General features: G+C 43.0%; 1 protein-coding gene across 1 annotated transcript; it reads left to right on the top strand.

Annotated features, from left to right (window-relative positions):
• Window positions 1-41,969: 41,969 nt before the first annotated feature.
• ERCC6 (ERCC excision repair 6, chromatin remodeling factor) lies at window positions 41,970-115,198 on the top strand (the record flags this gene model as incomplete). The annotated part of the gene is made up of 20 exons (XM_079702408.1): window positions 41,970-42,391; window positions 44,267-44,387; window positions 46,298-46,409; window positions 51,122-51,839; window positions 67,971-68,099; window positions 73,220-73,378; window positions 80,252-80,387; window positions 91,742-91,912; window positions 92,395-92,571; window positions 97,227-97,343; window positions 99,052-99,147; window positions 107,653-107,868; window positions 108,338-108,448; window positions 108,833-108,952; window positions 109,351-109,445; window positions 110,051-110,196; window positions 110,282-110,983; window positions 112,535-112,739; window positions 113,372-113,450; window positions 114,592-115,198. 20 exons carry the CDS (start codon window positions 41,970-41,972, stop codon window positions 115,012-115,014), a joined length of 4,455 nt encoding a protein of 1,484 aa, XP_079558534.1. The 3' UTR covers window positions 115,015-115,198.
• Between the last annotated feature and the right edge of the window lie 15,360 nt (window positions 115,199-130,558).

Here is a 130,558-nt window from a genome sequence, read left to right as displayed (position 1 = left end):
CTACGTCCATCTGTTCTCGCAGCTGGAATGTGGGGCGGTGACTGGAGGGGCGCCGACGACCGATCCCTCAACCCTTTCTCTGGCCCCGCCCCCTGGCCCCTTCCACGCCGGGGAGGGGAGGCGCAGACTGCTGGACTGGGTTCCGACCGACCGGCCCTTCGGGAGAATGTCACAGTAGAGAACTCCTGACTGTGAGCATCTGGGGATTGAGGGGAGAAGTCGCTTCGTCCCCACCCGGGGCCCCCAATATCAGCTCTGCCCCGCCCACCCTACCGCTTTCCCCACATCCTTCTCCTAACCAGTGCGCCCCCTTTCCGTTTTAACTGTCCGGGTTCGGCAGCTCCGCCTCTTCTCCCTTCCCGCCTCCTCACGCCCTCCCCGTTCTAACTCCTCCCAGGCAGTCTTCGCACTACACCAAGCCCTCCCTCCGCTCCTGCGAGGTCCCGCCCCCTTCCCAACCCCACCCCCACCTCCAATCTCCAGAGCTGCCTCCAAGTCCCGGGTGGGTTCAGGGAGTGATGTGGCAGGGGTCTACGCCTGGAGCTGTAAGAGACCCCGCGTGGGCGCCGAAACCATTTCCTGGGCAGGATCCAGCAGCTTTGCTCTCAGCAGAGGCTCAAGTGGGGGCTCACCTTAAGAGGGCCACACCCGCTGAGACGCCCCGTTCTCAGAAGACAAGGTGAGCAGCCCTGGCTTTGCGCTGGGCCTAATACGTCCCCAGCGTTGACCATGGATGGCACATCGAGTCCATGTTCGGGTCTGCGGACTGGCCGGAGAGAGGCTCTGAGGCAGTGGAGGCTGGGAGATTTGTGCTGTTGAGATTACAGTTTGTCTCTTTCTACCAGAGTCAGAGAGGATTCTTCCCATCCTTCTGGCCTCAAAAGCAAACTACCATTAGATACGGCTTCTTCCCTTACGGTGCTCCCCACCCCGAAGGAGGCATCCTGATACAGTGGAAAGAACTTGGGCTTTAGAGGCAAAGGACTGAGATGGCTCCTGGCTCTGCCACCTACTAGTTAGGGCGCCTGGGAGGAAGGGGGGGAATCACTTCGCCTCTCTATCCCTCAGTTTCTTTATCTGTAAAATGGTTAATAGTACCCACTGCTTAGGGTGCCTGGCACACAATAAGAGCAATGTAAGTGGCTGCTGTGGTTATTATTATCATCTGTAAGATGTGTTGTTTTATCTTCATTTTACACTTGTGGGTCTTGTAAAGAGCAGATAAAAGTTTCAGGGGTACCCTGGCTTCCTGGCTAGCCCTGCTGGTTAAGCAGGCATTATCATTCCAGGCTGTGTCTTGGCTGGTGAGAGGCCCAGAAGGCATTGGAAAGTTGGCTTCTGTCCCTGAGATAGCTGTCGGATGAGGTGATGGAGACCAGCACACCAGGGTGAGAGGCAGCAGCCTTGCCACCCATTGCCCAATCTCTCCACCCACCCAGACACCCCAGGGAAGGAGAAGAAACTCTTCCACTTAAGGAGTTGCCAACACCTGCTCTGAAGTGGCCAAACTGTCCTCTGTCTGAGGGAGGGAAAAAGTTCCAGTACGGGGACAGGCCTGGCTCTGGATGACCTTGGGCAAGTCACAGCCTCTCTCTGGGCTCCAGCCTTGGTCTCTGTTAAGTAAGGGGTTAGGGGACTCCTAACTCGCTGCAGCCCTCAGCAGGAAATGGGTGCTGTAGAAGGGCTCTGTTGGGTGAGATAATTATTTTAAATTTTATTTGAAGGCTGTTAGTCAGTACACACCCTCTCTAGCTCATTGCAGTCTTTCTCCAGCTGGCTTCACAAATTTACATCACCTGCCTCGCTCTCTGGTCTTTTGCGTTTGAGACCTCTGGTCCTCTGACTCTCCCATTATGAGTCTTTTAAAGGGACAGCCTTCCAACCTACTGAGCAATTATTATTTATGCATATGTTGTTTGCCTTATCTGATTTGAAAAAGGGGGGTTGGAATTTAAGGCAGAAGTTTTCTGTCTCGTGGCTAAAGGACAGTGGAATCTTTGAGAAGAGAAACTTTCCCAGGGCCTTCAAGATGCAGATCCCTTCTTCCAGCTCTCTGGCCCACAGAATTCATGGCTGTTCCTGAGCATGAAGGCAAGTTATCTCTGGGCTCATGCCTAATTCTCCAGTCCTCTGTTCCTCTATGGCAGGAAACAGGTTCATTTATTAAGCACATCTCTGTGCCAGAGGTGTTGTGTGTGCTGCTTTATTTAATTCTCACTCAATCCTGGTTCAGTGTAGGTGCTATTTCCCCTGTCTTATTGATGAGGAAGTTGGGCATGGAGAAGCTGGGTCACTTGCCTGAGATTCCAGCAGTAGAGCCTAAATTTAAACCCAGGCCATGGGGACCAGTCTTGTTGTCCTCATGCTGCTTCCCTATTCCTTGTGCCTCATCAAACCCCTGCTGCTCTTTGTGCAAGGTGACCACACCCTCCCTGGCAGTGCCAAGGAGAGGGGCGGATGAAGATCCATGGAAGGAAAAGAGGCCAGGATGGACTGATTGATGCCTCCCTCCAAAGCAGCAGCCCTCCACACAAAACTCCCCCAGGACATCCCCCCCAAAACACACACACACCCCAGACTTCACCCAGGCAGGCAGGCAGGCAAGAAGGAAGGAAGGAAGGAAGGAAGGAAGAAAGAAAGATGGTCCAGGACCAGCTCCTTAAGGAAGCTCCAGGGACACTAAATTCTCTCACCCTCCAACTTCCAGCTTAGAAGGCAACCCCCTACCCGTGCATCAGCAGCCCCAAGGACTAGGGTGGAGGAGTTGGCAGCAGACCAGGACGCCTTGCCTCAGCAAAAAGCTGAGCCTTGGCAGGAGGGGAACAACCTCTATTCTGGCACTGGCCTGCGGGGAGCTGTCCAGGGTGCTGGTACAGGCTTTGCAACTTACCAATCAGCCTCCCTCAAGGGCCCTGACCCTCCATCTTCCTGCACCTGTGGCTTCCTCTTCACCAGAACTCTTGGTAAATTTCTTCCCAGAGAGTTCTCTATCTGAGCATAACTTGCAGGCAAAAGGGAACTTCCCATCCAATTCTTTTGGAGAAAATGAAAGCAATTTTTTCTCTCTTTTCCTCAACCAGATGTAGTAACTATTACTAGAGAGTACATATCTAGTAAGTGCAATGCGTAAAGCAAGGAACTTATTTATAAGACACATAGATGTGTTTATAAAGTGCCAGGCGCTGTTCTAAGCATTTTATAAACATTAAATCATTTAATCCTTTATCAACCTTCATACTACCTTTTTGCGGTAAGGACACCAAGGTATAGAAATTCATCCACAGTCAGAGAGCTCACAAGTGGTGGAGACAGACTTCATATGCAGGCTAGCTCCAGCATCCAGCTCTCAGCCACCATGCTGTCCTGCTCCAGGATGAATGAAGATTATGAGATGACTTACTTGAAAGTATCTAGCTCAAGGCCTGACACTTAGTGGGAGCTTAATTATTATTGCTTTGTATGGATAGAGACAGGTTGATAATTTCTGGCTGACAATCTTCCTTCTCATTTTATCCATTGCCTACAGTTGTGACCTCAGTCTGCTAGGAAAAAAATTTTTTTTCTACACCGGACTAGTGCCACAGTGGAGCTTGCTGGGGACTCGGGGAGTCCTGGTATGTCGCAGCTTGGGGAGGGGCTGGAAGGATAGCCAACTTGCACCTGTGCCTGGGTGAGGTCTGGTGTGTGGGTGTGTGTGTGTGTGTGTATTTGGGGGGTCCTGGGGGAGTTGTGTATGGAGGGGTGCTGCTTTGGAGGGAGGCATCAATCCATCATGGCCTCTTTTCTGAGAAGGTCATGGACCGGGTCAATTCCAGGGCCTTGCCATTTGTTGCTTCACTGAAACATCTGGTCCCAGAGATGGGAAATGGCCATGTTTCTGTGGAGAAGCAGATTGATGTTGGTGGTGGCAGTGTGTGGGCAGGGCACCTGCTCTTGATTTATTATTTCTTTGTCTCCCAGAAAGCACTTGAGTGCCGGCTTCATTCCAATGAGGCTCATGAGCCTCTCTGGATTCCAATACTGGGAAGGGGGTTGCAGTTTACCCTGCCCTCGCCACCCCCTCCCTTGTGTGCTTCCTCAGGGGGGGCCTCAGGGCCTCAGCATCACTTAATTAATTTAGGTTTCCCCAGCCACATATTTTCAGATTCAAAGGAACAGAGCGGCCCTGTCAGCCTTTCCCGGAAGCCTGTGAGTCTGGTGGCTGGAAGCCAGAAGGACTACGTGCCTGCCTGCCTGCCCTTGGCCAGCCTGTCCTTAGGGACCAGACTTGCCTTATGCACAGCATAGTTGGGCTCCAATGGGAAAAGAAGGGGACTGCAGCTTCTGCACTGTGTGTGGGACTTGTAGCTCCTCTGTATAGCTCCCAGAGGAGGGACTGCCTCTACCCGCTTTCCTGTAAATCACTGAGTGGAAGCAGAGCCTCAAAATCCCCTTTGTCTCTGCTTCCTCCACTCACTTCCCACCCCAATCGAATGAGTTTCTCAGGTTCATCTCCCTCCTCCATCAAGACCACCCCTGCCCCTGGCACAGACTGCACATCTTCCTTTGCACTGGGGCAGTCAATTACCTTCCAACTTGTCCTTTGCCTCCCGACCTGGCCAACCCACTCCTGCACAGATGCCAAACTTCTTTTCTCTGTAAAGTTTCAGGCACGTTCTCAGAGACCAACATACCTTGCAGGGGCCCCTGATGCCTGGGACTAGGGTCCATCTTCTTCTCCCAGCCTCATGGCTTTCCACAACCTGCCCCCTACCTCCCATTCTCCCTGTCTTCCCTAATGGCCACAGGAGCTTCCACCTCTCCACTTTTTTTAGAATTTAATTTAATTTTTTTATACAGCAGGTTCTTATTAGTTATCTATTTTATACATATTAGTGTATATATGTCAATCCCAATCTCCCAATTCATCCCACCACCACCCCCAACCCCGCTTCCCCCCTTGGTGTCCATACGTTTGTTCTCTACATCTGTGTCTTTATTTCTGCCTTGCAAACTGGTTCATCTGTACCATTTTTCTAGATTCCACATATATGCGATAATATACAATATTTGATTTTCTCTTTCTGACTTACTGCACTCTGTATGACAGTCTCTAGGTCCATCCACGTCTCTACAAATGACCCAATTTCATTCCTTTTTAAGGCTAATATTCCACTGTATATATGTACCACATCTTCTTTATCCATGCATCTGTTGATGAGCATTTAGGTTGCTTCCGTGACCTGGCTATTGTAAATAGTGCTGCAATGAACATTAGGGTGCATGTGTCTTTTTGAATTGTGGTTTTCTCTGGGTTTATGCCCAGTAGTGGGATTGCTGGGTCCCACTTTGAACGAAAAGTTCTCTTGGCCCATGCCCAGCTTTGCCTCTCCTTGGTTGCCATATCTTCCTGATTCCTGAAATAATGTGAATAACCTCCCTTTCCTCCCAGCATGAATCCCCTTGCATTATCTACTCCCTATCAGGAGTTAATCCCACGTGGTGGTGGACCTGTTCCCCCACACCAGCCTGAGAGCTCCTTGAAGGCAGGATCTGTGTCTGGGTGTCTAATAACAGGATTTTGCTTGTTATGCCTTCTGTAGAGCACTGGCCATAAAACTGCGGAGGAACTGATGTGTCAGTGGTTTTTAAATCCATCTCTATATTTATTAAAATGAAAATTAATCACATAAGTAGTACATAAATAGAAATTGCTCACAGAGATTGCTCATAGAAATTAGGGCATTATACATGTTTCTTTCTGGCCCCCAACCCTGGTCCCTTCTGTTACCTCTCAGACTACCACTGTTACTGTTTTTAGCATGTATTTTCCAAGCCCTTTCTAAACCCTCTCCATACATATCTATGAACCCATATAAAATGTAACATAAGCAGCCTCTGTGTTTAAATAAGTATATTTTTACATAAATGTTGTTATATATGTATCATTCTGCAGTTCTCTCCTTTTCCACCCAACAATGTATCCGCTTTAGTCTATACAGAAACAGCATGATTTTCTTAGCTATTGCACATTATTTTTTGTTATGAGCATACCCCAGTGTTTACAGCTATTTCCTTAGGTGGACATTTGGGTTATGTCTAATTTTTAGGTGTGACAATGTTGCAATGAATCTCCTTGTGCTTGTATGGAGGTGCTTCCCCCAGAGATACACCAACAACTTGGTAGATCCTAGCAATCTGTGTGCTTTTTAAATTTGAAAAGAAATTTCTAAATTGCCCTCCAAAGTGGCTGCATAAGTGTATACCCTCACAAAGCAGAGGACAGAGTCCTAAATACCCTTGCTAACACTTGCTCTTTTCTTTTTCCCTTTTGTCAATCTGATGGGAGAAAAATGGTATTCATTATTGTTTTAATTACATTATTGTTTTAATTGGCTGACTACCTTTTCATATGTGTATTAACCATTTGCATTTTCTTTTTTTGTAAATTGATGCTATTTTCTTTCCCCATTTTTCTATTAGATTCTTTGTCTTTTTTCTTCCTGAGTTGTAGTAATTCTCATTAAATAGAATATCATCATTTAATAGAATAACATAATTAAATAAAATATCTTTGCCCTGGACATGTCCATTGTGGCTAAAACTGGTGTTCCTTCTTCACTACTAGAATTTATCAGTTATACTTATTGGGCAGGATAAATTAGAGTGGATGTGGTGAAGTGGCCACACCAATTAAAACCCTTCAGAGCCTCTTCATCATCAATGGGAAAGAGTCCAAATTCTTTAGCTTGACATGAAAGGTCCTCTATAATTCATCTACCTCTATGGTCTCAATATGATGCCTGGATTTGATTCCTATTCCATCACCTGTCTAACCTTAAGCAAATTTTCTTAAATTCTCTGGATCTAGTTTCCATCATTTAAAAAACTGTACAGAGTTGCCTCTCCTCTGCAAGTTTCTAACTCTCTGACCTTGTGAAAAATTACTTAACCTCTCCAAACCTTACTTACACATTTGTAAAATGGGTGCATTGACAATGCCTCACAGGGTTTGGTATTGTTGGAATGAGATTCCTTGTGAAGTAAGTTGATGCTGTTGTTAATTATACCTCTCCCTAGCCACCTAGGTGATTTCTACTCATCTTTTATGATAAAATCAAGCTTCTTTGTACCACCTTCCAAATAAAACTGATTTCTCCTTCCCTTGGACCAGTTCCATGTGTCTATCACTGTACTTGTCATACTGTATCATGAGGATGTGTTCATGTGTCTGTTTCCTCTACCAGGGTGTGTGTCCTTGCAGGAAGGGTCTGAGGTGGCTGGGTTGTCCTCAGCACCTGATACACGACACACCCAATAGATGACTGTGCAATGGAAGAACAGAACTGTTTATCACTTTTGAAAAGGGTAGACTTTCTCATTGTGCCAAAATTCTGTTGAGCCTAGAATGGAGAGAGGAACACTTAGAGAAAAGCTTAAGTGTTCCTGAAAAATACCCCAGATATACCCTGGGGATAGCCAGGAAACATGTTTGCTTTAAGGCACATTGACAATGCAGCCTCGCTGAAAAGCTTCCTGGTTGACCAGTTCAGTAGGCAAAAGATAGTTAAGGGAAACTCTGTATTTTACATTCGGAGTTGGTTCTGTTGGGAAAACCAAGAAGATCGATAAAGGCTGCCAGCCAGCTCTCCTGGTTTTGGAGGCTTGTCTTGATCCAAAACGTGAGCACTGATCAGTCAGAGTCACTTCCATTGTCAGACCCGAAAAGTGTAGGTTTGAGGCAGGGAAATCTTGGGGGCCAGCAGGAGGGAGGGCAGAGGATTACCCCGGAAGGATGTTCCTTGCAGATGCGTGCTGCACAGGGCTGCATCCCCAGCACCCAGCACACTCTCTGCACACAGAAGGGCTCAGTGAAAAATCCAAGGGAGATGCTTGCTTTGGAGCAAATTGTTCTGAATGCGTATGTAGTGACCATCTTCACTGAGGACCAGGGAAACCCTCTGTGCTTGGGTAATGTCACACGTTCAAGATCATCTGTCTTGAAGCCTTTGAAAACTGATTCCCTCTCAGCGGGGCCCAGGTGTGGGTGATGAAGATGCAAGGAGGAGCCCTCATCGGGTGAGAGGGCCGGCCCTGCAGGGCCTGCATACTACGTACACCCCACCTCCGCCCCAGGCTCCAAGTCATTGGGGAGGGATGGGTCTGAGTTGTGAACATGGGTCTGGAGAGGGCAGCGGTGCTGCAAACTCAGCCCCGTTTCCCTGACTTGTGTGTAAGTGGCTGGAAGTTGGTCCTTTCTCAGGCTGCCTGCCAGCACCTTCTCTAGGCATGTCTGTGATGTAAGAGAGGTCAGCAAGGAGTCCTAGTGTGACCCCTGGCCCTGTGCCAGACACAGTGGAAGGCTTTTACCATTATTAGCTTTCAATATCATAACACCCCTGTGAACTAAGTGTTCTTCTGGGCTGGCCCCATTGTATAAATTGGCAATGCAGGGGCTTGAGTAATGTGCCATGGTCACAGGGCTGTCTGACTCATGCCCATGGGTTTATCCATTTGGCCATGTGACTTCTGTGCTTTTGGGGGCTGTGGAGTTCCTCTGTGACCTCCAGAGCCCTGCTCTTTCCCCCTGACCTGTGTGCAGGGTCATAGTTGCCATCCTCCCCTGGATGCTGGGGACCACACAGCCCCAGATACAGAGGCTGTACCTGACTCCTCCTTCTCCAGACATTCTGACCTCTGTCCTTATTATCTCATGCTAGGACTCTTGCAGTAGCCTCGTGGCAGATCCCCCGCCTTCAGTATTGCCACTAGCTCCTGACCCCCCAAACTGCTCTCACAGTCAATGTTTTACAACATAAATCTTCCCCATAGTAGGCACTCAATAGATATTTGTTAAATCGGTCATCCTGCTTTATATTCCCATTGCCTGGGGTCAAATTCAAGAGGTAACCTTGGCTTTCAAGGCCCTCAGTGTGTGACTCCAGCCCCTCCCCATGCTGCTTCTCTTGGCACAGCTTACCACACATGCACAGCTGCCTGTCCAGGACACCAGGGTCCTGACATGCCGTGTTGCACTGGCATCCACGTTTTCTTTCCCAGCAGAATAAGTAACTCACCACTGGGAGCATCCTGGCCCACGTGCACACACCTCAAACCTAGCGCTTGCAGGGCAGCTTCCAGGCTTGGATTGTGTGTCTTCCCCCTACCTTGACCTGTATTTAATCCATCTAACATCTCCAAAGCCCACAATGGTGCCTCACAGGCAGAAAAACATCTGGGGATGGTTTGTGCCATTTGCACATACAGATGTGTGTAGCGATACCTCCGAAGTGAGACATGCTCTTGTTTCCACTATATTTATGTTGAATGCTGGTCATAACCCACTAACCTGGATTTATAACCAGAAAATGGTTGGTGACTTGCAGCTTGTAAAGCTTGGCGCTGGCTCACTTCTTCCTGACAACGGCTTTATCATGTTGATACTATGATTCTCTCCCATGTATATCTGATGACTCTGAGATACAGAGAGATGAAATAACTCACTGGCGGTCACACAGCCAGGGAGAAACAGAGCCAGGGTTTGAATCCAGGTAGGTGGCCCCAGAGCCCATGCTCCCAACGCCCACAAATGTGGCTTTGATGATTGATCGGGGCTCGAGGTTCTGGTAGGACAAGAGGCCGCAGTGAGCCCTGCTGCAGAGGTGGCTCCCAGCTCCCTACACACCCTTTGGAAGTGGCCAGAAGGAAAAAAAGAGCTGGAGTGCTCCCTTCCCCTCCGAGGTCGAGCTACGGCTGTACCTCCAGGGGTGAGGGGGCAGTTAGCTTGTGCTGAAGTGCGGGTATCGGGATCTGGGACCAGGGAGAGCAGGGCGTGAGGGAGGGCTGGTGGACATGTGAACAGGGCTGCGAAGCATACAGCCAACTGCAGGACGGCGATGCCCCCGGTCCTGCCTGTGATCGTGCACCGACAACAGCCAATGCTTCTCATGCACGAGCCGTGACCCTCTCAGATCTGTCACCACTGTGTCCCCAGCACCTGGCACCGTGGTTGTGGAGCAAACAAATAAAAAGTGGCTTTTTTTTTGGAGGCATTTGTGGGGAGGAAAGCGGAGCTCTGACCCTTTCTTGTTGAGGCACAAAGATATTGAAGTACAACTGAAGAACTTTGGGGGCCTGCGCCGTGGACATGTGACAAGATGGGGCCCTGAGATGAAGAAACTCTAGGTTACTAAGCTGGGGATTCCAACCCCCAAACTTCTGGTGATGTCGTGGGAGGTTCTGGAGAAAAACCTTATATCTTGATGAAAAGAACTGGCCCCCTGGGGCACAGGAAGGTGACCCAGAACACCTCTGACTGACACTAACTCTGGCCATCCCGACCACCTGAGTCAAGTTCCAGAGTGAGTCCTGACTCAGAGTTGTCTGAGTGCGGGAGGGGAATCCCCTGCATATCCCTGGAGCTCCAGATGGTGACACGGACAGGGACACAGAGACTTCATAGCCAGAGACATGAATGCAGGTGTGTGGAGACCTCTCCCCATGTGGGTGTGCAGACCGGGCCCCCGACTGTGGGGAAGATCATGTGACTCAGTTGAAAGCATGATCAGCTTTGTATCAAGAAACTAACCAGAGCACTGTTTTCCCAGGTAATTAAGATGCTATTAATTAAACTCCATTTAAAGCTAGTTTCAAAACGAATTCTTGATGACACGTGTGTGCACCCCTCATAAGGAATGTGCCTGTCTCCTCTGGGCTGTGAGGCCTCAGCCGGGGGCTGGACCATTGGCAGGTTCCATGACTGTCCAGGCTGGTACAGGATGGACTGTCCGTGGGTTTGTAAATGAATAAGTGACAGGTGGACTGGCACCATTTCTTCCCGTGAACTTCTCAGATGCCATCTGGTAGCAGACAGCATGACCTGGAACGTTTGTCTCGTCTGACCCCAGATATTGAGCAAATTCCAGCCTCCCTTGTGGAGTGTTTAGTCTGCACAGTTGATGGGCTCAGAAAGCCTGTGTCCTTCCTCTAGTGATGGGAAGGAGGGGGTAGGGTAGGCACACCCTGACCCATGCGGTGCAGGGGGAGGAGACCAATGTCACACTTTGAGGCAGGGGTTCCAGGTGGGAAGCCAGGTCAGGGGGCCGTGGGTAAGGGGTGGGGTGTGCTGGGGTGCAGAGCCCCGGGACTGGGTGGGGGAAGTATGCCAGGGCCCCAGGGAGCCAACTGGCTTTTCATGACTAATTGAAGGGAGCAATATAAAGATCCCCATGTTTGGGATTTTTCTCAAGGATACAGTCCCAGATGTGGAATGACTTGTCCAAACGGTAGGACCATTTTTATGTCTCAACTCATACAGCCAAACGGCTTTCTAAAAGCATGATGTGGCCTCCATTCCCACTGTGAGGGTGCCTCTTTTCACCCTGGCAACACCCAGGTTTATTACCTTAAAAAACTAACAAGCTAACCTGGGAACTATGTCATCTTGTTTAATTACTGTCCTTTGATGATTAGATGTCGGCCTCCTGCCCTCCTGGTGGCCTCCAGGCACTCTGGTCTAGACCCCACCCTCGCCAAAGCTGGCAGGTCCTCTGTGTGCCTGCTCTACCCACCTCAGGTCCTTTGCACCTGCTCTCCCGTCTGCCTGGAAAGTAATCCATCTGCACGTCTCATTCCCTCATCTTTCTCTCATCCGCACTTATTAATGAAGCCTTCCCAGACCACCTTCCTTAAAATCGCGCCCCAGTACTTCTTATCCCTCCCTAGCTGCTTTATTTTTTCCAGTGTACCTGTCCCCATGTGCACAGTTTATAGATTATGTTTACTGTCTGTCTCTCTTCCCTGGAATGGATGCCCCAGGAGGGCACACGGAAAGGGAAACAAGGCCAGGGTGCAGAGCTGAATGTTAGCTAGAAAGAGAGAAGCCAGCCACACTTTCCCCTACCAGCACCTAACTGCCACCCCTGCCCCCATCTGGGGCCCAGCCCTGGCTGCTCAGCTGGAGTGGAGGAGGAGCTGAGGATGGGGAAGCATGGGGGTGCGTCCTGGTGTCTGACCCCTCTGCTGCTCTTTGTGGGAGGGCTGGGAGTGGAGGGAGAATCTTTCCACTGCCCCCCAGCAGGGTGTCAAGGCATGGGAGACCTCCCGGCCATTCTCTGCCTCAGCCTCAGTTCGGGTGACGATGCACAGCCTGTAGCAAGGGCTGAGTGCATGGTCCCTCTGATAGGGAGCCCTGAAGTGTCCTGAGAGGTGAGAGTGGGGGCACTGGAGGTGGCAGGCACTGGCACTCCAAGGCCCTTGAGCGGCTGTTGAATTAATCCAGAGGGAGGGTGGGAAAGAGGTGGTGTCCCTGGAGAAAAGCCAGGCTTCAGGGAAGCCCAGAGGTGGAGGGCGTGTTTGAGGAAAGTGTAACTTGGAGGAGTCATCCATAGAGCCAGGTGGTGAAGGAAGGGCTACGGTGAGCTGATGACATGTGACTTTTTTTTTTAACATCTTTATTGGAGTATAATTTCTTTACAATGGTGTGTTAGTTTCTGCTTTATAACAAAGTGAATCACTCATACATATACATATGTTCCCGTATCTCTTCCCTCTTGCGTCTCCCTCCCTCCCACCCTCCCTATCCCACCCCTCTAGGTGGTCACAAAGCACAAAGCACCGAGCTGATCTCCCTGTGCTATTCGGCTGCTTCCCACTAGCTATCTATTTTACGTTTGGTAGTAAGGAAACCATAAACAAGACCAAAAGACAACCCTCAGAATGGGAGAAAATATTTGCAAATGAAGCAACTGACAAAGGATTAATCTCCAAAATTTACAAGCAGCTCATGCAGCTCAATAACAAAAAAAAAACAACCCAATCCAAAAATGACGTGTGACTTTGAGAAGAGAAGCAGGAGAGGAGAGGGTTAGTGGCATCTACCCGCTGCTGGGGCTCTTAATGTGCCAAGACACAGCCCAAGTGTCCTGAGCCGTGACCTTAGCCCAGGGAAACTGCCCTCTGTCCCCATAGTCACTGGTGGTCCAGACTTCCCTTCAGCTTATCCAGGGACAAGCCTTCACTGAGGTTGTCCCCAGGGCCTCTCGGCCTGGGAGATCTGTGTCCTTCTGTCTTAGAGCCTGCGGCTCTCACTCCTTGATTCCTGAGCTCCTCCTACCCTGCTCAAGACCACTGGGGCTGGAAGCCTGCATCAGCAGAGAGCTGGCCGCCGGCCCTTAGAAGGGAGCTGGTCAGGACCAGGCCTGAGCAGAACTGAAAGCTGCCAGGGTGAAGCCTGGGTGGGCTCTATCTTGGTGAAAATCAGAGATCGCACCTCATGGGTGGAGACTACCACCCACAGCAGCCAGCCCCAGATTAGGAGATGTGCATCCCAGCTTCACTCACTGGGCAAGGCTGCGTCCTCCAGTAGCCAGATCAGAGTGGAGGAGCCCAGCGGGTCTATGAATGGCTCATTCAGGAGGCCTGGAAATCCCAGGAGACACAGGAGCTGCTGAGAAGTCTCCATGCCTCCCAGGATTCTGAGTAACGCAGGCATCAGGTCCTGTGGAACTGGACAAGCAGGTTCTGCCCTTGACTGATGGAGAGACGAATGACACAGTGAATCCTTTGGGAGGCCTTCCCTTTTATTTTTTGCGGTATGCGAACCTCTCACTGCTGTGGCCTCTCCCGTTGTGGAGCACAGGCTTCGGACACACAGGCTCAGCGGCCATGGCTCACGGGCCCAGCCGCTCCGCAGCATGTGGGATCTTCCCACACCGGGGCACGAACCCGTGTCCCCTGCACCGGCAGGCGGACTCTCAACCACTGCGCCACCAGGGAAGCCCGGGAAGGCTTCCCTTTTAATCAGTTCTTCAGCAAGAGAAGTGGAGTGCGACAATCAGCTGGGAGGGGGGCGAGGGGAGAAAGCTGCCGAGCAGAGTTGGTTTGGCCTTGCTCTGAATTTGGAAGGCCTGGCTGAAGGCTTGAGGTGAAATGAAGGATGGGCTCTGGGGGCATCTTGGTGGACGGGAGGGCCTTACCTCGTCTGTCCTGGGAAGGGGGGCCCACCCCAGGAGGACAGCTTCAGAATTGGCAATGCCTAGAGGAGGTATCGAGGCTGGGGAGAGGGCAAAGTGCCCAGGGGCCCTGAGGAAGGAGGTGAGACCTGGGGAAGGGAAGTGGGGGGACGGCGGGGGAGGAGGGTGCCACCAGCATGCAGCCGCAATCCTCATGGCTGCTTCACCGAGTACTTGCCATGTGCTCTACACAGAGCAACTTTCCACGCAGCTCCACATTTAATCCCCCAGCTGCCCTGTGAGCTGGCTACCAAAGATCTGCAAATTCTTTTCTGAAACCCTGAGGCTTTACGGTTTTTGGAATTGAAAATCCTTCCTATTTTAGCAAAAGAAGATAATGCATATACCGTATCTTTTCTAACTTTCCAGCAGGGTCTGGGGGAGCACCCTATAATCCAATGTATCAGTATTTTCTGCAGAGACGTGTATGAATATTCACATGTTGCAGCATCAGTAGAGACCATGAGAAACAGAAAAAGGCTCACGTCAGTTCAGACAGGTTTTGCCACCCAAAGAGTTAGGTAAAGACAGATTTTGCAGCCACATGAGTTCCAAACCATCTTTTGGCATTTAGTGCTTTTTAGATTTTGAAATGGCAGGTTAGGGATTATGGGTCTGTATTTGTCCCCAAACTGAGGTTCTGATAAATGTAGTGGTGGCAGAACTAAGAAGTGGCAGAGCTGGAGCTCAAGGGCAGGCTCTCTGGTTCCAAGAACAGGCTCTGAACTTGCACAGCGCTGGAGGGGCACCTACTATTGTTATGACACCACGTCAGGGACATCAGGGATGTGGTGCTGAGAAACCAGCTCTCTAAAATTGCAGATGGCCACACACTTGGCTGTTTGGAATCATGAGCAAGAATGGGACATCCTAGTCAGCACAAGAGGACCCAAGCCAGGGGGTTGCTGTGGCTCAGAGAACCAGTCAGCATCTCCAACCCAGGTGCAGAGCCCCAGGTGAGGGTTATCAGACACATCATCCCATATGGTCTTACCTTCGTAGTTTCTAAGGAAACGGGACCCCAGGTCCACCTCTTGGAGAAGACCCCTTTACACACAGCCTTGCTCTGTCTTAGCTGTGTCAAACACTGCTTCATCTAGATGTGTTCCTGTGCTCCGCCCTTCCCCCAAACTCTCCAGTAGCCCTGCCACTCCTCTGATTGGACACCCACAGTTCCCTACCCACGGCGGGCAGTCTCCCTATTTGCAGCAAGTTAACTAACAATTTTGTTGGGCTATGGTGGTGCATCCCTAGCAGTCTTTATCACATGGGCTTTTTTTGTTTTAAGATTTTTATGTGGACCATTTTTAAAGTCTTTATTGAATTTGTTACAATATTACTTCTGTTTTATGTTTTGGTTTTTTGGCCTGGAGGCATGTGGGGTCTTAGCTCCCCGACCAGGGATCGAACCTGCACACCCTGCATTGGAAGGCGAAATCTTAACCACTGGACCTCCAGGGAAGTCCCCACATGGGCTTTGTTATCACTGATTAACAGTGAGGTCTCAAAGCCCTTTCCCACATGCAGTTTCACTCAACCCCCACTAAAGACTGGCTAGGTAGATGTTATTACCTGCCCCACTTAACAGATGGAGAAGAAGAGACTTGTGTTGGTTACCGTAGGGTGCAAGATCTCATGGTGCCAAGATGCAAAGCCAGGTCTGCTGACTAGGGACCAGGCCCTCCCCACGGGAAGGCCTCCAAGGGTGATGGTTTCAGCTTGGCACAGCTGTGAGTGCCTCGGGGCATGAAGCCCCTCTGCTGTAGCCCTCAGGTATGAAGGCCATAGCCTGGGCTTCATGTACACATCAGTATTTCCAATTTCTCTCAAAAAACTAGAAAGTCTGGTGACTCAGGGCCCTCCTTCCCACCGGGCAGCAGCCCACTGAACCAAGTAGCAGCGTTCCTGTACAGACAGGCCGTGCGGTCCCCAGCCTCTCACAGGCCCCATCTGGCTACTGTACAAACTTCTGTTAGTCTCCGGCATCCTGTAAGCATTTGAGCTTGTCGTCTTTGCTCCTAACAAATGTCTCTGACAAAATGGGCATCGATCTTTGTTTACATACCTCCCGGCACAGGAAGCTCATTACTTCCTGTGGGAAAGGAAGACTATCTCCATGTGCAGAGAGCCTAGGAGGTATTACATACCGTACTAGACACTGCTTGATAGTACAGTGAACCTGTGAGAAATGCAATTTTAGCTCCATTTCACAGATTAGAAATTGAGGCTCGGCAAGACTTGGTGATTTGTGCATACCCTGCAGAAAACGGGGGTGCTGAGCCTGGGATGGGTCTGTCTTCTTCCGGAGCCCCTGCTCTTTCAGCTGCTGCGCCCAGACCTTGTTCCATGCTCTGTGGGCAATATCATCTCCATCTCATCACCTCACTCCACTCACTGCTCATGCGATACCCTCATGGGGTGTGACTGTGAGTGCTGCCCAGGCTTACATAGGAGAAACCAGGGCCGACCTGGTGAAAGAAGAGGGCCAGGTCTGGGTGTTCCCTCTACTTTACCAACCGGGAAACTATGGAAAGAGGGAGTTCCAGGTGGTACAACATCTGAACTCCAGCACCTGGGCCGGGGGTTGGGGGGAAGGTGGGACCCAGGAATGCAGATCCTGCTTCCTGGGGTTGATCACAGGGTTCTTTTCCAAGAGGAGAACCAAGACAAACGGGGAAGATGCTACCTGCAGGTAATCAGTGTGAGAAGCATTGAGGCAGGAGACGGAGGTTAAGCTGGGCAGCCGCAGTACCCAGGCCAGGAGGACAAGGGGATGAGAGTGGCCAGCCTGGGAGCTATTCTTGTAGACACAGGGCTGTGACCCACCCATCCCTGTGCCAGAGCTGGAGACAAGGTTTAAAGCGGCAGGCTTCCAAGTCTGACATAGAGTCAGCCACATTTTATTTCTTTCAAAAATAAGCAGTTTATTAACTAGGCAGAAGCTGTTTGGTGAAATAAAGAAACATGTAATCAATTCCTACAGCAGTGCCTGCTAATTTCAGAGAAAACTGTCTGGGGCTTGGCTGCAGGGTGTCCTGAGCAGGTACAAGAATCATCTGGAAGGCTTAGTAAAATGCAGAGTCCTGGACCCCATCACCAGCAATTTCTGATTCAGTGGGTTTGGGATTTGTATTTCTAACAAGATCTCAGCAGGGTTTTGCCATGGCCTGAAATTATCTTATATGTTTGCTAAACAGGTTGCTGGTCGAGAGTCTGCACTGGCCTGGATGATTCCATTACTGGTCTTTGCTGCCACCGTCTGGTCACTCTTGAGAATGACATGTTCTCCCTCTGACGGCATCAACATTCAGTTTTGGGCAACAAAAGGTTTCAATAGAAGATGGGAACGTTCTGACCTCTATCACCTTCTCTGGGGCAACATTGTGTGTCTACAGTGACAGCTATAAAGCATTTCCTTAGTCCTATTTGGGGTATAAAGAGACAAATTCCCCCCCCCCCCAATTTATTTATTAAGGCATATATCAAAAGATTAAGCAGGCAGGATTTTAAAAAATGACTTATGCGTATCTTTATTATATATAATTGACTCAAACTGGTCCATAAACAAAATAAGCAGGATTTTTTTAAAAGAAAGAGGCTTTCATTATATGTGGCATCTTAAAAAAATGATACAAATTAACTTATATACAAAACAGAAATAGACCCACAGACAGAAAATGAACTTATGGTTACCAAAGGGGAAAGCGGGGGATAAATTAGGAGTTTTATATATATATATATGTGCGTGTGTGTGTGTGTGTGTACACACACACACACACACACACATATATATAGATAACCAACAAGGACATACTGTATAGCAGAGGGAACTATATTCAATATTTTGTAATAACCTATAAGGAAAAAGAATATATATATTATATATATGTATGTATGTATAACTGAATCACTTTGCTGTACATCTGAAACTAACACAACATTGTAAATCAACTATACTTCAATTAAAAAAAGAAAGAGGCTTTCAAACACCTGCTTGAGACAGAAGATAGATGTCCTCCTCTCTCAGAGCAGATTCCTAGACCACTTTTCTTTTGGAAGATACATAGAGGTCTTGGTGTGCTTGCTGAGGGACAAGAGACAGTTCATCTGTCCCCAGGAGAGGGAGAATAACTTACCACCTATGTTCAGCAGTACCGGCCACATCCAAGGCATTTCCCCGGGATCTCTCGTAGCAAGAAGCATTGCTATTTCATTCGGGCTTGGGGAAATGCTGACATCCAATACCAAACTATTTAGTGATTGAAATTTGCCCTTGGTTTGCCTAACTTCTAATTCCCCCAAACTCTTTGATTTCTGGCAGTGTACACATCATTTTCTGCAGGTATTTCAGATTGAGGATAAAGGGCAGCGTCCTGGGCTACATTAAACAAAGTAAAACAGGTTTGGGTTTGGAGGGTTTTGTTCTTATTACTGTGCTGTATTTTACTGCAGAACTTCTTGGAAATTTTCATGAGCTTATCCAGTGTCTTCCAAACTTTTACCACTCAGCCTTTTTACTCCTCCTGAGGATCATTTTAAGGGATTAAAGTTGAAGAAGTGCTGGTGTGTTTAAAAAATGGCTTGGGATCAAAGCAGCCAGCAAGCCAATCATCTCAGTGAGGATTTGCTCTGGGACACTTCTGTGCTCCGAGGTTTCTGGAAGGCGACCTGATCTTTTCCTCTTTGACCCATGACCATGCATAGATCATTCCCTGCCCAGGCTTCAGGTCCATGGGGAAAGTGTGACCCTGTGGGAGGTCAGAGGTTGGGCCTCAATGGACAAATCACTTGATGGATGTATTAGTCAGGGTTCTTCAGAAAGATAGAACCAGTAGGATGTGTATATATACAGAGAGGGAAAGAGAGATTAATTTTAAGGAATTGGCTCATGTGATTGTGGTGGTGTGGCTTAGAGTCTCTTGCCCCTGCCTTCTGCCTTGAGAAGGCCAACTGGCAGGTCCAAAATCTACAGGGCAGGCTGGCAGGCTGGAGACCAAGGAGAGAGTTGATGTTGTAGCTTGAGTCCAAAGACTGGAGGCAGAATTCCTTCTTCCCTGGGGAACCTTGATCTTTTTCTCTGAAGACCTTCAATCCGCTGATGAGACCCACCCACGGAATGGAGGGTAATCCTCTTTACTCAAAAGTCTACTGATCTAGATGTTAAGCTCATCTGAAAAATACCTTCAAAGCAACATCTAGACAGTGGTTTGACCACACATCTGGGCACCATAGTGTAGCCAAGTTGACATAAAATTAACCATCACAAGGGGCCATGGGGAAGTGAGTCTCCCAAATGTGGCGGTCAGATTGGGGCAAGGAAACAGGGCTTATTTGTCTTTGCCTGAAAGTGTCTTTTACCTTCACTAACATACTGTGAGCCAGGCACTGAGCCACGTGCTTGTATCAACACAAGTGTGATACACTGTCTCGTCACACAGTCCAGCCATTTAGTGGGATCGACAAGATGGATGGTACTGTTCATGCACCATCTTCCCTCCGTCCGTTCTTGCCATGGTTCGCCATGGGCAGAGTGAAACTCTCTGCCTCCCCTGGAGTGGGGTTTGGCCGTGTGACTTGCTTTGGCCGGTGGAACTGTGATCCGAGGCTTTGGTGTACTTGTGTGATGCGATTTGGAATCTTGTGCTTCTGCCCTATGCCTCAAGAAAGTCGTGCCCCAGTCGTGCTGGTCCCAGCCTGGAGCCACCCTCCGCCAATCCCAGCTGAGTTGCTCACCGCGCAGAGAGAGAAATAAATGCTTTTTGCTGTAAGCTACTGAGCTGGGGTTGTTTGTATGCAGAAGGGCTGTGATGGGAGGTGATAGTGCAAACCCTACTCTCCACTGGTCCTTGGAGATATGACAGGAAGCCCTGTCATTACTGACCGAGAGCCTGTCCCTCTAGGACTACCCCTGCTGCTTCTCCCAGGTCTCACCCAGGAGGCAGGCATAGCTTGCTTCTTCTCATAGATCCCACAGACTCATCTGGATTCTTACACATACTTCAGGATCAGCCTGGGGACAACCTGCATGACCAGTCTCTTTGAGACCCCCCCAAATTTACACTCTCATTGTCCCTCCAACCCCCCACCCCCAAATCCCCTCTCCTGATAGCCTAGGGAACGGTTTTCCAATTGGTGGGAGACAGGTGGCAGAGCAAGGTGGGTGGTAGCCCTGTTCTCATTCATCAGGGTTTTCTCCCAAATCCATGGTCTATGCCACCGAAGGGCCTTCTTAGCTTTGAAATTCAAAGCCAGGAGAGGGTCCCTTTTTATAATCTGCTTGTGGCCATCCCTCCTTCTGTGAGGCTATGGCACATAGCGAGAAAGGGCTGGACAAGGGGAGGCAGGAATAGTCAGGGAAGAATGTAATCCTCCTTACGGCCTCACAACACCTGACTTCCTAGGCCCCAGCGGCTCCCACCTACAACACCTGGTGGTGCTCAAACTCATGGCTGTTGCCATGAGCTCCCTTGAACTGGTGCTATCCCACTATAACCCCCGCTCCCACTCTCTGACCGGGAACTCCAATTACTTGGGCTCACCTTTTCCCTTCTTATTTCATCTGTTTTTCATTCACTTAGATCAGTACCCCTCCCTTTTCTTCCAGTTGCTCCCTTAGTTGGAAGCCCTTCCCATGGTGGCTGAGGTGGGTCAGATAGGCTGAACTACAAGGGTGCTGGAAAGTGTGAGGGAGCACACAGATAATCTGTGAACATTCAATATTTATGCCATTAGGATAAATGGTAGGGGCTGAGTGAGAGTGTAGGCTGGGATTTTAATTAGGAGGCTACTGCAGAAGTCCAGACAACATATGGTGACTTGTACCAGGGTAGTAGTGGTGGAGATAGAGAGGAGATTAGATTCAATATATGTTTTGAAAGTAGAGAGTACTTGTTGTTGGGTTGGAATTAAAGATGATTCCTTGGGTTTTAGCCCAAGACATTGGGAGAAGTGTCGTTGCATTTACTGAGATGGGGAAGCCTGAGAGAGGGACTAGTTGTGCACGTGAGTAGGAGGAAATCAAGATATTTGTTTTGAACTTTTAAATTTGAAATGCAGATAGGATATTATCGTGGTGCTGTTGAGTAGAAAGTGAATATACATGTCTGGGGCTCAGGGGACAGGTCAGCCTGGAGGAAAAAATCAGGGAGTCATCAGCATTTAGATGGTGTTTAAAGAGACAGGATTAGATGAGATCATATTGAAAATGAAAGTAGACTGAAAAGAGAAGATTGCCAAGATGGGACTCTTGTGCGCTCCAACATTTAGAAGTCAAAAGAGGATAGGAGACAGCAAAAATGCAACCAAAATTTGTCTAGAATTTGTCAATTTCACCTGTTGTGAATTTATTGGCATAAAGTTGTTCATAATATTCTCTATTGTCCTTTTAATATGTGTAGATTTTTTAGTGGTATCACCTCTCTCATTTCTGACATTGGCATTTTGTGTCTTTATTTTTTTTCTGATCAGTTTGGCTAGAAGATTATCGAGTTCGTTGGTCTTCTCAGGGAACCAGATTTTGATTTCATTGATTTTCTATCTTTTTTTTGTCAGTCATATTGATTTCTTCATTGATCTTATTTCCTTTTTTTTGCTTTGGCTTTAATATGATCTTCTTTTTCTAGTTTCTTAAGGTGGAAACTGAGGTCATTGATTTGAGAACTTTCTTCTTTTCTAATGTTTAGTGCTACAATGTTCCCCCCTCAGTACTGCTTTAGTGTTATCCCACAAATTTGGAGATATATATATATATATATATATATATAGATACCTTCATTTTTATTTTATTTTATTATTTTATTTTTAAAATTAATTTAATTTATTTATTTATTTTTGGCTGTGTTGGGTCTTCATTGTTGCACGTGGGCTTTCTCTAGCTGCGCCGAGCAGGGGCTACTCTTGGTTGCAGTGCGCGGGCTCTCATTGTGGTGGCTTGTCTTGTTGCAGAACGCAGGCTCTAGGCACGTGGGCTTCAGTAGTTGTGGCTCTCGGGCTTGGTAGTTGTGGCTCACGGGCTCTAGAGCGCACGCTCAGTAGTTGTGGCGCACAGGTTTAGTTGCTCCGCAGCATGTGGGATCTTCCCGGACCAGGGCTCGAACCCATGTCCCCTGCATTGGCAGGCGGATTCTTAACCACTGTGCCACCAGGGAAGCCCTATATTGTGTTTTAATTTTCATTCAAGTCAAGATAATTTCTGACTTCTTTTTGGATTTGTTCTTTGACCCATGGATCATTTAGAAGTATATTATTTAATTTCCAAATATTTGGGTATTTTCCAGATATCTTTCTGTTATTGACTCCTAATTTAATTCCATTGTGTCACAGAACATACTTTGTATGACTGGAATATTTTTTAATTTATTGAGACATTTTATAGCCTGGAGTATCTTGGTAAATGTTCTATGTGCACTTGGGAAGAATGAGTACTTTTTCTGTGGAGCATTCTACAGATGTCAAACAGGTCAAGCTGGTTGAGAATGTTCATATCTGCTATATCTTTGCTGATTTTCTGTGCTCTTGTTTTATCAATTATTGAGAGAGGAGTATTGAAATTTCTGAGTATCGTGTGGATTTGTCTATTTTTCATTACAGTTATGTCAGTTTTACTTCATATATTATTAAGTTCTCTTATTGAGGGTCACAGATGTTTATGACTGTTATGTCCTCTTGATAGATTGACCCCTTTATCTTTATGAAATGACCTTTTTCATTCCTGATATTATTTTTTGCTCTGAAATCTTCTTTGTCTGATGTTGATATAGCCACTGCAGCTTTCTTTTGATTAGTGTTAGCATGGTATATATTTTTTTCCACCCTGATGTTTAATCTATTTCTGTCTTTATATGTAAAGTGGATTTCTTTTAGGCAGCATGTAGTTTTGGTATTGCTTTTTTAATCCAGTCTGACAATCCCTGCCTTTAATTGGATGTTTAAATCATGTACATTTAATATGATTTTTTGATATGGTTAAGTTCAAGTCTATCATCCTATTTGTTTTCTATGTAGCCCGTCTGTTCTTTGTTCCCTTTTAACTCTTTTCATACCTTCTTTGAATTGAATGTTTTCTGAGATTCAGTTTTATCCCCTCTGTTGTCCTATTAGCTCTTTGTTTTGTTATTTTAGTAGTTGCTCTAGGGTTTATGGTATATATGTTTAACTTATCACAGTCTACCCTCAAGTGATATTAAACCTTTTCACATACAGAAGTGGTTTTCAACTGGGGGAAATTTTGTCCTTCAGAAGACAGTTGGCATTATCTAGAGACTAGGGGCCTCTAATCGATAAAGGACAAGGATGCTGCTAAAACTCCTACAATGCACAGAATAGTCCCTCACAATGAAAAATTATCCAGTCCAAAATGTTAATCGTGGTTGAGAAACACTGACATATGGTATAAGAACCTTATAATAGTATACTTTCTCTCCTAGCCTTTATGCTATTGTTGCCAAACATTTTACCTTTACATATGTTATAAATATTATAACATTATCATCATTTTTGTTTAAACTGTTATCTTTTAAATTAGTTTAAATAATAAAAAATCTTATACACTTATCCATAGAGTTACCATTTCTGGTATTCTTTGTTTCTTTGTACAGATCCAGATTTCTATATGGTATTATTTTACTTCTGTATGAAGGATTTCCTTTAACATTTCTTGTATTGCTGGTCTGCTCATGATAAATTGTTTCAGCTTTCATATGTCAGAATAAGTATTTATTTCACCTTTGTTTTTGAAAGATGTTTTTGTTGGGTATAGAAATCTAGACAGATTTTTTTCTATCTGTACTTTAAAGATATGGCTCCACTGTGTTCCTTGTTGCACTGTTTCCAAAGAGAAATCTACAGTCATCCTTATCTTTGTTTCTCTGTATATAACATGCCCTTTTCCTCTGGCTGCTTTTTAGATCTTCTTTATCACTGGTTTTGAGCAATTTGATTATGATATGCTTTGGTGTACTTTTCTTCATGTTTCTTGTGCTTTGGGTTTACTAAGTTTCATAGATCTGTGGGTTCATAGCTTTCATCAAGTTTGGAAAAATTTTAGCCATTATTTCTCAAATATTCTCTCCTGCTCCTTCAGTGACTCCAATCACACATATATTAGGCTGCTTAAAATTGTTCTGCACCTCACTGATGCTCTTTTCTTTTTAAAATTTATTTTTCTCTGTGTTTCATTTTGTGTAATTTTTATTACAATGTTTACAAATTCATTAATCTTTTACACAATGTCTATTCCTCCATTAATCCCATCCAGGGTAGATTTCATTTCATACGTGGTAGTTTTCACCTCAAGAATTTAACTTGGGTCTTTTTAAAAATAACTGTCTTATCCTCATTGTGGATCATGTTTTCCTGCCTCTTTGAATGCCTGGTAAACGTTGATTGGATGTCAGACATTGTGAGTTTACCTTGTTAGATGCTGAATATTTTTTATTATTATAAATCTTCTTGAGTTTTGTTCTGGGATGAAGTTAATTTACTAGGAGACAGTTTGATCCTTTAAGTTTTGATTTATGATTTGCTTGGTGAGTTTGGAGCAGTGCCTAGTCTCGGGTTAATTATTTTGCATTATTGAGGCAAGATTTTCCTGAGTATTTCTATTGTTAATTATGAGGTATTCCAGTCTGCCTGGTAGGAGCAGGCACTATTCCAATCACTGTGTGAGCGCTGGGCATTGTTCCCCCTAATAGTCTTGGATGGCTCCTTTCCCAGACCTGGGTAATCTCCTTACACAAACATGCTGGTCAGTACTCTGCTAAATACTCAAGAGGGACTCGTAAGTCTCTGTGGTTCTCTCTCCTCTCTGGTACTCTGTCCTTAGAACTCTAGCTGTCTGGTTGCCCCAGACTCTCAGCTCCATGTTCTCAAATCAGAGAGTCTTCTGGTTCTGTTTGGGTTCTCTGTGTACTGAGCAATTGTAGGGCTCACCCCATTTTTTTTTTTTTTCTATTTCTCAGGAATCCCTGTATTTCCTTGCCTGGTATCCAATGTATTGAAATTCATTATTTCATATATTTTGACTGCATTTTTGATTGTTCCATGTGGGAGGGTATTTATGGTCCTTATTATTCCCTCTCAAAGTCTGGTTTTGTTTTATTCTGAATTTCTCATTATTTCTGGCTTCTTAGCATCAAGCTCAGAACCTGGAATAGAGCAAGTGATCAATGTATGCTTACTGGATGGGCAGGTGGGTGGATGAATGGCATATTGTATATAGGCTTGTGAATAATTGGATGACTAAAGGCAGAACATGGTCCAACTGAGCTGCCAGGATCAGCTATCATCAAAAAAAAAACCCATAAATAACAAATATTGGTAAGGATGGGAGAAAATGGAACCCTTGTACATGGTTGGTGCAGCCACTGTGGAAAACAGACAGCATGGAGGTTTCTCAAAAAACTAAAAATAGAATTACTGTATAACCCAGCAATTCCACCCCTGGGTGTACATAAAAAAAACCAAAATCACTAATTTGAAAGGACACATGCACCCCCAATGTTCAAAGCAGCATTATTTACAATTGCCAAGATATGGAAGCAACTTAAGTGTCTATCAACAGGTAAAGAAGCTGTTGTATATATATACAGTGGAATACTGCTCAGCCATTAAAAAAATTGAAATTTTGTCATTTGCAGCAACATGGATGGACTTGGAGGGCATTATGCTAAATGAAATAAGTCAGACAGAGAAAGACAAATACTATATGATATCACTTATATGTAGAATCTAAAACATAGAACAAACTAGTAATATAAAAAAAAGAAGCAGACTCACAGATATAGAGAACAAACTAGTGGTTACCAGTGGGGAGAGGGAAGAGGGGAGGGGCAAGATAGGGGTAAGGGGTAAGGGATTAAGAAGTACAAATTATTAGGTAGAAAATAAACTACAAGGATATATTGTACAACATGGGGATTATAGCCAATATTTTATAATAACTATAAATGATGTATATAACCTTTAAAAATTGTGAATCACTATGTCATACACCTGTAATATATAATATTTTACATCAACTATACTTCAATAAAATTGGAAAAAAACCACAGCAGACTACTCCCTGCTTCTTGAAGTAGTCTCCTCTCTTGGCTTTCATGATGTTCTCTCTTTCCCAATTTTGCTCCCACCTCATTTTCTCAGTCTCCTTCACGGATTTCTCACGCTTGACTTCTAAAGGTTGGGGTCTCCGGAGCTTGGCCCATCTTTCCCACTTACACATTGCCTTGAGGTGCTCTCATCTGATCTCACGACTTCACATTCCATCCAGGTACTACTCCGGACCTCTCTCTTCAACTCTAGGCTCATATAACCAACTGCATAATTGGAATTTCCACTCGCACGTCCAAGAGGTCTCTCAAACGTACCCCAGCCCAAACATTCCTCCTGCTTCCTCCCCACCTGCATATACTGTATCTGCTTCTCTCCCAGATGTCCCCATCTCAGCAAGTGGCACCACCAGCCAACTAGTGGCTCCAGCAAAAATTCTTAGACTCATCCTGAATTTCCTCAACCCTCATATCAAATCCATTGGCAAGATCTATCGGGTTTTTTCCAAGGCATATTCCAAATCTGTCCCAGCTCTACCCCACTATTTCCATCCTAATCTTTCTTGGACAATAATAGTCACCCGCTTCTATTCCACCCACCCCCACCCCACTACCACCATCTACTCATCACATGCAGGCAGACAGTAAAGTTCTGAAAACTGAAATTTTGTATCCTTCTCTTGTGGAAAATCATCCAGTGGTTTTCTGTTACAATTAGGATAAAAATCAAACAGAGAGGACCCTGTAGCTCCCAAGACCCCACATGATCCAGCCACGTCTTGGACTCACGTCACCCCTGCTCCCCTTCACTCCCTCCATTCACTGCCCTTCTGCTCCTTGAATATGTGGAATTCACTCTGACCTCAGCCACCTTTCATCTCTCCTTTCACCTTGCTCTAGATCTTCCCACAGCTGGCTTCCACTGGGTCATCAGGCCTCATCTCAAAGATCATCTCCTCAGAGTGGCCCTCCCTGACCGCACTATCCAAGTCCCTTCCCATCTGTCCAGCCACAGTGCCTGGTGTCATACGGATTTCCTGCATGGCATTTACCACTGGCTGATGTTACTGCATTTATTTATTTGGTTACTCATTGCTTGTTTGTCTTTCTTTTTCCACTAAAGTGTCAGCTCCAGGACAGCAGAGATTATATCTTTGCTATTTGCTGCTGTATACTCAGTGCCTAGAACAGTGCAGGCACATAGCAGGCACAGTAAATAATCATTGAGTGAGTGATAGATGAGGAAATGGAGGCTCCAAGATATTAACTCACTTGCCAGGATGCACATCAGTGACTGAGCCAGGACACCAGGCCAGGCAGGTTGTCACATTGCTCCAAAGCTTGTGCCCTCTTGTGCACTCAATGGCTATCATGAGCAAGAGTCCCAGAAACCTTTCCTCTAGTTGCATGCATAGACAGGGAGCGTGTCCATGGCTCAAGAAAGAGGGCCAGGTCTGATGCCCTTGCTGAGGACTTCCGGGATCAGCTGCTCAGGGGAGGAGGGGGGTTGTGTGCCCAGGATGTCAGATGCTGCAGCTGAGGCTTGTGGAATAAGCCAGGTAGCAGGGCTGGTGGTGCATGCAATGGGCTAGGGTGGGTCGGGTGCCAGCGCCAGTGTGCCGTGCTGCTGTCTCTGCAGGGAGGATGCTGCTCCCACAGAACCTGGCTGTGGGCATGTGGAGGGGCCTGGCTATTCGTTCAGGAGGCTCTAAGCACACAGGAACTCTCTAGGGCCCTTTGGGGCATGCTGTCCACCATCTAAATGGAATCAGTCAACAGAAGGAACGTGGGGTTCAACTTTTTGGGTGTTTAAAGAAACCTCTCAAAGCTGGGGCATATCTAGGGAGTGGCAGGGTCTGGCTTGCCAGGTGACCATGACTCCCTGAGGAAGAGGTTTGGCATTTTGACAGCTAAGGGTAACAAGGGTGGGGACATCTGAGACACTGATGTCCCCACTTTCTAAAAGGGACTGTGACTTATGAGGACAGCAGGTCCTCAGCCTGTCCTTGATTGAGTCTGAGGATAATCAGGGCTGGGAAGCGAGGGACGTGAAGAGGTTTTCAGGCGCAAAGAAAGTAAAGGCTGTGTGTGAGCAGGTGTTGATGCATAGCAGAGAGAGGGGCTAATTCTAGGTGAGGGCTGGCCTGCAGGAGCTGCTGACAAATGGGGGCAGAGAATTGGCAGCACGGGTGGACACAAGCCCACTCCAAACTCTCTTCACCAGGCATGGAAACTTCTGGAGGTTCTGCCCCATGGACGTCCTGATCTGGCCATTCTCTATGCCCCCCATTTCCCAATCTCTCAGAAGCTTTTGCTGCACCTCAGGAAATCCTGGTGGATTGTTTGGATGGAAACACAGCCTCCCTGGGAGCTTCATTTGACAAGAAGGATGAGGGTTCCTGAGGGAAGAAGGTGCACGAGCCCCCAAACCTTCATTTTTCTCCACCCCAGCATCCCACCCCAAGTCTCTACAGAACCAGTCCCATGGTAGGTCAATAAACCCCACTGCAGCCATTTTTCTATCACTTTCTCTCTGCTAGGCCTAATGTGCTGAAGAGCTGCTCACACTGCGCACTTGGGCAGCCCCATTTCACTTCTTGTGAGAATGCACAGATCTGACAGGACACAGCCTTGTAGTTTTCAAGTTTTATGCTGTCAAAGATGACTCATTAGGTCGACGCTAGCTTTACTGATTAATCTTACTTATGCACATGTCTTATTTCTCCCTGAAGGCTTGCTGGGAGAATTTATTTCTGCTACACTAGGAACAAAATCGCAGGCAGGTCTCTGGAGCATTGCATAATGCAGACTCCATCTCTTTGGCCCTCCACATTAATTTCCTTCAAATGACACCAGGGGGCCAATATGTTGCACACACACACATTTGCTTTGATGAAATTTTTCTTTCATTTCTAATCATTTGTGTAAAAAGCTCTAGTTTGGGTTTGTTTAGACCTTTCGGGCAGGGAATTGATCTTCTCCAAACCTTTTTCAAATTGCTTCCACTTTGGAATCTTGCTGAGCCTGACATTTTCTCTCCTGGACCAAAGGCCTCAACTGTTATCAGTCAGAAAACAACACACACCTCACTGGCTACGATTCCCAACCCTCATCCCCAATATGTGTTTTAAAAATTTTAAATTAAAGCTGTGATCCCAAGCCATTAATTGTTTGAGAGGGTTTTGCATACTTTTCTTGAATATTGTTTTGTTAAATTAGGATTTTTCCTGGGACCTTTGCTGATTTTTGTACGTTTGTTCCTCAGTCCCTACCTGTATCACTTCTGTATTGACTCAGGCTAGAACAGCCAACTACAAATAAAGTACCACATTTCTTTTTTAAAAAAATTTATTTTATTGAAGTATAATTGATTTACAATGTTGTGTTAATTTCTGCTGTACAGCAAAGTGATTCAGTTATACATATATATACAGTCTTTTTCATATTCTTTTCCATTACGGTTTATCACAGGATATTGAATATATTTCCCTGTGCTATACAGTACGACCTTGTTGTTTATCCATTCTATATATAATAGTTTGCATATGCTAACCCCAAACTCTCAATCCATCCCTTCCCCACCGCCCCTTCCCCTTGGCAACCGCAAGTCTGTTCTCTATGTCTGTGAGTTTGTTTCTGTTTTGTAGATAAGCTCATTTGTGTCATATTTTAGATTCCACATATAAGTGATATATGATATCTGTCATCCTCTTTCTGACTTACTTTGCTTAGGTGATAATCTCTAGGTCCAGCCATGTTGCTGCAAAAGTCATGATTTCATTCTTTTTTATGGCTGAGTAGTATTCCATTGTATAGATGTACATCTTCTTTATCCATGCATTTGTCGATGGACATTTAGGTTGTTTCCATGTCTTGGCTACTGTGCATAGGCTGCTATAAACATAGGGGTGCCTGAGATACATTTTTTGAGTGGGAAATATGAAAGTGTAACTTTAAGGAAAATATTCCCACTGGACTCCACAATAGTTACTCTGGTGTGCAAAATAGGCCAAGCTGACAGAGGGAGATAACAGGAGGTGGAGGTAAATGTAAGGAAAGGAAATGTTGGCTAAATCTGGGGGTGGGGTGGGTGCATGTGGATGAGGACGGAGGAGGAGAGGAGGTCCCCTGAGGGGGAGGAGTCAGAAGTGCCTCCCCTGGTCCGGAAGTCCTGGAGGCCTCTTCTCACCACGTGTCAGGTCCCACATTGCTGGGGAGACAGTCCTGTTCCCAGCCTAATCCTGGGGATTCCAATTCTGTGGTCTGAAGGGGGCCTGGGAATCTCTTGTTTAATAAGCACCTGAAGCTGATGTAGGTGTGCCTCGGACCACACTTGGAGAAGCACTGTTTCAAGATAAGAAGAGGGTGCTAGACCCAGGAAGACAGAAGGAAACTCCCCAGCAGACCATTCCAGGACCTCACAAGCCAGCCTCCCACCCATTTCATAAACACAAACAGAATCACGTCTGAGGCACCCATTTCTGTAATAAATATTTCTTAACACTCCCTGCACACATGCACACAGTTTTTTGAAATCAGTATAATGCCCTAGCTGACTAAAATAAAAGGGAAGCAATTCGTAATAAAGTAATATTCATTTCAACATGTAAATGCTTGGGCAGGCCTCCACTCAGGGACAAAATGAATCATAAGATGCCTGTATCTGTGTGTAGAATCACCTTGAAAGTGGCAAGCTACAGTGCAGGCTGATGCAGGTCTTATACCAGAGAGGTGGACACTGGGAGGAGGATTGCATTGGGGATGTGACTTGTAAAATGCTTCTCTCACTTGCAAGGTCGTTGCATATCTGGAAAATGCCTTACTAAAACTGTGCAAAAAGGATTTTATGATTAAATGGCGTTCAGACCTAAGCCCAAACAGTCATGGACAGGTTTTTACCTACATGAACTTCTGGGAAAGCATTTGAAAGGCGAGTGGGATATAGAACACTTCTCCCTTTTGTATCCTCCACATTGAGAAAGTCAGAATTCCAGACTCCTGCCCACATACTGCCTACAGTATGGCCCTATCATTGTGTCCACTGCTCCCTTCCATGGGGACCAGGACATTAAAGCACGCCAAGGCTACACAGAGAATGGACTTCCTGTGTGCTACTCTTTTTTTCTTTTTGGAAGGGCCAGAAAACTGGAACAGTTCCTGTGGAATTAGTTAATAAGATACACCAAAATGGGGATTCCACCTACTTCCAAATTGCACCCCGGTGGAGGAGCTCTCTGTGGCCTTGTTTCGGCTGGCCCTTCACTTCTGCTAAAACACATCACTTGCTGTGTGACATTTTCATTATTTACTGCTCTGAGGCTCAGAGAGCAAAGTGGCCAGGCTGGTCTCCACTCACTCGTTCATTAGTTTTAATTAAACCCTCTAATTTTATTTATGCTGCCACAAACTGATTAACAATTTGCCAGCAAAGAGCAGGAAGCCTTAAAAAGCATCTTGAGGAATCTGTGAGTCTCTAAGCACAGCCCTAGCAGAAATGAGGTGGGTTGTGGGTAGATGCTCATGCCAGGCTGGAGGAGGTAAGTTTTTAAAGCTTCACCACTTGGTACAACCTTGGAACTGCTGATGGCTCTGAGATCTGCGGTCCCCAAGGGGCTGATACTTTGAGAGGCAGCGGCTGGGCCTCTTTATCTTAAGTGCTTGACAGTCCTTGTAGCTCTGGGAGAGGGGACAGGGCTAGGGGTGGTATTCTGTGTCTATGGAGGGAGAGGGTAAGGTGGTGGGGCAGCAGAGGTCCCAGTTCCCCGTCAGTGGGGGAAATGGACGCTGACCCAGCCAACTGCAAAATAGTCTGGGGAGTGCTGTGCTGGACTCAGAGAGCAAAGAGGACTTCCTGCAGCCTGAAGGTGGTGGTGGGAAAGCTTTATGAAAGGACTGAAATTTGAGGTAAATAATGGGGGACTCATACAGTATCACCGTATTGACAACCCAGAGAGAAGAAGGACATGAACAAAGACTCAGATATTTATTCCTCCACTTTCCAAGGGTCAGACGCATTGCTAGCTCCAAATATGAGGGAGAGAAAAATGAATGAGGATGTTAACAGGCTGAACTGGGAGGTTAATCTTGCAATGTGTGTATATAATTTTCCCCCCTCTAAAACCACTACTATCAACATTGCTATTTTAGGTGCTTCCTCTGTTCCTTAACATGGGGAGGAAAGAAAACTGGGTCTCTTGCCAGACAATATTACCCAGGTCACATCTGATAAGTTTAGCCAGTATTTTTTTGAGAAATGTTTATTCAAGTACTTTGCTTATTTTAATTGGTTTTTTCTTCTTTTTGTTGTTAAGTCAGAAGAGTTCTTTATCCATTCTGGATACTAGACACTTATCAGATACATGACTCGCTAATATTTCCTCCCATTCTGTGGGTTGTCTTTTCCCTTTCTAGAGAGTGTCCTTTGATGCACAAAAGTTTCTAATTTTGATAAAGTACAATTGATCTATTTTTTCTTTTATTGCTGTGCTTTTGGAGTCATATCTAAGAATCCATTGCCAAATCCAAGCTTATGAAGATTTACCTCTAAGTATTCTTCTAAGAGCTTTAGTTTTAGCACTTACATTTAGGTCTATGATTCATTTTGAGTTGATTTTTTTATGTGGTAAGAAGTAGATTCCAACTTTATTCTTTTTTTTTTTTTTCGGTACGCGGGCTTCTCACTGTTGTGGCCTCTCCCGTTGCGGAGCACAGGCTCCGGACGCGCAGGCTCAGCGGCCATGGCTCATGGGCCCAGCCGCTCCGCGGCATGTGGGATCTTCCCGGACCAGGGCACAAACCCGTGTTCCCTGCACTGGCAGGCGGACTCTCAACCACTGCACCACCAGGGAAGCCCCACCCAGAAGTTTTTAAAAGTGAGAGTCAACATAGTCCTTCTGCTTTGTAAGGGTAGGGGGAGAGTTTCTTACACTGAACACTAAATAGAACGTCAAGGTACGAGGACAATTCTGGTCATATTTAAATGAGGTAATATTTGTAAAGCACTTAGGACAAAACCTGGCCCACAGTCAGGGCTATATAAGTGCTTGTTAAGTAGAATACATTAAAATCAAAACCAGTAAGTGCTATACTAGGGATTTTTGAAATACTGGTTTCGGGGTGTAGAGGAGATGCAAGGGCCTAATTCTGCTGAGAGGGTGAAGGGAAGCTTCAGAAGAAGAAAGTTTAGGCTGAGTTTGGAATAGGTGAGAGAATTCCAGGTGAGAGACCCATGTGCAAAGTCACATGGGCCTGAGAATAAGAAGTGGAGGTGTGCTAGGGAAAGATTAACTGCTCCCCTCCCACCAAAAGCCCTGGCTCATAGAGTTTATCCATTTCTGCAGTGTAAATACTCCTACACGACCAATTTCAAGCTACCAATGCGAAGTCACTGAAAGCAGAGTGGGCTATGGACTGAGTTGTGTCTCCCGTGACCACCCTCACATGTTGAAGTCCTAACCCCTCACTGTGAATGTATTTGGAGATAGGGCCTTCGGGATGTATTGATACTTAAGGTTAAATGAGGCCTTAAGATTGGGGTGGGTCCTAATCTGATGGGCCTGATGCCCTTATAAGAAAAGGAAGAGATACCAGAACTCTCTCTCCACTAAGAAGGTGGCTGTCTGCAAACCAGGAAGAGTCCTCATCAGGACTGAATCAGCTGGCACCTTAATCTTGGACTTCCCAGCCTCCAGAACTGTGAGAAAATAAGTATGTTGTTTAAGCCATTCATGTTTTGTTATGGCAGCCCGAGAAGTCTAAAACAATTGAGAATAGATGCACACAATAGGCTTGCTAGCCAGTAGGAGCCAACAGCAGCACACTACAAATAGAAGAGTATGTAGTTCCTTAAATTTTGAGCATATCCCGGGAGAGAAGGACAGAAATGATGCAGAAAAATCTGATTGGGCAGGATAATAAAATGGCTTGGATAATATGTTAAATAGCGTGAATTTTATCGTACAAGAGTGGGTCTGAGGCAGAGGAGAACATGATCAGAGTAGCGTCTTAAATCCCTCTGGCAAATGCATGCAAATGCATGGGTAGGGAACAAGACTGGAGTGAGAAGACTGGTTCCAACAGAGGGGATGGAGAAAGTTGGGTAGGTGTTCAAGCTATTGAGGCAGAACCAATGGGGACTGAGTGAGTAGGGAGGAAAGGAGAGGTCTTGGTTGATATCTAGATGTCTCAGTTTATAAATGAGCATTACAAATAAGTTACTGAAAATCCCACTATTATATTCTATGTCCATTTAGGCTGCTAACAAAATATAGACTGGGTGGCTTATAAACAACAGAAATTTCTCACTGTTCTGGAGGCTGGGAAGTTCGAGATTAAGATGCCAGCAGGTTCGGTGTCTGGTGAGAACCCACTTCCAGGACCACCATTTTGTCATTGTGTCCTCACACGGTGGAAGGGCTAAGGGAATCTCTCTTTTATAGTGTATTAGTTTCATTTGTAAGGGCATGGGGGAAAAGAAGGGTCCTAAGTATTCAGGTGGGCACAGGAATCTTCAAATTCTGCTGCTAACACGACCTTACTACTACTTTCAGTCTAGAGAGGTCAGAGGAAACTTGGCTTAGGGAAAGTATATACAGATTCTTTAGTTAAATACAAATTCATGTGAAAAGCTTTGCTGAATTAATAGTGACTCTACATCATTATGCATTTTCTAAATTAAAGGGATATGAAAAGGATAATTACAATTGTGTGGGGTATGATGCATATCTTGTTTGATGTTCCAGATCCACTCCCCATCTCTCTCTACCCTGCCCTGTGCTCTAAGATACTGATCTATATAGATGGGCATCAACAGGCTCCCTTGCCCTCTGGCTTCAGTGGTTTTGTCCAATGGGATGCACCAGCAGATGAAATAATGGTGGATAGTGAGGTCTGGGTATTTATCTCCCTAGTCCCCTCCTGCTGAGTGATCACAGGTTTGTGCATTTCTCTGGTCAAGTGGTCTTCTCCACTCAGCTACTCTCTTCTGAACCTGTATCCTCCCATTACCCCCTCAGGCTCAGGGATGGTATAGTAGTTTGGTAGGGCTGACATACAAAGTACTACAGACTAGGTGGCTTAAACTACAGAACTTAATTTTCTCACAGTTCTGGAGGCCAGAAGTCTGAGACCAAGGTGTCTGCAGGGTTTTCTTCTGAGTCCTCTCTTCTTGGCCTGTAGATAGCTATCTTCTCCCTGTGTCTTCACATGGTCTTTCCTCTGTGTCTGTGTCCTGATCTCCTCTTCTTATAAGGACACCAGTTATATTGGATTAGAGCCCACCCTAATGACCCCATCTTAACTTAATTAAAGGTTTTTAGGGTCTTTAAAGACCAGATCTCCAAATACACATTCTGAGGTACTGGGGGTTAGAATTTCAAATGAATTTGGGGGGATGCAATCTAGCCCATAACAGATGGGAACAGAGGCTCCTGGCCTCTTGCTAGCCCCAGGGTTACTTTGCCATCCTGAGTTGTTTTCCTTAACCCTGCCCACACCTCTGTAAACATTGTTATTAATTCTTCTCAACTACCTAGTCTGAGTGTACCATCTGCTTCCTATCCAAATTCTGAATGATACATAGGGGCTCACCAAAATAATACACATTAAAAAGTGGACCTCATTCTCAGAATGGTTGGTAACCACTATATATCTGGGAGAAACTGCTCTGACATTCAAGCATTAAAACTAATATCTTACCGATGCATTACTATTTTCAATATTTTATTCAAGAGATGACTAGAATTCTTTATTCCTTTTTAATAAAACAAGTTATATTTTGATGTGGGATGGCTCTAGGCATACGTAGATTGGCACTGCTAATAGGAGAGATACAGTGGTATTACTGAGCATTATCAAGTACACTTCCCACCCCCTTTTCCTACCTTCCAACTTCAGGCTTCAAAATGAGTAAGGCACTTCCCTACCTAGGCCCCAAAGATCCTTCCCACAGCCACTGCCACTCCCAGAGGGCTTTCTGGCTCTGGTCCCTGGAAAATCCACCCTCTCCCAGAGCAGGAATCCCTGGGCTAAGAAGCTGCTGTATGGTACAGCTGCCACCCATCGTGGGCTACTCCTTCCTCAGGTGTAGCTCAATTTCCTCCCTTTGCTCTGAACCCGTGTGTGAACATTTCGTTTCTGCAAATGTTCCTAGCTAAATCCTCACCTGGCTCAAAATTCTCCTTACCTCTTTGATCGGAGGACAAATATTAAATGACTGGCTCACTAATGCAATCAAGACATTGACATAGGCCCACTATGCACACACACCCACCCCTGCTTGGGGGGTAGGGTGGGGGGTGTGTGTGTGTGTGTGTGTGTGTGTGTGTAGAGCGAAGGGGGGAACAGAGATAAATAAGCCCTATTACGTGCTAACAGCCGTGCCGTTTGACCAAGAGAGGTCACTATGCCTACTGCGCGCGGCTACTGAAATGTGCAGTGCTCAAGCCAGCTCCCTTCCCCAAGCTCACTTTCTTTTTGGAGTTCGTGGTGAATTGTAAGCACTTACATTCGCACGGCACACTAGTATACGTACCTCTCTCTCTTTTTCTGGAAACATGTCTTTTAATTCTTATAACCGCCTTACTACAGAGGCATTTTTCACCACGAGTGAATCGCTGGTCACAAGCCACAGGTCAGCAGCCTAGGCCACTTTCATACCCGGTTCACAGGTAGAAAGGCGGGGCTGCATTCTTCGCTCAAACCACGTGGTCTCGCCCGCAGTTCAAAATAAACCCTAGAGCTGGCGCATGCGCCGTAGGCCCCACGCGCGCAAGCCCGTCGGGTCATTGTTGGGGGCGGCGCTTACGGCGGGCAGAAGACGCACGCGCCGCGGCCCGTCACAGTCCCGGTTGCAAGATTGCTGGCGAAGGCGGCTTCGTCTACGTTTCTGCCCGGTTGGCCGCGCGGCCCTGGGGTGAGTGTCCTGGCAGCTGGGTTGAACGTCGGGCGGGAGATGTCTGGGGCCCGCTCGGCCTGTCCAGGCGGCCGGGAAGGAGCCCATCCGCGCGGGCGGCCGGGAGCCGGCCCTCGGGCCGGGCGCTAGCCTCACGCGCCAGCCCACCTGCGGCCGGAAGTGACGCTGCGGGGCGCTCACCTGGGGGGGGCCGGGGGTTGTCCCAGCTTCTGGTTCCGCCGCGGGCAGGCGGGCCGGCATCTAAGCATCAACTTTTCGGCTTTGTGTTCGGCCCCCGCGCGCAGGGGCAGCCCGGCCCTGTTTGATCTCGATTAAAACACTGGAGTTGTTATATGAAAGAGAGAATCGGGGTAAGTAGAAGTCAGGCACTTCAGACATTGATACAGTAAAGTGGGAGTATGTGAAGGAGGATTGAGCAGTCCGCATATAAGTTCCGTAACAGAAAGATTTCCCACGTAGCATCCATCTTCAATGCTGCCTCCCTGTTCCAAGCTTCTGTCACTTGTCACCCGTACGTGTCCCTGCATGTCCATGTTGCACTGTTTCCTCCAATCCATTATACGTACAGTAGTCCAACTGGTCTTTTACAAACATAAATTGGGTCATGCCACTGTCACCCTGTTTAAAACTCTTCGAAGTCACTCCATTACACTTGGAGAAAAATCCAAGTTCATGTTTCCTCAGGGCCCTTGCCTGCCCCTCCGTCTTCACTTGTGCCCATTCCCCTCCCCAGCTCTGCATGCATTCAGCCAAACCTCCCAACCAGAATCCAGCTCATCCCACAGAAGCCCCAGTGCTTAAAGAAAGACAATGAAGATATTGTTTTCTCAGATAGTTGAGCCTTGCAGAGTGTTAGGAGATGTTTTGTAGAATTTACACAATAAATGGAGTCTTTATCAGCTCCTTTAACTCTGTTATTCATTTAAAATAAGGTAAAAGATTTCTCACAATGCAGCCTTCTTCCATTTTTCCAACCACACCAGCTCTTTCCAGCCTTAGGAATTACATATGCTGTTTCTTTGCAAAATGTTCACTTTTGGCCTGTTAACTCCTATTCATCCTTCAGATGCTGGTTCAAATATCACTTTATCAGAGAGACCTCCCTGACCTCACACCTACCTCTGCAATGTCAATTAGGCTCCTCTGTTATTTTGTCATAAAGAATCCTGTACTTTCTTCTTATGGCAGTTACCACAGTTACATTTGTGTGTGTGTATAATTTATGTATAAATACATACTTATACGTAAATATGTATATGTATATATAAAATTCTTAAAATGTGTGTCATTCGCAAGAGCCTCTGAGCTCTATGGGGATAGAAACTAGTTAACCTAGTACATTGCCTGGTGTAATTGACTTACAATAAATATTTTTTTAAAATATATTTATTTATTTGTCTGCGCCGGCATGCGGGCTCTTAGTTGCGGCATGCAGGATCTAGTTCCCTGACCAGGGATCGAACCCCGGCCCCCTGCATTGGGAGCGTGGACTCTTAACCACTGGACCACCAGGGAAGTCACTCAATAAATATTTATTGAATGTCATACAATTTATTTCACTTTGGAAACTCTTTACCTTCTGAGGAGAGCGTCCTTGTTTTCATCTCTTATTCCCAGGAGACTTGCCCTTTGGTCCATTCTCCAAGTGGCTTGACTGCTTCCTTATTTCTTTTTTCCCTTTTCCCTGCCCTTTCTCCCTCCTTCCCTCCCTCTTCCAGTCCCTTCTGGCTTGTTTTTTAAAAATCTACCCAGGTTGGACCCCAAGGTCAATTACTCAGCATCTTTACCGCATCCTCTGATTACTATTCCAGTGATCTCCCTGCCATGGCCTATCGTTAAGTGGATAAGGCCTCTGTTTCCTTCTCTACTCACTTCTTATCCCACTGCAGTCTGGCTTTGTCCCCTTTGCTCCACTAAGGTTTCTTTTACTAAGGTAACTAGTGACCTGCTTTCTAAATCCACTGGTCCCTTTCTGGTTTCCTTTGGAACTTGCCCTATTATTTTCCATTGTTAACCATTCCCTCTTACTCTTTTTCTGTTATTAGAAGTTTTCTCCAAACATTATTATTTTAACCTTTTCTTTGTACTACAGTGTTATTACTTAATATTTTGATGGATTTAATGTCTTTTTTTAACCTGAAAAGGAAATCTTTATATACATACAAATAAGAACAATGAAAACAGAATTGTTAAATTCCAGCTAGTATGAAGACTCTGAGCCAGAATCCTGCTCTCTCTGTTGAAAATGATAGAGTGCCAATCTTATCCTTTCTCCTGAAAGTAATCAGAATGGCCCCAAATGGAGGAACTTTCTTACTCTGCTGTTCTCTTTTAACCTTTTCAGTGTTAGCCTCTTCTTACCCTCTAAAAGGATCTTTGGTACCTGTCACAGCCTTGGGATCCCTGGGGCTGTTTACTCTGCCAGTGCATCCACATCTTGTCCAGATTTTCTCTAGAGCCTAGATTTGCATTTCTGCCTGTGTGCCAGCTGGACATATTACTGCCAGCTCTCCCTGCTTCCCATCTGCTGCTTTTCTGATTCATATTTTTGTGACTGAATTCACGAGTGACTCAGTTGTCCAGACCAGACTTGTTATTTTAGATTCCTCTCTGAACCTTACTTCCTTTCAGCGTGTATGAACACCTCCTGTATATCAGATCCTGGGTCACATGTTCAAATCTCAGTTTGTATGTGTTTTTTGAACTCCAGACCCAGTGCACTGTCCTTTCCTCTGTGCCCACCTGGCCTTTTTCTCAGAAAGAGAAAAACAGATATCGTATATTAACGCATATATGTGGAACCTAGAAAAATGGTACAGATGAACCGGTTTGTAGGGCAGAAATTAAGACACAGATGTAGAGAACAAACGTATGGACACCAAGGGTGGAAAATGGCGGGGGGTGGTGGTGGTGTGATGAATTGGGATTGACATATATACACTAATATGTATAAAATGGATAAGTAATAAGAACCTGCTGTATAAAAAATAAAATAAAATTCAAAAATTCAAAAAAAAATGAATTTACAGAAAAAAATATATATGCCCTTGGTCACAGGGAAACAGAAGGAAAAAAGGGAAATAGATTCTATATCTTTACTGTTAGAAAAATATCTCAGTGTATATTCCAAACTGACTTGCTCCAAATACTGTAGGTAATGTTAATTTTGAAGACTACATTGATCAAAGATTTTCATTTGAATTAAAGAATTTATTAAGTTCCTAAGATAACTTTCAAAAATTAATTAATTAATTATGTTTTTGTCTGCGTTGGGTCTTGCTGCGTGCGGGCTTTCTCTAGTTGCGTTGAGCGGGGGCTACTCTTCGTTGTGGTGCACGGGCTTCTCATTGCGGTGGCTTCTCTTGTTTTGGAGCATGGGTTCTAGGCACGCAGGCTTCAGTAGTTGTGGCGTGCGGGCTCACTAGTTGTGGCTCGCAGGCTCTAGAGCGCAGGCTCAGTACTTGTGGTGCACGGGCTTAGTTGCTCCGCGGCATGTGGGATCTTCCTGGACCAGGACTCGAACCCATGTCCCCTGCACTGACAGGCGGATTCTTAACCACTGTGCCACCAGGGAAGTCCCCCACCTGGGCTCTTGCCTGTGCCTCTTTTACAGACCTGCCCCTCTGTGTTGTTACTGGCATGCTTCTCCACTAGTGAGCGAGCTGCTTAGGGCAGGATGACACTTAAGTTCCTGGCATCTTTGTATCCTAGTGCTTGGCCACTGGGATCATTTTATTTAATGAGGAATGAGTGGGGCTTGTTGGGGAATTTGTCATCATTTCATTGAAGTAAAGTTTTAGTGCTGAAAGAAACCTTAGTTTATTCACAGTTAAATAAAAAGAAAAGCTGTCACTTTTTTTAATGTATATAAAAGTATTTATTCGATGGAGTTACACAGGCAATATAGTGAACACATTTTCATTCAAGGAGTTCTTGATTTCTTGGAGTAAAATGTGAGAGCCCCCCTTTATTCCTACCTGTTCCTTCTGCTTCCCCCTCCCAATTGTCACAGGTTTAGTTTGTATCTCCAGATCATTTTGAATGCGTTCCATACACAAAGATGTGGATACACACTGTTTTCCAATATAAATGCCTTCATACGATGTGACTTTTTTCGTCTTACTTGGCTTTTATATCACTACCATTGAAAATACTTAATGCCTTTAAAAAACTATTTAAAAACATGCTACAATAAATATCTTTATGTATACGTGAGTATTTCTCTGGAATAAGTGCCTAGTAATGTGAATTTTAAATCTTGATAGATATTGCTAAATTGCCTTCCAAAAGAATTTTACTAACTTATGTTCCCACCAGCATTATGTGAAAGTGGATTTTTCTTGCCTCTCCTGGATATTATCAGTCGTCATGTTTTTGCCAGCCTGATGGTGAGAAATGATATCATGCATTGAAATGGAGTTATTTTTGAGAATATTTTAATTAATCTTCCTCAGATTCTGATTTGAGTGATGCTATTTATTACCTCTTGTTCAGAGTTTCTGCTTTTTGGAGTTCAACCTAAAAGTTTTTAGTGTTAGATGTGTAGAGAATCTCTCTCAAGTCACTAAATCTATACTTTACAGTTGATCTTGCCACTATAATGTAGGTCACTTGTGCCATAATGCAGTGAAGAGGCTAACTTGGAAAGCAGCAGTGAAATGACTTCAGTTGATTTGGAGAAGACTGTGGACATCATTCGGGATTCTGGTTGCCAGCTTTCTTAGCTGGCTACCCCAGTGTCGTTTGTTGGTGATACTGCATTTTTTCTTCTTTTTTCTGCTTTATTTTTTTGGTTAATTTTTCTCAGTTATCAGCACTCAAGAAGATCTATAGCTTGTGCCCTTTTAAGAAAAATACTTGGGAAGTTAAATTTATGTATAATTGGAGGATTATTTCTTGGTTTTTTAAGAAATTGGTCTGCTTTAATTATAAGATATTTACAAAACTATATAAATATCAATCCTATATAACTGAAGGGCTTACTGAAACATTGTTTTCCTTTTAGATAGTCTGTAGAGGATGCCAAATGAGAGAATCCCCCACTCAAGTCAAACTCAGGAGCAAGACTGTTCACAGAGTCAGGATATCAGTGAGAGTGCAGAGGGGACAATCAAGCAGGAAAACGATGGCGACATGGAGCTGGGGGAGAGCCTCCCCTCTTGTTCCCCTGCTAATGGACCCTCCACTTCCGCCAACGGGTATCCCTCGGAACTTCCAAGGAGAGGGGCAGCCCTGTTGCACATCAACAGACATCACATCCAGGCGGTGGAGCCCAGTGCACAGGCCCTGGAGCTGCAGGGTTTGGGTGTGGACGTCTATGACCAGGACGTGCTGGAGCAAGGGGTGCTTCAGCAGGTGGACAGCGCCATTCTTGAGGCCAGCCGCGTGGCCCAGCTTGCCGACGCGGAGAAGGAATATCGGTCAGTGCTGGACGACCTCATGTGAGTAGACCACCTTCTCTCTGATGATAGAGTTTGTATTTACATATGACGAAGAGATTCAGACAATAGCTGTGGTAGTCCAGAAATTTAGGAGATTTATAGAACCTTTAATTGGAGGATGGGATCAGTAAGGGTGGTCCTTGACCTTGTGTCTAAACCCCAGCCATTTCGCTCAGAAGCGCTGTACACAGTAGTTAGGGGCTCAGTTCAGTTCACAGCAGCTTGTTTACACATGATGTCCTGGAGAGAGGCACTGTTCTAAGTGCCCCAGATTTTGCAAGCTTGTGCACAGAATGGTTCTCAGGAGAAGTGTTCCTAAAGTTCTGATATGTCCTACTCCAGATACCAGGAACATATCCGCCCCCCGCCACCCCCCGTCCTATAATTTCTTTCCAGTTTCCTGTGCCTAAACCTAGGGTCAGTCTTTTGGTACCTTTTCAGATTTGCATTTCTAGAAACAGTGAGAAACAACTCCCTGCTTTTCCTCTCTTCTGTTGTACTTTTGACTCTATAAAGAAAGGTGAAGTCCCATAGAGACTTCACTTGTGCTTTAGAGGAGAAACAGACCTGGGTCGTGTTGCGCACAGCACACTGGTGGGGAAGGGGGTGCCCTGGACCTGGGTTGGAAGACGGGGAGGAGGACTGAGTTGAGCTCGCGCTCCGTTGCCACTCTGCCCTCCTTGGCCAGTGTTCTTGGCTGTGTCAGGGAAACGAAGGGGAAGGGGAGGACTGGGTGGAGGGATGGTGTGGTCTCAGGTGGGAGTGTCTGGGGGAGGGGGAGGGAGGCACGTAGAGCTTTTGGCTACCCCGGGGAGGTGCTGTGGTACAGGCAGCTGTTGGCACTTAAAGGGCACGTTTTCTGCTAACAGTTTTCTGGTGTGTTCTTTGGGCCTCTTGAGCAGCAGGTGTTCTCCAATAGTTGTAGTCTGACCTTCAGGTGTGAGGACCTCGATGCCATGTAATGAACACACCTTTTACATTCGACCTGGGAAATGTATCCACTGCTTGCAGAGGTGACAGAGCAGGGTGCTGCAGAGTCACCTGACACTAGACAGATGGTGACACGTACTGAGACTGCCAGTAACTTGCATTGATAACATCTTTTCTCCTGAAATCCACAAAGGGTACAAACAGCAAATTACACAAGCGTTGAGATTGAATTTGTGTTTTGAAAATTGGGAGTTACAATTCTATGATGTCTATTTTAGGAGCAATGTATTATAAATTGATTCTTTTTCTTTGCACTACAAAGTGTAAAACGACAGCAAATAAGCCATCTAGTCATGCAAAAGAAAAATATTGTCACAGTTGCCTGACCTATATAAGAAGATGTTTAAATATTTTTTAGTACTTTTCCAAGCTTTGGGAGACTTCCATAATGGCCTTTAAACACGCATGTATGAGTTGTTGGTAATGGGGTACGCTGTGCATATTTGGGGCAGGGAGTATATGGGAAATCTTTACCTTCCTCTCAGTTTTGCCGTGAACCTAAAACTGCTCTAAAAAACTAACTCTCAAAGAAAAGTGTATGCATTTTTTCTCATAAAGGGACAACTTATTGCCTATTGTTTTTGCACAGTCTCTTGAATAGAGTAGACCCTTAAAATGCTTGTAGAATGAATGAATCTGCTTGCAAATGGGAATGAACTGATTAAAATTGGTCAGATTAAAGAAAAACATGAGCAGTCATCTTAGACTTCTAATAACCTTTCAAGTTCTATTAGTGGCCAAAAAGAATATGTATTCTGGTTTAGTTTCTTTTGTCTTTTAGTTAATAAGAAGTAAAAGGGACATGTTTTTAGCATTTCTCTCTTCATGTTATTCTATAAAAGATGTTACCAGAGTGGAAAATGGACATTTTATCTTCTTTTTCAGGTCATGTACGACATCCCTAAGGCAAATCAATAAAATTATTGAACAACTTAGCCCTCAAGCTGACAGCAACAAAGACATCAACAGGAAACTAGATTCTGTAAAACGACAGAAGTATAACAAGGTGACTCCAAATAACACACTAAGTTGCATTTTTGCAAAAGTCATTATTTAGGCTCATTTAATATTTAGAAAATAGCTATTCTGAAAAGTACTGGTAAGATGTGAAGCAAATTTATAACAGAAACGTTTGAGTTCCTTTTATACGTTTAATTTTTTGGCTGTTTCCCTTTAACATCCTCTGCTTAAAGAGTGTTTCTAAAAATACGCATATGTACGCATACATACATAACTGAGAAAAAGTTCCTCTTTTAGCTTTGCGTGCCTCCTCACTCGGGTACTTTCATAGTCTCCCTGCGGCACCACTTTCTTTCCCCAGCTTGGGTTCTTGTTTGGCATGCTGGCCTCTCATGCCGTCTCCTTGCCTTGTGTGGACTTGTGCTTTTTCCTGCTCAGCTCCTGCTTGCACTGATTGCCTGCAGACGTTTCCCATCGACCCAGCCCTCTCCCCTCACACACTCGTGATCACTGTGCTGAGAGGCTGGCCTTCGGTGTTCAGTCATCACCCAGCCACACTGACTGGGTCCGCACTTAGGGTTGGAGGACTTAAGGGTAGGGAATGTCTGTTACTTATGACATTGTTTTTATGAGGTTTGAAACATTTTTTAGAATTTCTGTACACTTCATGACAATATATTGCAGAAGGTAGAAATGACTAGTTTTGATCATTTTATTGCTGCCATCCGAAGTGACTAGCAGATGGCCTTGTGCTTGCTGTTGATTCAGTGCAGTGAGTAGAGTCCTCACAGCTCTTACTCAGGCTCTACTTGTGGGGTGTGGTTAACCTTGGTTCCTCCTTTTGCTCTCCACTCACCGGTTCATGATCTTCTCCACGCACTCTCTCTCACTTAACTCCACAGCAGCAGCCCAAAAGTCAGAGCTCACAGTGGCTTGAGGCACCCGGGGTCTCCCCAAAGCAGAGAGGAGACCACCTGGATTCTCGTGGAGCATGTGAATAGTGGGCTTCTGGTGGGCTGGGGTTTCGAAGAGCAGAGAGGACCAATCTTAGGCCCCTTTAGGTACTGGTCTAACTTGGTTATATATTCCTGTCTTTCTTTAGCAGCTTTTCGCTGTTTAGAGAGAGACTATTCAGAGAGAGGCTGTTTTGTATGAGAGTTTGCTGAGAGAAGAACTGTGAGATACAGTAAAAGGAATTACAAGTCATTACAACATGGTGTTTATAATCAGGATGTCCCCTTGTCCCACACTCATGTTTGGCGTTCAAGCATTCTTGACCTTGGGAAAAAGAACCACCTACCACAGGCCTAGTTAATTAGGGAGTCCCTAGGAATGGCCGCATGTCCAAGCTCTGGTGATGTAGAGGGAGACAAGACAAAGGGGGGCCCGGGGAGGACAGAGTAAAAGGGTATATCAAAAGAGATTTTCCCTTTAAGATTTTGTGATTGGGTAGGATACTATAAAGGACAGTCATAAATATGGTAGATTATCAAAGGTGACTGACTTTTTCAACTGTTTGAACATTTGTGTTTGTTTCTTATCCCTACAGCCTATTGACCTCATAGCCATTGGCTGCTAAGGTCAGAAACAGAGAAATTCAGTGACTTACCCAGTGTATAATGGGGAAACCATGTAGAGCAGTTCCACCTCCCAAGTCAGTGGAGAGTCAGTGCAGTGAACTTAGCTGCTCAGGCAAGTAGAGAGCTGTGCCGCCCAGTCAGGAGAGTGGGTGGGGACAGGGATGCTGCCCGATGGACATGTTTGAGGGCTCCTTCCTGCTAGAAATGTGGCAGTTATTCAAATAAGGTTTTCTGTAGTAATAGTAATATATGGTAGTTCTATTTTATTTTTATTTTGCTCTTGATTAAAGTTTTTAAAATTTTGCAATGCTGTCATTTGTATTTAACATTTAATCACTTCATTGCTGTTTTTTGTATTCAATGTCTACAAATTAAGGAACAACAGCTGAAGAAGATCACAGCAAAACAAAAACGTCTCCAGGCTATCCTTGGGGGAGCAGAGGTAAAAGTTGAACTAGATCATGCCAGTCTGGAGGAGGAGGATGCAGGTGAGGATACTGGGGACAGTGTCTCTGTTCTCGAATTGATGCCTGATGCCTCTCGTCAGTGGAGGGTGTCCCTTCAGTTCTGGCCTGGGTGTTGGGAAAAATACATTTGTTTACTTAGTGACAAAAGAGATACAGAAAATTTTATTCTCCACACCTGTAGAACCAAATCTATTTTAAGTCTTATGGGGTTTCAGAGAAAGAAAGTAAATTTTTAACTCAGTCTAATGGAGGCTTCTGGTGCGCATTTAGTATTACGTCTAATAAATTAGAAATCTCAACATTCTTTTATAATTGATTTCGTAGACACCTAACATCTTGATTGAATTACATTTTGTTGACCAAGCATCATCCATCAACATTCACAGAATTGCTTTTAAATATCTTTTGGGGACATATTTGGCAGGCTTTCCAAGCATCAATTTTGTTGTTCAAGAAAGGGCATCTTAATTCAGGTTATTTAATCCATGGCCATGATTTTGTTTATATCACTGACCTGGATGGGCATCTTTTGGGAAACCTTTTGGGATAAGCTCTGAAACAAAATATCTTTGTAGTCAGTGTGTGTGCATGTGTGTTTAGAAATTGTTCGTAGCTGTTCAGTTATTTACTAGTTGAAGTATAGATTTAAACCCTTCAGGCATATATTTTCTACTAATTCCAGAAGTCTATTCAGTAAGACAAGAGAATTGTGAGAATTGAGGCATTGGAAAAAAATAAATATTAGATGTGCTATTAACGTCTCGCAGAATCCATTGGGCCTATGAGGAGTGCTTTCTGCTGCTGAAATGCCATATTTCTCATTGGTTAAAAAAAAACTATTGTCCTGGTCTGGCTGACTAGAACTTGCTGCTGTCTTTTGCTACCTATTATTTGTTTGGTAAAACTTGGCCCAAGATTAATTGTTACTTCCCCCATCCGAAAACTCCACTTGGCCTGTCTGTAGCAGCTGATACTTCCCTGCCTTCCAAGATCCATGTCTCTCTTCTGGTTTTCCTTTTAGCCTTCTGACCATTTCTGTTTAGTTTTTTTTGACCATCTTTTCTAGGCTTATCTTAAATGTTGATTATTCTCAGAATTCCTTGCTGAGCCCTCTTCTTCTTTTTTATAAATTTATTTATTTATTTATTTATTTTTGGCTGCATTGAGTCTTCATTGTGGTGCACGGGCTTCTCATTGCGGTTGCTTCTCTTGTTGCGGAGCACAGGCTCTAGGGCGCGCGGGCTTCAGTAGTTGTGGCACACGGGCTTAGTTGCTCCGCAGCATGTGGGATCTTCCTGGACCAGGGATCGAGCCTGTGTCCCTTGCACTGGCAGGCAGATTCTTAACCACTGCGCCACCAGGGAAGTCCTGAGCCACCTTCTTCTTATACTACCTCTCCCCAAATAATCTCATCCATTTCCCTATGGCTTTTGTGGCCACCTAGGTTCTAGTTATCTTATAAATCTGTAGACCTATGGCCTTGCCCTTTTTCTGAACTCCTGGTTCGTATTATCTCTCTCCAGTGGGGCTCCAGCTAACACTTCAGACTCCTGGTCTCTCTTATAACCCTTCCTCCTCCATCCCTTCTGGGATACCTTCCTTCTCCGTGGTGCTCTATGCCCTGTTAGGTGGGGCAGGAGAACAGAGTGTCTAGGCTTTGTGTACCCCAGCTCTGTATTGCTCAGGTATAGACCTTGGCTACATTCTTTAACCTTTCCAAGTCTGCTCTGAGATGGGCATAAGCATAGTAGACCTTCATTTCTTTGCTCACATGCTTCCCTGAGGTTTCCTTTCCCCTGGTCTCCACATAGTGATCCGTTTCCTAATTGTTGTGAGGATTATCTGATTAAAGAATCCTTTCCTGGAATTAGGTGGGATAAACTTTGCAACAGTTGGCTTTGCTCCTCTGATCTGGGATGAGATGAGGTGCTTCCTATCACCTTTCCTGTTCAGCATTGTACTGGATAGTGTAGTAATGTAAGAAGAGAAATAAAACCATCATTATTTACAGTGTATGTTATTGGTCATATCAAAAATCTGAAAGAATCAATGGGCAGTCTATTGGAATTACCATGTGAATTTAGCAGTGTCACTGGATACAAGGTCAATATATAAAAATCAGTCATATTTCTACATACAAGCAAAAGCAAAAAATAAAATTTAATAAAGATGGCAATTACGATCAAAATCAAATACCTGGAAATAACTCTTAGTAAAAAAGGTAGTTTTCTTCAGCACTCTCTACGTTAAAAACTACAAAATGTCATTGAAAAATTAAAGAAGGCAAATAAATGGGGAGATACACCATGGTCATAGATTGGAAGATACAGTTCTATCCACTTATAGTTTCAGTGCAACCCCAATATAAATTTCAGGGAGTTTTTTGAGGGAGAGGGTGTAGAGTAGGAAGAGTAGGCTGAGGGTGGGAGGCACTAAACAACCTGATTCTAAAATTTATATAAACATGCATTGGGTCAAGAATGGCCGAGGCAATCTTGAAGAAGAACAAAATATCCAGACTTATTACTAACCTGTAGTAATTAAAACACTGTAGTGGCATAAGGATAGACAAACCAATGGGACAGAGTAGAGGGTCCAGCAAACAGACCCTCCCATATGTGGTCACTTGATTTATGACAGATGTGGCAGTACAGTGCTGTGGAGAAGAATCGTCTTTTCACTAAGTGTGCTGGGTTAATCCACATGAAGATAAAGTGAATATTGGCCCATTATACAGTGTACAAAAATAAATTCCAAATGGATTGTAGATTTCAATGTTAAGGATAAAACAAAGCTTTTAGGATATAACATAGGAAAACATTTTCATGATGTTGGGGCAAAGATTTAACAAGGCACAAAAATGCTCACTGTAAAGGAGAAGATGTGATAAATGAACTATGTTACAACTAAGATCTTATGTTTGCTGAAAGATAGCATTTAAGAGAGTGAAAAGGCAAGCTGCAGAATGGGAAAAGATGTTTGCAATATCTGTATCAGTCCAGGGACTTGAGTCCAGAATGTATGAAGAACTCCTAGAAATCTTTTTTTTTTTCTTTTAAAGACAGACCACATGTGAGAAAAATGGGCAAAAGATTTGAACATTTTCTTCACAATAGGCTACCCAAAAGATCAACAGATCTTACATAAAGATTCCCTAGTTCATTAGTCACTAGGGAAATACAAATTACAGCCACAAAGTGGTACCACTACATGCCCACCAGCATAGCTAAAGTGGAATGGCAAGAACGTGGACCAGTTGAAACTCAAACACTGTTGGTGGAACTTAAAATTGATAGGACCACTTTGGAAATCTGTTTGGTGGTGTCTACTAAAGCTTAATATACCCAAAGAATTATATACGTACATCACCAAAGAATGTGTACTGGAATACTCACAGCAACATCATTCCTAGTAGCCCAAACCTGGAAACTACCCAAATGTCCAGTAACACTAGAATGGAAAAATTGTAGTAGAGTTACAGTAGAATACTAACAACAATGAGAATCAACAAACTGCAATTATATTCAGTAGTAAGTGTGACTCACACAAGCATAATGTTGAACAACAGAAACCAGATACAAGTACAGACATTCCCATTTCCATTAAGTTGAAAGCCAGGTACAACTTGTCTGCCGTGTTAATAGGTCAGTCAGTATCTTGTGGGGTAGAAGCTGGGAGGCACATGAAGGGCATATCTGGGGGTCCTAGTAATTTATGCTTCCTGATCTGGATGCTGGTGTTATGGGTTGGTTTTTTTTCTGAAAATTCACTGAGCTGTACACTTAGGATTTGTGCACTTTCTGATGTATGTTTTTCTTCAGTGCACATTTAATGAAAAACTGCACTGTGCTATTATTGGCGTACAAGAAATACAGATTTTAGAATATGGATTCCTTCCTATTAAGCCTTTACTTCTTTTGGTATTTTGGCTATGGGTAAAGTAATTTTGCTAGAGATTAATTTCAACTAATGAAACAGGGATGATTTCTGGGTGGCTTTCTATTGTTACGGCATAACTTCCAACTTTAGTTCGTCCCTTCAGTCAGTTAACTTCACACGTCTAACACGGTGCTGATTAGTGGACCTTTTTGCAATAGTGGAAATGCTATCTGTGTTGTCCATTATGGTAGCCTTTAGCCACATGTGGCTATTGAGCGCTTGAAATGTGGCCAGTACCACTGAGAGAATGAATTTTCAACGTAAATTTAAGTAGCCACATGGTGACTCTCCTATTGGGCAGTGCAGAGGCAGCATTTATGTTTTACCTATTTAGGTGCATGCTGATTCTTTAGATGTCGGTTTTCAGTTCTGCTGTCTCTTGTACTTAAGTCCATCTGAATGCTGGTATTAGCAGTGACGTGGAAACTTGGGAGATTGCTTCCTCAAGGGCAGTTGATAAGGAAACGTGGTAAAATTTCTCTCTGTATGTTACATACGACTGGGTCTGTCTTTGGATGCACAGAAAGTATATTGATAATGCAGCGTTTAGGGAAAAGTTACTGAGAAGTTACCTTTTTGAATAGGAGTATACTACATGCGGCATGAATGCTATAGTAAATTTCACTCTGTTCTTCATATACACTGTACTTTAGTACGTCATCTACTTTAGTACGTCAGTGATTTTTTTTTTTCTTTTTTTTTTTTTTAATTTATGTATTGAGTAGTGCACATATCCATTGTTCTCCTGGAAAGTTTTGTGCTAGTGCCCAACGTGTTGTCATCCCTCTTTTCAGAAGCAGGGCCGTCCTGCCTCGGCAGCATGCTCATGCCCGTTCAGGAGACTGCTTGGGAACAGCTCGTCCGCACTGGTCAGATGACACCTTTTGGTACCCAGATCCCTCAGAAGCAGGAGAAAAAGCCCAGAAAACTAATGCTCAACGAAGCATCAGATTTTGAAAAGTATTTGGCAGATCAAGCACAACTGTCCTTTGAAAGAAAGAAGCAAGCTTGTAATAAAAGAGCAACTAAAAGAGCCCCGGCCTCGGTCCCTTCTGAGCTGAGCTCAACACTGAGTGAAAACAAACCAGAGAAGAGAGGCAAAGTTCTCTCGAAAACAGATAAGCGCTTGAACAAACACATCAAGAAACTCCAGAAGAGGGCTCTTCAGTTCCAGGGGCAGGTGGGATTGCTAAAGGGAAAGAAACCCTTGGAGTGTGGTGTGAGGCCAAAGGCAGAGGGAGACTCTGAGGGTGAAGTGTCCGAGTACTTGCCCACGGACGAGGAGCTGGAGGAGGCGGCAGAGGCTGACCTGTCTGGGGAAGGCACCGACTGTGACCGGAGACGGGTGCTCAGTCGCCAGAAACGGCAGAAGAAAGTCACAGTGCAGGAGATTGATGATGACTTATTTCCAAGTTCTGGGGAAGAAGCTGAAGCCGCAGGAGGAGGAGGAGGTCGGAAAGTAGTGAGATGCCGAGATGATGGAGATGAAGATTATTATAAGCAGCGGTTAAGGTCAGTCTCCAGGGATTGTACTGCTTGCTTTATCGTAGGTGGTAGGTTTATTAATAAATAAGAGTTCTAGTCTAGCGTAATATATTAGATCTCCATTCATCCAAAGGTTGGACTTCCTGCAACCTTAGTCTGCTAGAACCATCAGAGCCCCTGAGTCCTCGATGGAGCTGATGCAAGATGCTTCTACTTCGGGGTCTTCATTGAGATTTGAGGGCAAGTCTAAGAAGAAAAGCTTAGGGGGGAGGGCTGGGCAAGAGGCATGCCTAGGACTAAAGCAGGAGCTGTGTGGCTTCACACAGAGAGTGGGTGCCCTGCCACAAAGGGCAGGAGGAGGTTGGCTTGTGTAGTGTATGTTGGGTGAAAGTAATTTTAGGAGACTTTCCTTCAAAAAAGAGCTGAAATTTAAGTTTTAGTGTATGAAAGAATAAGCTTGCTTACGTAAATCCCTCCTTCTTTGTCTTGAAAAAGTAGTTCTCTACAGAATTTCAACGATACCGTGCCAGAAATGGGCTTCCTATGCCCAGCATACCCTTCCTGTGCCCTGTCTTTTTTTATGCTAGAGACTAACTTTGGCTTCTTATTTCTGTGAATTTGTCAGTGTCTGATGTAAGTAAGTAAAAGGAAGGTGAATACGTTTTTGTTTTTTTTTTTTGAGGTACGCGGGCCTCTCACTGTTGTGGCCTCTCCCGTTGCGGAGCACAGGCTCCGGACGCGCAGGCTTAGTGGCCATGGCTCACAGGCCCAGCCCCTCCGCGGCATGTGGGATCTTCCCGGGCCGGGGCAGGAACCCATGTCCCCTGCATCGGCAGGCGGACTCTCAACCACTGCACCACCAGGGAAGCCTAGGTGAACACGTTTGTTTGTGGAGTCCGCACTGCATGTTGCCACACGTTTTCTGAGTCAAGAAAACCAGTGTGTATGCTACAGTCTCCACCGTGTCCCACGGAGCATGACGTTGTGCGACTCAGGTCTAACGTCTTAGCTTATTAAGAGTGCCTCGAGACTCAAACGGATGCGGTAATCTGCTTAACAGATTACTTTTTTATTTTTTTTAATTTTATTTATTTATTTATTTATTTATTTATTTTGCCGTACACGGGCCTCTCACTGCTGTGGCCTCTCCCGTTGCGGAGCACAGGCTCCAGATGCGCAGGCTCAGCAGCCATGGCTCACGGGCCTAGCCTCTCCGTGGCATGTGGGATCTTCCCGGACCGGGGCACGAACCTGTGTCCCCTGCATCGGCAGGCGGACTCTCAACCACTGCGCCACCAGGGAAGCCCCAGATTACTTTTTTAATACTTGCTCCCAGGGTGGCTTTTTTCCCCAGTCCTCAACAGTTTTTTCTTGTTTCTCAGTGTAGGGAGACCTAGTTTATTATAATTCTTGTAGCTTTCCACTGACCTTTGCGAATGAAGATTGACCTGATATTCTTTTCTTCTGTTATTTAGAACTGCTGATGCCCTACAACCAGACTGCCACATACATCCTTTTAGAAGTAGATGCAGCATAGTTCTTTTCACCAATGATTTAAGTACCTGCAACCTAAGTCCAGGTCTTTAAGAGAGCTGTTACACTCTCACTGTGGTAGTACCTTATGCAGCAAGACAGATTTGAGGAGGGGCTTAATGTTGGTCATTTCTCATTGTAACTTGCACATTTGATATTTGTAAAGTTGTCTGAACAGTGAGTGGCATCAGTTTTTTTCTTAACTATTGTAGAGAATTAATAAAAGTGTTAATCTCAACATATTGATTATAAGTGGAGTGAATAAATTGAGTCAATATTAAATATATTTTAAGTATATCAGTATTTTGATCAAGAGCAGTTATTTTGATTGAATTTTAAATACAGGTTTAGTTTAAATTCACGGCAATAAGTTTTTCTTAATAATGTTAAGATTGTAAAACTGTTATTTCCAAAGCCATATTAGAAGCCAGTTTGTTGCTCCAGTTATAGTAAAATCTCAAATGAATTTCAGAAATATCAATAACTCTAATTGCCACCAAAATACTATAGCTCTTAAAATTTTATAGCTACAGTTATTAAGGTAGATAATTGTTAAACTGCGGATATCCACATTGAAATGTTTATACTGCATCTCCTTTGGTACCCTTTGGATTGGGGGGATGTTAAAAGAAAATAAAATGCTCAGGATTGAGAAGCATATTAAGAATATTTTAAAACTGCCAGTCACTCTATACTTTGTTATTTCTTGTTGTTGATCTTTGTAGACAGAATGAAATTGTAATGGTATCCCCTTGAGTGAAGAAAAACACTTTAGGATTTCTTATCTTAGCAGTGATTTGTTGATGGATAAGAAGAATAAAGCCCCATATAGTTTACAACATAGAAAATGAGTTTTTCCTAATGGTTAGAATTTAGGAATGTGTACCCACGGTAGGTACCTTTTGGACTTAAATATGTGTTGGTTATAGCCCTGTTAATTATAATGCTGTTTTGAACCCTTAGAAGTGAAAGTGGGTGACTCCTAGACATCTCACCCCCTTTATTCTCTCAACTTGGAGAGTCTTAGGTCTTTCATAAGCTCTAGATTAGTCCTAACTAGGTGTCTTTGGCTTTAGCTGACGCTCAGTGGGAATTTCCTGTTAGGCCTTTTCTACAGCTTAACCTTTTCTGCATCTGGGTAGTAGATGATCCTGCTTTCTCTGACTTAGCCCAAGACCTCAGATCAGTCTTGGAAATTTTAACCATCTTATAAAATGCCTGTGTATTTTGCCTTTCCAACATTTTTATCCTGCTTTCTTCTCTGTTCTGTTGCATTTGGAGGCTGTCTCCTCAATGGTGTTCCCTGATTTTCATACCTTTGATAATGTACCGTGATGGATAGGCCACTTCTTAGAAGCAAATATTCTGTCGTTTCTTATTCATGTCAATGCTAACAGATCTTACAAAGCATCCATTATTTTTTATTTTAATTTTGGGGTACTCACGTTTCTATTAGGATATGGCTGTCAGTTGTGAGGTCTTCCTTAAAATCTATTGCTGCTTTAGAAAGCTAGGGTCTGGGAGCTCCAGGTGCCAAACACTTAACAGAAATAGCACACATTCAGTGCTGGGTGATATGCATCCCTGGTGAGCCTAGAGTGGCCTAGAAGACCAAGCATATCATATGTGCGCCTTTCCCCGCCAGGTGATCAGAGATCTGCAATCCTGGTTCCCTCAGTGTAGTTGGTTCATTTTCCAATTGAGATGTGAGGTCATCTCCATTGCTTCATCTTTGCTGTCACCGCATGAATGCACATCTCCATTCTAGGACTGGCGTCTAGGGGTTCCTGTGAGGAATCTGCAGTCTTTCAGGGGACGTGGGCACAGATGGGACCTAACCAGTGTGCAGGGCATAATGAAATCAGGCTGAGGTATTTGGGGAAGATTTTGTGGAGGAGGTTCATCCCAGCACTGGGCCTGGTCTGTTGGGTCATTCAGATATGTTGATATGGACCTGAGGATACAGGTTAAAACTTGCCACATTTACCCCCGAACTTCAGGTGCATCACTGAACAGGAAAATACTTGCATTGCTTTGGGGGCACGTTGTTTCCTCAAGGGTCCGTTTGGATTGCTTTGGGTATTGGCATGGTGGCCGTGGTCTGCAGAGAAGTCCGGTTGCTAAGCTGCCACTTCAAGACAGGGAGGGCACAAGCCCTTGCTTTGCCAGGCAGCTCCCACCTTTGGCAGTGGTAATCTGTTCCGGGGAGGCTGAGGCCTGTTTGGCTTCCCTGGGAAAGAGTGCCGCAATCTGTTGGTGATGTCTGCCTTGGCACGGGGACAACAGGGGGAAGCAAGCAACATGCTAACTGTTTGCCAACAGTGAGATATAACAAACAAGAAATGTCACCAACTCTTGCCTCTTTCCCCAGCAGTGGACGTACTGCTTGGGTCGGACTTGGAGTGTAGGTCCGTTGACACCCCGAGTGAGAGGATGCACTTCCAAATAAGGTCTGTCTCCTGCTGGCACGACTAGGGAGAACATTTATAATTTGACTTAAACCTATACTCTGAAACTTTCCTTTCTATTTCCATTTGCCAGCCATTATTTCTTAAGTTGCTAACCTAACAGCTGTATTTCTTTGGCAATGAGCATAGACTAAGGCAAAGATTCCCAGCCCATGGGCTGATCCTGCAGAATCACTGGGGGCTCCACCATTGGAGGTGCTGATTCAAAAAGTGTACGTGGGACTACCAGGTGGTAATTTAAAAAGGCTTTCCCAGGTGATTCTGATGCACTGGCATGTTTGGGAACTACTTTGATATATATAAGTGGACTTTTATATACTCTTTTCCTTTCTGAGGCCGTAAGTTTTGGCAGATTGAGTTTTTGTATATCATTTTCTCTAAACTTTTATGTACCTTGCACAATTGTGTTTACATAGGAGAGGGCCTGGGGAGGAGCTTTGGGGCCAGTTTATTCAGCTCAGTGCTGTGTATAATAGTTCATCGGGTTCTTACCAGGCTGTGTGCTTGAGAATCCCCTGGGGAGCACTTTTAGGGCTCAGCCCGGAGCAGCAGGAGCTGGGCACTGCACTTGGGTTTGAGCTCCCACTAATTCTGAGGTGAGGTTGGTAGCATTCTTCTGTATCAGAGGCCCTTACGATGTTCCCATTTAGGAAACCTTTGAGGAGGTTGGAAAGAATTGTTGGTAAAGATGTTGGGGTTTGAGGATGTAATGCTCAACTCTAGCCCGAAGTTAGCTTGGTATTGCTGCTGGGATAAATCACCACCACCCCCATCCTCAATCAGTGGAACAGTAGAATTTAGAAACAGACTTCAGTAGGTGGTGCCTGAGTCTCCTCAGATTATCTGGTACTTTGGGCCAAGCTGCTGAGATCACAGCCTGAAATGGATTTGAATTGGTACCTCCAGATAGTTTGAAGGCTTCCCATACCCTACCCCTGACCTTTCACTTTTGATAATTCCTTGTTTTTTTATAGTGAAATTGTGATAATATTAAGATAGAAAAAACTACCTACACCTCTATTTTTTAATTTTTCTATATTTCATTCCAGCCTTTGATCCTATGCATATATATCTTTCAGTTGTTCTAATTACAGTAGACTGCACAAACACTTTATCTTGGCCCTTTCAGGGGGATCAGTTTGCCCATGATGTCACTGGTTAAGAGCTGGGATTTGAAGCCAGCACTGGGTTGTGTAAATGGCAGTTTCCTTTCATTTGTGGAATTGGGTGGAATGGGCAGTACCTATGTGTAGCCACATGGTGGTGCCAAGAATCAGGACATAGCTGCCCCTACCTCCCTGGGCTGGAGACCAAACCCCAGACCCAAGTCAGCTGGGTGAAGATTTGGGGAGATTGCTAGGGACTCTAGAAAACTTGACTGATCTGGTGTGGATGGGCATAGTAGCATTTGCTTTGTGGTGTGGTGTAACCTGCGTCTGTAGTCATGACACCAGTTGATGTAACTGGCTTCTAATACAGTTTTGTCGTTAGAGGTTTTTCTTTTCTTTTGAACTTTATTTACCGTGAATAACTTTGAGTTAAAAAAGGTCAGGGCTTCTCTGGTGGCGCAGAGGTTGAGAGTCCGCCTGCCGATGCAGGGGACACGGGTTCGTGCCCTGGTCCAGGAAGATTCCACATGCCGCGGAGCGGCTGGGCCCGTGAGCCATGGCCGCTGAGCCTGCGCGTCCGGAGCCTGTGCTCCGCAACGGGAGAGGCCACAACAGTGAGAGGCCCGCGTACCGCAAAAAAAAAAAAAAAAAAGGTCAGATGGCTCCATTCATTGTGTAAATCTTACCGAGTATCTTCAAAGCCTCCGTAAGACTTAATTATCTGGGAAAATGGTATCTTCATCACCCTCTCCCTTGAGCACTGTGGCTTCTGTGGCCAGGGGCGAGTTGGATCCTGGTTTGGAGGGTTTAGCTGTATACATGCATAGTTCTAGGCGGGGAAGGCTGTCGGTATTTTCAGATGCCGAAATGAGTAAAGCTGAGGAGGATAAATGTTGAAAAAAGTCTCTTGGATTTGAAATTTGGAGGCCCTGAGCAAGGGTGGTATCCGTGGGGGAGGGAGGAGGTTGTTATGAGAACTAAGATAGCTGACATTAGTGAATGCTTACCACTTGGCAGTGCTTCACTTTATGTGGATCTATTGACTTTTAGTCCTCACAGCGCCCTAGGAAATAGGGACCTGAGCCGAGAAAGCTGAAGTCATTTGCCCAGGATAGCAGCAAGTGGAGAAGCCGGTGGTTTGGGTGAGGAGGGAGTGGTCTGTCAGTGTGGACTGGTGTGGTGGGCTCAGAAAGCATGGCCTCAGTGATCACTTTCTCCCGTTGTTTGATGAGGACCAAGCCCACACTTTTGCAGGCCCCGTTCCTTTGCTTGAAACGGCGCTGAAGGCCATGCCTCCTAGAACCACAGTCTCAGCTGCTCTGTCTCCATTTTATTGTCTTCACCGAGCCTCTTCCTCTTCCTTTTGCCTAGAGCCAGTCCCTTTGCAGTGCGATTGTCCCATGTTTATCCTTCAGTTGCATCTTCGTTTGTGCTGCACACGGATTCAGGTCACACTTAGGCAAAGGCCAAATTATTGATACAGTGTAGAGCTTGATTTGCTTGTACCTTTAAAAAAATGCAGATCATTTGATCTCTAAAAATCTGAATTTGGTAAAAATTTAATCTAGGTTTGATCCAGAAACTAAGTATAATTATTTGAAGATAGTTCTTGTCATCAGTTTCTGGGAGTTGATTTCTTTCTCAAGAAATAAATTTGTGTTCTTTTCTTCTTCTAGGACTGTCTATATATATATATATTTTTTTGCGGTACGCGGTCCTCTCACTGCTGTGGCCTCTCCCGTTGCGGAGCACAGGCTCCAGACACGCAGGCTCAGCGGCCATGGCTCACGGGCTCGGCCGCTCTGCGGCATGTGGGATCTTCCCGGACCGGGGCACGAACCCGTGTCCCCTGCATCGGCAGGTGGACTCTCAATGACTGCGCCACCAGGGAAGCCCTAGGACTCTATATTTTAAAGAGAGAAGAAAAAGTTAACTCCCTTAAGGACTTTTCTTAGAGAGCATCCTGGCTTCTTTTAAATGACGAAGCTAAGACACAAATGAAGGCTAATTCTGCTCCGTGCTCTGCACACACCTCTCATCCTCAGCTCCAGTGCATAATTGTCTGCATCAGTCTTAATTTACTCTGTGAGATCTGGACTCCTAACTGAGAGTATTTCATCTGCTCAGATGTGCCAATTAAGTCCACCAGATAGACCATAAAAAGGCAGATAAGAAAAGTAAAACACTGAGTATCTCAATTTAGCAAATTAGACTAATCTGTAAGGAATTCTTAGCTGTCTGAAATAGAAAACCTATTGCACTACAGAAATGCAAACTATATTAAATACCCAGCTAGGTGCCTTGAGTATATTTTTAAAAAATCAAATTGTACTCACTTTGCTTCTGTTGTAGAATATTTTCATGGATATTGCAATAAGTGGAGAATGATCCTGAGATTGAAATTTCACTCTATATTAGAAATGATTTAACTGTATGATGTGTGACTTTTCCTTCACAATCACTACAGATCTTGGTGGCTCTTATAACGTAAAAATGAAAACAGAGCAATAAGGTCAGTTGTAAATTTCAAGCAGCAAAATAAGTGAGTTCCTTGAAATTTTGGAGAGGGCATGTTCATTTTATTAATATATAATCTCAGGCTACTAACATTTGATAATTCCCATTAATAGGTATATTTTGCCTTTTTTGTAGGTTGGTGTAGGCATTTGAGTATAGGCGATACCTCCTTTTATTGCCTTTCGTTTTATTGTGCTTACAGATAACTGCGCTTTCTACAAATCGAAGGTGTGTGACACCCTGCCTTAAGCAAGTCTATCATTGCCATTTTTCCAGTAGCATTTGCTCACTTCCTATCTGTGTCACATTTGTAATTCTCACAGTATTTCAAACTTTTTCATTATTATATTTGTTATGGTGATCTGTGATCAGTGATCTTTGACATTACTGCTATGACTCACTGAAGGGTCAGATGATGGTTAGCGATTTTTTGGCTAACCATTTTTTAATTAAGGTATGTACATTGTTCTTTTAGACATAATGCTGTCGCACACTTAATAGACTACAGTATAGTGTAAATATAACTTTTATATGTGCTGAGAAACCACAAAATTCATGTGACTAGCTTTATTACAGTATTTGCTTTGTTGCGGTGGTCTGGAACCGAACCTGTGATATCTCCAAGGTATGCCTGTATGTCGGTTTGTTTGGTATTAAGTTTATCTTACGTGTTTGTTCAGCCCAGATTACCTGTAGTCAGAAGAATTACTAAGCTGATTTTACTGTTACTTGGAAAAGTTGGCAGGTGTCCAGTGAAAAGTGAGTTTTGACCCACTCTGCACAGTAGCGAGGTGGGGAAGGAATCATGTTATCGTACAAAAACGAAGGCCATCTTTCCTCTCCTCAAACTTTTTTTTTTTTTTTTTTTTTTGCGGTACGCGGGCCTCTCACTGTTGCGGCCTCTCCCGTGGCGGAGCACAGGCTCCGGACACGCAGGCTCAGCGGTCATGGCTCACAGGCCCAGCCGCTCCGCAGCATGTGGGGTATTCCTGGACCAGGGCACGAACCCGTGTCCCCTGCGTCGACAGGCGGACTCTCAACCACTGCGCCACCAGGGAAGCCCATCTCCTCAAACTTTTAGCACTGATGTTTTTTGAGACAAATCTGAATTGAAGTTTTATAATTTGATTTGCTCTTGTGCAGTTGTTTTCATTTTTTTTTTGTATAGCATTTCATTTTCATTGTATAGCATTTAAAGAGGTGATTATTGACCTTTTGGCTGGTGCTATGAGAAAAGGGGTGAATTTCGGAAGTTTGAAAATACTTTTTGGGAGGCAAGATTATGCAACAGTTAGGAGCACAGACTCCGGGTTAGAATCTTCACATTGGTGATCTTGAGCAGGCTGCTTTACCTGTCCCTGCCTACCTTTCTTTAATTGTGAAAAAGAGATTAAGAATAGTATGTCTCATAGGGTTGTAAGGATTAAATTATTTAATACATGTAAATACTTAAAACAGTGCCCAGCACACAGTGAGCATCGGTAGCTATTCGTTGTTATTATTACTTAGAGTTTGTTTTCTGCCTCTAAATTTAAAAAATGTATACATAATATGTATGTATATATAATTTCAAAACACAGCTTGTCCAGAGCTAGCCAGTGTTACTTAAGGAGGTAATATATGGCATAGGGGGTAGAAATCACAGGCCATGGTGTCAGAATGCCACAGTCTCCCCTAATAACTATGAGGTCTTGTATATCTCCCCATTTGTATATGGGGATCTTAGCAGTACCTTCTTCAAGGGTGATATGAGGATTACGAAAGGCAATAGATCTAAGATATTTGGCAAATGTCAGACACTCAACAAATATTAGCTACTCTTGTTATTTGCATGCCCACTAGCTAAAACATTTACTACAAAGGTTCCATCAAGCCAGTAAGAGGGTCTGTGAGAATCATGAGGAAGAGCTTATATAAATATTGGTATGTATGAAGATGTGACGTTCTTCCAAGGTAAAAAGCACTTTAACAATTGTATGTAATATGCATAGGCAACTCGTTAGCTGTTATAAACTTAGTTTGTTTGATGTTAGGCTTTTCTTACCTCTGATATATTTTTTATTAGTATGATTAAGGTCCACTTAGTGATAAAATATCTATATGACTATAAGTACATTATCAGTAATTGTTCAGGGAGAAATAAAAAATTATTTCTCCTTTGAACATACTAGGGGTCACTAGACATCTGCCCAGGGGGCATTCTTCCAACCTCACAGCCTGCTTATTGGTTCTGAGTGTGGATAGGTCAAGATTACACTTTGGTTCCTCACAATTTTCTCTGTTCTGAGGTCAGTGTTCCAGATGCTGCTCTTGTGCCTTATAAGGCTTAGTTTCCACATTCCTTGCTGTACTAGGTGTGTAGGACATTGTGCCTAGAGTGACCATGATAATCTTGATCTTGGCTGATAGTACAGGTGCAGTAGCATGATGGCCTTCTAGACTTGGGGGCTGCACTTAACTCCTCCTGCCCAAGATCGTGATTCCAAGTGTTTTGACATTTGTTACTATTTATTCACGTTTAACCTACAATTAACTAAAATTTCTCAATTTTACTTTTTTGTGTAATCTCCTGCCAATAATTATAAGATAGTATCTGACATGTATGTAGTATTAAAAAATAGTTTCCAAAGGGTATAGTATACATATTATCTCATTTAGTCCTATAAGGACCTATTATTTGGCTCACTGTGTGGTCGAGGAGACAAATACAGTGGTGTTAAATGATGTTTCTAAAGTTTGGACCTCCCCTTATTAGTTATGGACCTGCATCTGGTTTTCCCTTCTCAGTGGGTATCTTAAATCTGTGTTTTTTGCTGGGTTCTCTCATGGCTGTCCCTGGAGTCTGAGGGACTATAGGAGTTAGAAGACCTCCTAGTGAATAACACACTCACCTCGTTTTATTTGGTTGCAGCTGTGACTATTATATGTATGGATTAGAGAAGAAGATGAAAGTGGGAACACTAGAAACATTATTTCCTTTCTAGTAATGTAAATATAGGGCTAGTTAAACTTCTTTTTTCCTCTGCTAGAAGATCAAGTCTTTCATAAAAAGTTGAACCTTTTGCTCAGCCTTTCCCACCTGGTCCTAGGGAGGCTTGGACCCAAACTCAGGACTCCTGATTTCTTCCAATCAGCTGGTGTGCAAAAACCAGTCTTGTTGCAAAGTGAATCCCCTGGGAAACCCCCAAAAACAGACATCAGGGCTTGAAAATAACTTACAAAGTTTTTGTCATTCAACATAGTGAGCTTACCCTCCTCTCCTTTTTTTCCTCCTTATAAAATTCTAAATTAAACACCTGGCTTTGCAGTCACCCTTTGCCAGGCCTCATTCTTTGCAGTGGGCCCAGCCACGTTTAGGCAGTGGCTACAGCTCAGAGTAGTACTTTAAAGTCACATACGTAGAAGGGGTAGGAAATGCAGCAGGAGGCAGGCCCTGAAGGAGGTAGAACGGGACGTTTCTTGAACCCGTTTCTGAGGGACCCACTTTGACTGTTTTCAAGCCATGCTTCTCTACCCCTGGTGTCTTCCTCATCCCTAGCCCAATTCAGAACCTCGTTCATTCATTCCCTCAGCATTTATTGAGCGTCTTGTGAGGTGGGCATTATACTAGTCTCTAAAGATACGAAAATGACTGCGACAGTCTCTGACCTCAAGTGGCTCCCAGTCTAATGGGGGAGACAGATACGGATTTCAAAAGATGCTAACGCTCTGGTAGATGCTAGCATTCTTGTGGAGACGTCAGGTGTGCCCAGGTGCCGTGGTGTTGGGAAGGCACCTACCTGGTGGATGGGACGCCTAACTGGCCTGTCAGGGACGGCTTCTTCCAGAGGTGCTATTCAGGCGGAGCTCTGAAGGGTCCACAGGTGTGTGGGGGAGGGAGGTTGGGGACAGTACAGGGCATGCACATGCACAGAGAGGAGGCTCTGTGAATTTCAGCACAGTGGCAGCTAGCTGTGTTTTTCTGCCCCGGCATCTTGAACATCCTTGAAATGCTGGAAATTCTCCTTCGAAAATAAATTAACTTCTTAGGTGTATTCTAAGGGTTCCATCGACAAGGCGTGCCAGTAGGTTACAATTGAAGGACATATGTTTCTGGTGCAGTTCAGCTGACTGTGCAGCATTGCTAGCAGTTTGGCCCTGGGTCCGAGTTGCTTCTGACAGATCATTATTGCAGTATCAGCCCCAGGTCCCACAGCCTGGGCTGATTTCTCATTCCTGCGTGAGTGTGGCGAAGCCAGGGAGCATTTGCCCTGCCTGCATCTGATTGGAATTGTAAGTTTATGTTTATTACTGGGTTCTCCTCTGAGTAGCTGCCAGCGGAGTCGGCAGCGGGCTGACTACGGCAGTCGTGTGGGGAGTTAGAAACCCTGCCAGAGAACACCAGGCCCGCTTGGTTTTATGTGGCTGCAGCTGTGACTCTTACATGTGTGGCTCTTTTAAAACGAGAGGAAAGAAAACATGAAAAAGTTATTTCTTTTCCAAAAATGTAAATATTGGACTATTTACCCCCCCACACACTTTTAAAATCTGTTATCTAGCTTATTTGTTGAAACAGCAGAATTTAGACATTTTGAGGCCATTTCAGATTTTTAAGATTTCAGATCACTGGGGTCCAGATCTTAATTTTGACCTGCCCCCAACCAGTTTTAGGTCATTCTGTAGCTATCTTTTTGTTACTGTTGTATTAAACATGGCCATACTTCATGACAATTTACTGTTTACAAATCTGTTATAGAACTTTTTTTTTTTTTTTTGCGGTACGCAGGCCTCTCACTGTTGTGGCCTCTCCCGTTGCGGAGCACAGGCTCCGGACGTGCAGGCCCAGTGGCCATGGCTCACGGGCCCAGCCGATCGGCGGCATGTGGGATCTTCCCAGACCAGGGCACGAACCCGTGTCCCCGGCATCAGCAGGCAGACTCTCAACCACTGTGCCACCAGGGAAGCCTGTTATAGAACTTTTAAATTGAGATATTCCAGCAGATACGTTCTGATGACTGGGTGACTTTACTCATGGTGATCATGCTATTCACAGTCATTTACTGAGCATCCATTTGACAGACTATCATAGTTTTTGTGCAAATATACATGTTCAGGAGTTCTGTCAAGCGCTTGTGGTACGTTGCGTTATCACATGCAGATTGTATTGGACTATACATTGCCTCTGTTTCTTCCTCTGTAAGTGAACATTATAGTTCACTCAGGGTTATGTGAGGATTTCAGTAAGTAGATATGATTATATATAATAACATATTAATTCATTAAGCACCTGTTATATTCTAGGCTCGTGCTAAGTGCTTTATATGTGGCACCTCATTTAATTCTCCCCTAAATCCAGTGAAGTAGATGCCGCTGTTCCCCCATCTCAGAGTCGAGGAAACTTAGATGCTAAAGAGGTTAAGTTGCTTGCTGATGGCTAAAGTGCTAATACATGGCAGTAGAATTTGATTCTAGACTGTCTGAGTCTGAGGGTTTGGGCCTGTGCTCATTGCATATGTCAGACCCGCTTTATTCATCCCCCTTTACACCTGCTGGCTGGACAGGTCGCTTGGCCTGCCAGGCTGTAGGACCAGCGAGTTAAGCACACTAAAGAGGGCAATTTTAGACCCTGGTAGCATCTGGGATGGGAAAGGCATCTGTTTCTCTCAGAGTTCAGGTGAATCTGGCCCTCCTCCACCCCCCTAGCGTGCCACATGGTACTTCTTGTCGACCAGCACTTGGTGCTGCCCTGCTTCAGCGTGCGCGGGTTAGACAGTCAGGTCTCTCGGCTGTAAACCACATGAGGAATTACTGCTTTATATACCAGGAGAATCTCTTAGCCTGAGCCACACATGCATGTGGTTTTATAACCCTGGTACTCTCTGTCTTTAATATGTGTATATGATTCTACTGGGGCGATTTGTCTTTACAATGATACAAATACTTGTAGGCAATAATGATTTTTCCCCACCACCTTTAGTCATCTGTTAGCCAAACGGAATAAACATTTGTCTCTTTTCATCTTTCTTTACAAAGCGGAAGGCACTAGAATGCAGTCATTTCTGTAGTGGCTTATGTGGTTTCCTAGGTGCTGTGTGTTCTGTGGCGACATGATGCCTGTATGTTTTAGAAGGGAGGGAGGAGGAGGAAGCTGAAAATCTGTTGAAACAGAGTGATGCGGTGGGAAATTTAACAGCCACAAAGACTGACTGGCTAAGTCTAAGGCAATAGCTATCATTTATCAATGAAGGGTAATGTGTGGTACTCTTGTATGTAAGATATTTCACGACCTCGTTGTGTCAAACTTGTTAAGCCAGGATCTTCTGTTTTTCTTTTTCTTCCTGTAAAATTATTTTTGAGTAGTTGTGCAATGAAGTATTCTTAAGTGGCTGTGATAGGTTTTGTGATTTTTCCACAAAATTTGTAATATCCACAAATATGCTAAAAACAACTATGTTTTAATATGCAGGTGTTTGGTTCTGATAGTAAGAATTTGGGTACTGAGGACTGTCTTCATTATCTGAAATTGCCTGCTTGCTAAATCTCAGTTAGTGAGAAGCAGGAATTCAGATATATACGTTAGGAAAATGTTTATACATCATTTTGGTTTCTAAGTTCCAATGGTCAGGGTTACCTTTATACCAGGGTTTCTCAACTTTGACACTATTGACGTTTGAGACCAGATGACATTTTGTTGTGGAGGACTGTCTTGGACGTTGTAGGATGTTTAGCAGCATCCTGGCCTCTACCTGCTAGATGCTAGTAGTGTTTCTCCCCTCCCCTCAGCAGTTGTAACAACCAGTCATGTCTGCAGACATTGTCACGTTACCCTGGGGTGGAGGTGAGGGGGTTGCCCTCGGAGGATGGCCAGATTGCCCCCTGTTGAGAACCACTGCACTTGCCTAAATTTGTAGATAATAGGGAACTCAGAAGAGTAGCAGAGACTATTATAGCCACTTAGAGATACTTCATTTCATCAATTGCATGGTGATTTTAAGGAAGAAAAATACAAATAAAAGGGAGAAAGAGATCACCTTTAGAAGTTAGGCACAAAAAGGCCATTAAGTTTTTCCCATAAAAAGACTCACATATTAGACCTTATGGTTATGTGACAGCTGTTTCCTTAGACTTGGCCATATACTGTCTCTTTCATTGGCTGTTCTCTGGAAATCACCAGCACCGCTTATTTATAGGTTCTCTTAGTGCCCTGCGAAGCAGTTTCAGATCACCAACCAATTCTTCCTTACTGATCCTCAGCTAGCCCTTCCTTTCCTTACTCTGAAGAGCTGAAATTTTCAACAAGACCAGAATTTATCAGAGGACGTGCTTTAAAGGTCCTCCAGCATCTAGTGCACGGGGCTGTGTTTGGCTTCTGTGCTGATTTGGTAGTTGGTGCTGGAAAACATACCATTCCTCCAACTGGGCAGCGTGTGCAGTATTATCCTTCCATGTTCTCCTTTTCCTTCCCTCACACTTTCTCTATTACTCCTGCATAGTCAGTGGCAGAGAAATGCCTTCTTATTGTGTTGCTGTTCTCATTCCCTTCCTGTGAGCTTTTTACTTGGAAGGCATTTATTTATCTGTGTTATTGTTTTATTTCATTTCGACCATTTTGTGAAATTCAAAGTGTCAGTTGCATGCATACTGAAAAAAGCCATCCTTTTATTATGGAAGTGACTAGAATATGAGGCTGTTGACTTTTTTTTTCCCACTTGTGACCCCAGTGTCCATTATAGTTATATAGGTGCAAAATTAGTCTGGCTAAATGGCTGCACCTTCCCAACAGCCTTGCTGTATTGCTAATACTTTCAGATCTTTAGACGTTTCTTTTGTTATGCATACATGGCGTCACCCTTCTGATATATAAATGTTCATCTTATTTCGTATCTGAAGAGCATCATATAACTAAATTTATAACTTAGGTTTTATTTAGTGGACACATTTTTTTCTCAGTGGTATAATTATCAGTACTTTACATTGTTGATGCCTCCCCTTAATTAAGTAATCAATATGTGAATCTGATATATAGTAATTTGGACCAAAAATTTGCTTTATGTTCAAGATGTTGTGCTATTTTATGCTATGACCATCATATCTTTAGCACAGAAATAGTAATTATAAATAAAATTTATTTTTTCTTACGTTGTCATTTTGGAGCTATGACATTTAGTATCTATAAATTTAGTTATATTGAAATTTTCACTGACTCTTTTCTAGAATTAAGTTCATATATCTTAGGAACTAGCAGAGAAATTTTCCCTTTAGGGTATGCCAGGAGAGGAGCAAGTAGTTTTGATAATGAAATGAGACCTTACAGGAATATTTCTAGAGCAGCTATAATAATTCAAATGAGAATTGAATTGAGGAGGAAGGAAAAGAGAATCAGTTGGTTTTTTTTTTTCCTTTGAATATCAGTGTTTTGGGTAATGATGGCAGCAGAAAGCTAAAAGATTGTTCTATTTTGTCTGTTTTTTCCTGTATATTACTTAGAACTATCTATTTTAACCTGGTTTGGAACCAAAATAATGGAAATATGATTTTTGTTTTCATGGTAGGAGATGGAATAAACTGAGACTGCAGGACAAAGAGAAGAGTTTGAGGCTTGAAGATGATTCTGAGGAAAGTGATGCCGAATTTGACGAAGGTTTTAAAGTGCCGGGTTTTCTGTTCAAAAAGCTTTTTAAGTATGTGCCATGTGTTCCTTCCTTTACATCTGTCATCAAGCCATTGTGTACAAATTAATATTTTAGGAACTACATAGTACTTACCTATGGGCCCTTAAGGTACTTGCAGCAATTTATTGCAAACACAGATACTGTCAAATGAAATTTTAGCCACATGCTGTTCATTAAAATTAGATGGTAATAAATTGACTAAAGTGCACATTGGGTATGTTTATAAACGGATGAATCTATGTGGACCTGTCTCAGCAGACTAAAAGCTACACATTTAAAAGCTATCTACATCGAGTTCTTTTTTTGTTGCTGTTCTTAGCAATTTTAAGGGGCCAAACCTCTAACTTCTAAATCAGATTAATTAAGAAGAGTTGCTTATTACAATCAATATTGGGGAGGTTTTTACTTCTATATTGAAATAAAAAACTGTGTAGAGATTATTTTTCTGAGTGTCCTATACTGTACCTAAGGGTATAATACTTTTGAGCTGACCAAATGTGTATCTAAATATTTCCTGTAGATGTTATTCTGATATCAAAAGAGAAGATATAGGCAAACACCTTCAGGGTTGAGTTGCTATTTGAAACTGACTATGTTTCATATGTGAAGTGGCCCAGGGTTGCATATAACCGGATGCCCTGTGATAGATGCGTGCCTGTAGCCTACAAGGTCCAGGCGAGTCTCCGTGATGAATGTAAATACTGAGCCACGTTTTCAATCTCAGTCCTCCTGGGATTTACTAAACAAGGTGCTTTAGGAAGGCTTCCTCGATGCATATAGGAAGTTAAAGCATTAAATAGCTTCTTTCTGTCTCTTGTATCATCACTTGGTAGTTGGGTGCAGGATGTAAACTTCTTTCTTTGAGACGGTTATGTTTAATCTTCATAGATTCAGGTGTCAGCCATGCCCTAAACTTGTTCAAGATACTACTTAAAAAGAGCATGCTTTTTATATTTCCTCTTGAAGAGCTTTTATTATAGTTTTAATTTTTCTCCTGGGTTGGAGGGGACAAAGGGAGTGGTTATTTTATCCCACTAAACATAATAGGAAAGCTGAATCCTAAATATGTGAACAATCTTGGTTGGGTTGCCGTACTGGACAGAAGAACTGTAAAGAAGTTCAAACCTGAATCTCTAGTAATTTTTGTAGATGTTTTATAGCCTGGGGAGGTGGCTACTGTGTTTATAGCTTCTCCCAAATGAAAATTTAACTATGGAAAGGTACATAAAGATAATATTTATTGGCAACTCTTTTCATCTTCTCTAAAGTGATTGCTTATTAAGAAACACGCCAAATATTATCAGTGTTAAACTAGCAAAAGGAATACCCAGATTATAGATTAAATTGGTTTAACAAAGACAGGATACTTCTACATGAGTATTAAGTGATTTGGCAAATATCCTCAAGAATCAAGTTGAATGTGCATTTTTGTATAAATGTGGTATTTTCTAGCAAAGGAATTTCACAGTTAATAGAACCAAACTTGGCTTACTAGGAGTATATAGGATTTAGTGTATTGACTATTAACCCTATTGTAGTTAACGTAAATGCACGTTTTTTAAAAAAAAATTTGTCTTAATTGCACATTCCTGGGAAGTATTTTGTTGTTTTCGTTTTTCATCTCTCAAAAACAGGATTTTAAACACTTCATAAATGTTATGAAACTTCTGTTTCTTTTATTCTGCTACATGAAAAAAAAGTAATAGGATTGGTAGAGTCTCCATTTTTCTTTTATGATTAAGTTTTAGCCAGGCCAATTTAATTTTAAGCTGTAGATCTATTTTTACTGTACTTACCGCACTCTGTGGAATTAAATTAACAGGGTATATTTGTACGCAAGGGAGTCAGCAGGTACAGGTATCTATTTAAGTGCTGTTTTCTGCAAGATCATTGTTAACTTTTAAAATTCTGTTTTGAAAGTTTGCCCGGAAAATGTATTTGACTGTGTGATTTAGCAATCAGATGACAAAATTCAATCTTTCAACTTTACTTTTAGCCACACTGGTAAATGCGATCTTGGGTTAATGTGACAATGCCAAGATATACCAATTATCTGTGGTTATTTTGTGATGCTTCAGTCTCATGGGGGAAGCAGAGTACAGTAATTTCTTTACTCTTACACAGTAGTTTGTAAAAGTCTTTTAACTTTTTCTAAAGAGTAGTTTTTATGTCTTCAAAGGTTCTGAAAACTGAATTTCGTCGCCTGCTTTCATTTAAAGTATGTAATTGTTTTACAGTGTTTATTATTAGGAAATTAAAGCAACAAAACCTGAGTCAGTTAGTGACACTGCTGGAACCAGAACCCAGACCCCCTAACTCCTCATCCAGTGATACATGCCTACCAATCAGTGTGCTCGTGCAGCCTGAGGGCCTTCATGGAAAGAGAGAGCCTCTCACTCTTCACCATCTTTATACGACGTCCCTAGCTGTGGTTGGGGATTTCCATGTAGTGATGTGACTTACAGGGCTGCCTGGTAGATATTTTTCCTGAAGTCATTTCTTTAGTGTTGTTCATCGTCTTATACGCACAATCATACACTGTTTGAACGCCCTTGGAAATTACATCTGTAGATGAGGAAACATCTAGCACAGTGTCTCTGCCTCTCGTGGGTCACCTAGAATCCAGATGTCCTAACTCCCTCTGGGACACCATGCTGGTCACCAGTTTTTATTCCTTTCATGATTTCTCGATTGTTCCTCTCTTGATTCCTTAAGTTGATTGGCCCCAAACAGAGAGAGGGGTTGGACCCGTGTTGGGTGGAGGCAGTGTTGTATAGTGGGAAAACACTGGAATGGCCACTGGGAGATTTTGGCCCCTACTCTGCCCGGAGGAGCTGGTCCCATAATTGTTCTGTACCTCAGTAAAAGGAGGCTGATTGACTGGAATTTAGTGATTCTGAACGTACATCAGTTTTTTGGGGAGCTTTTTGGACTACATCTTTTTCCATAGCTGAGATTAGTCCAATGTAAGTAGTTCACGACCAACTTTTATTTTTAGATCAGGATTTTTCATTCTCAGCACAACTGACATTTTGGGCTGAATAATTCTTTGTTGTAGGGACTATTCTGTGCATTGTAGGATATTTAGCAGCATCTCTGGCCTCTACCCACTAGATTACATTTGCACTTTCCCAGTTGTAACAACCAAAAATGTCTCTAGGTATTGTCCAATGTCCCCTAGGGAGCAAAATACCCTCTTTACCCCCCATTTACCCCCATCCCTGGTTGAGAACTGCTGGTCAAGATTATCTCCAAAGTGGAATCGCTTTGGAATCAGAGGTTCTGGATTTCAGTTCTGACTTGCTTATTTTTTTTTCTAGCAGTGTGACCTTTAGCAAGTTACTTAACCTCTCTGTGCCTTCATTTCCTAACTATAAAATGGGCTGATCCTCTTTGTGTGGGCTGGTTGTGAGGTTGTATCCAAACCTCACCTGGCCAGGTGCCTCCCCAGCAGTAGGCCCCTTAAATGGTTGGTAGCCTTTATTTTCTGATTATATACCACGTGTTAAATAGAATTTGTCCTTCATCCCAAATTAAATGATCTTTTATCCATAGTAGACTTCACTGTGTTTGGACTTCAAATCCTCTCGTCCAGGGTACATATTGAGTGTGTATATTATAATTAGCAAACTTAAGCAGCAAAATTCTCATTCAAAGTTTTCCTTATATGATAATAATGGGAACAGTTAGAGTCAAACTTTTGGAATTGATTTGCAGAACACTGGGGGAAAGTTAATTATGACATACTTACTAGGAGAAGAGTAAATAAAACTAGTTTAACAGGGACTGAAATCCACAATGAGATTTTAGGTAGACCTATCACATACCAAAGAGTAAAAAACATTTGGGCAGTAAAACAGCAACAAAACCACCTTCTTTTAAGGTGGGCAGCTCACTAGCCTTGGTATTTTCTTTCAAAAAAAAAAAAATTCTTTAGCTTTCATTGTCTTTTTTTTTTTTTTTGCGGTACGCGGGCCTCTCACTGTTGTGGTCTCTCCCGTTGCGGAGCACAGGCTCCGGACGCGCAGGCTCAGTGGCCATGGCTCACGGGCCCAGCCGCTCCACGGCATGTGGGATCTTCCCGGACCGGGGCACGAACCCGTGTCCCCTGCATCGGCAGGCAGACTCTCAACCACTGCGCCACCAGGGAAGCACATCATTGTCTTTTAAGTGTTTTTTGCTTTAGATTTTTTTTACGTGGCATATAATTTTCATACCATTCCATAGTGTTAAATCTTTCACTCTCAAAAATGCTTTTTGCATTATTCCTTTTTTAACTTCAGTTTTAGATTATTGAATTAGACATACCATTTATGGAGAAGGGCAAATACCAACTCTTTTTTTTGTTTTTAGAGGGGAATATATTATTGCTCTTTGACCTGTACTCCTTATTTAAGATTTTAATAGCTCTGACCTTTTTGTATCTATGATAAAGTCCCTGAATCAAGTTCTACTTTAAAATATTAAAAGACCTTTTGTATTGTTGAGTCTTTAAACTGTTTTTTTTCTTTTTTTGCATCTGCTAGTAATATGACAGAATCATATGTTATGTACTAATTTTGTGAGCAGCCCTGTTATTCAGACTTGTTTATGGCCTTAAAATTTAATTTAATTTTTCCTATAAAAACATAATATGATTACCAAGTGACTTTTTAACAGTGTATACTATAAATTGTAGTGTTCTCTGTCCTGCTTTTTGAAGCTGTTCAGATGGAAAAAGTAAATGTTAATGCATCTTTTCATAGAAAAATTATTGGAACTTTGTATAACTAAAAATATTTGCAGTATTTTCCAGAAGGATATTGAATAAAAGATAATAAGTTTATGCTTGTTTACCAAGCTATTTCTAATGTTGAAAAAGAAATGAAATAGTCCCTAATTACCCTATCTATCAGTTTAATTAGAAATGTGTTAATGTTCTGTAAAGAAAAATTTGTGATTTTTATGCCTAGGTAATCAAAAATGTATGACCTTATAAATATAATACTCATGTAAAACACATATCCGGCATGTTTCTCTGACTGGTACTAGAACCTCACTAAATGATTAATTCATGAGTACTTTCTGTTATGATCTGTATTATCCACCATTTGCCATTTTCTTTTTCTTGTTGGTGTTTGTTGTTGTAGGTACCAGCAGACAGGTGTTAGGTGGCTGTGGGAATTGCACTGCCAGCAGGCAGGAGGAATTCTGGGAGACGAAATGGGATTGGGCAAGACCATCCAGATAATTGTCTTCTTGGCAGGTCTGAGCTACAGCAAGATCAGGACTCGTGGTTCAAATTACAGGCAAGTGCTCCTCTGCAGACTGTCAGTCTGTGGAGCTCAATTAATATTTCATCAGATGTATTGCTGTGGAGGAGGGTCTTGTGAATTATTGATGACATTTCAATTACAATATTCCTTTAATTCTTTTAGTGGGGGACATCAAAGGAAAATTTTTACGAGACAATGGAGCTGTAGGGCAGGAGAAATTAAACATGTAACACTTTTAATGAATTCCAGGCATTGATGCTTCATTTTGCAGATGAGCCCCACTAGATATTTTGGGTCAATACAGTGTCTAAGGTTAGCTTCTACAAATGGATTGTTTACAAACTCAGTTATGTTAATATCAGTAGTTTACACAATATGGAATTTTAAATTAGACATAATACCTTTAGTTCCACTTATTAAATTTTACATTAAAATATTTGTTCTGGCAGGAGACCGGGTGAGCATTACAGTAAGTACAAAGTCTATTCATGGGGAAAGTTGAAGCTTTGGAGAATTTCCTTTGTAATCAAGTACGCATGATAGCTTTTATAGATAGTGCTTTTTTTTTCTAATGAAGCTACGTATTTGTCTGCTCACTATGCTTTCTACTTCCTCTCCTAGTCTTTAATAATTTTATATGAATTCTAAAGCCAAAGCCTAAGTGACTGTAAAATGATACAAAAATATTTTTAGGTTGTAATCTTTATTCTCTTTAGGAATTTAAATAAACTATTAAAACTTTAATATTCTGAAAGAGTAAGCATTTAAACTACGTTTGTTCTGTGTGGTAGGACTGAAATAGTTTATCTTGAAATCCAGTGAGCTTTTCCGTATTTAAGCTGTAAATTGACTTTTTATGTCAATTAGTATTGGTAAAAATAATGCTAGGTAAATTATGTGGGATCTTTAATCTTGAGCCCAGGTGATCCAAGATCTCCTTGGATTCCAACAGGCTGACCTAATGAGTACCAGCAAGTTACTTACCAGGTGCTTGGGTCCTGGAAACCTCAGGCACTCACAAGATGTGATTTGGCGATCCCTTTAAAAGAGTGTCAGTGTGCCCGAAGGCAGCAACAGCAGAGAGTTACTGCCCCACACGCTGGTTCATTGTCAGAGAAATGTTTACGAGAGAGCCAGATACGAGCCATAAACTATTGAGGAAAGAACTTTTTAAAAAATCTTCAAAGTCTGTTGCTTTGCTTTTATTCCTTACTCTTTTCATTAATTTAGCAGATCAACACTTACCAGGAGCAGTACTGAAGTTTTAGAATATTTTAGAAATACTTATATAGCTGTAGGAAGGGAAAAATGTATTTGGAGATTTTAAAATACTAAATGTTCCATTGTTATTACAAGGAAGTTGTGTTGAAGCAGAGTTTTTTCTTCAGATATTGGAATTCTATTACATTTCATGTGAAAACATTCCATCCCAGTGGAAAAGTCAGAGTTGAAAATGGGCATTTAGTGTTTTCTTGTCTGTGTATGTCATTAGTTCACCATTTAAAAAATGCTTTCTCTGTTCTAAATAGGCTCTTTGGTCGGCTTGGCTCTGCACCTCTTGGTTTTTTTGTTTTGTTTTGTTTTGTTTGTGTTTCTCTTAACTAGAATGCCCTAAGCTGCCCTAGTTTCTAAGACTGTCTTTCTTTCCTTAAATGATTTCTGGGATTTTCTTATCTCCCATCTCTTTTCTTCCCTTCCTATTACCATGAAACTTGTGTGGAGTCTAATATGCTGGGCCTAGGAAACCTAAAGTCATCCCTGCAGTGTAGTTTTGGTCAAAAAATTAAAACGTGCTCTCTCGAGTGATGACAATCCTACGAGGAGTGAAGTGAGGGCTAATAATGAGCAGCAGCTGTAATCAATTAACTATCAATGCGCATCTCCTCTTTTCCATAATGAAATAGTGTGGCATGTTGGATTATAGCCCAGATCGTCTTTATTAAAATAGTATTGGTAGAAGTGGCTTCCCAGAATGCAGTTATATATCAGCCAGACAACTGAGCTCTTCATGAATAGAGGTGTACGGAGGAGCTTGGTCCCTTCCACATGCATGTGCCAGAGGAAATTGTATGACATTTTCCTCACAATTTTGTAATATGTCCTCCTCTGAAACTAGATGAACTTGGAGTCCTCCTCTGTTTATGTCCTAAAGAAAAATAGCCAGATGAACAGTCAAACGAAGTTCTGCATGAGCCAGCATTGCTTCATGGGCTATGTACACTTCCTCTGAACTCTTGCAAGCTGTAGATTTGGGGGCCCTAATTTGAGATGGTCTTAGTGTTGTAATTTTAAGGTCAACGATCCCTGAAACCATGGAAGTCTCTGGGATACCAGGAAGGAATTTCCTGGTAAAAGAAGTTTTAAATTTTTGTTTCTTTAATGTGTTTTATATGTGTGTTTTTAAAAAAGAGGGAAAAGCATATTTACATTTACATGTGGTTAATAAACATCTATACTAGTTGTTGTGTTCCCAGTTCATATTGTATACACTACCGTCTTTTCACTTTGCCATTCATATTATAATGATAGGCCCCCTGAATTTTGTGATGGAGAGGAAATAAATTATTTACCTTTCAAACTTCAGTTAATACTTTCGAAGTCTTGGATATCATTTAGGAAATTCCTAGTTACAAATAAATGGCCTGAAAAAGTTAATAAACTTTCAAAGGTAAATATTTTTACTTTGTAATTCCTGGTAAGTTCAAGGCTATGAATGGCAGATTTCCATCCTGCAGGTTGAAATATTTGACCATGGAGCCATTGGCTTGTCGTAAACTCATTAGGTAATCAGTGATAATCAGAGATGAAAAGAATTGTAGCCAGTTTGGTAATTGATGCTAATCACTCTAGTACATTTAGCCATTCCTTACACTCATCTCACGGGATTGAGGGTTGGGGAAGGGTGGTGCAGTTGAAGTGACTGTTAATGGGTTTGATTGCCCCTTCTGTGGTTCAGGGATGATCTAGGTCTGCTGCTAGATTCCCACTGTGTGAAAACCTCTGTAATCTTCTAATAGAGTGGCAGAAATTAAAGGGCATAGTAATGCCAGTTAGATGTTCAGCCAGAATAAAATGTTGGCCTTAAATGACATTGTGGCAGTTGGCAGAGAGTGTGTTATAAAAAGAGCAAAAATACTATATAAGCTACAAAAGCGTATGTACCTATTTATGTTTATTTGAAAGTGAATTTGTTTTTAAATATTTTAGATAGGTTTTGATTGGTTGTTTCCTAATCCCTGCTAAGTGCATATTGATGATAACTCTCTTTAATTCCCCTTGGAGGATATAAAGAAGTTGGTGCATTTAATCCTTTTAGAAAGGAATATTGTCAAGGAAGGGGCCAGGGCAGAGTCATGCTCTCCCCAGGGAGTTTGAGGGGGCTCTTGCATGGGCCCTGCCCTTGGGGAGGGGCAGAGCATGGCTTGGGAATTCTTCAGGAAGTCTCAGCACCTGGCTTCTTGCAATCTGAGCCCATGCTGTGGAGCAGAGGGGGCAGAGGCAGTGACTGTAGCTGGAGGTTGGGAGGATTTAGAGTGGGTGGAGGCATTTTGTTACATTGGAGTATTATAAGGGTGAGCCTCGTTTAGGCTGTGGCTTGTTTTTCTCCTAGAACTACAAGGTATTTTTCAGTTGTGCAGATTATTTTTAATATTTCAAGTACTGTGTGATTTACTCTAGTGTACAAAAAATTTTAAGTTCAGGAATCATTTATTGAACTGTAACAAGAAAATAAAAATCACCCAGGATCCCCTAACTCAGAAATAATCTCTTTTAACGTTTCGATACAATTTATTCCAACCTTTAAAAAAAGTTTTCATTTAATAAAGCCAGTATTTATGCATTACCTCCTGTGGTCTAGACATTGAGATCATTTGAAGAAGAGGCTGTCCCTCTACCCTGAAGGACCTTAGGAAGGATCTAGCAAACAATTCCAGTAAGGGTGATATGCGTTATGACAGGGTTAATGTGGCGTCCTAACTAGTGGACGCACCAAGGAAGGGTCCTTGACCTACCTGGAGAGAGAGGGACGGGAAGGGAAGAAGCTGCGGGCTGATGGACAGGTGGCTAGGAGAAGAGGGCAAGAAGGGACAAGGTGAAGGCTAAGAGGGCAGAGGAGTATGCACTTTGTAGGAACTGAAGACGGTGCTGGTGGGGGAGTGCTGAACCACCGGGCCAGTGTCGGGGTAGGGCCCCTGAGAGAGGAGAGGCTGAAGAGGTGGGGTGAGGTCAGATCCTCCTGGTCTCATATGCCAGGGTGAGGTGTTTGGACTGTTTCGAGAGCAGGGGACAAACATGAAAAGGCTCTTAAGCAAAGGGATGAGGTGTTCAGATTTTGCTTTCTTGAAATGATCGTCCTAGAAAGTGCAGTAACCCAGGTAAGAGATGATAGTGGCCAGAAGTGGAGTGTTAACAGTGTAGATGGAGAGACAGGGTAACTTTGAGAGGGATTTAGGAGGTAGATGTGACATGAACTCAGTACAGGTTGGATACAGTGGAGAACAGGAGAGGGGCAGAGGCCCGGATTTCCAGTTGGGGTACCTGGAGAATGGGTGACAGTTCTTTCCATTGGATTAGGACACATGGTAGGGGGGCCAGGTGGGGAGGGGATGACGTGTGGTGCCGTGGGGACCTCTGAGTGGAGAGATCAGCCGGCAGTTGGACATCCAGGCATATGGTACTTTGGAGTTCAGGAAGGAGATTGGGGCTGGAGACCTAGATGTGCATCATCCGTGCAGAGACAGTAATTGAAACTGGGAGTTAATGAGATAGCATGGGGAAAGTGTGTGCAGTGGATCTAGCTTCAGATATTCAGTATCCTCGTGGGGCAGAAAAAGGTAGGGGGCGGAGAATGACAGTTTAAAAGGTGCCAGTGACTCTGCTCCAGGATGAGTGCGAAGGTAGGCCACGTGGGGCTCCAGTGTCCTCTGTCAGTCTTGGCTCCCAGTTGCCTCTGGTGGCATGAACTGAGTGTGAGTCTAGTGTTGAAGAGATTCCCATAGTTAGTTTGACTTTGCTTAGTTTTCATTTCATTGATACCCATCTCCCAGCAGGACTGAGGATGAAGCAACTCCAGTGGTAGGAACATTGATGTAGCGGGGGTACGGGCTCAGACAAGAAAAGGGACACCTGTTCCGTGGTAACAGGAGGGAAGGAAGGCAGGATGGTACTGATTCAGTCAGGTGCCTGCGGTGTACAGTGGATCAGGATATTTTGACTTCAGGTAAAAAAAATTCTGGCCTCAAACTGGGTTAAATGTTCACATACCTACAGAGGGGGTGGGTTGTAGACACAGCATGATCAGAAGCAGCCCAATGATGTCATCAGGGGCCCAGGTTCTCCTGATGCCAATTCTTCTCGTGGTCATAAGATCTCCTTGCACTGTATTTCCTTGTTCACATGCAGCAGGAGAGACCAAGAAAGGAAACTCTCCCCGACCTAGAGTGTAAGTCCTTCCTTAACCGTGAGCAAGCCAGTCTTCCCACTCCCCTCAGTGGACAGGTGACTGTCGCCAGGGGAACACTGTGTGCTGACAGACAAGCTATGATTCTGGCTTCTCCCCTCTTCGCCATAGCCAGACAGTGATCAGAGTCCCATCGAGTACGTGTCTGGGAAGGAAGAGGGGATACCTGCACAAAATTGTGGTTCTGTTCGGAAGGAGAGAGGGGAGATGTGGATGTTGAGAGAGGGGGCCATGACCAGTTTACTGGCTCCCTATGTGTAAGTGAATTGGGGTGATTCCATAAATACTTTGGTTTTTTAAAAGACTTATGAGCATCTTCCAGCTTTTAAATATTCTTCAAAGATGATTTTAATGGTTATATTATATTCCATCTTATTTAACAAACCCTAATAGTATTTACTGTATTCTGTTCTAAGCACTTTATAGATGTTGATTTAATCTTCATATAAACGGTATGATCACTACTGTTATTATTTTAAGATGAAAAGCTGAGGTTCCGTTAGTGTGTGCAGAGCTGGGCTTCAGACCCAGGCAGTGCTCCTAACCACCAGCCTGTGCTGCAGTAAAGATGGTTTATTCAGCCCTTCTCTTCTTTACAGACGTTCAGGCAGCGCCCACTTTCCCACAGTATAAATAATGCTACAGTATGTATCGCAGTACACAAATGTCTTGGGATCGCTTGGTCAACATGCGACTCTTGTTAAAGCTCTTGCCACATAGTGCTCAGCTGCTTTACACAAGAAATGAGCAGCTTGCCTTCCGTTGGCCTGGGCTTTCTGGGAGAAACGGTCACTGTGATGCTCACCCACTTGTTTTTTATCACGTGGAGAAGAGAGCAGCACCATGTAGTGGAAGAGCAGGCTGCAGCGATCAGAAGACCCCGACTTGAGGCATTGGTCCATCTCCTGGTAACCATGGGGCCTCGGGCACAGCAGCCTTCAGCGGCCCTGAACACCGCAGGATTTCTGTCCTGCTTGCTTCCCGAGGCTGTGAGATTGATTGAAATCTTGTGGGTGAAAACTCTTGGTAGACTATAAAGCTTCAGACCAATCGAAGACACTCTTTTGTTCACTTAGGTTAAGATATAGTGTATAATGCCTTCACTAATCTGGAAGAAGAGAGAAAAGTATTTTTGTTAGGTAATCTTTGATTTTTTTTTTTTTTTTTTTACTTTACTATAGACATTATCTTTTGATGTGTAGTAGCTGGTGTTTCCTCTTAATATCTGCACTCACTAACTGATGAATGGGGTTGTAGGGATTTCACTCAGTGGGTTTTATCCTCAATAGCTTTTTCTTTAAAGAAAGTATCAGTAAATTTCCAAAGCTAGGATTTTCTTCTTTGAGCTGTTAAGTTTTTGTTTGTTCTTTTTTGTTTTTTGGCAGTTGATCATCCATATGCTGTCCTTCATGGTTGTCTTTTCTTCTTGGACATTTTGGGTGCAGGTTCGAGGGTTTGGGTCCAACTATAATTGTCTGTCCGACGACAGTGATGCATCAGTGGGTGAAGGAATTTCACACGTGGTGGCCTCCATTCAGAGTGGCAGTTCTGCACGAAACTGGGTCCTTTACCCACAAAAAGGTAACATTACAGTACTTCAGAATCTTTTTGCTTGTTTTACAGCCCTCTATTTTACATAATTGTTTTTGCTTTGATCCATTTATTTATTAAGTGTATGTTCCTGTGTTTCTTTCTTGCATTTAAACTTATTGTTATTGATTTAATTTAGAGCTCTGTATTTTTAAAACAATTATGAATGCAGGCTTTGTCATTCTAACAGTCCATGGTGGTGACGTGTTCTTGTCCTGTGAAACACAAGCCTGATACCCTGAGTGGGACCAGAAATCAGGGGGCTTATGCAGCAGTTAACTGGCTAGATTTGGGGCATTAGTGACTTTAAACAGTTTTAGAAAAGTAGGTACAAAATGTAATAAAATAACTCTTAATTGATAAATGAATTTGTTAACATGCTTTTAAAATGTATTTTATTTTATTTTTATTATTACTATTTTTTCGGTACGCGGGCCTCTCACTGTTGTGGCCTCTCCCATTGTGGAGCATAGGCTCCGGACGCGCAGGCTCAGCGGCCATGGCTCACGGGCCCAGCCTCTCCGCGGCATGTGGGATCTTCCCGGACCGGGGCACGAACCCGTGTCCCCTGCATCGGCAGGCGGACTCTCAACCACTGCACCACCAGGGAAGCCCTAAAATGTATTTTAAATGAACAAAAGAACAGCCTGCCGTTTTGTAATTTGTACTATTGCCTTTTAGTTAAGTTGTTTTTTGTTCTCTGAATCGATGATTACCATTTAAGTCTAATCACTGTTCTTTGAAAGTTGCATTTTCTCACTTACTTGTAGTTTTACCCACATTATCAAAAAGGTTTATCATCTCTTCTCCTCTGGGTAGCATAGATAGGTTGTATTATGCTTTTTTAATTCTCATGTCTGTCTACCATCTAGACTGTAAGCTCTGCAGTGTGGAGACTATGTCTTCATCATTATTGCATCCCAAGGGACCTATAGACAATAGGTAATAATTACACATTTTCACTGTGGGTTTGCAGGTTTACTCTGTAGACAAGAAGTGTCAGTTTGTTATGAGTTCTTTCTGTCCTGAGTTTCATAGCTCTTGAGTGAGGTCTCTGTGCCCCCATGAAAGCAGTGCCAGCTGAGAGAGCTGTTGAATGTTTGCCTCACTCAGTTAAATACGTGTGAGCCACTAAACTCCAGTGTCTTTATAATTCTGCCAGTACCCCCTTTCCTCCAAATTCCCATTTTGTTCATGGTCATGAGTAAGCAGAACTTTTGATAAAAGTGAATCAGGAGTATCTATAATTTGGTAGCCCAACTTTGGTGAGATGGAATCTTGCTTTTACTAGCTATTGTTAAAAACAGCATACTTTGCCCTGAATTTTAAATGATAAATAGAAAACAAATGAGTTGAAATAATTAATGAAGTGGGATAAATGCTGCAATCAAAACAAACAAAAAAAAACAGTGATTTTTTTTTCAACAGCATGAAAATAACAGCTTAGATTGTTTTTCTAGTTAAACTAAATTGTTGTAACTATCCTGTCATCATTCTTGTAAAACATTTTTGATTCCTTTTTTCACTTCCATTGTCTATTGACATTTCTTAATATTTTGTATTGCAAAGTCTTGTACTAGGATTCATTAGTTGATGAATGTCTTTAAAAGGCAAAATTTTCACATGTTCCTCCTTATCCTTTTATTTCTTTTGTGCTTTTTCTTTTACACCTTTACCATATCATGGCTCACTTGAGTCTCTTCTATTATTATAGCCTGAAGAGCAACCTTCATGTAAATGAAATACATTGACTCATGAATGAAAATAGAATTGACATTGGTCAGTGTCTCTGTTGGTGAGATTTGCTTCCTTAACTTGCTTAGAGAGCAAACAATTATTTCACTTTTGTTTACAGTGATTTGCACCTCCTGAGGTGTCTGGTTATGCACAGACACATGCATATATATGATTGTTCGTAATTTTTTTAGTGCTTAATGGTTTACCAAGAACTTTAACTTGAAGTTTCTTGCTTAACTTTTGAGGAAAAACAGTAGACTTGTGTTTTTACTCTGACCCTTAAACTCTTTGGACAGTTCCTTTTTCATTATGAAGTATCTCAGATCTCTAAAGATGTAAGCTGTTATGCAAAAGATCAAAAAGATGTTCTTTCGCATCTTTCAAACCATACTCTCTACTTAGAAACACAATCAGTTTATTATTAATATTAATATCAGTTTATTATTTGTGATGACGACATATTGAAAATGTGTTAATTCCTCTGCACAGGCCTTGTTATAACACTTCCAAGATCAGAACTCTGGCTTCTGGGTTAAAAGACTGAGTGGCATTTGATCCCTTTGCTCCTTCCTTTTGTATTTGTGTGTACAGATCTTTGTTACCACTCCATGCACACCTGTTGGCTTATAGGTGTGTGTTAGATTGCAATAGAGTTTACATTTCTTAATCACATTTCAAATATTCTGTCAGTGCTGGTCTGTCCTTTAAGCCAGCATCTAATGTCTAACTTCCTTTCCATCCTTATAGGCTGAAATTTCTTTTTTCCATGGGGGAACTTTCTGTGCCCACCAGCTGTCCTGTCTAAATGTATTGATAATAGCAGCACTCTGGTATAGGGTTATTCAGTGCTGGAGAAAACAGGGAAGAGAAGAGAATTTCTCTTTGGAAAACTTAAAAAAGTAATAATGCCAGAATTATTCTGCTTATCATTCAAATAGATTATTTTTATTTTTCTAATGATTTGTTGTAGCTGGTAAGATGTAAAACTTTGAAATTTTGGAAGTTTTTCATTTAGATAAGAGCTATCAAATGATCAAACAATTTCTTAATGAAGATCATCTATCATTTTTCTTCCCTAAATTGCCTTTTAGCTTCCCACCTCTCTCACCAGGTGATCCTATATTATCTTTGTTAATATTCTCTTTGGTTGACAGCATAATTTTGAATTATCAAATGCACACCCAGCAACCTTGCAAAAAAATATGTGGCTAGTATTTTCAACCAAATGATCAAATCAGATAAAGACATTTTCAGGCTCTGAATCTCCTTTAATGGTCAGTCGAAATCTCATTTACTAGGAATCTAAGATTATCCTTTTCTCATGTTTTATGATCCCTTTTTTCTAATGGAGAGAAACTTGATATGTAAGTTGATTAATATTTATTTGTTGAATAACTATAAACATAACATTGCAGGTATTTGATGCTATTATGATTCAAAAAAATGGATGTGATGTTTTTAACCGATCTTGAAAAGCTAACCATTTTCTTGGGGAAAGAAAATATATGAAAAGATAATAAAAGAACACAGTTTTGTAATTCTTATCCCATAACTCACAGCAGGGGGTGGCAACTTTAGCACTGTGTTGTAAAGTTTATTTAATTATTAAGGACCCTTTTTTCAATTTGTTGGAAGATGTGTAATGAGAAATTTCTTGCTTATATTCTGAAACAGTTGTTACTTTGTAGCTCTCCCACCTTTCCCTGCCTTGTAGGATATAGTAATTCTGTAGAATAGTTTTGATAATTCAAAGAGATTATCATTTTGATCCATTCATGGTATTTAGAGGCATAGGATTAGGAAATGTGACAATGGCATAAAGGCATAGATTTTATAATTACCAAACCAGGGTTGCAATCTTGGATCTGCCATCTTACAGCTTTGTGACCTGGTGCAAGTCACTTAGCTTTTCTGAGCCTAGTTTGATTTCCTGAAAATGGGTTATTTTTGGTAATTTTTTGAGGATTTGTTGGGTTAATATGTGTGCACAATAAACTTAGTATGGTCCCCAGCATACAATGTCTACTCAGGTAATTCCTACAATTAGAAATGAAGAATATGGTAGACATCTTCATCTCAGTACTTGAGAAAAGATGCTCTGACATTTCTGATTGATTCAATGTAAATACATTTGAGATAGAAGGTTCAGACCTGCTTTATCAAAAATATTCATAGTCATTCACGTCTAGACCTTTCTCCTTCATGTCTAGATTCATTGGCCCCAAAATGATACAGTGAGATACAGTGTTAAAATTCTTTTTGGGAAGTGCAAGGTATGACTAAAGAACAGACCACAGGAAAACATGGCCATCTGATGCAACTACCATCACATGTTCTTTTAAAAGGCCCGTTTTCTGAAACACTAGCATAAAAAGACTTGGCTTTTTAAAAAGCTGGAAGGGAGGCAAGTAGAAACATAAAAAATAAAAGTAGAAAAGGGCCACATGGTCCCTCAAGCATCCTAAATATTTCAGACCCACTCCAGGTACACAAATTACAACACAATGTGATGTAGTTCCCATTAACTTTCGAGACGGTGTATACACCTGATACAAGAAATGATAGATGCTATGCTTGGTCTTTGAGGGATATTGTAAAATTATGTTGCTGGAGCCCTTTTTTCTTCATTGTCAGCACAAATCCTTGTTTATTAAAGATTTAGCTTGAAGGAAATTTTAATTAATTACAGGTGCAGTAAATCCTGCCTGGGAAGCTGCCGTGCTGTGTTTACCGTGAATGGCCTTCATGTGCCTGTGCTCCACTCTGCTCTCCCTGCTGCCTGACAGTGTGATTTATGGCTGTTGTTTTCTACCAGTCCACTGTTTGCCCTCTAGGAGGGATTGGTCTCCTGAGCCTCCATAATAACAGCAGCACTTTCACAGACATCTTTTAATGACAACAGCACTGCATTCAGTAAGTCAGGCTAATTGCAGATGTACCCTATTAATTGCAAAAACTAGGAGAGGTTACATATTTTACAAGCTTTTAATTTGAAACCGCCCGAGATGATTTGTCTTAAGTGTTTGGATAGAGACGTCCATAATATTCAACAATTCACCATTATTGAAACTCCGATCTAGGCAGTTACAGAACTCTGAGATTGAATCGGGTAAAAACAGATAGTCTTAGGTGTGTTTTTACCCAGTGGCTGTTAAGTGGAGGTTATGTTTTCAATGTGGACATTAAAAAATTTCTTACTCTTTTTATGAAAGCATCTTTGATTCTTATCATCATACATCTTTTTGAATATGGTAGAAAATTTGTATTTCTATAGTTAACGTTACAGAATTTTCCAAATAAACTTCAATTCTTAGACATGTCAAAGAAGCTAAACATCATTCTGGTGGTATGTATTTGAGATGCATGGCATCTCGTTTGTTTAACTGTGGTAAAGTGATGTCCGAAATCCAGTTCAGGGTGGCGTTCCTTGGAGGGTAGTGGAATGACTGTGGTGAGTCACTGCATCTAGCAGTTAGGAGTTCCAGGGTCATGAGCAAGTAGATCCACATGGGCAGGGTTTGGCTGTGATCCAGCGGACATTTTATAAATGTGAGTGGTAATTTCACTTCTGCTGTATTTCACGCCCCAAACAGTTGTTGTTGTTTTACTCTCCCATTTCTCTCTGGGCACATAGCTCTGTGCCTGGAGTAGCACAGGGCACGGGGCATTCCTGTGTGTCGGTTTGCTGTCGTTCCACGCCCTACCTGCTTCATGACTTCTGGCAGCCACTGCTGTCCCAGGAGGAAGAAGAGATGGGGATAGAGTTGGGATAGCTGCCTGCCCAGAATCTCAGTGGAAAAGTCAGATGTGGAGGAGCTATTGAAATCAGCTCTGGCTTCTAAAAGTCTCAGGACTGGTGGGATGCGTTCGAGGTGGAAAAGTGCATCTCTGGAGAGCCTGCTTTTCTTCACTGGACACTAGCCACCGTGGCAGAGCCGGTGGCAGTGGAATAGCAGTGTAGTCAGGGAGAAGTGGGTGAGGCGAGGCATGGGAGAGTCTATATGTGTGTTTGTAAGGCTGTGAGCCTTGAGGTATTTAGTGTTGCATTCATCATAAGGTAAAAAAAAAAAAAAAAAAATGTCAGGAAATGGTTAAATCAGGTGTGGCCCTCAATGTAGTATCACGTAGGCGTGGAAAATCATGAATAGGAAGATGGCAAAACAGTAGTCACATTAATAATACAGCTCTCACCTGTTGAACCTTTACTAGTACCAGGTGTTATAGCTCTTAACTCTGAAGTTTTGAGTGTATTATGACATGAGAAAAGTTTCTCTTTTCCTCTTTCAGAATTTTCTTGGCCATTGTTACACCCTTTTATATTCTATTGAATTAAAAAATATTTTAACCCTTGTTTATTAAGATAATATTTTTAAGATGTTGAATTTTATAATATTTGTATGACTATGATTACATGAATTATTGTACTAGTTTTCCTAATATTTAGCTATTCTTCTATTTCTGTGATGCCTTGTTAGCTTAATATAGTGCTAGATTTTATTTATAAAGTAATGAATCTCTAGTTGGGGAGTACACACACTGTGTGAGTATGTTGCTTCTGTCAGTTTTGAAAACAGGGTTTTGCTAGCCTTCTATCTTTTTCTGTATTTTGGAACCGTTTAAATAACAGGATTGATTCCTACTTCACTCGTAAAACCCTTTGGGTCTAGTAGACTTCTGGTGGGAAAAGCATAACAACATCCTTTTCAAGTCCTTCAGTATTGGTCTGATTGGTTTGTCTCATTTTTCCTGGGTCCATTTTGGTAATGTTCACATTCTCTGTCAAAGTTCAGATTCTTTGGCATTGGATTGCACGTGGCATTGGCTCATGTTTTGTGTTCTCTGCCTCTGTGGTGACTCCTTTAATGTTTTTCATGCTGCCCATCTGAGTCTGTTCTTCAGGCTGACTTTCCAGATGTCTGTCTGTTTTTTGGTCTCTTCAAAGAGTTACTTAGTTTTTTTCTCTATCAATTCTACCAGGTTTTGTCCTTAAGCTTCACTGATTTTTGTTTTTATCTTACTGTCTCACTGTCTTTATTTAGCCAATTGTATTGGCTGCTTGGTTTGATTTCATCCTCAGTAGGCCATGGGGAATGAGTATCTTTGTGTGGGTTAAGGCTCTGCTGAGAGCTATTAAAAGGAGCTCACTGATGGAGAGACTCAGATCCTTTGGATCCTAACTATAAACTTTTAGTTGCCTTTAGTCTTCCTCTGTCTCTTCTGACTGTCAAACTCTGAGAAGCTGTGGCCGTGTCCCCTGCCGGCTGTGGATGTGCTACTTTGCCAGCATAGCTCTAAGGGCTGTGCCTTGGGTTCTGGTGCAGTGCTCCAGGCAGGCAGGTAAAGGCCTGGCTCTTCTCTCTAGTGTGTTGTCTCCTTAAAATACAAAAGAAGCCCTCCTTTTCCTGTTCACTTCTTGTTGTCTGATACTTGTATTTCTGATCCTGCCCTGTTTTTGTTTGCATTTCCTTGGGATATCTTTAATAGTTCCCATACTCTTAACTCTTAGCACCGGTCTAGTTTGGGTCTCATCCCTTAAACACAAGGCCAGGTTTTGGCTGTACTTTCCTAGTGGAAAGGGTCACTGCTGACAGCCCACTGTCACGTGGAGACCCTCACGTAAATGTTAGGTCTGAAGCCAGCTGTCTTATTTTCTGTTTATTGTATTTTCTGCTTTTTATGTTTTCTTAATTCTTTTTCTGTTTCCTATTAGAAAATTTTCTATTCCTATATCTATTTTTTTCCTGATAGTGGTTTGATAGTTCTACAGTCTATTTCTTTTCTGGTATTTATGCTGAAGTAGCAACTATTAATCAATAAATGGTCTTAAATTTTTTTTTTTTTTTTTGCGGTAAGCAGGCCTCTCACTGTTGTGGCCTCTCCTGTTGCGGAGCACAGGCTCCGGACGTGCAGGCTCAGCGGCCATGGCTCACGGGCCCAGCTGCTCCGCGGCATGTGGGATCTTCCCGGACCGGGGCACGAACCCGTGTCCCCTGCATCAGCAGGCGGACTCTCAACCACTGCGCCACCAGGGAAGCCCTGGGCTTAAATTTTTTATGAATGTATTTCAGTCTGTTTTTCTCTCATGATAAAGAATTGAACAGTATTCATAACCTGTGTCCCATTCTACCATTGATAAGGTGGGATTTTTAGTACACTCTTAATTTCCCCTGTTCTCACTCTAGGTTTGTTAAATTAAACTGGAATTTTAATCATGCAAAAATAGATCCCTTTTTATATTTTAGATAATTTCATAACAGTTTCATTAGTATTTAAAACAATGTTTTAATATTTACTTAATTATTATTTTAATAATTTAAGAATGGTAGGTATATTACATGTAATCTTCCCTTAAAAATATTTTCTTTTATAGTGAAGTGAGAGGCAGTGTTGCCTAATATTTAGTTAATATTAGCTTTGGAGTTGGCTGCTTTTCTATGCTCAAGTCCTACCACCACTTTACGAGCTATGTGACCTGATAATATTATTTACTATCTCTAAGCCACAGTTTTCCCCTCTGTAAATTGGGGGTAAGGACCTCTGTCCTCTCTCAGAGTTGCTGTGAGCACTCAGTCTGTGATGAGCATGAGGCGGGGAGCTCTGCTGCCTGCTCTTGTGCAGAGTGCGGGGTCCTGAGCACCTTTCTTCTCCCCCCAGGGAAAGGAGCTGCATTCTTTTAGTGACCGCACCCCTGCACCGGCTGGAGGTAGCGTGCTGTTCATAGGCCACCTCTTGCTGGTTTATTTTCTGTCCTTGCCCAGCTAAAGGTGGAATTTGTTATTTTTTTCTGTCAAGCATGACTGCTAATTTGGATCAATGCTGAATTCCAGGGTCTTTGCTTTCCCCCTAGAATTATGGAAAGATTTGCCCTTTGTTTTCTGACGTATTTAGTGTTGCAGAAAAGCTATTCAGTGCAGGTAGTCTTTTTCCTTTGCAGGGAATCTTTTTTCAGTCTGTTTTGTTCTGACTAGAAGCTACAGCATTTTCTCGTTTTCCCTTGTTTTTGGGATTCAGGCATCTAATAGGCGTGTACCCAGGTGTATGGCTGTTTTGGTGTTTTGTTCTATAGGCTCTAGTCTCTCCTCAGAAGTTTTTTCTATCATTTTTAAAATCACTTCTTTTATATCCTTTGTACTCTGTCCTTCTTGAATTCATGTTATACATCATCAGAGCTCCTGGATTTGTCTTTCTTGTCTCCTTGGCTTTTCTCTCATTTTCTTTCGTTTTTTTTTTTTTAAAAACGTTTTCCATCTACTGTGTTGTTTTCAGTTTAACAAGGATTAACACAAAGGATGTTTTGGAAAAATAAAAATTGGGTAAGTGTTTACATGTTATACCTTTTTCTGGTCTTCTTATGAGCCCTCCTCCCCTACAGTAGTGGACATACTAGTCAGTGTTTACGACTTACAGATTAATGAAACATAAACTTCCACTGCTGATAATGTATAATTCTGTTGTATGTATTATGTTTGTGTACATATTTATAAAGTGCCTTAGATTGTATCATGATTGAAAGGTTGATTTTGTTTTAATTTTTAAACATTTTATTATATTTATTTTTCCTTCCAGTTTTATTGAGATATAATTGACATACAGCACTGTAGAAGTTTGAGGTGTACAGCATAATGATTTGAGATACATACACCATGAAATAATTATCACAGTAAGCTTAGCGAACATTCATCCTCTCATATAGATACAAAATTAAAGAAATAAAAAAAAATTTCCTGTGATGAAAACTCTAGAATTTACTCTCAACTTTCATACCTAACATACAGGAGTGTTAATTATATTTATCACGTTGTACATTACATCCCTAGTACTTAGCTTATAACTGGAAGTTTGTACCTTTTGATTGCCTTCATCCAATTCCTCCTCCCCCCCATCTTCCACCTCTGGTAACCACAACTATGATCTCTTTTTCTATGAGTTTGTGTTTGAAGTATAATTAACCTATAACACTATGTTAATTCCTGTTACACAACATAGTAATTCAATATTTCTATAGGTTTCAAAATGATCTTCATGATAAGTCTAATTATTATATGTTACAATACAAAGATATTGCATAGTTATTGACTACATTCCCCCGCACTGTACATTTCACCCTTGACTCATCTATTTTGCAACTGGAAGTTTGTACTGCTTAATCTCCCTCACCTATTTCTTCCCTGCCCATCCCCTGTTTGTTCCTGGTACCTATGGCTATTTCTTTCTTTGCTTTTCTTTTCTTTTTTAACATCTTTATTGGAGTATAATTGCTTTACAATGGTGTGTTAGTTTCTGCTGTATAACAGAGTGCATCAGCTGTACATATACATATATCCCCATATCCCCACCGTCTTGCATCTCCCTCCCACCTTCCCTATCCCACCCCTCTAGGTGGTCACAAAGCACCGAGCAGATCTCCCTGTGCTATGTGGCTGCTTCCCACTAGTTATCTGTTTTACATTTGGTAGTGTATATATGTCCATGCCACTCTCTCACTTTGTCCCAGCTTACCCTTCCCACTCCCCGTGTCCTCAAGTCCATTCTCTATGTCTGCATGTTTATTCCTGTCCTGCCCCTAGGTTCTTTAGAACCATTTAAAAAATTTTTTTTAATTTTTTTAACATCTTTATTGGAGTATAATTGCTTTACAATGATGTGTTAGTTTCTGCTTTATAACAAAGTAAATCAGTTATACATATACATATGTTCCCATATCTCTTCCCTCTTGCGTCTCCCTCCCTCCCACCCTCACTATCCCACCCCTCTAGGTGGTCACAAAGCACCGAGCTGATCTCCCTGTGCTATGTGGCTGCTTCCCACTAGCTATCTATTTTACGTTTGGTAGTGTATATATGTCCATGCCACTCTCTCACTTTGTCCCAGCTTACACCCCCCCCCATATCCTCAAGTCCATTCTCTAGTAGGTCTGTGTCTTTATTCCTGTCTTACCCCTACGTTCTTCATGACCTTTCTTTTTCCCCCTTAGATTCCATATATATGTGTTAGCATACGGTATTTGTTTTTCTCTTTCTGACTGACTTCACTCTGTATGACAGTCTCTAGGTCCATCCACCTCACTACAAACAACTCAATTTCATTTCTTTCTATGGCTGAGTAATATTCCATTGTATATATGTGCCACAGCTTCTTTATCCATTCATCTGTCGATGGACACTTAGGTTGCTTCCATGTCTTGGCTATTGTAAATAGTGCTGCAGTGAACATTGTGGTACATGACTCTTCTTGAATTATGGTTTTCTCAGGGTATATGACCAGTAGTGAGGTTGCAGGGTCGTATGGTAGTTCTATTTTTAGTTTATTAAGGAACCTCCATACTGTTCTCCATAGTGGCTGTATCAATTTACATTCCCACCAACAGTGCAGATGGGTTCCCTTTTCTCCACATGAAAGGTTGATTTTATTTATTTATTTTTTGGCCACACTGCATGGCATGTGGGATTTTTGTTCCCCGACCAGGATTGAACCCGTGCTCCTTGCATTGGAAGCGGGGAGTCTTAACCACTGGACCGCTAGGGAAGTCCTTAAAAGGTTGATTTTAAGAGTCATCCTCATTTAACTTCTTATTTAAAACTGTCTTTACCATTTTGTCATTGTTTTAGGAGAAACTAATTCGAGATATTGCTCATTGTCATGGGATTTTGATCACTTCTTACTCCTACGTTCGACTTATGCAAGATGATATCAGCAGGCATGACTGGCACTACGTGATCTTGGACGAAGGACACAAAATTCGGAATCCAAATGCTGCCATCACTCTTGCTTGCAAACAGGTGTGACCTCTTATAACAAGGAGGGTTTCCAGGTGGATAATATTTAATTGAGAATAAAGTCTGCTTTTAGTAACAGACTTATTTAATCTTTCCTTGTGCTTTTGCATAAGGAATTTGAAATACACATTTTGCCTTAATGCAGAACACTTTTCATTCTTGCACTTAATCATGTTTTCTAAAATTCTAATTGTTCACGTTGCTTAATGTCTCTTATAGGGATCAGTTGTTAGAATGTAACCAAATCCAACTCTAGTCCATAGTCTTCAGCTTGAACAGTGAGAAAAATTCTTGCCTATATATATTTTTAATCTATGTGTAATTGAAGAATTAAAGTTTCATAAAATGTCTGCGTTTTAGAGGAGACCAAAATAATATGTAGTTGTGTTAAATAGTAAGATTGCATGAGAGTGTTTTGGGGTAGGGTTGGTGATCATCTGCTAAAAGGTGAAGTTAACAGAAAAGTCCTTGCTTTCCCCGAACAGTTCCGCACCCCTCATCGCATCATCCTGTCTGGCTCACCGATGCAGAATAATCTCCGTGAGCTGTGGTCACTCTTTGATTTCATCTTCCCGGGAAAGTTGGGCACGTTGCCTGTGTTTATGGAGCAGTTCTCAGTCCCCATCACCATGGGGGGGTATTCAAATGCCTCCCCAGTACAGGTAATGTATCAGGCAGGTGACACTTCTGGTATTTTAATATTTAAAACGTTCCTACTAAATACTATACTTTGTAGCCAAGTCATTCAGAATGTAAGGGAAATGACCAAGCTTATAAATTGGTATCTGATAAAAACCACAAAATTATTTTTGCTTGATAGCGCATAATTTTCCAGATGAGTGTTTAAAAAATCATGTAAAATATTCAAGAGCCGTCAGAAATTATGAGATAAGAGTGAGTCACTTCTGGACAGCATGTAATAGTGCAAATTGGGTAGTGCATCTTATAAAATACTTTACAAGCTTAGAAAAGGGGACACCAGGGAAGACTTAACAAGACATATACCCTTTAACCTGATCCTGGGAAAACAGGCTGGGAAAAGTGGGACATTCTAGGTTAGAGCAACAGTGTGAACACAGCCACTCTGTGTGACCACGAGCAGTGAAGAGACACGCTTGACTGGACTGGAGATGCTTTTGGGGGAGTTGCAGGAAAGCTGTGGATGCTGGCAGTGGGGGCCTTGAAGGGAGGCAGGAGCGCTTAGGCAGGGAAGAGCCACTAAAGGTGTTTGAGCAGGAGGCTGGGAGCAGGCTGTTCTTGGACGGTTACTCAGGCTGCAGGTAGTTGTGGGAGGGAGGCTGGCATTGAGGGACCTGCAGGAATTGGGGGTGAGGGTGATGAGAGCCTGGACCTGAATGTGGGTGATGGTCCTGAGAAAGCAGGTCCAGAGCAAGAGTCCCAAGTGGCATTTTCTAGGCAGAACAAACAAGATGTGGAGGTTGATAAGATAAAGGAAATTGGTGGAGGAGTGGTGAGCTTGCTGCAGCTGACCCCTGAGGTTTCAGGCCTGGTGACTAGTAGAGTGGGGTTGTCACAGACAGGAATGTTAGGAGGTGAGGCCAACTGGAGGGCGGTTTATGGCATTTGGGGGCAGGCTCCAGGCTCCATGAGAGGCTGGGTCTCTGCACAGCTCTCAGGTAGGGGCTTGTACCTGCCAGGTTATGACCGAGCCAGAAATAAAATACATAACTAGAAAAAGAATTTTAGACCTTTAAGATTAGAGGACTGTCAAAAACCATTTTTAATACCTTTAAAATTTTGAGATTGAATGATTTTTGATTTTTAATTAACTTTTACGGGAGTTCTCTTCTTCCAGTGAACCCCCGTTATCCTTCTTGTATCCTGTTCTTTTTTTTTTTTAACTCTTTATTTTGGAATAATTTCAAACTTAACAGAAAGTTGCAAGAATTGTAAAAAGAACTCCTAGATTCCCTAATTGTTAGCATTTTGCTAACATTTTGCCATATTTGCTTTATCTTTCCTTCCCTCCCTCCTCCTTCCCTACCTGTCTCTGTCTCTGTCTCTGTCTCTGTCTCTCTCTCCCTCTCTCTCTCTGTGTGTATATATATATATATATATATATATATATATATATATATATATATATATATATACACATACACACACACACACACGCACGCACGCACACAAATTTATACTTTTTTTTTTCTGAATCATCTAAGTTGTAGACACGATGCCCTTTTTCTCCAAATCCTTTAGTGTATATTTCCTAAGAACAGGGATGTTGTCTTACATAACCACGGTATAAACATCAAAATCAGGAGGAAATGTAACATTGATGTAATTCTGTTATCTAATCTATTTGTCATGCACATTGTGCCAGTTGTTCCAGTAATTTCCATGTCTCTAGTCTCCTTTAATCTGAAGCTGTTCCTCTGATCTTTCTTTTGCCTTCATGACTTGACATTTTTGAAGACTACAGGCCTATTTTTCATAGAATGTGCCTCACCTTGGGTTTGTTTTCCATTCTTTGTGATTGGAATCAGCTTATGCCTTTTGAGCAGGAGTACACAGAAGTGACCTGTCTTTCTTAGTACTTTACTCGTATCTGGAGGCACATGCTGTTGGTTTTTCCCTTCATCGGTGGTGGTCTGATTACTGGGCAAGGTGTTGTGTGTCAGATTTCTAAACTCTTTGAAGCTACCACTTCTCCTTTATAATTAATAAGTCATTTATGGGGTATACTTTGAGGTGGTGCAAATATGGTCTGTTTCTTCCTTGAAGTCCTTGTTTCAGAAGTTTGTGCACTTATCTTTTTTCCCTTTTTAGACTGTAAAGTCCTTGGGAGCAGAGGTACTGCTTTTATTTGCTCCTTTTTGTTTTAAGTCCATAGTTGCCATGAAATAGTGAATCCCAAGAAGATAGTCTATCAGCAGCTATTTTGTGTGTCAGGCTGGGGCTAAAATGATGGGAAACGGCTGACAATCAGAGCCTTCCCTTGAATAGCATTCCTGGTCCAGTGGAGAGTGTGCAGGGGGGGAAATGGTAAACAGATGATCACAGTATAGGGTAATGAAGGCTTTGCTCAGGGGAGATAGCCAATAGCAGAGCTTGTGGGAGTCAAGGCAGGCTTCCTGGGTGGGGGTGATTAGGATATAAAAGGCTGAGGAGGGTGAGGGGGAAGAACATTAACTACCCAAAACATGGACTGCCCCTTGGATTTGTACATTGAGCCTGTGCAGGGGATTTTAGAACTGAAAAGAGCCCGAGGAGTCATCTAGTTGAGCCTCCTCATTTCACGCCCAAGGTTATTATTGAGATTGAGCATTTTGGTGACTTGCCTGAGGTGACTGGGCTCTGGAAGAGGCAGCACTGGGGAGGAGTTATCACTCTGCCTCCTCAGGAAGAGGAAGGAAGCATGAGCGCGCTCAGCAAGGTGTCCATTTTCCATAGCAGTGGGGAGGTGCAGTGACGAAGGAACACAGTTGGATCCCCACTGTGTGTTTTTACTCACAGAGAGGCAGACACGAGAAGCAGAAGGGAATTCAATATAGAATTGGCTCGAAAGTTGGACTGGAGAACGTGGCGTGACGTCAAAGCTAAAATAGGGTTTCTTGGTCTTCCCTGCTCTCACATCCCCACCCCAGTTTAGAGCTTAAGATCTTCCTTTGGGGAGAGTGGGGTGTGAGAAACAGACCCGTCCCCAGCCACTCTGAGCTCCAACCCTTGCAAGTTCAGCACAAGTGGGCTGGGGGCGGGCGGACTTTCCAGAAGGGTAGACGGGCAGGAGAGAGCGAGCTGCCAGGCCACTCACCAGCCCAGCCCTGGGTTTCCAGCGCCATCAGCATCTCACTCGTTCTTTGAGAGGAGAGAAATGGAGGCAGACGTGAGCATGTGGGCAGAGTTTCCTTAACACGCTGTATATATTTTTAGGAAGATTTTAAATAATGTACTTGCTTTCTTGGTAGGACTGCAATGTCTTGTTAAAATTTGAAATTTATCTCAGCATTACAAGCCATAAAATGTACCTGATTATCATCTTCAGGTAATTTTTATCAGTGTCTGAATGATACATTTACAGGGTTACCTGTAACCAAAAGTCGTTGATGAATGGAGTTTCTTTTTTTTTTGAGGTACGCGGGCCTCTCTCTGTTGTGGCCTCTCCCGTTGCGGAGCACAGGCTCCGGATGCACAGGCTCAGCGGCCATGGCTCACAGGCCCAGCCGCCTTGCAGCATGTGGGATCTTCCCAGACCGGGGCATGAACCCGCATCCCCTGCATCGGCAGGCAGACTCTCAACCACTGCACCACCAGGGAAGCCCCAAATGGAGTTTCTTTGTTATTGTCTGCTGGTCGTAAAACTGTTTTTATGTTTAGACATACAAGATATACACACATACATGACATACATGTATACAGACTTGAGTGAGGTGTTCTTAGGGTCTTTTAAGGTGTTTTCTTTTTTACCATGTTAATTTTTTAATGTGAATTTTTCTGTGTTTATTCAAGCTCTTTTTATTATTCATTTTGCTGATAAGTTTCTTAAATTTAAGCTTTGGTTGGAAATTTTCTTGTTCCATTAAATAGTATTTACTAGGTTGTTTAGCCTATTTAGATTTTTTTCTAAGTATCAATAATTTATTGAATTCTTTGTTTGCCTTTAAGTGAACTGCAGAGGGAGTGGTTTCCTGCACTGTGGGTCTTTGTTTTTCTCTGGACAGTTAATACCCATCTCATGTGGCTGTGCTCCATTACAGAGCCATATGCTCCACTTTAGGCTGGAGTGACCTTTCATTTCTGGGATCATAGGGCTTTTCTTGAACTTACTCTCTGAGTCTCCTGTGGGCAGTAATCTCTGCTTATTATCTGCTGTTCCCCTTGCTGCAGAGTTTCCCTGAGTTAGTGTTTGATCTTCAGTCTTGCGGAGTAGCAGTTCCTTTGTGGCTATTGGAGAGTACAAGATTATAAACTGAGATTTGTTTGAAAACAGTTTTTTTCCCTAGAGGGGGCCAAGCACTGAATAATCTCCACTTTAGGGTTTAACTATATAATAATAATTAAATAGAGGTGGAACAGGGCACAAAATTACCACTTGTTCTTTCGTACATTTTGGTTAATGAGAAGTTTTGTTTTGTTTTGTTTTTTTACTGATGGTGTTATTATGAAAGCTACTGCGTCCTGGAGGATATGGAACTTAAATTTTTACAAACCATTTTCCTACTGTTTCCAACAATTTTGTACAACCATTGGTCATTCTTTTCAAAAAAATTTTTTAAGCATTGGAATCAATTGAGAGGTAAGAACAAATGCATTCCTTAGATATACAGTAATTGTTTCCCCTTTTCTCTTATTAAAGGTTAAAACTGCTTATAAGTGTGCATGTGTTCTACGAGATACCATAAATCCATACCTACTGCGGAGAATGAAGTCGGATGTCAAAATGAGCCTTTCTTTGCCAGATAAAAACGAACAGGTCTGTAAATACAAGAATTATCAAAACATTCCTAAAGCACAGGTATACCTGGCATTCACCCTGCTTTTCACACACAGAATAGTTGAGGCTAACAGGTATGGTCTCTGGCGCTGTGGGGCAGGCTAGACTACAGCTGTATATACCTGCCTACGACAGATGAGCCTGCTGGGCTCAGGAGTGACTGGAGGGCGGGGAAGTGGAGGTGGTCACTCTGCACATCTTTTCAGGGAGTTTTCCCCCTCAGTTGTTTTTTTTTTAACATATTTGTTTAATTTATTTATTTTTGGCTGCGTTGGGTCTTCGTTGCTGTGCACGGGCTTTCTCTAGCTGTGGCGAGCGGGGGCTACTCTTAGTTGCGGTGCAAGGGCTTCTCATCGCGGTGGCTTCCCTTGTTGCGGAGCACGGGCTCTAGGCGCACGGGCTTCAGTAGTTGTGGCTCATGGACTCTAGAGCGCAGGCTCAGTAGTTGTGGTGCACAGGCTTAGTTGCTCTGTGGCATGTGGGATCTTTCCGGATCGCATCCATGTCCCCTGCATTGGCAGGCGGGTTCTTAACCACTGCACCACCAGCGAAGCATCCCCCTCAGTTTTTGGAGCATCTAAGGTGTGGAGCATTGATCTGAGGAAGATAAGTGGGTTTTCAGATCTGGTGCAAAGATGAAAGGGTTGTCCTGGATCCCATGTAGGGACCTACTGGTCTGAGAATAAAGGAGAATAACCAGGTGTGGCAGATGAAGAAGTAGATACATTTTAAAGAGTGAAAATTAGGAAATCAGGCCTGATAGCTTCAGTTTCTATTTCTGTTTTTTTGTTTTTGATGTTTTTAAGTAGAGGTTGAGACACAGGTGGTGCGTGGGTGGCTTGGGGAGAGTGAGGAGTGTTGTCACGGCGTCTGGGTGTGAGCAGGTGCTGAGCGGGGGGGTCAGCTCTAGGACGCTGCCCTGGTGGGGCTGTCTCCAGCGGCACTCAGCACTTACCAGAAGGGAGTGGAGAAGGCAGGCAGTTGAGTTCCTCTTCATTTGGAAGTTTGCAAGGCAGATGCAGTGGGTGGCAGAGGGGTAGCTGAAGGAAAATACCATGGGTTTGTGACTAGCCGAGGAACATAGGCTGTGAAATGGTGGCAGTGGTCTTGGAGGAGGAGAGGAGAGTTGAGAGGCAGAATGTTGGGGGGTGAGGGGAACGTGGGGGCATGGATTAGTAGGTGCTTTTGGGCTGGCGTGGTAAGGGGTCAGAAGTGAGTCTGGTAAACTTGGGGATGGCTTAGAACTCCAGGAAAGGGAGGGGGTGTGCCAGGCAAGGTTAAGGTTCCTGATCAGGTTTGCTGAAGTGAAGTGTGGGTTGAGGGGCTCGCGAGCTGAGATGGTCTGAGCACTCAGAGGCTGGGATAGAGGAAGCACTGTGCACCTGGTCCTGAACTTCCCCATGAGCAGGAAGCCAGGCTTCAGGGACTCCCGGGATAGTGGGGTGGGGACCAAATGGCATGGGGACCAAAAAGTGGATGGAAGACAGAAATGGAGGGGGCTCTTGAGAGGAGGGAGCTCGTCTTTGCTCAGCTCTGAGATGTGGCTTCTTTTTGTTTTGTTTTTAATAAGAGGTACACTGTGAAAATTACATACATTGTGCTCTTTTGATTAGTAAATTTTGTTAATATTTTAGTTATTTTGTTTTGTTAAGTTTTTTTTTCAGCTCTGTTTTTATTCTCCCCTTAGGTCTTATTTTGCCGTCTTACGGAAGAGCAACATAAAGTCTACCAAAATTTCATTGATTCCAAAGAAGTTTACAGAATTCTCAATGGAGACATGCAGGTAAGCCAAATAATAGAAGCTGGAGAAAGAATTGTGGACCAAGGAAAGTGGGGGAGGAAAGGAAACTAGTGCTAGTCAAGGATTCACTATTATTACCCTCTTGAAAATATTTGGGTGTGAACCTTCCCTTCATTTGAAGCCCTTCCAGAAGTAAGAGAACACACAGTTTGAGCGTGCTCCCTTTTTATCTGTACTGCAGCACTGTTGCACTTGAACCCAGCACTGCATGGTCTAGTGGAAGAATGCACTAGACAACAGGGTCTGTAATGGTGGGTCCTACAGGGATTGCTGTTCCTATGTAGCATGTTGGGAGCAGTCCTGGACTGCTGGGGTGCACAGAGGAAGAATTATTGTTATACATTTTTGTATAAGTAATAACATTTTAGTTACTGGCCATATTCAGCAATATATGTGGGTAAACGTCTCTTCATTAAGCACATGTAGTAAGTTTATCATCAGCTTTAGTCAAAAGCTTCATGTAAACTCTTCAACTTCTTTGTGCTTCAGTATCTTGAAGCGTGAATTGTATTTTTATTTGACATGTAAGACTTCCTTAGTCCTTGGTCCATCCTCGTTGGAGGTACATCTGAGTAGCATGGGGTGCTCAGAAATACACTTTCCTGCCTCCTGCATGGAGCCAGATAGAGATGAGTGTGGGTGACAAGGCTGCCTGTGTTCCGTAGCATCTACATGTTTTTTCCTCCAGATTAAGGCATTTTTGTTCTTTTTCCCAGCTCTTACTATTTATTTCATCTGTCATAGGCATCTCTAGGAGGTTTTTATTTATTTATTTATTTATTTATTTATTTATTTTTTTCCTTGACCCTAATTTTATTTTTTTTTTTATTTTTTTTTAGTAACTTTTTTTTTTTTATTAATTTCTGCTTTATAACAAAGTGAATCAGTCATACATATACATCTGTTCCCACATCCCCTCCCTCATGCATCTCCCTCCCTCCCACCCTCCCCATCCCAACCCTCCAGGCGGTCACAAAGCACCGAGCTGATCTCCCTGTGCTCTGCGGCTGCTTCCCACTATCTATCTACCTTACGTTTGGTAGTGTATATATGTCCATGCCTCTCTTTCCCTTTGTCACAGCTTACCCTTCCCCTTCCCCATATCCTCAAGTCCATTCTCAAGTAGGTCTGTGTCTTTATTCCCGTTTTACCCCTAGGTTCTTCATGACATTTTTTTTTTTTTTTTAAATTCCATATATATGTGTTAGCATACGGTATTTGTCTTTCTCTTTCTGACTTACTTCACTCTGTATGACAGACTCTAGGTCTATCCACCTCATTACAAATAGCTCAGTTTCGTTTCTTTTTATGGCTGAGTAATATTCCATTGTATATATGTGCCACATCTTCTTTATCCATTCATCCGATGATGGACACTTAGGTTGTTTCCAGCTCCGGGCTATTGTGAATAGAGCTGCAATGAACATTTTGGTACATGTCTCTTTTTGAATTATGGTTTTCTCAGGGTATATGCCTAGTAGTGGGATTGCTGGGTCATATGGTAGTTCTATTTTTAGTTTTTTAAGGAACCTCCATACTGTTCTCCATAGTGGCTGTACCAATTCACATTCCCACCAGCAGTGCAAGAGTGTTCCCTTTTCTCCACACCCTCTCCAGCATTTATTGTTTCTAGATTTCTTGATGATGGCCATTCTGACTGGTGTGAGATGATATCTCATTGTAGTTTTGATTTGCATTTCTCTAATGATTAATGATGTTGAGCATTCTTTCATGTGTTTGCTGGCAGTCTGTATATCTTCTTTGGAGAAATGCCTATTTAAGTCTTCTGCCCATTTTTGGATTGGGTTGTTTGTTTTTTTGCTATTGAGCTGCATGAGCTGTTTATAAATTTTGGAGATTAATCCTTTGTCAGTTGCTTCATTTGCAAATATTTTCTCCCATTCTGAGGGTTGTCTTTTGGTCTTGTTTATGGTTTCCTTTGCTGTGCAAAAGCTTTGAAGTTTCATTAGGTCCCATTTGTTTATCTTTGTTTTTATTTCCATTTCTCTAGGAGGTGGGTCCAAAAGGATCTTGCTGTGATTTATGTCATAGAGTGTTCTACCTATGTTTTCCTCTAAGAGTTTGATAGTTTCTGGCCTTACATTTAGGTCTTTAATCCATTTTGAGCTTATTTTTGTGTATGGTGTTAGGGAATGATCTAATCTCATACTTTTACATGTCCCTGTCCAGTTTTCCCAGCACCACTTATTGAAGAGGCTGTCCTTTCTCCACTGTACATTCCTGCCTCCTTTATCAAAGATAAGTTGGCCATATGTGCGTGGGTTTATCTCTGGGCTTTCTATCCTGATCCACTGATCTATCTTTCTGTTTTTATGCCAGTACCACACTGTCTTAATTACTGTAGCTTTGTAGTATAGTCTGAAGTCAGGCAGCCTGATTCCTCCAGCTCCGTTTTTCGTTCTCAAGATTGCTTTGGCTATTCGGGGTCTTTTGTTTTTCCAAACAAATTTTGAAATTTTTTGTTCTACTTCTGTGAAAAATGCCAGTGGTAGTTTGATAGGGATTGCATTGAATCTGTAGATTGCTTTGGGTAGTAGAGTCATTTTCACAATATTGATTCTTCCAATCCAGGAGCATGGTATATCTCTCCATCTATTTATATCATCTTTAATTTCTTTCATCAGTGTCTTATAATTTTCTGCATACAGGTCTTTTGTCTCCTTAGGTAGGTTTATTCCTAGATATTTTATTCTTTTTGTTGCAATGGTAAATGGGAGTGTTTTCTTGATTTCATTTTCAGATTTTTCATCATTAGTGTACAGGAATGCCAGAGATTTCTGTGCATTAATTTTGTATCCTGCTACTTTACCAAATTCATTGATTAGCTCTAGTAGTTTTTCGGTAGCATCTTTAGGATTCTCTATGTATAGTATCATGTCATCTGCAAACAGTGACAGCTTTACTTCTTCTTTTCCAATTTGGATTCCTTTTATTTCCTTTTCTTCTCTGATTGCTGTGGCTAAAACTTCCAAAACTATGTTGAATAAGAGTGGTGAGAGTGGGCAGCCTTGTCTTGTTCCTGATCTTAGTGGAAATGGTTTCAGTTTTTCACCATTGAGGACAATGTTGGCTGTGGGTTTGTCATATATGGCCTTTATTATGTTGAGGAAAGTTCCCTCTATGCCTACTTTCTGCAGGGTTTTTATCATAAATGGGTGTTGAATTTTGTCGAAAGCTTTCTCTGCATCTATTGAGATGATCATATGGTTTTTCTCCTTCAACTTGTTAATATGGTGTATCACATTGATTGATTTGCGTATATTGAAGAATCCTTGCATTCCTGGAATAAACCCCACTTGATCATGGTGTATGATCCTTTTAATGTGCTGTTGGATTCTGTTTGCTAGTATTTTGTTGAGGATTTTTGCATCTATGTTCATCAGTGATATTGGCCTGTAGTTTTCTTTCTTTGTGACATCCTTGCCTGGTTTTGGTATCAAGGTGATGGTGGCCTCGTAGAATGAGTTTGGGAGTGTTCCTTCCTCTGATATTGTTTGGAAGAGTTTGAGAAGGATGGGTGTTAGCTCTTCTCTAAATGTTTGATAGAATTCGCCTGTGAAGCCATCTGGTCCTGGGCTTTTGTTTGATGGAAGATTTTTAATCACAGTTTCAATTTCAGTGCTTGTGATTGGTCTATTCATATTTTCTATTTCTTCCTGAGTCAGTCTTGGTAGGTTGTGCATTTCTAAGAATTTGTCCATTTCTTCCAGGTTGTCCATTTTATTGGCATAGAGTTGCTTATAGTAATCTCTCATGATCTTTTGTATTTCTGCAGTGTCAGTTGTTACTTCTCCTTTTTCATTTCTAATTCTACTGATTTGAGTCTTCTCCCTTCTTTTCTTGATGAGTCTGGCTAATGGTTTGTCAATTTTGTTTATCTTCTCAAAGAACCAGCTTTTAGTTTGGTTGATCTTTGCTATCGTTTCCTTCATTTCTTTTTCATTTATTTCTGATCTGATCTTTATGATTTCTTTCCTTCTGCTAACTTTGGGGGTTTTTTGTTCTTCTTTCTCTAATTGCTTTAGGTGCAGGGTCAGGTTGTTTACTCGAAATGTTTCCTGTTTCTTAAGGTGGGATTGTATTGCTATAAACTTCCCCCTTAGAACTGCTTTTGCTGCGTCCCATAGGTTTTGGGTCGTCGTGTCTCCATTGTCATTTGTTTCTAAGTATTTCTTAATTTCCTCTTTGATTTCTTCAGTGATCACTTCATTATTGAGTAGTGTATTGTTTAGCCTCCATGTGTTTGTATTTTTTACCGATCTTTTCCTGTAATTGATGTCTAGTCTCATAGCATTGTGGTCAGAAAAGATACTTGATACAATTTCAATTTTCTTAAATTTACCAAGGCTTGATTTGTGACCCAAGATATGATCTATCCTGGAGAATGTTCCATGAGCACTTGAGAAAAATGTGTATTCTGTTGTTTTTGGGTGGAATGTCCTATAAATATCAATTAAGTCCATCTTGTTTAATGTTTCATTTAAAGCTTGTGTTTCCTTATTTATTTTCATTTTGGATGATCTGTCCATTGGTGAAAGTGGGGTGTTAAAGTCCCCTACTATGATTGTGTTACTGTCGATTTCCCCTTTTATGGCTGTTAGTATTTGCCTTATGTATTGAGGTGCTCCTATGTTGGGTGCATAAATATTTACAATTGTTATATCTTCTTCTTGGATCGATCCCTTTATCGTTATGTAGTGTCCTTCTTTGTCTCTTCTAATAGTCTTTATTTTAAAGTCTATTTTGTCTGATATAAGAATTGCTACTCCAGCTTTCTTTTGGTTTCCATTTGCATGGAATATCTTTTTCCATCCCCTTACTTTCAATCTGTATGTGTCTCTAGGTCTGAAGTGGGTCTCTTGTAGACAGCATATATATGGGTCTTGTTTTTGTATCCATTCAGCCACTCTGTGTCTTTTGGTGGGAGCATTTAGTCCATTTACATTTAAGGTAATTATCGATATGTATGTTCCTATTCCCATTTCCTTAATGGCTTTGGGTTCGTTATTGTAGGTATAGTCCTTCTGTTGTGTTTCTTGCCTAGAGAAGTTCCTTTAGCATTTGTTGTAAAGCTGGTTTGGTGGTGCTGAACTCTCTCAGCTTTCGCTTGTCTGTAAACGTTTTAATTTCTCCATCAAATCTGAATGAGATCCTTGCTGGGTAGAGTAATCTTGGTTGCAGGTTTCTCTCCTTCATCACTTTAATTATGTCCTGCCACTCCCTTCTGGCTTGTAGAGTTTCTGCTGAGAGATCAGCTGTTAACCTGATGGGGATTCCCTTGTGTGTTATTTGTTGTTTTTCCCTTGCTGCTTTTAATATGATTTCTTTGTGTTTAATTTTTGACAGTTTGATTAATATGTGTCTTGGCGTATTTCTTCTTGGATTTATTCTGTATGGGACTCTCTGTGCCTCCTGGACTTGATTAACTATTTCCTTTCCCATATTAGGGAAGTTTTCAACTATAATCTCTTCAAATATTTTCTCAGTCCCTTTCTTTTTCTCTTCTTCTTCTGGAACCCCTATAATTCGAATGTTGGTGCGTTTAATGTTGTCCCAGAGGTCTCTGAGACTGTCCTCTGTTCTTTTCATTCTTTTTTCTTTATTTTTCTCTGCATCAGTTATTTCCACTATTTTATCTTCCACCTCACTTATCCGTTCTTCTGCCTCAGTTATTCTGCTATTGATCCCATCTAGAGTATTTTTCATTTCATTTATTGTGTTTTTAATCGATGCTTGATTCATCTTTAGTTCTTCTAGGTCCTTGTTAACTGTTTCTTGCATATTGTGTATTCTATTTCCAAGATTTTGGATCTGGGAAATAGAATCTTGGATCAGCTTTACTATCATTATTCTGAATTCTTTTTCAGGTAGACTGCCTATTACCTCTTCATTTGTTAGGTCTGGTAGGTTTTTATCTTGCTCCTTCACCTGCTGTGTGTTTTTCTGCTTTCTCATTTTGCTTATGTTACTGTGTTTGGGGTCTCCTTTTTGCAGGCTGCAGATTCGTAGTTCCCGTTGTTTTTGGTGTCTGTCCCCCGTGGCTAAGGTTGTTTCAGTAGGTTGTGTAGGCTTCCTGGTGGGGGGGACTAATGCCTGTGTTCTGGTGGTTGAAGCTCGATCTTGTCTTTCTGGTGGACAGGTCCACGTCTGGTGGTGTGTTTTGGGGTGCCTGTGGCCTTATTATGTTTTTAGGTATCCTCTCTGCTAATGGGTGGGGTTGTGTTCCTGCCTTGCTAGTTGCTTGGCATAGGGTGACCAGCACTGTAGCTTGCTGGTCGTTGACTGAAGCTGGGTGCTGGTGTTGAGATGGAGATCCCTGGGAGATTTTTCCTGCTTGATATTATGTGGAGCTGGGAGGTCTCTTGTGGACCCGTGTCCTGAAGTTGGCTCTCCCACTTCAGAGGCACAGCACTAACTCCTGGCTGCAGCACCAAGAGCCTTTCATCCACCCGGCTCAGACCAGGTATGTGGGGAGTTTCTTGCCTTTTGGGGGGTCTGAGGTCTTCTGTCAGCGTTCAGTAGGTGTTCTGTTGGAGTTGTTCCACGTGTAGATGAATTTCTGATGTATCTGGGACAAGGTGGCCATCCCTGGTTTCACATCAACATGATCTCAGGCACAAACCTCCTTTTTTTCCATTTTGTCTTTAAGTTACTTGTTGAAACAACCTTTTCACTCTGTGCCCCTCAAGCCTGTGAGAAATGGAATATTTCTTGCCATCTCAGTAAACAAAGGATATCGCAGTCATCAGCCCTTGCAGCCCTCCCTCTAGGAGGTTTTTAAATCATTCACATTTATTCATCTCTCCTGTATCTCCCCTTAACTTATCTTCACGTGTCTCCAAGTTGTGAAGCCTTAGGTGGTCTAGATCAGCACTGTCCAGTAGATAGAGAACGCAAGCCACATGTGTGATTTAAAATTTTCTAGTACTCACATTAAAAAAGATTGAAAAGCAAAACAGGTGAAATCAACTTTGATAATTTATTTAGCCTGATGCATCTAAAATATTTTAATATATAATCAAAATTTTTAAACTACTGAGAGGGCTTCCCTGGTGGCGCAGTGGTTGAGAGTCCGCCTGCCGATGCAGGGGACACGGGTTCATGCCCTGGTCCGGGAAGATCCCACATGCCATGGAGCGGCTGGGCCCGTGAGCCATGGCCGCTGAGCCTGCGCGTCCGGAGCCTGTGCTCCGCAACGGGAGAGGCCACAACAGTGAGAGGCCCGCGTACCACAAAAATAAAAACAACTACTGAGATATTTTACTCTTTTTTTATACTAAGTCTTCAAAATTGGGTATCTTACATTGGTAACACATCTCAGTTTGTACTACACACTTCACGTGCTCAGTGGCGGCCACACATGGCTTGTGACTGCTGTATTGGACAGCAGAGATCTCCAGGAAGAAAGACAAGTAGCAGATGACTCGGGGGAGTGGTGATGGGGTTCCTGCTTTGTTCAGATCGTTTATTGTTTATTTGTTTAACTGTTTACTAGTTAAAACTACCATACTCTTTGATTTTTGGCTTAATTTATGATTTATCTTTTTCCACTTGAGTTTTTATGCTGGTGAGTGTGATTTGAGTCAGGGGTGAAACCTGTGAAAGATTCCCTCTTGTTGGGGTGGGCGGGTGGGCTCTCTCACTTGGGGTCTCCAAGCCCTTCTGCTGCGTGAAAAGTCACGTCATTCCCATCCGTGGATTTTCCACGTGGGTATGTTTTCAGATAAACTAATGTGAAGGTAAAGGGAATTTCAACCTCTGACTCACATGTTAAAATACAGAACTTCTAGTGAGGTACTTAGGAGTATAATATTTAAATGCATTTGTTTGTAAAATAGATAGCTAGTGGGAAGCAGTCGCATAGCACAGGGAGATCAGCTCGGTGCTTTGTGACCAGCTAGAAGGGTGGGATAGGGAGGGTGGGAGGGAGGGAGACGCAAGAAGGAAGAGATATGGGGATATATGTATATGTATAGCTGATTCACTTTGTTATAAAGCAGAAACTAACACACCACTGTAAAGCAATTATACTCCAATAAAATGTTTAAAAAAATAATAAATGCATTTGTTAAGTTACATGATAGATTTCCCTAAATTTTAGATGGGCGTGATGTTTCTTATTTATATTTAAAAGGTGAGTCAGTTTTTTATATACTGTGAACTGCATACTTTTTTTTCTAGAGGGAAAATAAATCATCAGCAGTTGAATGTGACCCTGGTAAATATATTTGGTCCAAAAGGATTTTTTTTGTTTTTAGAGAAGTTGCCCTATCAGGAAAATAAGATGTGTAAAGGTTGATTTCTTCCAGCTCCTAATATGCTGTGATTAGGGAGGAAACTAAGAAGCTGGTGAAGAATTACTTTTTAATCTGTGGTACATATCAAATAGCCTCCTTCCTTTCCTTCCAGAGTGAATAGTATTTTACGTGGGGTAATCTGAGTGCACGTAATTCTTTTGTACCATAGATTTTCTCTGGACTTGTAGCCCTAAGAAAAATCTGCAACCACCCTGATCTCTTTTCTGGAGGCCCCAAGAATCTTAAAGGTGTTCCAGATGAGGAACTAGGGGAAGATCAGTTCGGACACTGGAAACGTTCTGGGAAAATGATAGTTGTTGAGTCCTTGTTGAAAATATGGCACAAGCAGGGCCAACGAGTATTGCTGTTTTCTCAGTCCAGACAGGTGAGTATACAAACCTCATACAAGAAACAAGTTGGTTCTTTATGACTCACAACCATTACTTAAAAAATGAGATATTGTCTAAAATACTGATTCCAAAGGCAAATCCATCCATTGACCCTGAAGTGGCAGCCTGCAAAGCTCTTTGGGAGATGGGATCTTTCTCTAGAGTTGGTGCCCAGAAGTTGGCTTTTTAAAAAAGGTTTATTACCATGTGATTCTGGGGTGCAGGTGAGTTTGGGTCTGAACTCAAATAAATGCCGTGTTGATTACAAAACTTGTAAAAATTAACAGTCCGGAAATACCAAAAATATTCTTGCAGTAGTTACATTTATCTTCCTCGAATCAGGAAACCCCTTCTAATACAAGCCTTTTGGGAAGGATGTGACCCTTTACACAAATGTGGAGTACTCACTGGAGGTGTACATTTGATTTTTAAAGTCTTATATCCTCCACCCCTTCTCCCAAACAGATGTTGGACATATTTGAAGTATTCCTTAGGGCCCAAAAGTATTCCTATCTCAAGATGGATGGTACCACTGCGATAGCTTCAAGACAACCACTGATTACAAGATACAATGAGGTAACAAGTGAACAGAACGATGAAGTCACATGGCGCTACTTTGTACAGAGGGGAAGAAGGAGAGGTCTGCACCCACAGTGCCTACATCTGGGATGGGGCAGTGGGTGCTTTTAACTCAGTGCATTTCTGGATTTGGGGGATGTGTTGTGTTTAAACAGAGAATGTGTATTCCTTCTCGAAAACCCAGGTTTAAATATTGCTAATTTAATTGATATTAAAAGTAGAAGCTGTGAGATGGAATCTTGACTGACCAAAGGTTTCTGGGGCATAACCCATTGCTTGTATTGGGAACAGGCTTCCGTGTGGAGAATATGTAAAGGCAGAGGTGAAGAGCTGTAACTAGTCTTCCACGTGCATACTGAGTGTTGTGTGTCTTACCTCTAGGACACATCCATATTTGTGTTTCTTCTGACCACTCGGGTGGGTGGCCTAGGAGTCAACCTGACGGGGGCAAACCGAGTCATCATCTATGACCCTGACTGGAACCCAAGCACAGACGTGCAGGTCCGTTTATTTTGTTTAAAGGAGCGTGTTGGTGACATACTATCTGATGGCTTGCACTCGGGAGCATCCTTCGGTGCCACGTTACCCTCAGCATATAGCTCACATCTTGGTTGTAGCTTGTCTTCAGCTTGGAGTAAGGGTCTTCACAGTTTTCCCGTAGCAGGCACACTAGACATGGGTAAAAAGAGAACTGGGAGGGGACAGACACACATTGTTTTCCAGGTAGAGTTGGCTAGGTCTGTTTTGTCACCTGCCTGTTTATCTTCCTTAATAGGCCTTGGTTGTACTTAGCCTCATTAGCCAAAATTCTAATTTCGGGAGTGGAAGGAAGCGACCGGCTATTAATCAGTGCTTATCGCTGAGAAGGGCCCTTGTTGAGCTGCATCTCTCTACCATAGGCCCGGGAGCGAGCGTGGCGGATAGGCCAGAAGAAACAGGTGACGGTGTACAGGCTTCTGACCGCAGGCACCATCGAAGAGAAGATTTACCACCGGTCAGTACACGTGGCTGTGCTCCTTGACCAGAGGCTGCTCTCCTAGTTGCGGGTGTGCAGGAGGGAGAGGCACTCTGCCAGGGTTTGGAGCAGGGAATTTTTTAAAAATAGTACTTTAAGAAGTCTTGGGACTTCCCTGGTGGTGCAGTGGTTAAGAATCTGCCTGCCAACGCAGGGAACGTGGGTTTGAGCCCTGGTCTGGGAAGATCCCACATGCTGCGGAGCAACTAAGCCCGCGAGCCACAACTACTGAGCCCGCGCTCCGCAACAAGAGAAGCCCCCGCTTGTGGCAACTAGAGAAAGCCTGTGCGCGGCAACGAAGACCTAACACAGCAAATTAATTAATTTTTTTTTAAAAACTCTCTCCATCTTAGAGCAATAGTTGCTGTAACAGAGCGATATGTGTTTTGGTTTTTTTATCTTGTTTTGTTTTTGTATTTTTTCTTTCTCATTAAAATAAGCTTAGATGTCTTATTGTGTGTTTTTTAAAAATGTCTTTGAACCTGATTGTTTTTCTACCTTATTAATAAGCAGTTACTGTATGTTTAGAATTCTGAGGTACAGCTAAACATTGTTTCATACCAGCTTAATTTCTATCTTTTTAGACAAATCTTCAAGCAGTTTTTGACAAATAGAGTGCTAAAAGATCCAAAGCAAAGGCGATTTTTCAAATCCAATGATCTTTATGAGCTGTTTACTCTGACTAGTCCTGATGCATCCCAGAGCACTGAAACAAGTGCTATTTTTGCAGGTATTTCATAAAATAATTTAACTTAAAGTAACGAAATACATAAGAGTTAGGCAGTATAACACTAGCATGTTTTTCCCTTTCACAGGAACTGGTTCAGATGTTCAGACACCCAAGCGCCATTTAAAAAGAAAACTTCAACTGGCTTTTGGAACAGACCAGAACATTCCAGTAGGTAAAAAGTTTCCTGGTTCTAACACATCTGCAAATGTTGCCACGTCATCTGAAGAGAAATCTACAGCTATAGGACCTGAAGTGAATGCAGTAACTTCTAATCTAGGTGATCCTTTGAAAGATGCCCCTCAAACATCTTGTAGTCTAACTAACAGTGAGAGGCTTGGAGAAGAGATAGATGCAGTGTCCAGACTGCAGGATTCCTCACTGATTCATGGAAACGGAGAAGGTTTAGATTCTCCGAGAATCAGCAAAATGTCCAGGATGTCTGGTGAGGAAAGCATCGATGTAAAGGAGGGTCTTTCTGATAAAAGAGAAAGCTGCCGGGTTCAAACAGAACCTCTTTGGGAGAATGAGCAAACAGAAAATAATTTTTATAAGCACAAGTCGAAAATGAAACATCACGTGGCAGAAGAAAAGACCCTGGAGAAACATCTGAGGCCGAAGCAAAAGCTTAAGAGCTCTAAGCACCGCAGAGATGCCAAGTTTGAGGGAACTCGAATTCCGCACCTGGTGAAGAAGAAGCAGTACCGGAGGCAAGACAGTGAAAATGAGAGCGAGCCCAAGGAACGCAGCCATGACGACTACGTCCTGGAAAAGCTTTTCAGAAAATCAGGTACTCCTTTTGCTGACCTTGCCACAGGTGTGCTAGGAATAGAAATGAGGGGGCCACTTCTAGCGGAAGCAGCCTTTCCTGGCAGTGCAGAGTGTGTGCTCAACTGGAAGTATTTTTCCTTCTAAAACTCAGATTTGAAATGTATTGACATTTTTGAAAATCATTTCCACCTCTCTTTCCTAGGAGAATTTGAACCTTGGGAGAACAGTAGGACTCGACTTCTAACCACATACAGGAGGGGTGCAATGCTTAAAATAGATTTGTACTACCTGAACATTCATAGATGATTTCTCTGCATGCTGTATTTATCTGATTTAACAACCACAGGAGAGTAAAGTGACAGATCATGGGGGAGAGAGACGGGCATGGCCAGAGGCAGGCACTCTGGAAGTAGGAAAGCTGGTAGCTAATATCAAGGGAGAAAAATTAGGAAAGCAGACTCAACAATTGCTCAGGACCCTGGAGGGACCGGCCAGCCTGCACCAATTAGTCATCCCTGGGACTGTCTTACTCAGGTATCACCAGTCATTGTGTTCCCAAGGTGACAGCCTTGAGTTTCCAAAGATTGCTGAATGGGTTTCTGTTCAGGAAAGCAGGCTTACGTATGGCATCTCAGAAGGAAACCATCTGGGCCTGATGCTTTCTTGTAAGGTAGTTCATTGGTAACTTGCTCTGTTTTTTTCTACAGTTCCTGGTCTGTTTTCCTAAGAAAAATTATCTGTCTTGTCTAGTTTTCAAGTTTATTTGCATGGAGGCATAGAAAATACTCTTGTAATAATTTTTTTAAATTGGCTTCTGTTTCAAGATAATTTCCCCCTTGTCATTTCTAATTTTGTATATTTTCCCCCCTTTTCCTTTGTCAGGTTAAGCTAGTAGATTGTCTATTTTGTGATTTTTTCCCCAATAAACCAGGTTTTTGATTTATTAATTAGATCCATGGTTGTTCTCTACCTCATTAATTTGTGCTTTTATCTTCAGTATTTTCTTCCTGTTGCTTTTGTTTTTGTTGTTGTTTTGATGAGTTTTTTTGGTCCTAATTTTTATAAAACTGTTTGACTTGGAATTCAGTTCATTTATTTTTGTTCTTTCATTTTTATTGATAGAAATATTTAGGGCTATGCATTTTTCACTGATGACTGCATTGGATTCTTCTGATATGTAGTGTTTCCATCATCATTACTTTTTAGAAATTGTGTAGTTTTATTTTATATTTGTATGTTTTCCCCCTTCAATAGAGAATATATTAGTAGAAGATTTTAAAGTTTTCCAGGTAACAGTGAAGAGTTTATGTTGAAGTGTGGTTATTAAAGCATTATGCTTTGATTATACAAAGCAGTGACAGTTGATAGTCCCTCCCTTATCGGGTAGAGATGCAGGTGAAGAGCAGCAGCATTTGTAAAAGTTCCTGGGTCCTGGTGGTCACGGGTGAATAGCAGCTAAAAACGTTCATGATGTTTCCTCTACCCACAACACACTAGCCTATACAGAAGAAAACGTGTGATTGTGTACGAGCTGAAATAACATGTTCACTGTTTCCTTTGCTCTTGCCAGTGGGTGTGCACAGCATCATGAAGCATGATGCTATCATGGACGGAGCCAGTCCAGACTACGTGCTGGTGGAGGCGGAGGCCAACCGTGTGGCCCAGGATGCCCTCAAAGCACTGAGACTCTCTCGGCAGCGGTGTCTGGGAGCAACATCTGGTGTTCCCACCTGGACTGGCCACAGGGGTGTGGCTGGTGCACCAGCAGGAAGAAAGTAAGAGGTTGCCGCCCTGCCATGCTTGTGAGGAGGCCAAACCTGCTGGGCTGGAAATAAAATCAGGGCAGGCAGGGATACCTCCTCCTGTTTATCTGCAGCAGTAGAAAATCTCTCAGGGAGGGATTGGGTCAGCCAGATGTATGTGACTTGGGGAGGGACTTTTATCATCTTACCTTCTTCTTTGCTTTCATTCCCTCCTTTCCAAAGCTGATTTTTCAGGGAAAGGAGAAATCTGTTTTGCTTAAGAGGTGATGTCATAAAAAATAGTAAGAGGTACAGAATAACGATTAAACTTTAATAAGATGATTAGCTGGGTTTCAGCAATCAGTAATTACTGTGGTATTCAGCGTGCTCTTTTAGAATAGCTTCCCTACCTAGAATTCAAGGGTAGTAAGCTGAGCAAGGATATTGAGTAATAATTTCTACTGCTTTACTAGGAGAGTAAAGTACGGGAATCTCAGGGGATAGAGCAGAAGCATCATGGCTGATGGAGCAGAAGCGTCATGGCTGTGAAAGAATAACCGTGCAGAAGAAAATTGCTCCAAGAGGAGTTTAGGTGTTGGAAGGGCATTCTCATCTGTAAGTCACAAAGTTACATTTTATCAACTATGACTCTCTTCCGTATTTAGGAGAAGATTTGGTCAGAAAAGGAACTCCAGCTTCTCTGTGCAACATCCCTCTTCAACGTCTCCAAAGGAGAAATGCCAGGTAATCTGATAGCCTATCAACTTTTCACTTGTGAGATCTACTTAATTGAATTGCCATGAAAATTTCACTCGATTCTGCATGTGAAGAGCATCACTGGCATAATGACATCTGATATTTATGTTGTGTGCACTTTCATGCATTTATGAAGTACTTCTGTGTGAATTTAAAAGGGCCAGCTAACTTCCTAGAAAAGACAAAGTCTTTAACCCAAGATCCATAATAGAATCTCTGTTTTGTCTTCCAAAAGTTCATATAAGGATGGGTGATGTGTGAGTTGCTGCCCATACCGCCTGCCCCATCCGGAGGTGAAGTACTAGCTCCAAGGACCACTGCCCTCTAGACTACAGGTCTAGAGGGCCTTTATTGAATGTTGTTTGTAATTTACTAGCTGCCAGAGCATTGTGCCCTTCTCTGCCTGTCCTACAACCCCGAAGGCCTTGAGTGCTTCAGTGAGAGTAAATAGTAGGCCATACTCTGATCATTTAATACTTTGTTACTTTCTGCTTAAGGGTCATGTTACTTATAAAATTTGAAAAGTCCCAGGTTCAGATTCCTGTTTTAGATTTATATGAACACATTTAGGAATAGAGAACCTTTTTTTTTTTTACTTCCTGTGTTATGTTCTTTTAGCAGTAGGAATGTGAAGAAAAACTAGATTTATGTAGCTGTTCTAAGGAAACTCACATGAGGTGTAAAGTAGTAAAAAGATTTAAAAGTGAAGGAAGTACAGCTCTGATATTGTTCCTTATCCCACGGTGCTCAGATCAGGGAAAACTTGGGAGGAAGAACGGTAAATGCCCACAGAGCTCGTACCTCCTGGAGACAGTTTCCCTAGAAGCCTTCTTTGGAAGCCCGGCCCCACCCTCTCTGCCCTCCCTCCACTCTCGTCCCTCAGGATGGTGACGAAGCAAATAGTGTAGTTTTGGGTTTTTTAGGAAATGTTTTCTAAGAGTGGGTGCATTTAGACACTTGACTCTCCTCCTTTCCCTTTGCATTAGACGGTGTATCATCCATTCTCCATCAGCCTCAGTGCCCTGGGCATGTGTGTTATCTTATGGCCCCTCAGAGCCTTTGGAGAAATAAGTAGTGGGAGCGTAAACTGGAGATTAAATATATCGATGCACTGGTCTTCTTTCTCCAGGACAGCACTACGAAAAAGGATGGAAAAGATAATGTTTCGGAGCATTTTAGTGGAAAAGTTGAAGATGCGGAGCCTTCATCTGGAGCCCTCACTTCGTCCTCACTGTTGGCTAAAATGAGAGCTAGAAACCACCTAATTTTGCCAGAGCGCTTAGAAAGTGAAAGTGGGTACCTTCCAGAGGCTTCTGCTCCTCCGCCTTCCAGCATGGAACACGATGACCTTCTGGTAGAAATGAGAAACTTCATTGCCTTTCAGGCCCAAGTTGATGGCCAGGCCAGCACTCGGGAGATACTGCAGGAGTTTGAATCCAAATTATCAGCATCACAGTCTTGTGTCTTTCGAGAACTATTGAGAAATCTGTGCACTTTTCATAGAACTTCAGGTGGTGAAGGAATTTGGAAACTCAAGCCAGAATACTGCTGATCAGTATTACCTTCTGAACTTTAAATTGACTTTTTCTAGTGGACATTTCTGATTATTAATCTTACGATTAATAATCATATGTTTTGTCGATGTAAATTGGCTGCATTTGATGTTTACTTTGAATGATGGCTACCTCATAATTAAAACTTAAGGAGGAAGAGATTCTTCTCTGAAATTTATAAAAATACCTGGATTTTTTTTTTCCAAAATTAATTATGAAATCAGGGACCTAACTTGTTAATCCTTGGAACACATTTGTTCTTTTACCCAGAAGATGCTGTCAGGGAATACATTACTACTCATTTAGAAGTTTATAGACCAGAACTCTCAAGAATTCTTTTTATTGGTGCTAAAAACATGTCTTATATTCAGTTAGGCCTGTTCAGTAAATCAGTTCATCAGTATCTGATAACAGAATTGTTTTTGGTACCTAGCTTTTAAATGTTTAAATCAATCATTTGCCACCCAAAAAAGAGATCGGACTTGTTACCTTTTGAGTCCTATTAGTTGCCTTTAAACGATCTTCTGTTAAGGTACTGTTAAAATGACAGGTATTTTTATTAGTAAAGCATGGAATAGCTTGATAATAAATGATGAGACATGTATTTGTAGAAACTTGTAGTTTTCTTAGTTTACAGTGGCTTTATTTTAAGCAAAGGGCACCTTCCCCACCCCCCACCCCCCCCGCATAGTGGTTTTAGGAAAATATGTTATCTTAAAAAAAAAAACTCAAGCAGAACCAAAAGTAGGTACAAATAAAACCACCAGCGCACACACGCGCACACACACGCACACGGACATAACTCCGGACCACACCCGGATATACCATCATCACCGCATAGTGAGCACCATTCTAGCCCTCTCTCTGCTTACATCCTGGGAGGGAACTTTGAACATTTTTTACCTTATTCATTGTCTGTCTTTCTAAGGATGCTGGTAACTTTATATCAGACATCATTGTTCTCCTTCTTCTGTCCAGTTATTTTCATCTCTCTTTTCCCTTTCTGTTCACCGTGACGCTCCTGTTTTAGAGGTTTGGTTTTCAGCTGCATCTGTTTCTGGCTGTTGTTTATGTGTTTAGAGTTTTGTGATGATGTTGTTTTGATCCTCAGTTTGTTTTCTTAGCGTTGTTTTTCTTTCCTTGTCATTGTTTTATCACAGCTCTGAAGTCCTGTTTTCTGAAGTTCGTTGGATTCCTTAAATGTCTTCTAGAGCTGTCACGGTGCAATTTGTTTGTTTCTTAGAGTTGTTTCCTCTGGCCTGCTGTTTTCACTCTTTCTGATTTTTCTGTATTGTGCTCTCCTTCCTCCCATGCTGTTTCTTTACATCTAGCTCATGCTAAAATCAGGCAGCTGGGTCCAGATCTCCTGTATGCTCTTCCCTGGCACCCAGAGAGAAGGGGTGTGGGTTTGGAGGTCGGGGAGGGCCTCTGCTGGGCAGCATGCAGCTTTTGGTTGGAGGACTTGGGTTTTACTTTTCCGTTCTGAGATTTTGTTAAATAGCTTGGGCCATGAATCCTTCCCCTTAGATTAGGAGATGTCATTGTCAGAGTCATAATTCCCACCAGAATTTTCTGCTGCTTTTTTTGGATTCTGGCTTTTTTATTTTATTCTGTTTTTAAAGTGGTTCGGTGTTAGAGGAAGAAGATTCTATTATTTTCTTCATTCTACCATCATTATCTAGAAATAATAGAGACTTTTAAACAGGTCAATACATCCTAAACTTGACTGCTTGGCTCAGAAGGGAGTCAAAATTCATGACTTTTGTTTCTGGGAGGTTCTTTTTTTATTTTTATTTTTGTAATCATTAGCCTATAAGAAAATTGCATCCCTTTTGTTCTCGGATTAAAGTACCGATACAGTTCACTAGTGTGAAGTGCTTTGGCATCCTAGCTCTATTGTGTGAAATCTAAACTCTACCAATCTAGGGAAGTTGTAGCCTTCTCTTCAAGTAGAAAATGCCAGCAAAAGTTATGATGCAGTCACAGCAAGGTGGCCTTCACTCCAAGCCTTGTCTCAGCTCTGCCACCAGCTGAGACCTTGGGTAGTCACTGCCTTGCCTGTGTCTCAGTATGGATATCTGTGAACATTGTCATCGTGCCTCTGGGTGGAGAGACTTAGAGGAAGATGCTCTAAGTCATGGTTTTAACAACATAGAGTAACTTATTCATTTAGATAAAATCTAACTTTTGGAACTTTAAAAGCTTTGTACAACATAGATAGATTTAATGTATTTAAAATGTTATATTGGTATTAAGCTACAATAAAGGATTTTAAAATTTTGTGAAATTTAAAAAATTCCTTAGTTAATACATGAATATACTATCACTCTTGAAAAATTTTCAAGCAGTACTCTGCCTCCCCACCCCCTCTTGTTCGTATTCCAGAGATAAGTACTGTATTTGGTGTGTATTCTTCCAGGCTATTTTCCATGCCTTTACAGATGCGTGCAGCAGAGACTGCTGCTGTAATGTCTGTTTTCCCCTTCTCCTTTACTGATAAGATTCCTGCTTTTTACCTGGACGCGTGGCTGCTCAGCTCACGACTCTACTTGCCAGCCTCCTTATGGTTAATTGTGGCCACGTGACCAGGCAATGCGCTACAAAGAGAACATCCAGACTGGGCCCTTAAATAAGGAATTGGGTGTCCACTCCATTCGACATTCCCCTTTGTGCTGGCTGAGATGCCTGTGGGAGCTTAAGCAGTGACTTGAGGTGGGGAGAAGTCGTGTGCTGACGATGGAGACGTTGGCCTGCCAGTCTTGAACTGCTTCCCTTTCACCCGTTAACTTAAGAGCAAAATAAATTCCTGACTTGTTTAAACCACTGTCTTGGAGTCTTTTTGTTACAGCAGCTGGTTTTGTTTTATATGTGATTTACAAAAATGGGATTATCATCTTTATTATTTTGCAGCTATTAACTTTTCATTTAACGTTATATACAACACATCCTTTCGTTCCTGTAAGTATAGCTCAACCTTCATGTAATTGCTGGAATTAAAATTAGGTGGATTTTTAATTTTAATGGTTGTAGTGAAAGTGCTTCCTTCAATTCATACTCCATAAAAGGACCATTTCTCCACACCCTTGCCAACAGTAGGCCGTATCAATCTCGGGAGTTTGTTGTTTGTTTTCCTAAACAATATTGTGGTTGAAAATACCTTGTTTTAACTTGAATTTCCCTGATTACTTATAAAACTAAACATTTCCATGTTTTTTGGCCATTTGTAGATCCTCCATTACAAGTTGCTTGTTCATGTTATGTTGGCCTAGTTTTACTATAGATCATTTTCTCTCTTAGGGGTTACCCCCTTTGCCAAACAAAAAAGAAAAGGTAATTGTTCCTACTATTATTGAATAGTCCAATTTTTTTCTCCATCCATTTGAAATGGCTAGTTTATCATATGCTGAATTGTCTGTTTCTGGACAGTGGATCTAGATTCTATTCTACTGACCACACACTTCCCTGTCCAACTTTGTACAGTGTTTTGCTATCTATAGGCATGTTTCCCTTCCTTTTCCCCCCCTCTTCATTGTCTTATTCTTGTGCATTTTCTGTTTCAGGTGAATCTTAGAATTGGTTTATTAAGTTCCACTAAAATTGTGTTGCTCTTTTGATTGAGATTGTATTAGTTTATACATTAATTTGAGGATAATAGGCTTCTTTTAATTAATGTAGTTTTTCCCATTAGCATCATGATAGGCCTCATTTTATTAGAGTATGTTATATTCTTGGATAAAATTTTAATAACTTTCTTCATGAAGGTCTTGCACATTTCATATTAGGTTTATTCCTAGCTATTTTATAGATTTTTAGTTTTGTGAGGGATCTTTTTACTTTTGCATGAAAATATGGAGAATTAGAACACAACTATTTTATGATGTTTATCATACAGTTTTTAATTTAAATATAGTCAAATTCAGTCTTTTCATGTTTCATTTTGTTTCCTTATTTAAGAATCCCTTTCCTAACCTAAAGTCATGATTACATTCTCAAATTCTCTTGTAAACACCATGTGGATAGTTGCTTTTTCTAGCACCTTTTAAAAAAATAGTTCATCCTTTCCCTCCTGACTTGTAAGCCTTCCTCTATCACTATATCTAATTTCCATGTAATTATGGGAATGTTTCTGGGCTCTGTACTCTGTTAAATTGGTCCACTTACTTAACTTTGTCAATAACCCACTGTTTTAATAATTGTAGCTTTATAAGTGGCAATCACATATGGTAGAATGATTCCCCTCATCTTCCAAAAAATTTCTTAGTTCCTGGACCTTTGTTTGGGATCAGCTTGTCACATTTGGATTTTGTTGTTGTTTTTGAAATTGTAATGACTGTACAGATTACTTAAGGAGGATTGTTTACTGAGTTTCTCATCTATGAATAGGGCATATCACTCTGTTCATAATTCCATAATGTCTTTCACTTTTATAAGGTCATGCACATCTTACATTAATTCCTAATTATCCTACAGTTTTTGTTGCTATAGTAAGTAACATTTTTAAAATCACATTTTCTAGTTTATGAGTATTGTTGGATTTTACATATTGGTCTTGTATTTAGCAACCTTGCTTGAACTCTTATTAATTCCAGTAAGTCTGTAAATTGTCCTGTGTGTTACAATCATGTCAGCTGCAAATAATGACCATTGTATTTCTTCCATTTCAATACTTACACCATGTATTTCCAATATGATAATGAATATAATTGACAACGGTTGACATCCTTGCCTTATTCCTGACTTCTAAAGTTTTACCGTTAAATATGCAGTTGCTGTTGCTTTCTGGCAGATGATCTCTATCAGGTTAAGGAAATACTCTTTCTGGGCTTCCCTGGTGGCACAGTGGTTAAGAATCTGCCTGCCAATGTAGGGGACACAGGTTCGAGCCCTGGTCCGGGAAGATCCCACATGCCGTGGAGCAACTAAGCCCATGTGCCACAACTACTGAGCATGCGCTCTAGAGTCCACGAGCCTTGACTACTGAGCCCACGTGCCACAACTACTGAAGCCCGTGCGCCTAGAGCCCGTGCTCCTCAACAAGAGAAGCCACTGCAATGAGAAGCCCATGCACTGCAACAAGGAGTAGCCCCCGCTTGCTGCAACTAGAGAAAGCCCACGCACAACAACAAAGACCCAGTGCAGCCAAAAATAAAGTAAATAAATTTTTAAAAAAAGGAAATGCTCTTTCCAATCCTGAATCCAGTGCTGAATTTTATTAAATGCTTTTTCTGCACTATTGATTTAATTGTGTAGTTTTTCTCCTTTAAATCTCTCTCAGTGTTGTAAAGTACACAGTAATTTTCCAAAATTAAAACATCTTTTAGACTTCTACTTCCAGAATGGCAGTGTGAAGGACCCTGCAGAAGTGCAATCCAGAAAATGACTGTAACTGGACAAAATTCCAGAAGACAAACATCCCCTCCCTCCCCCAGAAAATTTAATATTTCTGGAAATAATCCTAAGGGTATATTGTAAATGAAGAGACAGTCAAGAAAATCTACTAAACCTTGGTAAGAACAGCAAAAGTCTGTGACTCTTGAGCCACGACCTATTCCTTCCCCGCTTCCTCCTCATCTCAGTGTGATGACAGAGTCTGTGATCCAGGTAGGTTTAGCCAAGAAAATGTGGCTCCTTCCTGCAATTCCCAATCCAGGGATACTGTATCTCACTGGGAGGGGCATGCTGGCAGCATTTCTCATCCCCTCCAGCTCCAAGTTGCAGGGGCTAAATTCATGGAGTTAGAAAGCATAATGACAAGTTAAAAATTCACTAGACTTGAACTGGCTGAAGAAAGATTCAGGCAATTTGCAGATAGATGGATAGAGATTATACTATCCAAAGAACAGAGAAAAAAGAATGAAGAAAAATGTACAAAGCCAAAGGGAAACATGATACACCATTAAGTGCACCAATATATGCATAATGGGAGTAATGGAAGGAGAGAGAAAAGAGAAAAAAATATTTTAAGAAATAATGCCTGAAAATATCCCAAATTTATTTTTTAAAATATCCATGAAGCTCAGTGAACTAAATGCAAAGGCTCTCACTGACACATCAGTAAAATTGCTGAAATCAAAGACAAAATCTTGAAAGTGGCAGATGAAAAATGATGCATCATTACAAGGGAACTTCAATATGATTAACAGTTAACTTCTCAGAAAACAATAGAGGTCAGAAGGCAGGGATAACAAAGTCCTCAAAGAAAAAAACTATCAACGTAGAATCATTTTACCAGCAAAGTTATCATTAAAAAATGAAGGCAAAATAAAAACTTGCCCAGATAAACAAAAACAAAATTTGTTGCTACCTAATAAGACATACTAAAGGGGAAGGGGAGTGAGGAGTGAGGCCAGGCTCCCTGGTTTTGGGGGACTGAACACCCCCCGAGACCTATCACTTCTCTTCCACTGACCCAGCCACCCTCTGCCTTATCCTCATTACCCCACCCCACCCAAGGGAGAGAACAAAGGGCAGTGAGTACTGCCCCACCCCCCCTTCCCAGTCTTCTGCAGCACCTGTAGTCCAGTCCACTTTTTCTTCAGCATCTACTCAGAAGGCAAACCCCAGAAGTTCTGAGTGCCACGCTCTAAACTCCGTCATCCACACAGGACTCCTGCCCATGACAAGGCCCATCATGACCGCAGGGCAAGCTGGGCCTACCAGGGGAGCAGATGGCCCACAAGGAGAGTGTCTGGGAAGGGATAACCAGCTTAGGCCCGTCTAGATGCATTTCCCCTGAGCTCTCAGTTTGCCCACAGCCAGTGGGAGCAGAGGCAGCAGGACCTAGGTGTCTGGTCTCAAGCCTGGCTCAGGTAATGCTCTGGCTCTCAAGTTAATTGGGGAGAGCATGGGGAGAGAGATGCCATGGAGGGCAGCTCCTCAGGCCACATGGGCCTTCTTCTGAAGGAGACAGGGTGGGCATCCTCAGCAGGGGTCATCAAGGTGGCACAGTGTGCATTGAGGGCAGGTGCTGTGTGTTTCTGGGGTGAATTTATCAAGTTCCCCAAAGGTCTCCTCCTTTCAGTCATGGACATGCCCCTGACCTCCCATGGCTGGCTGCTATTTGGTGTCACCTGGATGTAAGTGGTGGAGGGGGCCTCAACCCTCTGGGCTGGAGGGGCTGGGGGCCCAGGGAAGCAGCGTGGAGTGTGCTATGTGCAGGCACTGCTGCCACTTCACGTGCATTGTCTCAGATGGACCTCCTCCAACACCACCCAGGCTGCTCTGGCTCCAGTTCCCAGGTGTCCAGGTTAGGCTCTGGTGTCCCTGGACACCACACGCAGGTGCTGAGCTGCAGGGCGGCAGTCAGCCACATTCTCTTTTCACTCTTTTGATGATGTCCAAGGCAGAGGATCGGGGTCAGCACACAGATAAATACCCTTAATTTAAAAATCTTGCTGTTTTGAAATAATTTCAACATTACAGAAAAGTTATGAGAATGTCAGAGAACTCCCTTGACCTAGATTCACCAACTGTTTACATTTTTGCCCCATTTGCTTGCACACGTGTGCACACGCACACACACACACACACATACTTTTTCCTGAACATTTGAGTGTAAGTTGTATACATGCCCCTTTACCCCTAAATATTTCAGTGTGCTTTTCCTAAGAACAAGGACAATCTCTTAGATACCCACAGTGCAGTTATCAAAGGCATGAAATTTAAATTTGATGCAATACTATGATCTGATATGAAGGCCATATTCAGATTTTATCAGCTGCCCCACTCTGTCCTCTGCAGCTCCTGCCACCCGCCTGTCCAAGACCACACACTGCCTTTGGTCACCCATTCTTTTAGTCTCCTTTAAGTAGAGTAGTCCCACCTTTCTTTGGCCTTCATGACCCTCACAATTTGGACATTGCAGAATGTTTCTCAGTTTGGGTCTGTGGGGTGTTTGCTTACGATGAGGGTTTGGTGAAGCATCTTTAGCAGAGGTGGTGTCTTGTCCCTTCAGGGCATGGCCTTGGCAGGCTTGATGAGCTTCTGACCCCATATTGGTCATGCTGACCTTGACCACCTAGGGAAGGTGGGCTCCCCCCAGGCTCCTCCCCTCTATGTTACTCTTTACCCCCCTCTTTAAGCTCATTAAGTATTTTGTGGGGAGCTGCTTTTGAGATTATATGGCTATCTTGTTCGTCATCAAATTTTTGCCCACTGTTTTTAATCTTCATTGATGAGATTTTCCTGGATCCATGATTACTATGATGGTTGCCAGAGGATTTTCTAACTTCATCATTCCTTCTATATTTATTATTGGCATTCATTGGAAGGAAGAACTGTCCCTGCTTATTTATTTAGAGTAGAATGGACTTATGGAATTTTATTTTGTTCAGTAGATTATAATCCATTAGTATCATCATTTAGTTTGATGCTCAGACATTCCCAGTCTTCGCCCGGAGCTGCGTTAAGTGAGCTCTTACAGCTTTTTGACGTGTTCCCATAGTTTTTGGCTACTTCCTTCCCTCCTGGCACAGCAAGATAGTTCAGGCTCACAGTGTACTTTTCTCCTCTTGAGTTGGAATCAGCCATTCCTCTGAGTCGTGTTCCCCCCCACCTCTCTCTCTTTCTTTTTATTCTGAAACAATTTCAAACTTACATAGCATTTGCGAGCCTGACTCCTGTTTTAGTGGGGAATGGTACTGAAAAACCAAACACTGTGTATGCTCATTGCTATTGGAGTATCATTTGTATTCCATATTTATTTTCAGTCTATCCTCAGGAACACAGAGATACTGGGTTTATAATAGTGCTTTAAAGTGTTTATTTAAAATAAATTTTGGGTTACCAAAGTGATGTGATTTATAGAAAAATATGAAGTCAATATTGTGCACTGAATTTGTTGTATCACATTGCGAAGGTGGGAAATAAATGAATGAAGTCAAGAAAACTCCAGACCACATTGTACTGGACTTGGTTTTGAATACCAAGGGGCACTTTGGCATCCCCCCAAAACACTGAATGCTGGGAATACCCAGCTCGTGGGGAAGTTGGCTTGGGCTAAGAAAAATAGCTCATTCATAACAAGTCAAAGGAATTTAATGTTCTCAGCAAGCCTATGAGATTTATACCATACTTGTTGCCATTGTACAGATGGGGAAACTGAGGCACAAAAGGCCATTTGGTGGGGCAGGGCTCTTTGGTGCTGCAGTAACTCAAGTCTGTGATGGTGACCAGGATGCTGATCTCTACTTTCTTAATCTGGGGTGTGGGTTGTGGCACTGAATGAAATTTAAGGTCTCTTCCATTGCTAATATTCAAAGATAAAATGTTCATTGGGATTGTCTTTCCATTAAAAACATGCACTGGCCTGGGTCCGCTTAGGCAGAAAACCATGACTTGCTCATCTGGTTTGTCTTAAGGAGAACTGGTGCGTATTAAAGAAATTTACTTATCTCAACACATCTTATTTCTAAGTCTCAGATGCTTTATATGTAAAACAGGGATAAATATAGCGCCTACTTCATGAAGGTACTGCGAAGATTGGTTTCAGATAATGCAAAAAATCGAGTGCCTGGCACATAGAAATTTCCCATTAAATGCTAACCATTGGGGGAAAAAACACCATTCAGCTAATAAGACCCAGAGTTTGGACCCAGGTGGTGCAGTCGCAGGGCCATCCTGTTTGATTCCTACCTGTTGGGACCCTGCTGTCTCTGGGTGTCTGTCTGCATCCAGAAGAAGGCCTTGGCCAGGAGCTTTCTGGTTGTGACCACAAAGAACGTGGGTACACTGCAGAAGGACAGCTAAGGCAAGATCGACCAAAAGAGGACAGGAAAGAGAATGGGAGCTCCTTGCTTGTCATCTACACCAACAGCAGGGGCAAGGAGCCCCCTGGGGGACTAGCCAGCCCTGCCCAATGGTGGGGACAGCTTCACGCTCAGCCTGAGTGGGTGAGGGCTTGGTTGACAGTGCGCTGGGTGTCACGGGCCCCTCTGACAGGAAGGGGAGGCATCAGAGATGAGAGCAGTCAGGTCCCAGCCCTTTGCACACTGAGAATATAGTCAAAGTCCCAAATGAGCAGGACCAAAGCATGGGTGTGCTGGCCACTGGCCCAGATGGAGTAGAAGCTGCATTCAGAGTCCTTCCCCAGCCCTCCCTGGGCTCGGCCACTCCCCTCTCTCCTAGTCACTTTTCCCCGCAGGGTCCTGCCTGCCTAGCCAGCATGAAGCTGCTCAGGCTCCACTCACGGCATGACTCCTGAGCCCACGGACCCGGGTTCCAGTCCTGGCTGTTTTTTCCATCAGTCCATCCTGATGGAGTTGGCGTGGACTGACTGTGCCACGTCCTGCCCCAGCTCAGTCCCTCCACGGCTCTGTGGTTTTACCCTCCTCTCATACCTTCTGTGGGGCTGGGGTCTGCAGAGTGGCTTGGCAATCAGAGACCCTGGCCCATGGGTCCCCCAGCTCCCAACCCAACCATCAGTCTCCCCATCGCAGACAGAAGCTTATCATTTTGCAGGAAAAACCCAACTGCATAGGCATGAGTCTATGGGAACACTGGCTGTCTGCAGAGCAAAATGGGAACAGGTTCTTTAGATCTGCAGAGCCTTCTGCTGCTTTACTGTGGAGGTGTCCTGACAGCAGGATGCCTCTGGGTGTGTCTGGGCCCCTCTAGCCTGGCAACAGTTTGTTGATTGAATAGATGAAAGCACCCCCAGTACTCATTTTCTGCAAATGATCCTCTGGCTGTAGTGGGGGACCAGACAAACCCCCTCGGGCCCCTGTTCCCCTCCAGGTTTTTGTGTGCCAAGGACCAGGGTCAGGCTGAGCCAGGAAATCCCGTGCAAGGGGGCAACTGTGCCTTGTTCCCAACACCCTGGCTTTCTGGATGGTCAGGGGCAGCTTGTGAGTGACTGGCTGTGGCTCTGCAGAGCTGAGTGTTGCCTGAGGCCTTGGCTGTTTCCAAGGTACCCCACCTTCTCTGCAGCTGACACTGCCTCCCCAAATTCCTCCATCAAACACTCCCTTGAGGGATGGCTGATGCTGAAAGCAGCGCTCACTCTTCCTGCTCCTAGGCTGGCTCCTAGTTTAGAAAGCTTTCCGTGAACACGACAAGGAAGATAAGCCGTCGTGCAGGGAGCCTTCAGGCTCATCTGTGTGGTTTTCTGGATAGTTCCTTTCCCCTGAATTCTCTCACTGGTGTCCCAGGGCTGTCTTTTCCTTCTCTAGTCCCCTCCTAAGCAGAAACAAAGATTCAATGGATCCAGGATCCTAAATGTAAGACTAGAATAGAGGAAGTGTCTGGAAAAACAGGGATGTGGGCGTGCAGGATGGAGGGGAAGTGATGGGGCTGATGTAGGCAAGATTGGGGTCCTCCTGGGGGCTGGGGAGGAGGGGTTTCCCTTTCTGGGTAACCAGATAAGCAGCGCCCGACTGAGGAATGAGGGTTCTGCCTCCGCCTGACTCATCACGAGGGCTGTGGGGGGACATCCCTGCCTCATCGAGGCGAAAGCCCAGAGAGGGTGGGATTGTCCTGGGTAGACACACAGCCACTGCCACACAATAAACTAAGGAAAACATTTGCAACACAGATGACAAACAGAAGAGTAAAATCTTTTTGCATTTAAAGCTCTTACAAATCATTGATCCTCCAGTAGGAATCATGAACCCTCCAACAGGAAAATAAACAAGCCCCCACCCCCAAAACCCCAAAGAAATACAGTACAGTAGAAGCAATATATGTACAGTAAACTGTTTAACCTCATAAAAATGAAAAAAAAGATAAAGCAAGATGCCTTTTTTGTGTGTGGCTTATCAGACTGTCAGAAATGATTTTAAAAGTTGCCTGCTGGGCTTCCCTGGCGGCGCAGTGGTTAAGAATCCACCTGCCAATGCAGGGGATATGGGTTCGAGCCCTGGTCCGGGAAGATCCCACATGCCGCGGAGCAACTAAGCCTGTGTGCCATAACTACTGAGCCTGCACTCTAGAGCCCGCGAGCCACAACTACTGAGCCCACGTGCCTAGAGCCCATGCTCCGCAACAAAAGAAGCCACCACAATGAGAAGCCCACGCACTGCAACGAAGAGCAGAGTAGCCAGAAGCAGAGAGGGATGAGTGAGTGACAGGTTTCTGGGCACAGAGGGGCAGCCGGGTGACAGCAGATGAGAGCAGGTAAGACTCTCACTCACCAGCAGCTCTGCACGGGTGCCTCCCCTAAATGATCTCCTTTCGTGCACCCTCACCATAGTTTCGTTATGGCTCATTAAACAACGATAATTAAAACAAAATATATTAGATTTGTTTATCTTGGACTTCACAAGGCAATGAGGTTTGCAATGGTGGTGCTGCAGATCTAGGACTTCAAGACTTACAATCAGCAGAGTAATTAAGGGGAAGTTGCCTTTGTCGTGCAAAGATGCACTTCTCAGGGGTAATGAACTCTCCCTGGTGGTGGGAGTCCTGGCTGGGGTGGGGGAGGGGACCAGGGGCTGCCAGAAACTGGTCCAGCTAGGGGAGGAGCTGGAGTTTGTTGGGTCAGCAGAATGCTGTGTTCCAGGTGCTGTTCTGGACACTGGGTTGCTCCACTGAGCTTGCACGGTAGCAGGGAGGTAGACCAATAAAACACGCGAGAAGGTGTTGACAGATAAAAAGGAAATTAAAGCAGGAGAAGAGCAGAGAGTTGAGGGGGTGTGGGGAGGGTGGGGCTGTGGTAGCCCTGGGAGTCTTCTCTTGAAGAGATGACTTAGAGGTGGGAATAGATGATGTGAGGGCCAGAGGCCTGAAGGTGTCGACTTAAAAAAAATGCGCAGCGTGAGAGTTGTCAGTTAAGTTTTTGAGGTACGCGGGGCCTCTCACTGTTGTGGCCTCTCCCGTTGCGGAGCACAGGCTCCGGACGCGCAGGCTCACCGGCCATGGCTCACGGGCCCAGCTGCTCCGCGGCATGTGGGATCTTCCGGGACCGGGGCACGAACCCGCATCCCCTTCATCGACAGGCGGACCCTGAACCACTGCGCCACCAGGGAAGCCCGACAGTTAAGTTTTATTTGCGGCAAAATGAGGACTGCAACCCAGAGGCAGCATCCCAGATAGCTCTTAGAAACTGCTCCAAAAGAGGCAGAGGGGGGAAGGTCAGCATATATGTGATTTTGGTGAAGGGGGAATACATGTAATCAAGCACATATTTTTTTTTTAAAGGGAAGGGGATACAAATACATTTTATTTAAATCTCAGAGGATGAGGTTACTTCAGCTGGATCTGAGTAACATCATATATTAGAAGATGCCTGATTTCCAGTAACAGAAATCTACATCAAACTGGCTTAAGCAACAAGGGAATTTATTGGCCTCGATCATTGGGAAACCCCAGAGGCAGCTGCTTCAGGTACAATTGCATTGAGAGGTACCAACTGCCATAGGGGCTTTGACCATCTCCATCTTGGGACTTTACTGTCTGCTATGAGGACTTCACTTTAAGGGTCGTTCTTTCTCATGAGGCAGCACAGACGGCGCCTGTGTACTCCAGGCTTCTGGACACTTTGTTGTCTCCTAATTCAGAATGAAAAAGGCTGTCTTATTTAGGTCCTGTGCTCAAGCCTGGGTCAATTCCTCCACCTAGAGGGCAACATAGTCTGGCCCTCCTGGGTCATGAAGCATATATTTTTTGTGAAATTTTCTGCTAGTCTTGTGCAGGTTACTGCTAGTCTAGAGGAACAGTTGTCACCATGAAGGATTTTAGTGCTTTTCTAGATATGAGGAGATACAAGAATAGGGCTCATAAAAGTGGCTCCTGAAAATATCTAACTATCTGAAGACCTGTTCTGCCAGTTTTTCCCAGAATACAGAGTGCCTCATTTCTGCTCTCCACCTGAGCTCCTTTCAGGGGTTGTTGAAAGTCAGCAGCTGCAGCAGCGCATGATTTAATCCTTGTAGAGGTAGATGGCAAGTGTCAGTGGAAAATGCCAATTTGTAGTTGACAAAGGCTTCTGAGGCAGAGAGGAGAGCCAGGAAGAGGGTGGGAAGACAGCTGGCCAGGCTGGGGTGGGGACTGGGTACAGGAGGGGCTTCTCTGATCGTCCCAGGTGAGATGCCCCATTAGGACACCCACAGTGACCTCTTACTCTTCAACCCCTGGCATGGAGGTAGACCACCAGTTTGTATAATAAAGACCCTCTCTGCAGGCTGTGGACCCAGATGGAGCCAGAGGCAGAGGCAGCTGGGAAGTCCTGTTCTTGAGCTGGAGCTACGTGTGAGGCCCGGGGTGCACCCTCAGCTTCATCTGCAGTGCCCACTTGAAGGAGAAGATGTGTCCAGCTCCTGCAGTGGGAATCAGATCCAACCATCCACCTGTCCATCCTGAAACCAGAAGACATTCGCATATTCTGAGCCCTCACTCTGTGCCAGGGCCTCGGCGGGAGCAGGCAACATACAGATAAATCAGCCGGGCCTCCAGCTGTGGACGTGAAGCTGTCTGTACAGGATTTTGAGCTGAAGAGGAAGGAGCTACTGTCTTTGCAGTTTGGTGCCACCTGGTGGCAGTTTTTGGCTCCGGCTTAAATCAATGGGGGCGACTCTGGGTTGGGGGGCTCCATGGGACCTCAGGATAACAGCAGCAATCTCAGAAGTTGCATAGTTGGTTGGTAACACTTTGCCAGCCCAGTCTGAGGAAATTGGGCTGGGAGAACTGGGGACACAGAGAGCCCTCCCTCATCCCCTTTTCTGCTCCCCAAGATGGGGTTGCCTAGGGTTTTCCCTTCCTGCCTTTCCCCCACTCCCTCTGTTCTCCTTTTAACCTAGGCTTACGTTTTCATGGAGTCTACAGTACTGATCTGTGAACCGGGATGTATGGCCACTCTGTAGGGATGTAAGCAGAGTGCCCCATCTGCTGGTGGCAGCCCCTGGTGGTGGAGGAGCTGAGTGGGTTCAGGGAGTCCTGAGGACCACTGCTAGATGTCCCTGCCTTAGGGAGAAATCAGCCAGTGGCCTAGCGTATTGACTCCCCTGGTGTTTGACCTCCAGACTATCTTCCTCCTCAGCCTGGGAAAGAAAGCCCTGATCTCATACCTGTCCCAGGACCTGCCTCCGCCGCCTTCCAGTCCCTGCCCCAGTGTCCTTTGGCTTCAGGTTTCCTGATTGTGACCTCTCTCCCCAGCCAGCCTCGCAAGGGTCTGTTTGGGGGATCAGGGGCTTCCATCCAGACCTTTGTCCCGTGGTCCGTGGGTTCTCGCCGGCAGTATCTGACTTTCTGGACTGTCCCTGAGACCCTGACTCGCTCCAACGTTGCCACCCGCGACTAGAGGGGGCTGATGCTGGCCTGTGGGATTTGCGTTACAGATGTGGTTTTCATTTGGGGGTTATGCCCACTGACGTCTACTACCCATGCAGGCTGGTCCCCTTGTTAAAGGTTGGAGAGCTGAAGGTTGCTCAAAGTGGAAGGGAAGCCAACAAGAAAAATATGCATGTGGGTATGGGCTTTCAGAGAATTGGGAAGAAGTACAAATGACTCTTGGGAATCTTCAGTATGCTTATTGTTTGATCAATAAGAGAATACTGAAAATGTATCTTAAGAGAATAACAATGGCTGTATGAATGTTCCACAACAGCCCCC

The sequence above is a fragment of the Hyperoodon ampullatus genome (genome assembly GCF_949752795.1).
Source record: "Hyperoodon ampullatus genome assembly, chromosome: 1".
NCBI lineage: Eukaryota > Metazoa > Chordata > Mammalia > Artiodactyla > Ziphiidae > Hyperoodon > Hyperoodon ampullatus.
Note: the sequence above shows the minus strand (reverse complement) of the source record. Positions and strands in the feature narration are given on the sequence as shown.